We start from the raw sequence: 112,071 nt of genomic DNA on the forward strand, positions 1-112,071 counted from the left end.
ACACTGAAGATGGCAGTAAGTCTTAGGCAGAAAGATGTCGCACAATGTGGCACAAAAAGCCTTAACCTCTGAACCCCCACATGAGCCGAGCACATTTTCTCCAGTTTGGCAAACGTGACAACAAAAAAAACATGAAAAATTGACAAAAATGTGTGATGAAAACCAGGGATGCAACGATCCGATACTGCTGTCGGATATTGGATACTGGAAAAATACAATATTAGGTATTGGCTACAAATATCCAATACCAAACTGATACCAACTTTTACCACCTAAGTCTAAGTGAGTATGGGCATGTTGTATGTCACTGTAAAGCTAAGAACCAGGAGAATTCAATCACTGATTTAGTTTTAACCTCCACACATGCATTTTTGATCCCTGTGCTAGCAATAGCATGCTAAAGCTAGCCAGTGAATGCTAATGCTAACAAAAACTAATCAAGGCTGGGTCAGAAATTATAATAGAAATACCTAAAGAAGCCGAATACAATAAAATAACCACAGCTGAAGCCTAGTATTTGTATTTTAGTTTAAGAAATAACTGATCTAACATATTTGTAATGATCAGATCACTTCATGTGAGTTGTTTATATTAAAGTTATATACGGATAATTAGTGTATTAGTCCGTTGATCCTTGTTTAATGTTCATCCATTAGTTTATCAATAGATATAATTGATCTTGCAATCTCATGACAATAAAATATGGCTTTATTGATCTTAAAATGGAGAAAAGAGGCTTTACACTGGCCCATAGGCTGTAACCTTTTAGATTCGGGTAAAGCTAAACTGGAGAAAATGCACTCGGTTAAGGAGTTAAAGCCTGTCCATTTATGAGTTCTCAGAGACACAACGCCTGTGTTAAAAATCTCAATTCGGCCAGTGTGTCGTTGGTTAAATCTATTTCCAAACTTGATGATGATACACCAACATGGACGGTGAAATGGCATCTGCATAAAGAAGAAGTCGATGTTTAATAAAATGAGTATTTGGCAAAACAGTGAATGTGTGTGGCTGGTTTGGCTCGTCTGCGCCTCCAGGATCTGACCCATGCTTAAGTTCAGAATCATCAACATCATCCTCATCGCGTGTCTTTTCTTCACATTTTTTCCTCCTTCATAAATAAAAACCCTCTCGTTAGGTTACACTTATGATTATCACACTTTAAAACGTTGCACAAAAAGAATTCACTCGAGACAGGAAGCAGATTCCCTCTAAAATAAATACATTTCCCGTGTACGGTCCGCGGAGAGCTCGTATGTATAATCCTATAAAACGTGTACAAAGTCTAAACAACAGGTTTTTCAGTCCATGTGTTCCTTGTTTTAAATGTTTTCCATAGAAAGGGCCTGAGTTGAGTTTTGTTTCCTTCAAAAAACGTGGGACGCCGTCGTCTAGTGTCCCCGGACCGGAGTCTTCTTGCAGCAAAGTCCGTCTCAAAAAAATTCCAAGCAGTCCTAACAACGCGCACCATGTCCCGTCTGCACCTTCACATGGGCGGGACGATCATTCCTGGGATAGCTGTCGAAAAGGAAGAAAAAACAAATATTACCAAACGCTGCCAAATATTTTTATAGCAGAGGGGGAGGGGGGGGAAAAAAGCCTGTAAATATATCAGTATGTTGTCCCATCTGTGCAGCTGCGTGACATTTAAAACATCAATGCTCCGATAAATCACTGAAGTCACATTATTGGCTTTGAAGATGCATGGGAACAGTTGGCATGTTGCTGTAAGTCTATGGGGCAGACTGGTGAACGCCGTGTGCTGGGTTTGGGACAAGAAACCGCACGCAAAACTCTTTTTTTTCTCACAGACTAGGGGCGACAACAACCCGTAAAGTAGCACCGGTTTTTAATAAATGCAACTCTTAGGTTTTCATTAAATAAGTCAACAAAATAAACATGGCTCTTTCAATAAAAGTGATTTCCTCCCTGGAAATAAAGGCACATGTAGCCATTTTTTCACTCTAAAATGAGCCTTATTTCCATATGAAAACAATGTCTAAAAAACAAAGGTTTAACAAGATAAATTACCCCGTCCCTCCATTTACCTGGAGTGTCTCACCTTAAACCCAAGGGAGGCATGTGAACACTTTCCAAACTATTTATTTTAGGAGTTATTGAGTTAAGTTTGGGCAGGTTTATGAGGAGGAGCAGCTGATTTGTGCAAGTCCAGAGTGTGACTGTGGGAATGAGGGACTGTTTATTTCAGCTGTGCTTCGGGAATGGAGTTTCCACGGCCTCTCAGAGGCGCACGATAACGTCACATGGATATGTGAAAGGATTTGGAGACAGACTGAAAACCGCTTCTTGTATGTAACTACAACATGCCAAATCCCAGCATTGTTCGACATATGACACTAAAAGTCTGAAACTGTGGTTGGACATGTATTTGTCATTAATAGTATCCAAGAGAAAGACTGTGTTCTTAAAGGAACAGCCCACCGTTTTTACATATTATATGTTCTTACCTGAGCTTAGACGAGTTGATGCACAACTGTCTGGACTTAGTCACGCAAATGTTGTTACGTAATTGTGTTTAAATAGGGAAAACGTGAAAGAGCTTGGTCACTTCTAACTGCAGCCCAGTTTGGAGCTATACCTATGCGAGGAGAGGCTAAATGCTAACAACATTTGACCAGACAGGTACGCATCAACTTGTCTAAGCTCAGGTAAGAACATATCTCAGTGTGTAAAAACAGTGGCCTGTTCATTTAAACTTCTTGGAGTTTAAGAACTCAACGAACTTCTTAAATTTCTCGGAGTTCTTCATTTAATTCCCATTTACCAGTTCATATGACTCTTTATGTTGTAAAAAGTTCTCATACCCAACCTCAACACCAATGACAAAACTGTAATAAACAATAAATAACTCTGCAATCAGACTCATGAGCAGCAAATAACCTGTCAGCTGCCATCTGTTATATTTGCACTGTTTGGTTATTCAACTCATATCGGCTGTTTTTTGTACATTTGTAAACATTTGTTTATTAGGACATGTACATTGTGCATATGACAAAATCCAGGAAACACACCCTGGAGCGCTTCTGCAGTGGAAGAAGGAACAACCAAAGTAACTGGGGATATTAACACATTGAGTGCCGCGCTGTTTTGGGGATTTAGCTGTAGAGTGCGGACGATCCAGACCATATTTCATGATATTTGTAGCACCACAGCGTATTCTATGTTACAGCTATGGACACATGCTATGGCTCATTTGAAAGGGGAGACCCTAAGCTCTCAGTAGATGGAAACAGTTTAAGTCTACGTGCCTCGGTTCCTGAGAAATCTTGATCAAAATCGCAGGTTTTTTTCTAGAAACTGAGATATTGCGTAAATTATGAAGCTGACTGATACAAAATAAAGAGCGATCTGAAGCACAAGGTGTGGAGATCGTTGTTCTGTGCAGGAGATGCCTCTGCTCTCACTTCCTCCTCTCTCTCTTAAGTGCTGCTGCTGAAGGACCGATGGGCGGGGCATTGGAAACACACCATGAACTAACGAGGGGCGCGGTCATTTCTGAAATGTCCAGATCGTCATTTATTTCAGTTCTGTTCATCACAGAGCTCCCAAAATCACACATACGGTGTATAAGAGTGTCTAGTTTTGTAATTAAACCCCGCAAAAAAAACGTTTTTTCATTTTTGGCACTCGATGTGTTAAAAACTGTGTGAACGATACTTCAGGTAGGTTTTTGAGGAGAGAAAAAAACATAATGAGGAGGTTAAAAGCAAAAAAAAAAGGTGATTTAACATACTTTATATGTCCCTAATTAAGTGCTGTATCAAAACAAAAAACAAGACAGAACAGAAGTACTCAAGACTGAAGACACTAAAAGAAATCCAAGCAAACAACGGTCCACTGGAGGTAAACATGCAGAGGTTGTTAGTGTGGATTAGTGAGTGTCTGAGTGACGTACTTCAGGAGAAGGCCAGTCCCTGTAGAGAGCTGGCGGAGGAGTACTTGCTAGAGTCCACAAAGGTTTGATCTGGACAAACAGGCAGAGATCGAGAGGAATAAAAAACAGGAAACATGTTAGAAATGAAAGAAAAAACAAGGAAGGAATGAAAAGAAAACTGAGAGAACTCAATATAGAGACACTGTTACTGTTATTGAGCTACTTAAATGAAAACATGCAGGGGACAAACTAGTCTTTTCTTTTACTAATAAAGATGCTCTGGAGCTTTTACCTTGTAGGCCGTTGCCGTTGGTGCTGGTGCAGGAGGGGGGCGGGGAGGAGGAGGGCCGGACCACGGGGGCGAAGGCAGATTTCTGTTTGACGGCGGCGGACACCATGTTGGCCGGAGAGAAGGAGAAGACGCCGGACGAGGACGAGCAGTTCGAGGGGAGAGAGGTGGAGGACGCCATCGTGGGACTGGACGGGACGACTGTGAGGACAAAGGCAGAACGGGTGAGTCCAAAACCCATCGTCCCTGTCCTGCGAAGGCGAGCAAGTCCTTATGCATTTATGTTGAGCTGACACATAAGAAATGAGTGGAATTTTCCATGTCTGACACCCATTCATCAGGCCAGCAAGTAGAAATATAGCGTAAAGTGCAATTAAGTGGATTGACATTTTGACAATCACCAATCACCTTGTTGTCATCGTGATCAGGAGAAAAACAAAGCTTTAACGATCAATATCAAAACTTCTGAACGTTGTCCTTGAAAATGATACAATTAAAACGCGAAAAAGACTGAGACAGAGAGATTCCCTGAGGAATACAAACCACTGTACTCCCTCTGCCAATCCAACAACGAACATCTGATTGTTCTACGTAAAGGCATTACCTTTTTCTTTTTTTTTCGTGATATGCTTAATTTATGCGACTCAAAGTATGTTTAAAGGGGCTGGATGCAAGTTGGCCATTTTATACTCACTACTGCCATCTCAGGCCATATGTGTAACTGCACCGCCTATATTAAGCTCGTGCAAGTGACACCTTTTTGAGTGACAGTGCAGTTGTGGTGAACAGGTCTGGGCTCATTCTACACATTAGGACATGGCTGGAACATGTAGGTGGAGGAAAATACATAATTTTAACACTTTTAAACTCCCTATAGTCCCTTGAAGTTAAGTGTGTCACCTACTTGCTTCAACCTTTCTACTTTCTTGTCATGCCAGTTTTCGGACAATGCTATTCGTGCTATAAAAAGACCTTTGTGCACACTCGAATCTGGACTCACTGGCATAAGGCGAGTTGGCCGCGGAGCCGTTGAGGAAGGTGGGCGAGCCTCCCAGGTTATTCATGCCGCTGTTGTTGCTGTATCCGTTCATGGAGGAGCTGACGGAGGTGTAGCCGCTCTGCTGAGGGGTGGAGCTGGGGACGTAGCCGTGAGGAGACACGCTGCTGCTGCTGCGGACAAAGCCTGCGGAGGAAACAACAAGAAGGCGAAGTGGAGTTTAATTATGATGCAAAGCCACCAGGTTAGTGGAGATTGAAGTTTTACATGCTAATCACAAAACAGATGACAAGGATGAGTTAGTAAAGAAATAAATACAAAAAGGTCACATCACACAACATTTATCTAATAATATAGAGCAGAGAACTTCTTTATGAGCATCCGAAGTTGTACCTTGGTTGCCCTGTGTCGGCTCGGCCACATTGACGGACAGCTGCCCGGTGAAGGAGTTGACTCCCATCATGCCTGAGTGGGCGGAGCCTGAGAGCTGGGTGTGGCCCCGCGGGACACTGTACAGAGCCTCCGCGATGTCCGCCGCCCGCTTCAAGATGATCTCCTGCAGCAGACGAGCAACGTGAGGTCACAGTGGCAGATGAGCTGAACAGGTCGCTGTCCATCTTTGTCATTTATCCACACAAGTTGAAGGTGGCTTTGTTTTCACTTGAAAGAACTTCTGGCATAGGGCCTCATTTCCTGGTTACCCAGAGTGTTGTTGATTTCTGGAGATATTTTGTTTTCCTAATTCATGCAGTCCTTATGTTTGAAGAGTTTAGTGGTGCTAGGCTAGTGCTAGGCTAGTGCTAGGCTAGTGCTAGGCTAGTGCTAGGCTAGTGCTAGGCTAGTGCTAGGCTAGTGCTAGTGCTATGGTAACTAGTAGCCTGCATTAAAAACAGTCTGACCTTAGGCAAATCCCTTATAACACCAGACTACAGATATAAATGTCTGTGTTGACTGAATATTTTTTTTTAAAATATAACCATTTTGCATTTAAAATAACTTTTATTAGTGCAGCATCAGCTTCCAGGTTACCGGTCTGCAGTAGTTTGGCTTTACTACACGTGGAATTCACAAAGGAGCTTTCTACAAATGAGATATGGCAACGTTTGGAGGACTACCCAATGATTTTGAAGAGGTTTTTAATGCAGGCTACTAGATACCATAGACATGCGCTAGCCTAGAACAATCCTAGCACCACTAAACTCTTCAAATATAAGGAATGCATGCAAAAAAAATCTCCAGAAATCAAATACACTGGATAACTAGGAAATGAGGCCCTATGTCAAAAATCTTGAAACATCCCTTTAACATTTACAGATTTTCCCAGTGCCTCTCCCAAACCGGCCCTGCCCTCCATCTGTGACTGTGACAGCTTCCTAAAACCATTAATCCACGTGGTTACAGTCATTTTGTATGAGTCATGGGAGGAAGGTCTGTTGAATGACACAAGCGGTTCATGTGTCAGAGCCCGATTAACTTCATTGCTGTTATTGGCAATGTTACAATACAGGGATCTTTCTATTGGCTTGGCGTTGTTGAATACGACTCAGAGTATTCATTCTGGCACAATAAAAAAAAAAAAAGAAGTGATTTACTTGGGACACCGAAACATTATGTCCAATAAGTGCAAGATACTTACAGCCACAAAATGTTACTAATTGATTCATTTTCTTGATATACTTTGCGAGTCCTACCTGGTTGTTATGGGGCAGGCCGTAGAGCGCTTCTACCAGATCTGCTGCTCTTTTCAGAATCACCTCCTGAAAAACCAGACAAAAAATAATAGTTTTTGTCAGAGGCTTCGGAAAACACCACGGGAGAAAGAGCTCTAAAAGACACGAGTGCAATCAGGAGCATATGCATAAAACCCCCGCCATCCATTTCATATGCGGCGCACGATAAACAAATTGCTTTTTCGCACCTTTCAAAGAGTCACTATCACCTGTCATCGGCGGCGCTTTTATGTGTCTGAGTGGGAACTTAAGTGACAGCGGTTTCGATTACACACGTGCAGAAAGCAGACAGTGAACATACAGCTTAATGTATTCAGAATAATGCACAGGGTGAGACCTATGGACGGATTCATCTGCAAAGATACTTCATATTAATGGGTTTGTCAATTTTTACTTATATAGTATTATATGACTAAATGATCAGAAGCCGTGAGCGACTGTAGAGCAGGGGAGGTTAGGGGAAAGTGGAGAACCTGGAGAACACCCAAAGGCCTCACCTGTGTTATTGACTACTACTTATGCGTTTACAGATTTGTAGAACCCTCCACACAACAATAACCATTTTATCTAAATAAAGGCATTTTTGTGTCAAATATATCGCATGCCTATGAAATATTTATAGCTTTGTGCCTGACACGTAGCTGTCAGTCATTTATTTTTAAACGGCCTTCATATTAAAGCTTTGTCGCTCAGTGCCAACAGGTTTGTTCGATCATTGCATCTAGTCTTTCAAAGCTTCTGTCTTTTTTACCAAATACACAGTTTAACCCCTGCCTCCATTTGGCCAGAGAAACATAACGGCTCAATGAGACTATGTAGCTCAAACTAAATATATCAGAAAAAAGCTGTGATCAAATATAAGAAGAAACATTTAACACAGTAATTAAGATTCCATTTAGACAAAAAAATTATACATTTTGAGTCAATATAATAATGCAAAAAAAAAATCAGGATGGAGATTCGACTTTAATAAAACTAAACTGGGAAAATAATGATCAAAACTGAACTTTTGAGTTAGATGGAAGCCCTCAGTGATTCTGGGATATACTGTGCTTTATGCGATGGATAATGTGATATGAACGATAATTTAACACCTTAACCCCCGCCTTAACCAAGCACATTTTCTCCAGTTCAGCTTGACCCAAATCTAAAAGCTTTTTTGTCGTGTTGTTGCTGTTTTTTGGTCAGATTTTTGAAGCCTTTCTGTCATGTTTTCGTAGTTGTTTTATCGTGTTTTGGTCACTTTTTCCATGGGATTTTTTTACACTCTTTAGTTGTGTTTTGTTGCTTTTATTGTTTTGTTATTGTTGTTTGTCCAGCGCGCTTTTGTCGCTCTCCTGCCATGTTTTTGTCACATTTTGGAAGAGTTTTTGTTGTGTTTTCATCACTCTTTAGTTGTGTGCTTTTATCGTTCTTTTGCCACTTTTTTGCTTTTGGATTTGGGTAATGCCAAACTGGAGACAATCTGCTCGGTTAAGGCGGGGGTTAAGGGGTTAATAGTCTTTAAATTGTGCCGGCCTAATGTGAAAAGGGAAGAAACATTGTACAGGAAATGTAGTGTATGAGTGACTTCTTATGAATTCACTGTTTTATCAATTGACTGCTTAGTGTTATCTTGAATTCCTCCATTTCCATGTCCATTTCCACCTCCTCTGCACCACTCCCAGTCTTTCCTCCTCACCCCCCCTCCCATCTCTCTCTCTCTCCTGTCCCTCCTCCCATCCTTCTCTCTCTCCCCCCGAGCACTCTTCGCCCCGGGGTGTAAGGTGTCTTGTTTAACGGTTAATGTGTTGTCGTTGCCCTCAGCGTGAGGTCCGCCCGGCGACACAGAGAAAATTACTGGGCTCTTTGCAGTAATAACCTGCTCTGTATGACTCTACACCTCACTCCCATTGCTTCAGCCTGGTGTGTGTGTGTGCGTGTGTGAAACATATTGTGACTCCAATAGAGAGAATATGAGAGGTCACCCGGGCAGCAGTCAGCAGTTTTAGTCTGTCCACGCTGCTAAATTCAATCTTTCACACCAGCGTTACTCAAACTGTGGGTCTTGTTTGGAGTGGACCTGCATACATATCTATCCATTTGAAAAAACACTTAAATATGGCTACAGGTTATCACAAATCTGGGCTCTTTTTTTTTGGTCATGGTTCCACAAATCAGTAAATATCTTTGACGCATTATTCCTGTCCGCATATCGCACAGTTAAACCCCCCCCCTCCCCAGTATTAGACGGGAGATGGATGCACATACACGAATGGAAACATGACCCCAGTGTTTCCAGTAAAAGCGGAGCTGATAAACGGGAAGAAAGATGATCGCGCGGTAACATCATCAGCACTAGGTCTGCACACGACATCACTCACACGAAAGAATCGACGCCATTGTTCCCAGATTAAAACACTTAAGAATAAGAAAGGAAGCACCAGGCTGTGAGCAGATGATAGGGACTGGATTTAAAGGACTATTGTACAATCGTTTCTACCAATTAGCATTAAATACGAGTTTGAAAGGTGGGCATTGTACAGTACTATTTGAGAACAAGTGGGATCGTCACAACCTAATTATTTCTAGGGGGAAATACTAAGCTTCTAATGAAAGCTAATATACTTCAGACTGAACAATGTTAGAAACAAAAGTGCCAAAGGGATTTGATTTTTCTACAAATCTCCTATTTTAAAAATAAATTATATATTTAACCTTTTAACACCCACCGAAAATAACACCCCACAAAATAAAGGCACAAAAAAGTGACAAAAAGTGCAGCAAAAAAAGTGAGAAAACACTTAAAAAATATGACGAAAACGGAATACAAAAGCCACAAAGAGGCCACAGATAAGCGACAAAAAAACAACATAAAAGTAACAAAAGAGTGACAAAAAAGCGATGACAGTGCAGTCAAAAGTGCAACAAAAATTCAACAAAATAGTGGCAAAAATTAGATGATATTGTAGGTATGGAGTCCCAATAAAGCAACATTTGAAAGTTAAAAGTGTCACAAAACTGTGTGCTGAAAGGATGCACTGTGACCGTATTTAATGATAAAACTTCACCAAAGTCATATTTAACATCTGTCGTTAAGTTTGAGTCCTGTTTTCAGTGCATATCTGATTTCAAAGCTGTGACCCAGAGAACTGCAGTGCCCCACGCCGTGTTTAGCTGCTGTCAAGTATTTATGGATGACATGTAGCTGTCAATCACACATTTTTATACTGTTCTTTGTATTCCTGACCATCTCTCAAAATAAAACAGTTTAAAGAGTTTCAATGTCGATATTTCTGATGGGCCAACTCTGTGGTTTATTTATATAAGGACAAAGCCCCTTTTCATCTTGATATTTTTGGTTAAATGCCTCGATGGGCAGCGGTTAGGACAGAGAAGATAGCAGAGATGCTAACAGTAGATGTCCGGGTGCTTTTATAGCCTGAGTTATGGCCGTTCCTAATGCGGAAAGCGCACATTAAAGACGCACACATGCTGTAGCGTTAGCGTTAGCTTGGGGGAAACGCAGAGCTCGGGATCCTCGGGTCAGAACGCTCTTGTGTAGACATGACACACTATGACGGATTCCTACCTAATGCTGCTACATTAGCCGCGTGATCCGCTTCTAATGTCCCATTAGGGATGCCGTACATGCAGGGTCACACCTCGGCGCTGGGATGATGTCATGGCCGAGCAGATTGATATCACACACGGCTCGGATGCTTGCACACAAAAGGATCTCCGGCTTAAGGATGATGAAGTGAGCGAGACGGCCTTAACGCATCTACTTTCACCAGAGTCACAGCAGTTCAGGTCAGAAAGAAGAGGGTATGATTTTAAACTGAGGACATTAGAAACTCCCGCAATAATAAAACAGGACTAAACCAGAACAACTACACCAGAAGCTCACTTTCATAATGCAAATATGAATAAAACGTAACAAACACACACATTGTTGATATCGTTTTAGTTGAATTCTCAAATCCACTGGTAAATTGATAGTGGGCACAGTGTTTCGTCTCCGCTGGTTTTGCGAGTGTATGATGTGACCTGTGCAGGGCGTAATTCATGACCTCATCTACATGTGATGCACGTCGTGAGTCAGAGAAAGTAATGAGCAATGACACACTCAGAGCTGCAGCCTTCAACAAACATGTCCACAGCTTCAGGACCGGATGAAATGAGCACAACGACGCGCCTAGAAACGAGAGATGCTATTGGGACGTTTGTACCTTTCTGTGTCATGATCAATGAATGGATCTAAACTTTTATGAACATTCAAAAACAGCACAACTATGATGCAGAGCAAAGTGAGTCTGCAGTTGTTGTTTGTCCGAATATTCACTGTAATACACACACCAATGTACAATATTTTCCGGAATATAAGTCACACTTTTTTCATAGTTTTGCTGAGGAGTGACTTATAATCAGGAGCGACTTATACATCAAAATCTATAATTACACTTATTTTCACACTGACAGTCACTAGACGGCGCTCTAGAATGTATCTGCTACTCCTGTACCACTGAAAATGCAAAAAAAGGTAATCTAGAGGCAGGAAGGAAGTTTGGAGTGAGCGAGAAGGGATTGGCGAACAGCGGAGATTCCTCTTACCGCATTAAAGAAAACAAAAAAAGCTAATTGTGGTCTAAAAGCTAGATGGCCAGAGCGAGAGGAACGAGTTCTCAAATGGGTGCTTGAACAACCTGCTGCCGGGAGAGGCTTGTCAACGGTGCAGTTACGCCTCCAAGTAGTTGCCAAAGCTGGTCCGAAGGTTTTTCTTCCTCATTATGCATTTTTTGGCTGGTGTGACTGAAAAATATGGTAGGCAATTATTTACTTTATTTTTGTTTTGTTTTTTGTTACGGAAATGTACAAGGAAAGTAGAATGGGGTGATATTGTTATATTATCATTTCTTTTTTTACAGTTTTACAGTTGACACAGTATCGCCCTGTCAGTACAGTGGGAGCACATATGGGTGCGTCTGAAGACTGGCCTGGGACACGCGTGGTCTGTGTGTGAGGGCTCAAATCCCCTCAATGTTCAGTGAGCAATTACGAGCTCTTCTGCTGTCCTCTGTAATCCTCTCATCCACTCCACTGCTCTGTCCGTCTGTCCTGCCCTCGCCACAACTTCTTCTACCTCTCCATCCCTCCTCAAGACACCAGCGAGAGCACACACACTATGATTCTTCAAACCATTCAAAGCCGTTAGCATAGTAAACAGTTTTTAAAGACCCCTTCCTTATCGCAGGAGTGTCATTTTGTGTGGCACCCAGTGATACCTCTTACCTGTTTCATCACCAAACTATGATTAGGAGAGTCTCTGATGTTGTATCCACATAAACAGGCTGTAAACACATTCACAGTGAGTCTGTCGGCGGCAGCGGTAATAAACCCTGCGATCGACCGCGGGACTCCCAGTGATAAATGACCCACGGCTCCACACACACAACACACAGAGGAGCTACAATAGCGGAGCGACCGAACGGGGCAAAACAACCCCAAAACAGGCCACAGTGAGGGATGAGAATAGGTCCAGGTACTGCAGAACATATTATACTATTATTATAACAGTAATCATTCCAAATGCATCACGATTTTATGTAAAAGATGTATCGGACATGTTTATTTTCGCCGCTTCCTCGCTCATAACTCACTAAATACTCTTACGTATTGAACTCGTGTATTTCATTTATTCATACAGAGAGTATGATTAGACTTTATTTGGTTGATGAGACAAACGGTGTGTTGTCCAGCTAATCCACACAAGTCAGGAAGCTACACTTATTATTTGGACGACACAGGAGTTCACCTATGGAGAGGTAAACGCCAAGATGGTATTAACGTCTTATCACCCATTGTCTACAGTTCGGCTTTACCTAAATCTTAAAGCTTCTTGACTAGAGCTTACAGCCAATAGGCCTCATTTGAAAGCTAAGACCTACAAAACTGTTCTAAACAGATCTTCTTCCTTGCATTGTTGCCATGTTGTCGGCACTTTTTCATCTAATTTTTACCACTTTTTTATTGAGTTTTTGTCACTTTTTTGTTTCTTGTTCACTGCGTTTTCGTCACACTTGTCACTTTTTTGTTGCACTTTCATGGCATTTTTTGTCACTCTTTTGTGGCTTTTTTATTGCGTTTTCATCACACTTTTTTGTTGAGTTTTTGTCACTTTTTTTTGGCTTTTTTTTTACTGCATTCTCGTCACACTTTTGCCTCTTTTTTTGTTGCACTTTAATAATTTTTTTTGTCACTTTCTTTGTCACGTTTTCGTCGCTTTGTTGTAGCGTTTTCATCTCGTTTTTGTCGCTATCTTGACACATTTTCATTAAGCTTTTAGATTTGGGAAATGCCAAACTGGAGAAAATGTGCTTGGTTCAGGTGAGGTTAGCATAATCAAAGAAACTGAATTTTGTCCGCAAACTTTACTTTATGTACCGATGCTTGCAGATTCTGTTCAGCATGACGCGCGTGTAGAGATGTCGAAAGCCTTTGGAGAGCTACCAAGAAAGGGCTGAAAAGGTACTGGTTGGAGATCCTTGTCTTCCATATTTGCTCACTGTCTAGAACGCTACACGCACTTCTGAAAGACCCAAAGACAAACCGAAAAGAGGTGCAGAGGTTTGGACGAACAGCTGTTTGGCCTTTCACTCACGTTGCCTTCTCTCATCATAACACATGATCGTAACAACAAAGCCTCCAACATACAGCACAAGTACATCATTGAAATGCGCATGCAAAAGTATCTTAATACTGTAAAATGCGCAGATTATAGTCAACACAAAAAGAATCAATACCGTAGTGTTGTATAAAATATAGAGCAGAATCGATACGCTGCTCCGTCTCTTGACGCGCACTCATTAGTCATAAAGTAATAATATTCACTTTCTTCCCTTGTGTATTATTAAGACTGCCTTGTTAAGATCTCTCACATTGCATTTGCAGCTCTCCCATTGCCTTGTATTGAAATCATGACATAATGCAGCTTAAAATAAACCGGGGCAGTTAAAAGATATGATACCAATTCAATTTTTATGAGCTACGGTCATTAATGCAGCGTCGGGGTCAGGAGTCATATCAATAATTTTGATTTTTTTAAGTTATTTATAGACGCAATTAATGGAAGTAGAGACCTCATTAGTTTGAGAGTAAAAGCGGGACATTTAATGCAAAACAGTTAGATATTTCTGCCCGGTAACAGCCATCGGAAACATATACAAACATTTCGTTTTAAAAAATGGATCAAAAAAGGATGACAACTTTCGAACAGGGACTCAATTCATTTACACGACCCAATTAACCTGCTCCCGTCCTGAAATACTTTCTCGAGACACGTCAAGGCAGCCATTTCCTTTATGTTTACACTCAGCACATGTGAGGGCGTCGCAGTGGCTCCTGCTAACAAGCCGCACATCCCTCCACTCCGACGTACGCGCTGTAAGTGCGTTTGCTTGTGTGAAAATGATTCAATTACTGCCTGTTCTGACTCAGGCCTTACCAGAACCTGCAGCGCGCATCAATTATTCCATCAAACGCTTTGGCTTTCTACAACTGTTTCCCGTGCCGCGCCTCTGAGCCACTAATTGAATTTATGGTAAGTTGGTCGACAGATTGGTTGAATTGATTTCTTGATTTCTGCTATAGGTCCCTAATTTCAGTTCAGGAGACACTAATGGGGCAAAAGGGAAATGTACTACAACTGTTACGAGGAAATGTTTAGGGTGACTATGACTGCGCAGCATTGTAAGCCATGAATTTCCTCTTGGGAACAGCATGTTAACGGTTTATAAATGTAATACGTTCCTACGATCTGTAACAAAAGCCCTTATTTTAAATAGGGCAGGGATCTAAATTGCATTTCGAAACTGAAAGTCGAGTTCACAGAATCTTCCCAAACCTAGATAAAATAGAAATAAACCTATAGCTCTCAGAATCTATAGGGCTCCAAAGCAGAATAGTGGGAATAAATCTACATTTTATCGCACAGTCCAAGGTTATATGGAGGGTATAGGTTACATATTGATTATACATTTACTACATGAAATGACGTACATCCCACGTTTTAAACTATTGATTTTTGAATCGATTTTCTAAACCCGGCCTATATCTGTGAACGTGTTTGGATCTGGGAATAACACGGTGTTTTGTCACGTGTAACTCTGCGATGATTATGAGCAGTGCTCCATTACATGAACGGTATTTTAGGATACAGATACCTGGTAAAGCAGTACTAAGTAAGTCGTGCCCCTGGAGGCCAGAAGCGCCACTGCAGGTGTCGTAGCATGTTTCGTTTTTTTACTCATTAATTATCCGTGAGAGTAAAGACTACAGAGGGAGAGAGGGATATTGTACAGGGATATTGTAATTTTTTTTCACTCAAACTTGGCTGTAAATGCTGTTTAAGTAACGCTAGCCCGCAGTTAGCTTTGCCCGATAGCCTGTTCGCTTCTCCTTCGTGATTCAATTAGGGTGTATTGGGGCCTACGGGTCGGTGCAGGGAAAGCTGCAAGTGTGGTTTTCTGGACAGAGACACCAGGGGGAGATGAAAGACCCCCCAATCATCCCATTAATACTTGTATTGCCCCCAGAGGGCCTACGGAAAGGATTTATTAAGGTAAACAAGTTTCTAAGTCCTGCTTTAACAAAGCAAATTATTCAGTGGTTGGAGTTTCGAACGTTTCGCACATTTGCAAAACTATTGGATGAGAGGCAAAACGTTCAAGACTCCAACTACTGAGTACAGAAGACGACTTGAATACCTTCATTGAAGATGGACAACTCCTGTACGACTGAGAGCTTACACAGACAAAGCAAATTATTGTTTGTATGAATGTATTGGTGTGACGACTGGAAGTAGGTTAGGAGAACATAAACAAAAATTCATATGCTCTAATATCTTTTTAATGGTCAAAAGTCTTGAAAATAACAGGGAAATGTCATGTGACTGAAATGCACGGCTAAGATGATCAGGCATATAGGTTTATTTGAGACAAAAAATAATTAAAAAATAGGTTGATAAATACAGACTGAAAAGACTAAAATTTAAGTCAGTTGTATAATAAGTCAAACCTCACTACTGTCCCACAGGGCCCGAACATATTCAACTTCATGTTTACATTATAACGCGTTCCCACGGCGATCAAGTACATCACCTGACAACCACATGATCGCTAACAGATGCAGCAGGAGCCTGGCTGTCGACGCGAGTGCAATTACATCACCACCATTTCTGCTTCCATTCAAGGCCAACGCCCGCCACGCAAAGGATGTCACCGCTCTGTCGGCCAATCCCGGCCCGCCCTGAGCATCAGCTGATCAGGAGGTCGTGACCCCAGCTTGTTCATATGGGAAGCAGCGCAACGTGGAAACTCTTAAACATATGCACTTTTGGAAAGCTGCATGTGCGAGATGACAGTGTATCAAAGTGTTGCTCGTCTTCTGGTGTTAATTGTTTACATGTGCGGCTGCTTTTGAATGCGCTTCATGTGATAAACAAATAATAAGACGTGATTGTGTGATCTGGAGACGGTTCAAACGCGGAAGCCGTAAGTGGGGTTAAACATCGCACACGCAGAAGAGTTCACTCAGAGGTAAAAAACAAACCACCAGAGACTGGAAAAATGAACATAAATGCATTATTATTTTCTTCTGAAGCTGGAGATCCACAATGCTCTGAGCGTTACTGTGTACAATGACGTCACCTGATGTCACAGCAGTCAGCCCTCTTTCCTCACAGCAAGGATGTCCTGAATCTAAAAAATAGTGAGCGCTACACTGCGGTCCTCCACTGCTGCTGACAAGTCGCCCTGAGGCACTGGTTTAAACATGGGTCATGATGGGTCAAACGCAGAGGCCACAGTTCCCTATAGGGAGAATGAAGACTACAAATACGACGTACTTTTATGTGAACTAATACTCCAATATTTCAATTTAAAATCACCACTATCATTATTGAATACTGTAAACGATAACGATGTCATTTCGTTGACGCACCATTTTTTAATGACACAAATGTAACAATGACGAGCTAAGAATATCTCTTTGGGGACTAAAACATGACGGGACGTTTATAGGTAACGTCAATGAGACGGAGACGAACATGGGAGAAAGTGGTTTGTCCCGGTAAACGTGACAGAGCGGCGCTGTCAGCTCACGTGGGCTCACATGCTGCAGGCTCCGCCCCTCTCTCCCTGTGCGCCGCTACAATCAGCGTACGTCCTCCATGGAGCGTCTGACAGCGATGTCACAGGGACTTTATCTTCTCTCAGGACAGTTTTAAATACCATAGTGTATGAATGCAGAAAGCTGTTGATGAATGAATGTGCGAAGCGATGATCAGAGGACGAGGAGAGCAGGCACTATTGGGAAAAGTCCTGTTCACAATGACACTTCTGCCAATGCCGATTGTGGTGTAATCTGTTTGTCAAAAGCTATATAAATCCGAGTGATTATTATCATTTATTCCAATTTCCAATACTTATCGAAATATAATGATTACTTTTTATAATGAAACTGACTAGAACTTGACTAAAACCATCACATTTAGAAATGACTTAAATGTGGCTAAACCTAAAAGCATGTTCTTCTCTCAGCAGATTTAGTGATTTTGAGAACAAAATCCTGAGCTTTTGTCTTTTATGATGTTTGAGACGCTGCTTTTCTTTCTCTCTCTTCCATCTCTACTGTTGTCTGTTCTCTACGACATAGATCTTAATTAACTTATTATTATGCTCCACATTTTATTTTTGCTTTGTGTTAAGTACTCAGTTGTTCTTAAACAAACAAGAGAAGTATTGATGCGAGCTTAATCCCATATCTTCAAGTGTTAAGTGTGGTCCGGCCCTATCTCGCAACCGCTCCTTCAACATCACAACAATCTGGGCCACAATAAAACCAGTAAAAAGCCTGGGAACATTTAAAGATACGTATTTAAAAACAAAAATTGAAACAGAATGAACACACCGTTGAGATTAAGTCCATGGTCCACTGTTTTACATTGTCTTTTGTCTATAAAGTAAAAATTGTACATCTACACAACACTTTAAAGGCCTGTCCCGAGCCCCTCCCCTCCCCTCTCCCTTTGTGTCCGGTTAGTGCTTGTGTGAGTGTTTTAATTGCGAGGTGGTACCTTGGGCAGCCTCTCGGGGTCCCCTGGGTGCCGCGGGATAACTTTCTGAAGCCTCTGGAAGCCGTAGTCTATGGTGGGCTCGTTTAACGCTGCGCAAGACACAGAACAGAGAAAAGATAATTAGCACAAAATCCGCTCTCAAAGAGGATCGTCCATTGAGTTGTATTCCGGGAGATTCAGTAAATGAGCACTTTAAACTTTCAGGACTATCCCTAACCGCGTATTATCCGTGAACGCGAGGCTCCAACAAGTGATGGGACGGTTCACATAAACTTTAATTAGTGACTCTATACAGCTCTATCTAGTAATGGCTCTTAATTGGATCTGTCAATTTGTACAACTTCCATACTTACTTTGGGGAGAGAAAAAAAACTTTCTAGATGAAATAACAACCCTAGAGACTTCTTTACCAGACTGCAGCCCTAAAGTAGATGCCTATTGTTAGTCCGAGCGGAACAAAACTAGTATTGAATATTACGGTATAGTCAGAGCAGAGAACAAAGGAAGACACCAAAGGCCGAAAGACCAAAAACTCACATTATTATTGAAAGTTATGATATTTACATAGAATAAAGAGTAAGAAGATACAGTGGAGCCCTGGTTTAATTCATTTCCCACATAAACCTTGTGAAAAAATGAATGCTCTGTGTAATTCATGACCATAAAACTCATCATTTTAATTTGAGTATTTATCGAAAACGTTATGATGCTATAACTTATGGAAGCATTTGAAGTTATTTGTGTTTACAATCTCATGTCAAGGGGAATCCTGGCCGTGGACACTGGTGGTCAAAGTCCTAGATTTCATTATTTGCATAAAAGTGCAGAAACTACTGGTCAAATATTACTCCAATAAAAGCTTTACTCAAGTGAAAGTAACCAAGTATTTACTGTACAAAAAGTATTCAAAGCATAAAGTACCACTCAGTTTGCTGTAAGTGCTATAAAAACACAAAAACTACACTGAAATTAGCAACACAAAGAGGATAAACTATCTTCCTTGCTACATATCTACACGGCGCCACCTACTGTTCATAGACTGTGCATTTTATGGCTCTCAAAATAAACATGGCTGAATTTTGAGAGATGTAGTGGAGTAGAAAGTATTAAAATGATCTTTAAAATGTAGTCGAGTAAAAGTTCTCAACAAAACTACAACTCCAGTAAAGGCTATACCTGCAGTAAATGTTTGATGCAGATGCTCTGAGATGAAGGCGGCTGAATTAACCGCAGTAATGGTGTCGTTTCTCCGCTTGAGGATACGAGACAAAGGCGCCGGGCTCGTAATAACTCGTCAGGTATGATTTACAAAGGGATTGAAAAGGTTTTAAAAGACACTTAACGCTGCCTTTAATGTTGCAATTACATCCTTCATGCAGCTCTCACCAATCAATACGTCAATCACGGAGCACTCGCGGCCTGTCACTCTGATGCATTATCTACAGATGTTCTTAAAACACTGTGATCGCTGTAATGTAGATAAAGTGTCCCGCACACGTGAGAGGGATATGTGCAGAGAGGTGGAAGCAGTGGTGGAAACGCAACAAACACTACAAGCACTTCAAATAACTGTTCCAGCAAGTGCAAAGCTCCTCTACTTACATACATGTTCTGCTACTTGATCATTACACAGGTAAGGTAGAAAGAATAGTTTAAAACAGTTCTTTACTGGTATGGAGATGGACCCACCATTACCGTAAGACATGTCCCGACCCAAAACTGAACTGGTTTTGTTAGATATAATGTAAAAACTCCATGTCCTTACACATTATTGTTGAATAATAATGAGCATAATAAAAAAACAATCCAATAACAGACCAATAACAATTAACAGACCTAGATAATGTTTCTATGCTTTTTCACCAGATAAATATTGACAATATTGTTTTAATCTCTTAACCCCCACCTTAACCGAGCACATGTTCTCCAATTCAGTTTTACCCAAATCTAAAAGCTTTTTGAAAAAAGTGTCAAAATAGCGACGAATACAAGGATGAAAATGCAACAAAAAAGACAACGGAAACACGCCAAAAAGCGTCAAAAAAGTTACTATCGTTTTTGTCTTAGCTTTCAAATGAGGCGTTAAACTGTTAGATTTGAGTAAAGCCGAACTGGAAAGAATGCGCTCGGTTAAAGGCGGGGGTTAACAGGTTGAGTAAATATGGGTTCCACGACCCTCCAGTTGAGAAACACTGTTTAAAAAGACCTGTACCTGATTTGCTATAAAGTGATGTCCCTTTTTACCCCATAGGGAATAAAGTTGAGAAACAAGGGACCAAGGAAATATATTGGTGTTGTCATCAACCCTACTGTCAGTTTGTGATGCAAAAGGCTTGACCTTTTTTTCTGTCATGGACGGAAAAAAAACAACGTTTTATTGGAATCCGATGACAAATACATGGAACAAAGGGCCTTTAAACTCCCATTTGTATACCGCCAATACAGTGCTTAATTTCCCCCGCATTCCCCCCAGTTTTTCCGGGTAAAGGATCCAGGAAATATTTAGGAGGATCTGGCAAAGATTTGATCTGACATAATGGTGTTTAATGACAGTGTTCCGGCAATTGTTTTGGCCTGTTTCCCCAAATCCATCACATCAGACCAAAAGTGTTCCTGAAACTACTAATTTACAAATTAAGCGCTGCTCTGATACAATAACTACTATTGCAAAAACTTCAGTACTTCTCTTAGTACTTTTTACTCTCATCAGTACCCTGGAACTGGCTCACTACTTTTACTTGCACCATGACAACTGCCTCATTACTCTTTATGAACAAGATAAAACACATTATATAAGATAATACTGAAACAAATATTAGTAAAAGTGTAGTAGAAAGTATTGACAAGCCGTGTATTGTGATTGCTCCACGGGCACTGCTGAGTGGAGGCGGTGGGTGTGCGATCCACAGCTGGAGCGAGGGTTTGGTACTTTCCGAAAGTGCAGGGCTGATAGATCACTTCCAGATGAATCTCGAGTATGTTTTATTGCAAACTCACACCCAACTTTCTGCTTTCTGTTACGTCCTAACCCGCTCAATTTGTTAGCGCCGCGGCCGCATAAATCTGAGCTGTGGACAATACCAGATGCTCAACTCCAGAACAAATCACGGTCCTCTCCAAAGAAGCCGTATTTTATCATTTGTGGACATTTGCAGAGTTTTATGATTCATGTCATTCGAAAGACCTCGGGGGAAAAAAAAGACTTGAACGGGAACCAGAAAAACAGGACGACTTGCGAGGGCTTTTGGGCTCGTGCAAAGTATTCGCAAAATTGCATTAAAGTCGCGGACACTTACACCTGATTCACTCTTTCTGCCACATGTCGAGTCTACGCTTCCATATGTTCGTATTGTATCATATGGGAACGCGGTTATTTTGGCGTGGCGTGTGCGGAGGAAACATTTGCAGAGATGGTTGACAGAAGTATAAAAACAGCTGCTAACAGTCGGAGGCATATCAACTGTCAGAGTAACTGCCACTGTCGCGCTCCCCTCTCCCGAGACTCCGGATTTACTAACGCACTAAACCCAAAAACCTCAAACAGAAAACGCTATATTAATAGAAAATACTGCAAGTGTGAATCGGGGACGGGTTTAACAGAGTATGCTTTTCATAACATACAGTATTAGGAGTTTATGCGATTCATTCTAAACGATTTTGGAGAGAATATACAACCCTCAACTTTCTTCACCCGTACTGCAATTATATTTGTGATTTTTTTGTTTGTTTAACATTCGAGATGAGGCTAAAGTTGGGATACTGTATGTCTAGTGTTCAAGAAGTTCAGTTTCGACCAGTATAAACGTCTACATTGACCGCTCCATGGCTGAACTGCCGTCTTTCTACCCATAACAATCACCCAACATCCACAAAAGCCCATTGGATCTCTGTAAAAGAGGTCAAACTGCCTGTGTCTGTCTGCTGCTGCTGTTTGGACACGTTTCATCTCGACTTATTGTGCCCACCCGCCGCCCATGAAAAGCCTCACAGCGCGACCTCCCCCCGGGCCCCTCCCCACAACTTTAACTACACCTTCTGTCAGCTCCTTTCACCCATACATCTCTGTCTCTCTGTCTCTCTCTCTCTCTCTCTCCCTTCTTCCTCTTGAGTGTAGTACCAATCAATACTCATAGAAGTTTCATGAGGCTAGACCCTGCACTCCTGTTTCACAATAAAAACGCGGTGGGGTGGGGGAGAGGATGGTAAAAATCAAGGGAATACGGCTTTTTTTGCACAAATTACATGCTTCAAAATACAATCATTACCGAGTTTATATATGTTGTTAAAGCGGTTTTTTGTAGAAAAGCAGAAAGTCGTTCGTGGTCAGAAGCTCAAGTCGGGTTAAAAAGACAAAGGGGGGGATGATGTAAAAGGATACACGGCTGAGGAGGTGTGGTTGCGATCGATTTGAGGCTAGCTCCAAGTTCAATATCACTGAATTATTGCTTCATTCTTCCCTCATGAGATGGGATCTGGTTCTCGACTGGTCTCCAGTGTGTTCGGTGAGTTTGGTTCGTATGCACGAGTGTCTATCTGCATGTGTGAAATGTGCGCGTGGAAAGAGAGGGAGATAGGGAGGGTGATCGGCTTACAATGCAATCAATGCCTTATTATCTGGGCTGTATAAGCACATATTTACAACACATCATTTAAAAGCATTTTCCTGCACGGCTAAAGATAACTTACTATGGTCATATTTGTAAGAAATACGCAAGTGAAGATATTAAACCAGCCTTTTGAAAAAAAAATATATATATATTTCTGTCCATATTGGCTTTGTGTTTTGTGTTCGCAAATCAATACAATTCTCAATTCCTATCAATGCTTTTTTTAGACTGTTTGCATTTTTCTTCCAGACAGTCCCAGATAGTCAATACTACTTTAGATATAAGGTATTTCTTGCAAATCATAGTTTTGAGAAGAAGTAACTTAAACGTTCCCTCTATTTTCCCTGTATATTCCACATGCAATCCTATACAACATACATATTGTTTCCACATCTCAAGCAGGAAGGTCCTCAGACAGATGCTGCACATGCTTGTGACCAGGGCTGGCCAATATGGGAAAAAGTTGCAATATTCTATCACTGTCAACGACTAAACTTAACCAAAAACATCAAACGATATCTTTATTAAATCATGTACAAAGATGTAGCTGTAGGACCTCAGTGATGTGCGATATGCTGTAGCTGCATGTGTTATTGATGCTGCATTACCGAGCATTGTGATAAGTTGTCAATACTGGGCCATTGTCAGCTCATGGGACTGTGTGATGTTAATTCATCCCACCCGTGCCACAGTACGGCAAACCGACTGCATATACTGTTCATAACTGTGTGTGTGTGGGTGAGGCCATCTGCTGCACAGCCCTCCTCATATCTCTCTGATTTACTACGACTTTCAACTCCATGCCTTGTTTCAACCTCCGTGTGGTAACTTGTGTACAACATGACCCCATTTGAGCGTGTATCTTTGAAAAATTGTGAGTTTTGTAGCCTGCGCGGGAGCTTTGAGCATGTTTAATTGCCCGAGCTTTTAACCCAGAGGCGAATCCAGCTTAAAGTATTGAAGAAAACGCACCCGCCAATCAGATGAGAGCTGTGCAACCTTTTAGCAGCCACTTCCAGACTTTGAGAGGGGGTCATGTATCCGCGGTAACCGATCTGGTTTGCCGGGTCACATGTTGAAGCCATCAGCCAATCAGGGGGTCACGCGGGGTCACCTCCGGCCAATCGCAGCCGCGGTTTAGAGTCCAGACGAACCAATTATGCGAGAGCTTTGCCTCAGGGTCGGACTGAACATGTTTGGAGCAAGGAGCGCTGGAGGAGTGTGAGGCCACCACCTTTGTTTGAGCCAAAAAGTAAATACGAGCACAGTGCTTGCATTTAGATCTACAAAAAAACTGTTATTTTATTATATTAATATGCAATTAAGCGAAAACGAAGAATTAACTTAAAAATATTATTTTAACAATATATTATTTTCTTGAGGACACCCTTTTAGGCAAGCAAGGAATACTGTCAGAATGTATTTATTTTGTCTGAGAGAATTTCAGACCTGTAGGTGAAGCAGCCGGAAGTAAATGCAACATGCAAACTCCACTGAAAAACCCACCAGGCGAGGGATCAGAAGTCACCTTCTTGCTGTGAGGCGAGAGCGCTAATCGCTGTGCCTCTATGCCGTGGGAAATTGATGTCTCTAAGACCAGGCTCTAATAGTCTATTAATAACACTGGCATTAATTTGTGCCTGAAAGTGACGACATAAAATATGTAATTTGATTAATTCTAAGCGCTGATGTAATCGCCACAAATCAAGCATATAATGAGCCATAACAATTACCACCCACAACAATAAAGCAGTGAACGCAATTTAAGGGGCATAATGTTATCTATACAGGGCAATATTCTGCATGACAGCAGTGATAATTATATTAAGTGTGTACATTTGTAAAGTGCCAATGTAATTCAGGCCTCTGAAGATCGTCTCTGCCGATCAATGTTTGGAAGACAGGCCTTATGAAAATCTACTCCCAGATTCTAATTAATACTAAGCCTAAGTCTCTAAACTAGACCCTCCATTGAGCTGCTATCAATACTGAGGGTTATGTGTCAGTAGTAACATTTGTAAAGGCATTGTATGAAAATGAAATGGCTAATTAAAACAGCATTTGAATCTGTGGATGTTTTTGAGATGCAGTTTCCCACGTGAGAAACATCACTATAACTCAAAAAGATTTAGGTCTAACATAATGACCGATATTAAACCGCTGAGATTTATAAGCAGCTGACTTTATTATTTCTATTGATCACCACATAATCCTTTTGATCTTTAGTTAATATCCAGGCAGTAAAAGTGTCTTTTCTCCTCGCAGTGACGTCAGGACTGCTGTGGAGTGATGGAGCCGTGTTAAAGCTGGATCAATACAGAGCAGACATCACATCACCTTCAGCTCACAGCACATGTTAGAATCCACATGTACGTTCGAACACGAGCGGGACTACAGACGAAGAATAATGAGAGTGGCTTTACTGTTTTGCAAGTAACAATTTTCCTATTTAAGCACAAATGGGACTCCTCCTGCCCCGCTCGAGCCCTCGCTGCGCCGCGAGCTCTGCGGTGGCTGTGTGTGTTGGTAAACGGCTTGTTCTGGCTGATTTCACTAATAGTTCCAGTATGCAGCGCCGCATAAAGAGCAGACTGTCTAATTGTAGAGGCCTGTAATGACAGTCTGATGAGGACCACACTGTAAACGAGTGGAGGGTCGTTAATGTTTGACTAATCGACGGTCATTAGTACAACAGTGTCTGGCCCAGGACTGAACCGAGGGAGGCCCGCACCATACGCACACAAACGTACACTTTGGGGGGGACGGGCTGTTTAATATGCAGGCATGTGTTCACTAAAGAGGAGAGTTACCGCATGAGCAACAGAAAAATGCTGATGGTAGACACATTAGAGATCATAGAAATAACTAGCGTTCGATCCCCATATGAATGAATGGTGAAGCCAGGCTCTATATTAAAGTATGGCATGGTTTGACATGTCTGTTTCATGGCATTTATATAATTTCTGTGATTCCTCTGTAGCTAATACATTACAAGATTATGTTTAGTGGGCATCAGATGTGTATCCAACCCCACAAAAAGTAGAAACTTAACGGAATATGATTTAGCATTTAGCTCAGAGGACACTTTTAAACGCTAATTCTTATATAAAGTAAAATCTCAAAAGGTCTGTGCAGTCATGAATGATTTCGACCCACGCTTTGACCCGGCCTAAATGTGGTCGATGGGTTGACGACAGCTAAAAACATCTGGGTCGTTCATTATTTGCAATGTTTGATGGCTAAATGCTAACGGCGATAGGAAAAATGCTGCTGCTGCTCCTGGGATGTGAAGGGAAACCACGCCATACTTTAATCAAGTACCATTCATTTGTATGGGGATCGAACACTTGTTAAAGTTATTTCTATGATTTCTAATATCAACATCTTACTGCTCATGCTAGAATGATGCAAGAAGGTCTATATTATTCCAAAAACATGGGTGTCCAGCCTGTTGCCCAGGAGCTACTTCTGGCTCTTCAGCCTTTTCCAAATAGCTTTCCAAAGGCTTTTTATACTTCTACACAAGCAGAATGGGTCAAATGGAAACTCCACTTCATGAACTGAATACTGCTGCTGGTTCTCCGCACAGTCGCAGTATTTGCACTCACCAGTGTAAATGAAGCGTCCCGGGGTGCCTTTGCAGAACTGTTTGGACTTGTAGGACAGGGTGACCTCCACCACTCCGGGGATGTGTCGGGGCGGCGTCTGCACTCGTATGGCGTGCGGCGTGATCAGCTGCGTTAAACAGAGAGAGAGAAAAAAAGAAAGAAAATACAGTAAAATGAATAGAGCGCAGTGTTTAATGGCTCTTATGGCCTCTGTCTAGTGCGATCGCGTCGTGGCCCAGTCTCCAGTAGGAAGTTTATTTTGATTTCCCGTTCAATGCATTTACACTGGTTCGAGCCGTGAAAGAAATCTCTGAGCGAAGTTTGTTTTCATTTAGATTTAATGCTTTTCGCATCAAATCTGATTACAGCGCTGGAACTAGTGCTGTTTATGTAACATTCGGAGAGAGAGACGCACCTCTGCTTTTAGCGTCTACTGCACATTTTATGATCTTAAACGTATACAAATATTTAAGCACTAACGCGATCTTGTCTGACACATTAGTCAAGCCCTTCTTGAAGTGGAGCGGCAGGTTCGGGACCCGGTTGAAGACACAGGATTGGCATGAAATAGTCAAAGTGATGCTACAATAACGTACAAATCGTAGTTTGCACATAATAACTTCACGTTATCTTTAAGCAGTGAGTGCAGTGGCTTTAACTAATATAAAAATGTGCCAGAGTAAATGATTGTGGGTTAAATCGAGCTCTGCTGCTTTAGTGTTCTTTTTATCTTCGGCACTTTGCTTTTTGTATCTAACTTGTATTCTCCAGTGTCCCATGCTTTATCTGCGCTCTTCAGCTAATTGCCCTTTGGGGACAAATAAAGTGTGTGAACAGAATGTGGGATGGGTTAAATGACAAGACCTGACACCAGAAATCAAGTGCTACTGTAACAAAAATCCAATCGCGCTGTGCTTAAGTATAGACACGCGGTTAAGAGAAAATTGATTGATCTATTGATCCGAACAGGGTGCTAAATTTACCTTTGTCTTTATATGTACTTATCCCATAACCTCATACATGTAATAAACCAAAGGAGGGAAGATGTTGTATAACTGTGCTTTGAGTGGTGGTATTCCTTAACATAGACAATCAAGCCAGCAATACCAAAAGTGCTTCTAATGATCGGCTTTTTAGGTCATGTGCAAAGTCTGACAACTCAGGCCTGGTGTAAACGCCATACACATAATCGCTTTCCCCAACAAACATTCTCTCTCTTCACACTCAATAATAGTCAACACAGATTAAAGGTTGTTTTTGGCTGGCATCCATGGGAGTACCACCCGTGGAGCCGCGTCAGTCCATAGCAGGCCTGTGCACACCGGAGTAACTATAAGTGCGGCTCTCAACACAGTAAACAAACTCCTCAGCCCCAACGCGGCCCGTGTTGGAGCCCGCTTCCACACACTGCGCTCCCAAGCTCAGAGTTGTAGTTGGACCGCAGCCACGGCAGCTCTGAGTGGAGGCACAAGACAAATAAACAGAGAGGCTGAGAGTGGCGCGCAGGGAGAGCGGACTGCAGCGCTGTGAGGGCATTTAGAAAGATGGCTATCACTGATCTGCTGATGGGATCGCACTGGACGATTGTGGAAATGGGGCACTTGCAGTCGTTGGCGGTGGGAGGATACTGGGGCAGATTTAAGCATAGTCTGAAGAGAGTTACATTTGGATAAGTTGTTTATGTAGCTTATGATGAGTTGGTAGAATTCAACAGAAACTATTTTTTAAACCCTTAGTGGAAGTGGGTTAATCAGGGAGTCAGATATGATACATATGTTTATGAAAAAAACAGAAAAAAAACAGAAGACGAATAGAAATAAATGAAAACAAAAATATGTCAGATAAAAACACACAGAATGAAATTAATTAACTTTTTTTTAAATTATTTTTGAAATGGTTAGCACCATGGCTTTGACTGCCATAGTAGTAATATATGAACCCTCTCCCACATGTTCCTACTCATGAGTTAAAGAGGTTGGCTGTTCTAGAAAAAGACATCAGTAGACGCACTGTGGCCTGCATTTGCCAACATTGCCATGACATGAATCTGCCAGAAATTACTTTTAACATGTCACTGGGCGTTAAATTGGTGATAACAGTTAGCTACAGTGTTATTACCTCATCTTTAAGGGAATAAATCCTCATCTAAGAGAATTAATTGAAAGTTGGATTGTAGTGTTGCTCAAATTATCATTATATCCATATTGTAAGACGTCACAATGCATTCCAAGTTTTAGTTATAGACTTGTGTTTGTCCGGATTTAGTTTATTTTTCAAAGTTTTTGCTAAACCTACTTTGGAAACAAAACAATTTGCTCACAAATGTTTCAGAGATTTGCCCACCTGAATGCATAGACCATCTCTTTCTGCTTGCAGTTTAACCCTCTCCTCCTCCTCCTCCTCCTCCTCCAGAGTTTTAACTTTTCTCAAAGCTTCTTGTATTGCTGAAGGTAACAGATTTTAGGATGTTGGCCTGCAAGTCCCTTTCTGCCTGCAAACCAGGCTTCTCCTTTTGGAGGGCAGTAAATTTATTCACCTCCAGTTGAGGTCCATACGCATCCTCCAGCACGGTTTTTAGTTGTTACTGATACTGGTAGCGGGCACCACTTGTCCCAGCTTTCTCCAGCTGCTGCACTCTGCTACAAAGATCCTTTTCCGCAAGCAGTTCAACCTCTTGCAGCGTTTTAGCTTTGCTTAAGAGCTCTTTGTTCCTGTGCTCTTCAGAGAGACTGCAGGTTGGACCCCTGACTATTTCCCTCCTGTGGAAGAGCAAAGTTGTGGCTCATTGCGTCAATCGCCTTCAAGAATTGTTCAACTTTCTCGTCTTCGCCATGCGGCTCCTCCACTCGGCTCTGAGCTTCTGCTGCGGCTTGCTCCTGTCCAGAGGAGTGACTGCAGGTCAGACCCCTGACTATTCCCCTCATGTGGGAGACGCTCGATTTGCTTTAGAAGATCCTCCCGACAGGCTTGGCTTTCTCCTGAATCCACAGTTCACAATATCACAGTTTTTGTTGACGATGTTGTCCCTGTTGCTTCAGTAACGGGCTATAGCTCTGTGATTTTAGGTTCTGATCTAAGGCCTTCAGTTTTCTTATCTCATGCTCCTATTCAGTCACTTTGGAGCGGGCTTCCTCTGTCTTTTTGCTGTTTGCTTTTGACTGATTTTAGATTTTTCACAGACAACTGCAAATCGCCTTTCTCCGCTTCCAGAGATTTCCTCTGCTCTGGGCTTCTCGCAGTGCCATATTCAAGCCCACTTCTCTCACGTTTCAGACTGGTATGAGCCTTATTCTCATCATGGAGGGCAGCTTTTAGTCTGTCCACCTCCAGTTGTAGTCCATACGCATCCTCCTGCACAGTTTGTAGTTGTTCTAGATACTGGTAGCTGGTGCCACTTGCCCCTGCTTTCTCCAGCTGCTCCACTCTATTCAGAGCAGCTGCTGGGACTTTCTCTTGTTCACACTTTAATATCGCAACCTGCATTCAAAGTTTCCTCCTGTTGTGCTGCACAAAGGCTGCAGGTTTTACTCCAGACTTTTCTCCTCCGGTGGAGCGTAGTTGGGCTCGGACGCCTCAATTGCATTTGAGAGATTTTTAACTTTCTCTTGAGCCATTAAATCCTCTTTGTTCATCCTGCTTGTGTCTTAAGAACAGAGATAAGACTATATCAATCTCACTGTGGAGAAATTCACGCATTACAGTCGCTCTAATGTACTGTAAGGTTAAAATAAATGTGCAAAGAAAAAGATGCACTCAAAAAATTGTAAATTCGCAATCATTCCAGTGTCTCATGGGTCCAGCTGTGATCGTGTTGTGTAACTATCTGACCTGTGCAATGAATGATGAGCTCACATTCATTCAGAATATTCATTCAATCACTTCATCACATCACGTATGGAACTCACATGTTCCTTATACAGCAACATTAATGTTCGTGTCTGACAGAGTATTCAGCTCTTCTTTATGTTTTGAGTTTTGTGGTTGTTTCATTGCTCTTGCTTTAATGTGGATGATTTTAGTTGACTTTTAGAGACAAAAGCAAATTTTTTTGTAGTTTGTATAGTATTGTAAGTAGTTGCCCTCCTCGTTACACCACTTCTCTGGACATTTTTCATACATGGAGGTCACTGGCGGATTGAAATGAAAACGCTAGGATATAGTCCAAGTGAGACTTTTTGGAGTTAAAAAAATATCTAGTGAGGCCGCTTTAACACATGCAGGACCTTGAGGGAGACCCAGGGAGGACGAGTGCTGCATGTGTGAAAGAGGCTTTGAATCGCACACGCCAAAGAATCTGGTCAAGGAAGTGGTTTGCTTTGATATCAAGTTACTTCATGCCCTCCAAGGACATAAACACGTGAAGAGGTTGGAATATAGGCAAAATATATTGGTAAATTATAGTTATTGCAATATTTAGTGAGCATATCCATATCACAAAAAGCCATGACTGACACCTACACTTAAAAATGAAGGAAAAGTTCCTAATTTACTTCCATTTGATCATTGTGTTTGATCTAGTATTTTTTTCTGATTTAGTTTGGATTAATTTTATGGAAATAAAAAATAAATAAATAATTGCATACAATATATACAATCATTAATTTATTTATTCAATACTAAGAGCATTTATTTGTGATAAAGCCATAACTGTGGTTTAAATAAAAATAAAAAAAATTGGGAAGAGCATTGATTGTGCTTCAGATTTATTTTGATCTACTTCCATCGTTGCCACGGAGATTTGACCAACTCTTTTTTTTTCTGCAGCAACCGCATGTCACCAACCTCGAAACATGCTATAGAGTTTGGAGATGTGACGTCATATCGCTAAGCATTATGGGATGAGCGGCAATTGTAAACTAATGGAGATTTTAAAAAGTTAAAATACTGTTATTGTTCACATTGAAACACCTGGACACCACAGTGTGTTAGATGTATTTACCAGCAGTAACTCAGCAGTTAACGGAGTTGTTCCACAGCTTTTTTCTCCACTTTTTATATAGTTTTTAGCTTATTTTAGTCAATGGAAATGTATGCTGCAAAGATGGCAGATCTCCATGGTAACTGTGGAATTTCACAAAGTCTATTGTGGCCTATAAGAGGAACCAAAGGGGAGAAACCCACCTCACTCCACACCAGCATGGTCCCGAAAATGACCTGAAGCCCGTCAAAGAAGTTGTCCCCGATGATGATGACTGTAGCGCCCCCTGTGGTCCAGCCCTCACTGGGGCTGATGGCTTTGATGCAGGGAGCTGCTCCTGGAAAAACATTAGGCTAGAGATTAGTCTCGGCTTGATTTTTCATCACTGGTAGGCTGTAAAAAGAAAACATTGAGACATTTTCGTGTAGTAACTGATTTTATCTGGACTTCTCTAGTCCCATGTTAGGAGAAAAGTGGTGGGCCCAATTCATGGCGGCGCCCACGTGAACTTCTGGAATAAGGTGAATTACAGGAGAATTGAGATGTTAAACTTGATGTGCAATAACAATATCAAGTCACAGCGCCCTCTAGTGTGGATACAACAATCAAAGAGACAACCAACCCATGTGACAAAAGCCCCGGTCTCCCTCTAGATAGGTTTTTAAAGGAAAAATTGTGGAAAGAAAAGAAAATACTACAACAGCTAAGACTGATATTGATTTACTATATGGGATCATTTCATTTGATATAGCCGACCCTGGAGTGCACTCACCAATGGGAAATGATGACAACAAGATGCTTTAATAAAATACAGACCGTATATCATTCACAGCTGGGCCAATTCTGTGTGAACTAGGCAGATAGTTCGTTTTACAGGTGACATCTGTATGTGAAACCCTAAAATTACAGTGCAATTCTCCAGGGAGTTTCCTGCCTCACACGCTAAACAGCTGCTCTCGTCACATGGGACCCCTAATATTCGAGAGTGAATGGCCACACACTATAGGCTTCACATTAAGAAAAAAAAAAGGCGTAATACTCTTCCTGTCCAAGGGTTGCAACCGTGAACCGGGGTGTGGTGACGTAATTCTCGTTTATTGGCGTGTCCTTTGGTAAGGCAGCGCTTGGCACCGCGGGTGTTGTCGTAACTTCCCAAAGGCAGAGGAAATATGCTGTGGATTTGAAGCAATTTCCACTCAGAGCGTTTGAGCAACAGAGTCTGGCAAATCTCCAGCTCACTGCTCTGCTCTGACTGCGTAAAAGGTAGAAAATTATGTCACCGTTAAGGGAATTGGCAAAAATCAATGATATGGATTCCATACTCTTTCAAATGAATCGCAATTAAACCGAATTTGCAGTTTGAATTGTGACAAAGGCTGCAATGATTTAGGCGGTACAACATAGTCGTATTCTATATTGTATTTTTTCCAGTATCGGCTCCGATCTCCGATACCGGTTTTGGATCGGTGCATCCCTAGATTAATCTCACAGCCAACATATCGCGAGTGTTCATCTGGCGCTGCTCCATGCGCTTCGGAAGACTCCCTTTAATGATATTACACACACACTCTTGTTTTTCGGGCGAGAGTGCGATGGGTGGGATTAGCCAGATGGAGGGGCAGAAATCACCTGATAGGATTAAGCCATCGGCCATCTGTCCCCCGAGCTGCTCGCAGACACTTTCACACACACACACACACACACACACACACACACACACACACACACACACACACTTCCACGCAGGGGGAAAGGAGAGAGGGAGTACCGTGCTCGAGGTAAGACGCCGTCCCCTCCACAGGGTCCAGTCTGCGGGCGCGTCGGCCATGTTTGGAGTTGTTGTGGACGAACATGTTGTCGGAGACGGCCAGCACGTGTCCCTCCACGCTCACCGTAGTCGACACCACCACCTGAGGGGAAATAGGAAGAAAGGATGGTTAGATAAAGGCATTAGGGGTTTCCCAATAGCGCCACAGTGCACTTAGTAGGATAGTGGGCCATGGGAGAAGCTCCTACGTTGCAAGTGTGATTTTACTTAAAAAACATAAAAGACATAGCGACATATAAGCGAGAATACTCCACAGTGTGGTTTTAAATTATTTTGCTTGCACACTTGTGTTTTGTGTAACATTGTTTAATTAATGCCATTGAACCACACGACTGCTCTTAAGCCTTAAAGTGCATATGACAGGTTTTAAGCTTTTGAAAATAAAATAACTTGTTAAGAAGGATAACATCAGTTGTACGTTCATCAATTGCATAATTATCATTTTCATATTTGAATTTTGAAGCTGCTGACAGGAAGTGAAATAGATAAAGGTAAAGTTCCAGAGCAGTTTGACACATTTCCCATTGACTTAACACGGTCGGCACGGCAACCGTTAAACATCGTTTGCCTTCATCTACATCACTTCCTCTCGGTGTTCAATAAGGAAGTGAAGCTATAAACATCACAAAAAAGGGCCAAACTGAAGAAAGCTTTAGCAAATATTGTGCCTTTTGCACTTTAAAGGGACTATACAGAGTTTAAAAATGTTAAAACTAAGTATCTTCATCCCCTTACAAGTTCCAGCCAGGTCCTAATGTGTAGAATGAGCCCAGACCTGTTCACCACAACTGCCTCTAAAATCCTGCACTGGTCCGAAGTGCCGTCATGGACGAGCTTAAAGGTCCTATATCATGCAAAATCGACTTTTTGGAGCTTTTAGCCATGTTGTTATGCTATTTCCTTATCAAAAACACCCCCAGAGTGGTTTGCGGCTTCATTCACGCAGCTCTCAGTAATCCTCCTGAATCCTGCTCTCTGAACAGCTGCTCCTCCCTCTCCTGGTGAACGACTGAGTGTTCAGTTGTGTCGTAACAACGGAACGGAAGTGCTCAACGTCTGTAATGTAATGTCTTAATTCTATGCTTACGGCCTGATTTTAATTTGTAAAACAGCTTTTTCATTATTTCTGTCGTAAGAGAGAAACAAAGAGTAAAAAATGAAAAAGAAAAAAAAAAAAAAAAGGATGTGCCCGAAGTGCTTCCAGGTCAGCTGTGGCCAAAACAAACACATTGCGTCTGAACAGATCAGTCATGTTTGCGCTGCAGCTGTGAAGATGGTGCTCGTTGCCTACTCTGGACACCTGTTCTTATTCTTAACTAACGATAATGTCACGGACGGAGAAAAAGAAGCGCGTTTGGCTACGAGGACGAGGAGTTTATATTTCACCCTTTTCAGGAAGAGGCCACTCAGCTGTTTTTTTCTCCGGGATTCAGCGACTATCTCCAAAATATTGTTTTTCTGTGACTGTCACTGATGGATGTTTGGGGAACCTTCGCCAGAATCAAAGTGGATTAACTCTTATAACCAACGCGAGTCCCATAATGTAAACAGCGATGGAGCAGAGGGTGAGTCAATCCAAACGCGGGTTAGCTTGTGTGTTAGCATATTAGCATGTGTGTTAGCCATTTATGAAGCTGTGTTGCAGATGTCGACTCCGTATAACTGCATCGTGAAGTGACTTCACTTATTGCTGTTTATTTATATTACGGTAAAGTTGTATGCGCGGAGAGAGGGGGCGGAGTTAACTGAATCGAAGCGTTCTGTCTTCCGGGTTTGAAAAATACCTCCAGAAAACACTTATATTTATCACAAAAATGAGTGCTCCATAGTGGTAGAGGTACAATATATCATATAAATGCCTATACTTAACTTTGGAATGGCTAAAATAGCATGATATAGATCCTTTAATATAGAAGCTGCAGTTACTCATATGACCTGAGGTGGCAGTAGTGAGCATAAAATGAACAACTTGCATCTCGTCTCTTTAAGTAACTATTTACTGGTTTCTGAGCGTTTCAAAACGATTTGATGAAAAAAAAAAATGCTTACGATTTCAGTTTTTTTGTTTTGTTTTCTGTTTCTGAATTTAATGAAACGTGTTGATAAGGTTTAGTAAAATATCTCATTAACGCAATATACAAAACAGTTAGTTATTTAATATATTATTATTTACTCATATTGTGCTGCACTAGTTTTAACCAAACGTTTATTTAGACAAATCAGAAAAACCCATTTGGGCCAATTAGGCAGTTCGAAAGTCTCAACTTGCTTTAAAATAATAAGGAACAAATACATATCTTAAATTACCTTCCCTTATCCAACTATTGCTTATTAAGTGCAACAACCCTATTGTTTATACAGAAAATCTTATTAAAGTGAACCACCCTAAGAAAAACAAAGACATACACAGCTGCTTTACTGCTTTAAAGTGACCATTTGGAGTCACTTATATACGTAACATTAAAATAACCCAGAGCCTGCTTAAGTGGACAAAAGGGGAAGAGAAAATGAGGCATTAAAGAGTTTGGGGTCTGCAGATCATCGCGTGACGAGCGAAAACCACAAAAGTGTGAAAAACTCCTTAAGTGTACGCTGTTATCACTGCTATTACCAACACGGTGAGCCGGCATTAGGCACTTAGCCCTACGCACGGGTGTATGCGGCGTGTCCATCCGCCTCCGTTCAATAGTTCCTGATGGGTCCGGCCCTTAATTATCTCCCAAGGAAACAGAGCTGTCTTCTGGTGGTTCCACTACAATAGCGCCGCACAATTAGAGGCGCGGATTCTGTCACACTCCGGCCACTGTACGACTCTCTTAGCTCCATTACATATTAGTTCATCTCCCGTGCGCACACACATAAGAGTGCATGTATAGAGGGGCTATTGTGTGGATCGGGACGCGGCGGAGACAAAAGCGTGCGCGGCGGGGGTAATAAATCAGAGTCGGTATCAGCGCAGTGTCCACTCTAACTCAAGAGCTGTCTTCCTGATTGTGTTGGCCGGCGCTGATAAGGAAATAATAAAGATTGCGATGCACTAAATCTCATTCGCAACATTGACAAGGCATTTTCCCCGTGTTTCTTTGTCCCTTTGTGTGTTTTGAACCCACTTCTTTTGATTTTCTTTCAAAGGTTAAAGGGATATTTCAGGATTTCTGACATAGGGCCTCATTTCCTAGTTATCCAGTGTTGCTGGTACCTGGAGATATTTTTTTTGTAATTCATGCAGTTCTTATGTTATGTTAAGAGTTTCGTGACGCTAGGCTAATGCAAGGCTGGCGCATTTCTACGATATCAGCTAGCCTGCATTAAAAACAGTCTGACCCGCTCCACAGAGCACCTGAGACAAATCACTTATAACACCAGACTAACGATGTAAATGTCTGTGTTGATAGAATAATTTTAACCATTTTGCATTTAAAATGCCTTATATTTGAGCAGCATCTGCTTCGTGTTTGTATAAGCTATGCGGCGGCGGAGTGATCTGCTAGAAAATAGTCCCTCAAAATGCGATCATTCATGTGATGCAAGGTCAGTTATGTTCCAAAAATGATTCTATCGACACAGACATTTATATGGTTAGTCTGACGTTATAAGTGATTTGCCTCAGGTACACTGTGGAGTGTGTAAGACTGTTTTTAATGCAGGCTAGCTGACATCGTAGAAATGCGCTAGCCTTGCATTAGCCTAGCGCCACGAAACTCTTCGAACATAAGAACTGCATGAATTACAAAAAAAATCTCCAGGTACCAGCAACACTCTGGATAACTAGGAAATGAGGCCCTATGTCAAAAATCCTGAAATATCCCTTTAAGCAAAACCAAACGGCAACAATTCAAAAATGGTACAAAAATAAATAAATGCTTGTAACAGTTTCTTTTTCTGAATCGATGACACTGTTCCTGACACATACCAGGCACTGCCCTAAACACCTGCACATTATTTTCTTCATGAGGATACAAGTTCACAAAGCACTGCCCTCTTTTGTCAAAACCACACCTTCGAAGGCAAAAAATGTGACTGGAAAAAGTGTTGAGTTTGGAGAACTGGGCCCAAATGATGGATTGTGTTAGAGAAATCGGTTCAATGATCAGTTGGTGGCTCTGTGCTGTAAAGGATTTTTAGTGTCTTATCAATTGAGTAAAAGTACAACAACAACAACTCACCAGCTGATTTAGCAGATTTAGTTTAGCGGTGAGTGCACAGTCAAACTTCAAGAATCCCGTTTTTCAGGATTCAAGATCATTAAGAACACTAATCGCCGAAAAAGCTCAAAGCGCAGGGATCAAGACGTCCTTTCCATGTGATTTAACGTTAACTTATTTCTGACACTTTCCCATGTTTCCCATGTCCTTACACAGTGAGTGAAATAAATACCTGGAATCTCCGCATGTCCCGTGGGTTTCCTGCATTCTTTAGACAGTTCTGGTTGCACTTGAGGAAGAACTTGAGGAAAAATCTGCAACGAAAATAAGAAAACAAACACCATTGTAAATGCAGTGGTTCCAATATGGTTTCAAATTCACAGAGAAATAAATGCATCGTCTGTGGAAGTCCTTTAGCCTTTATGCTGACACAATATGAGGAAATTCTGATTATAAACACTTTTCAGAATCATTTATTTAAGAAACTATTGCACAGATTGAAAGATTGCAGTTTTACAGGAAAGGTCTCTATGGGTCTCTACAAACATGTCCTGAAATGTACCATGATAATACTATATCTAATGCCTAACCTCCTCAATGTCAGTGTCAGAAGCAGGAGCATATGCTGTGACTCTATATTAGCCCATAATAAATCCCTCTTCAGTAAAGCCGCAGATGGAGTAGACGGTGAACAAACAGGCGCAGGTTGTGTTTTGGGGGCGAGCATCTGTCTGTCCTGGCACTGCCCTCCCTCACAGCCACATGTGCCCCGTTTATATTAACAGCAGTATAAAACCAGTGGCACAATGTCAGGGGACGGACGGCTGCTGTTCGGGCCACGCAGTAAAAGACACAACTTGTTTAGGGTTTGGCATCGAAGTTACAGCTCGGTATGAGACAAGAAGTTGAAGTTGTACAGAGAAAGTCGAAGTTTTCTAGAAGACATACAAAACACCAGAATGGGTTTAGCAAAGTTTCTGCCTTATTAGTGCAATGTAAAACTTTCAGACAACTGTGTAATGTATATTTTCTCGTGCCTATCAAACCAGAGGAAAATAAATAGATGACAGATGAAAAAACAAAACAGATGAATCAGCTTTCCGCTATTATAAAATGCAATCATTAAAAGTAAACCACTATAAACATCAAATTGTAGATGAACCGATAATCAGTTCTAACAACCCAGAAAAGCTTTTTATGATTACTTTTTGAAAACTGTCGCTACAATTGGGGTTCACAAAAAACACCAACCAATATCAGAATCCACTTCCTGTTCAAATTAAATCAAACTATAGTAACTTCACAATAGAGTTTGGGATCGTATGAGTCTGAAGTTCACGTCAAAGCAGAACTGCTTCATTTAGAGCAAATAATACTGTGTTCTGGCTACTTTACAGACCCGAGGGCATTGTCCGTACTGTCCGAGCGCACATCACCAGTTTCCAAGATGTGCTATACTTTTTTCTATTATCCACATCACCTTAATTGGCTTGTTTTAAAGTCGCACGTCCAAGTTTTCATAAAAAAATCACATTGTTTACATAAGCGGGAGAGAAAATAAGTGGAAACAAACTTTCTTCCTGATCCATCTATGACTGCTCGGCTGTTTTAGCTGACAGCCCTACAGTCCGGACCAGAACAAAGCGCTGTGATACCGCGTGTATCTCCTATAATGGCGTGTTATAGTCTATGAGCAGCGCGGAGCAGTGGCAGCTCCCAATGTAGAACTCTCGCGTTAACGAGCTCTGCCTTCGTTAGCTACACCGGCGCCGGGAGAGTCCGCATGCCTAATTACGCCGACCTTTGGACCCCCGGGTGACAGCCTATCAGAGCGCGGGACAGCCACGGTGACCCCCGGCGACCCCGCACTGTCTAGCCCTCCTCACAACACTAGCATAGCGTTAACATAAGCGGCGCGGACCCGACCCCGAACGGCACGTCTCTGGTAAAAGAGCAGCTCGGGAGGTTTACAACTCCATCTGACACGGGGAGGAAAAAAAAAAAAGGAGGGCGTTTAAGATACTAACGCAACGAGTCGGGAATACGGTTTGCATTTAAAATCGCGAACCCGAACCCTCTGAATATTTCAACAACACGGTGAGTGTGTATTAGCAGCTTTAATGCTTGGACAGTTTCCAGCGGTCCGCGGAAATCTACTGCTGCTCCTCTGTGTTACATGGATGAATAAGTAATGTGCGCTTCTTCCACTGACGGTCAGAGAAATACTCAGCTATTTGTATACATTAGAGGTGTTGCATATTTAGCAGGGGACCAAATTCACTTTGTGTTGAAAACTGTACATTGGAGAGAAAGAATATTGTTGAAAAATATACATCTTGTTTCTTAAAGGAGGGCACGACAATGCAATAAAAAAAGCTTATGATTGTGTCGTCAAAACAACAATGAATTCTGGGAAATGGGGAACATTCCATAATAATTAAATATGGAGTTATCGTTCACATAAAAGCATTTGGACACTATAATGTGTTTGATGAACTGTGTTGACTTTGCTCTTTTCTCCACTTTATGTTTTGATTAAACTTAAAGTGACTATACCTGATTTTGAACCCTTTTAGACAATATGTGACGAAAAAGGTAAACCCCTTTTAGTCACATATTGACTACTTGGGTTGACCATACACAACATCAACAAATCCTAATACGGCGCAAACTTCACGCATCAGGCTGATTTTTTTTCACAAATTACCACTTTTAAAACATACTTTAAAGGGTGAAAAGAAATGTGCTCTACAAAAAGAAAAAAAAAATGCATAGCTCCTTTAACCTTTAACCCCCATTTTAACAGAGCGCATTTTCTCCAGAACAGCATTAAACAAACTGGACAGCTCATTTGAAAGCTTTACTGCGGTTTTGTCACTTTGTTGTGACTTTGTGTTTTTTTGGTGCTTTTTTGTCATATCTTCATACTTTTCTGTTGTTCTGCTTTTGCCATTTTTGTTGCTTTTTGATGTGTTTTCCTTATGTTATTTGTCACTCTTTTGTTACATTTTTGTCACGTTTTGGACGCTTTTTTGTTTTGTTGTGTTATAGTCGCTCTTTTGTTGCTTCTTTGCTGCTTTTTTGACACTATTTCATTGATCTTTTGTGGCTTTTTTTGTTGCTTTTTCCATCACTTTTTAGTTGTGTTTTAGTCCTCTTTTTTACTGTGTTATTGTTGCTTTCCGGCACATTTTTGTCGCTCATTTGTCACTTCATTGTTGCATTTTCATCCTAATTTTCAACCCAATTTCACACTTTTTCAAGAAGCTTGTAGATTTGGGTAAAGCTAAATGGAGAAAATATGCTCGTCTCACGTGGGGGTTAAGAGGTGTCGATGGATAATGTTAATTAAATGTTAGTGAGTCTTGATTTTCTAAACCTCCATTTCAGCCCTTCTTCCTGCTCCTGATTCAGTATTTTTCAAAGTCTCAGTTTGATACAATTTGATGATCGAACATTGCATTTCCCCCCCGTCATCTTGCAAACTAAAAAGGCCCTTCGCATTTCAAACCGCACTTCTCTGATCTGTCACTTAGCCATCTCCTGATCTATCCCTCTCATTATTTCCCGTATTTGCTTTGCGTCCTGGGAGAGCGTTTTCCCTTCATTGATTGCAAACAGAATATATTCCACATTTTAATGCAGTGATACTGGTGTTCCCCCTTCACTTGACCCCATCTGGCCTAATCAAGCGCGCTACAGAGACCCTCCAGCTACACTCGCTCACACCCGCTCCTGTGAATTGATTGGTGGGTGCGTTCGCTGGTCGTTAAGAGGCCTCCAATTAAACCGGGCAATTATAAGAGTCAGATTTAAGGCGGTATTAGAAGGGGGTGCACTCTCTCACTGCGCCCCCGCCCGCCTCCTCGCTCGCCCGATCATGTCCAAGTGATAACAGTGCCGTTGACCTTTGCTATATTGTGAGCAGCCGCACTTTAGCAGTGACCTAACAGCGGACCTTAATGCTGCAAACACAGACATGGGGCTAATGGCAGAGGGAGCGGAGGGAAGGAGTAATTACCAAGGAAGTACACTGGAATAAATGGTTCTCCAAATCATTTTTTCCATTGACATTATTTTGTGTGATAAGTGTAAGAAAAAGTAGGTGTTTTCTTTCATAAAGTTTTGGTCATTCAATTTTGGTAGAATGGACACAGCAAAAGCTTCATCTAACCTGAACCTGTTGCTAAATGTGAATGTGCAATGAATTAGCAAATTTCATAGAAAAAAAAGGGGAAAAAAGGATCTCCAATCAAGAATTAATCAAATGTCAAACCTGTAACCACTCTCAGTCAGCTTGTAATCATCAAGTTGAGAAATGTAAATAACCCTCGTGAAATTACACTGAATACAAAAAGAAACACAGCTGTGCGGTCTATACATTACTCTGTATCTTTGGCCCAAAGCCTGTGTCAAATATAAACCATTTGGACGGTGATTTCAAGGAAAAACACCAATGATGAGCAGGAAAAAGATAAATATGCAAACCGTGATTAACTCTTAATTAAACATAAACAAAATGTTCATAAAAGCGTGCTGTAATTTTAAATCTGTGATTTCATTACAGGGGGAAATCGTGCAAACTGACAACATTGTTTCACTTATGGCAATCTTGTTCTTATTAAGCGACGCCTGACAGAGTCACAATATTATAGACACAATACTAAAGGTGCAGTCAAATGAACACAATATGATAAAGCCTTTGCAGGGAGGGCCTGGTCGTGCTTTGGGGAGACCGCTGGGGAACACCGCGTCAGTCTACCCCAGGGCAGCTGTGGCTACAGTAGTAGCTTACTACCACCCAGTTTGGAGTGAATGAATAATGCAGGAAATTGTAAAGCGACTTTAAGCATCTGGAAAAGCGCATGTATGACTAATGTAATATTATTATTATTATTTTTAATATTAAGAATGGACACATCATCTTCTGTTTTACTTATTGCTCAACTGAATCTTCTTTACTGATGGCAGAGTGTTCCAAAAAGTCCCCCCAAAAAACAAACTCAGTAATAATTTATCTGGCACACACCTATCGCCAAACAAGTGAAGCACCCATAAAAAGTGCAGTCACGAATCACTGCAGTGCACCAGACATATCTGAAACATCACAACAGCCACATGCTCTTACCGGTCCTTGCGCTCATTAGCAATGAGCACAATGTCAGAAATCAATGAGAAAAGAGGTGCCAATATAGAAAACAGCTGAAGTAACTGGCTCTACAAGGACCCACTGTCATTTCTATCAACAATTTCATCAACTGAATACCATCAATAGTCATGCAATATTAATTCATTTAATGCAGTCAAGCGGATTCAAAAATCAGTTGTCGATTTTGATCATGCAGATCTGGAAATGAACAAAGATGTATAATGTATAATATTATGTATAATATAAAAAACTCCTGCCCTAGTTATGTGTGTTATTACATGTTTCATAATCTTACAATTATTACAGTACTATTATTTAGATTATTTTTTGCTCCTTGATAACAAAATGGTCTAAATTTTGCCAGTGTTATTTCGGTCGCGCCGGACCACAGCACCTCTGGATACTGTTTTCTTTGGCCTGTTAGCCCTGGTGTGGTAGTGAACAGCACAGTTACATCCATTATTCAGGGGCTGAGATGGCAATTATGGCTCAGAGCACAACTGGCATTAATATTTAATATATAGGACTAACGCGGGCCCAAAGAGAAAGACAGAAAGTGACAGAGAGAGGGAGAGAGGTACACAACTGTGGGGCAGGCGGAGGAGTAGACAGGGGTGCAGAGCCAGTTCACAAATGGGAGAAAAGGGGAGAGACGATTGTGGGAGTTTGTTCGACCACCCGCCTGTCATTTAAAGCGCTACAATGCCAACGGGCCAAGGGTGACATCCGGGGGAATTCCAGCTATAAAAGAAAAAAAAAAAAAGAACACAACACAGAGCTATGAATGTCTGTGTCCGTTTTACTCCCAAAAGACTCACAATTCGACTGAGCCAAGAATAACGACGAGAGCTCGGAGGGAGAAAAGGAACAAAACATGTAGTTACAGTAGTAGAGGGACGCGGTGACAGGTGGAGGCAGTTAGCGGCGACAAACTGAACAACACATGAGTGATTCTCTCTGTCTCTCTGCGTGTCGTAACTTCACCTGCTGCTGCGGCTGCTGGTGTGACAGACACAGGCTCCTGGTAATGTGTGTGCACCCGACTGGCAAACCGCTGGCCAACTCCTCTGCCTTACTAGAAGTGAGAAGAGGCGCAGCACTGGGACTATTCCATGTTACGTGAGGAGGAGAGAATGATGCCTACATTTAGGTTAGAGTTGAGCATTTTTGTTGGATTATTGCTACAATCCAGGAGTGTTTAGGGGATGACATAGGAAGTCACATAATAAATGATTTTCAGCACAAAAACTACGTGCAATAATCTATGTATCAGCTGCACTTTATTCCCTGTACCAGCATCACTTATTGACAACCTGCACTAGGACTGTAACTTTACACCCAGATATTCTACTTATATAACCTCTACTAATTTTTGTCCTATTTTAATTTAATAATTATTCCCCTATTATTATAACTCTGCCCCCTAAGATTTTTGCCAACTATTGTACATAAGATACCTCGTTTTCCACTATTTAACTGGTTGCACATTTTCCTGTTTGTTTTTGCACACTCTGAGTGATCTTCTTGAACGCCGACTGTAACAAGTGAATTGCTCCATTGTGAGATCAATAAAGGATTATCTTATCTTATCTTATCTGATCTTATCTTTAAAAATATTTATTCGGCAGAAAAGGTCCAGTAGGAGGTTTTTTAGCAAATACAAATTTAAAATCACAAAACTGATGGGAAATTGACTCTGTGACTTCAAATCATAACAACGCCGCCCAAGAAGTGACTTCCTGTTTCGATCCAGCACAACAAAATAAAAGCACACAGCTTGTCTAGTTCAGCATATTTTGCAACATTACAAGAATATAATTAAATACACACATTTTAAGTGTTTTGTCTGTTAATAGTTAGGCAGAAAGAAAGTTGAACTAATGAATAAGATGGTGCTTTTATTTTGGTGTGCTGGATTGAAACAGGAAGTCACTTCTTGGGCGGTGTTGTTATGATTTTAAGTTATGCACAGAGTCGATTTGAATGGTATGTGCTCCTACAGGCCACACAGAAATGACCCTTGTCTCAAAACAAAGTAAATATGTCGCAGCACACATTACCCATATATTTATTGTGGTGTCTTTGCAATTAGTGTAGTTAAATCAGCAGAAGTAAAGCCTGCTCACTGCCAGCAATACAGCCACACGATTGGTACAAACTGCCGGTGGATTTGAAACCAAAAGCTTTGCGAGATCGACTTTTCTAAAATAAAAAGTACGATTTAGTGACAATGTAATCCGTTACTGCTTATACTGTATACTGAGCCTCGATATGAAATATGTCCATCCATCCAAACTGCAGCCCCCTCTCATCTTTCTGTGCAAAACTCCATTCCTCTGTATATGTTTTCCTGTGCGTCTGTTAATCCGCTGCAGATCTACTTCCTGTTTCCTGTTTACCGCGAGAGCTTGTTATTGTGCTTAATGCGATGACATCAGATATCGCTGCGCTCCAACCAGAGGCTCGAACGGAGGGGAAAACTTTCATACGACCAACATCAAGGCGCTATCGCAATAATGATGAGATAATCTATTGCTTCCTGTGAGAGTAATCCTTGTTTTCTTATGTCCCCGTCTTATACACTGCCTTACCACAGTAGCTACTGATTACAAGTTACATATTGTTGTCTCTTTATACTTTTAGATCAAATATTGTATTTTATTAACAACAGTGGGATGAAGCCAGAATCAATTGGTCTGAATCAAACGTCAGAAAATTGAGGCTGTTCTGTCTGCCCACCCAGATTTAGGAGGCTGTTATCGCCTAAATAAAAAGTCTATCGCTTCTTTCACAAAACCTCCATCAGGCCTATAGAACCTAAGGCTGGTCAGGTGTGATGGATATTATGTGTGTAGTAATAATTGGTGGTGTTTTATGAACTGAATGTCCGGCCCACAAGCCAAAGTCTTCCGAGTTTTAAATGTTTCTTATTGGACAATAACAAACATCAGACAAAGTGTCCCCTTACTTTCCACATGTTTGTTTATAATATGTCATATTACCGCTATATAAACGAGTGCTATATGTATTATGCATGGCCAACTAAACACTCTGCTCCTCCTAATTGCAGCCACCTCAGACTGACAGTGTCAACGTGAATGTTTGTGCTCCGAGTGCCCTAACAATCTGCCTGTGTGGCTCGAACTCAGCAAACTTCCATTGCATACACAGATGGAGATACAGTTAGTTTGGCAGCAGAAAACATGTCATTTGCATACAGAGACTTGGAAACATGTCCAACACGGAGCTGTCAGCGGCGGAGAAGAGCGATCAGTGAGAACAATCGAGACACAGGAGAAAGAGCGGGTGCAGGAGAGTGGTCGTGAGGAGCAGATGAAGAGGAGCAAAAGAAAGAAAAAAGCGATCGCGAGGAAGAGGAGGGAGAGACTTATGCGAGGAAGACGACTTAAGAGAAGTGAGCCGAGCCGAGCGCGTATTTTACATAATGATGGTTGATATGCACGGAGGTAATTGATAGCTGAGCTGCAGCCCAAAAACAGGCAGCTAGCTGTCAATCACGCGTCACGTCCCGGGAGATATGCTAATGATGATGATGATGAGGGCTTAGCTTCATATTGCTATCATTACTATTAATGCTGAGCTTGTTGTCACCACTGCATATTTAAATGACAGAACGGCTGATGGCCACTGTGTATGATGTCTATGAGGTCTGCCAGGCCGACCGGAGCCGCGTTACATCAATGCTAACGCTAACACTGACACTAATGTCTGTTAGCGGTGCAGCTAACAGCTACACAGTATCATTATGTATGTACAGTCGGTCTATCACTGACCATAATCAATACACGCTGGGACTGTCAGTATGTAGCGTAGCACTGTGCTAATCGAATCAGAGAGCAGCGATTTAAAAGACATCGCATCTGTGAGGCATTTGTTGCTGCATTAAAATGTGTGTTAAAGGCCTTTGTTACATTCATCAGTCTTTATTTAACCAGGTCACGGTCCAGTGGGAGTTAGTCAGGCCAAGACACACAGCTTCAACTGAAATAGTACAGAGGGTTTTTATACCATCTCACCACGGCAGTTTGTCATAATAAAGAAACTTAGAATGACAAATGAAACAAGCTGCTACATAAATAAAACTTGCACTCAAGGGGCACTCAGGTTCTCCAGACAGACTATACCAAGTGACTTTAGCTTTTTTAAATGGCGGTACCAGGGCTTTGGACTATACTGACTCAGGCCTTTGCATGTCATGTTCGCAAAAAGCAAAAAGAAAGTTTAATGAGAAAACAAAAAAGCTAAACTTTGGTTACAAGCTTCTGTAATACATAACACCTAATTGTGAATAGCAGCCATATAAAAGCAACACAAGCAGATTGTTTACATAATTATTGAACTCATTTGTTCCTTCAATTACCTTTTACAAGTCCGTATTTTGGTTGGCGCTCTAATTTGTCTCCGCCTAAACTGTCTCTTTCTGGCTGTGGGACAAAAACATATTAAAACATTCCTGGATCCAGATGGCAGCGTGGATCCTCACCAAACTAATTATAGATATTTTTGGCTGATTTGCTCACTACATGGCACCCGGCAAACTCACCATGGTAAAAGGACATTTGTGAAATAGAACAAAAACTCGTTTCTGTGGGCTGTACACAGAAAATATGAATATCGATTTAGCAAGGGCTGTGTTCTATATATGTGTGTGACAGTAAAACCAATGAAAAAAGAGAATACAAAGGCCTCAGTTTAGTGATCGTTTTATAGTAACTTGCTGACTATTTTATTTTGAGGTTCGACCTGATTGAGCTTTATCTGCAAAGGAAAAACATTAGTGCCAGAGAATAAAATTAAATCACTGTACGGTCACACCATCACAGTAGCCATTATACTATTTTACAGTGATGGAATGACTGTACAGAAAGACCCAACAGGATAAATAGTGATTTAATTTTATTTTCTAACAATGAACTTAATAAGACTCTGGTTCTTAAAGTCCGGTTCACTTTGTAATTTTGCCGGATTTTTGTGGAGAGTATCAAAGCTATACATTTTTAAAAACTTTCTCAGAAAAACAATGTTTCCATTTGCTCTGAAAAAAAATACATATATACATATGATGTGATAATAGCAATAATAAATTGAACAAACATTTATGTGGGGAGTAAAAAAAATAGTTTTGCGGAAATTTACGACATTTGGCAGAAAATTCCATTTGGTTCCAATCTAAAAATTTATTGAAACCCCCATATTTTCCATGGAGTTTCCATAGCGATAACCAGAACTCCCCATCTACTCAATGGAAGAATGGTATAATTGCACAGTTTTACAAAATGACAAGGGCAAATGGAAACATTGTTTTTCTCAATGCTTATACCACAAGGTTTCCAAAAATATATAGTTTTCATACCACCAAAATCTAAACATAGTGAACCGGACTATTAGTGAAATGTCCGTCCGATATGTATTATTGCCTTGATGCAATACATTTGTTAGCATGTCGTCAGTGAGAAAAAGGGGGCTCGTTTTTTTTTTTCACCATGACTAATTCTCCCTCCTGCCAAAGGAGGGCGCTCCAAGCAACATACTCGTCAAGTGTCTTTTTCATACACACACACACTGATTTAGAAAAAAGTAAAGGTGGACCGATCAGATCATCTGAATTACAACAGTTCACAATGCACTCAAGATTTTCTGATACATAATATGAACATATAGTTGCTAGTGCGAAAAATCTCCTAAAATCATACATTTGTGTTACAGGAACCAGAGTATGCCAAAGAACAAGATTGTAACCTTCACCACTGAAAGTATGGCGAGGGTAAAGTGCCAGAGGGATGAGGAGAGAGAGAGAGAGAGAGAGAGAGACTTTGAGGAGAGGGAGGTTACTGTGGTGTATATTTTAAAGGCTGAAGGCAAACTGTTGAATTATAGATGAGAGAGATTGATTTGGAAAGAGGAGTGAGAGGGGAGGGGCAGAGGGACAGCCGCTAAAGGATGGAGCGCTCTGGGACAAACACGTGCACGTTTGAGACTGAAATTTGTGTTATGATTGGGCAAATTATTCAGTTGACTGTGTTTATACAGCAAAAATGCATAAATTATCTGAAAAAATCTGTCAAATTCGGTTAAATGAGAAATGATCAGCCAAAAGAAGCTGTATCAACTGCATGTGCCACCATAAATAGAGTTTACATCAAATCAAAGTATTTGAACATTTCAATACATTTCAAGTGCTGATTTTGACGTTGCTAACAATTTCCGGTTTAAAAATGAGGTCTTAGTTCGTCTCATCAATCCAAATAGTTTTCTATGACCCTTCACTCACTCCAATCTCAGTACATGGCAGATTGCGAATGGAAGGACATCTGAGGTATGACTCTCTACAATCTAATCAGAGCACCTTTTGCTCGCTCCAGACACTCCCAGTTCAGTGTTATATACACAGGACCCAAAATATGGAATATCCTGCCAACTCCTCTCACAGAGCTTTCCCCAATTCAGTTTAGAAAATCTCTTAAATCTTTGCTTCTGAGTGATTGCTATTTTCCTCTTGGGATCCATTTCTAAACCCAGTATTGAAGTACGTTGGATTGTGTTTTCTGACAATGTATTTTAATTTACTTTATTTTTTTGACAATTGCATGCCTCACATTTGCTTTTAATTTTAACTTATGGAGGTTGCCACTCATTAAGCCCCTTGAGGGTTTTCGGTAAGATGCAATCATGCTATTGTTTTATCATGTGAAAATAAATCAAAATCAAAATCAAACTATGTGACAGATAGGCCGACACACTTCAATCAAAAAGGAACATTAACTGTGATTTTCTTTTGTTTTTAAATCAAAATGTGGTAAACTAAAGGGCTCCACCGATACAGGCACCTAGAGTAATATCCACTATTGCTGGGTTGTCTAATGGCCAATACTATTGTATGGAGGAAAACTTATTTTGTTTTTGAGGACATTTTTAGTCTTGTACAGAGAGATTATGGACCCAGTGAATGATATTAATGATCATTTTTGTAATTCATATATTTTCTTTTGAGCTATGACTTGTGAAAGTGTAATGCTGTTAATAGGAAAAACTGGCTCCTGCCCCCCGCTGGGCCCGATGACATCATCACATTCTAGAGCAGGGGTGTCCAAACTTTCTTCATGGGGGGCCGAATACTGAAGCGTACACAGGGTGAAGGGCCATAGATCGGTGGTTAGTGCCGCAAAACCTTTGACTAGCAGAAGTTTAAATTGCGCCCCACACCTTTATTTATGCTCAAAACCTTCATGCCAGCTCTGTCTCACAGTAAAAGGTTAGTTGTTTGGTTAGAATTGTGTAGAATTATTACATTTCAAATAAAAAGGACTATCTCTGATGATGTGTCCCGATTCAGCAAGAAGGTAGAGGGCCGCATTTGGCCCCCGGGCCGCACTTTGGACACCCCTGATCCTGCAACCGAGCAATTGGTAGAAAATTTGGCCAAAGTAGCCGATATCAAAACTATCTCTACAAGAAAATGTTTGAAAGCGTAGAGCCAATGTACTCCAGTTTGTGTTGCAGTATTGCACTTGAGCTAATTCAAGAATCACATGTTTGTTGAAGTCTCACCAACAGGTGCTAACACCACATGGAGACGAGATTCGTGGTTGCACAGAATATTGTGCTGTCTAAATAATCGCAGTGATTTGATTGTATGTAATAACTTTCGTGTCAATAGGAGATATTCCTGACATAGGTATTTTCTGAATGGCTCACACACATTCCCAGAGACCCGTGGCGCTGCAAAACTAAAACACTGTGACTTTTAATGTCCTCTTTTGTCATTGGTGTTACAAATAATTCATGTCCACAGACGGAGAGAGACGTGATGAAGGAAGTGATATTGACAGGAACCTTCTCTTCCTCTCTCCGCTGTCTCCTCTGCTCTCCATCACTCTCACACACGTTCACGCATGCCTAAACTCAGCCGCAATGAACGGCCACTGCTCTGTCAAAGGACTTTATACGGACAAGTGATGCTTATCGAGGAAAACGTTTATAAGACCTTTTCCCCACAGAAAAGACGTGCTGAAAGCTTTCTTTTTTTCTGTAGGTGCTGCCAGGTTGGTCCGTCTCTCTCCCCCTCACTGTCTTTCTGCGGTCTATTGATTGGTTTGCTGGACGCACTGTTCTGCAGCACCCTGGACCAGCCAAGCTTCTAAAAACTTTGTGGTGAGTAAAAGTAAAGGGGTCAATGGCCACTTTAACTCTAACATATTTACAGAAATGTATATTCATATACAGAAAAAAGGAATCAGAATTTTCATCTTCAATATTCTATGCCTTGAAAAACATCTATCAATCAATAAGCCACTGCCCGCATACTGTACCTGGTCATGCAGACTAATACCCGCCCCCTCCTACACTCATAACACTGACATCTTCCCTGCTCTCGGGTAAATGAACGGCTTTGTACACAATGCAAAGTGAATTGTGCAAATGTTGTTCATAAAGTACCGCTCTCTGTTCTGTATAAAGGAATTCACCACACTTGGCTTGTTGAATAAAACCCCCAAACCACAAAAAGACTAACGCTATGGCCCCAGTCAGATGGGAAAATCCCCTTCAAAGCAGAGTATAAACATCAAGGATTCCCACACATTATTCAACATACTATGAACTGTTGGACATCTACACGAGAGCCTGCGAAGTCATCTGTTTAGTTTCGACATAAAGCAGTACAGCATACAAGGGGGGGGGGGGGGGGGGGATTTTAACGTAGTAGCAAAGTGGTGAGTGTGCAGTTTCAGTTTTAGAAAATGGAAAGTCAGCCAGGAGCATTAATTGCAGAACTATTGCAAGAATCATAAACATTCAAGAACATATTTGTCTAAAAAAGAGTTTTATGCATAAGGAGACTCCGCAGAGACAGACAACTGTATTCTGTTGTTTGCTGGAGATGAGTAATCACAGCAATCGCGACATGCTAATTTGCCAACATCTGAAGGCTAAATTCGAGTGCGATAAATCTCAAAGCCCTAAAGAATCCTTTCCTTTTCTTTTTTTTTTTGGAAGAAGAGGTGTCAAGCCTGCGGGGAAAGTTGACATTTGTATATCCGACTTCAAGATATAGGACAGAACATTTGTGTATTTATAATTCTACTCTGCGCTTGGGTCTTTATGTTAAATTGTACAGTTCACAAATTAGGACACAGTAAAGTAGCACAGCGCCATAAATAGATGGATTTCACCTGTGTAACTGGGACATTTGTGGAAGAAGAAGAAAAAAAAAAACATAATTGCGCTAACTTCTTCGGTGAGATTTTGTGTGCTGGCCTGACTCTGGAGCTTCCTGGACACTTCCCCCTGATATCTGACCAAACAATATCAAGGGGAAAGTTTGTAAAGCTAAATGAGGGCAGTGTCGCGTTTCTGGCTTTTCTTCACCTCCTGCTACGAACCGCTGCCTGTGTCTTTCACCTGTCCCGCCGTGGAGGGGGCGCGCGCGAGAGAGAGAGGTGTCCGCGTGGCTCACATATGGCTCGCCCCGGCCCAAATAAGGAAATATGCATACATTACCATAACTAATGTTCGAACCACTCCATTTAATATGCTAATTCACTGAAATATTACTGAGCGCCGTCTGTTGTGAATGAATAAATTTGAATTGCAATTAGAATAATCCTTTATAATTAATGAAAACTGTCAATTTTGGTTCAGAAGTAATTTGATTAACGGGTTGATGGGGCACCAATTAAGACGAGGAAGAAGAGGAGGGAGGAGGGGAGGGGGGGGGGTTGGAGAGCGCGGAGGCAACGGTGACATGCGCTTGGAGTAACTATTTCTCTTTCATGTCTAATGGGAGATTACGAACAGCCAGTGTGATGTATGTTCAAAGACACTCTTACCTTTTGACGGCAAGCGAAGGAAAGCAACGGCACATGGGAAGAAAACAGAAAGAAGAAGGAGAACTGGTTAGATAACACCTCCACAAATCCACTTAAAAGCTGCTGATACAAACCACTTCCCCCCAAAATGATTTTAGCCGGTAATGCTGTCGCCGCATTTGCCCATTCGCGAGGCGCCGCCCACCGCTAATTAACCACAAGCGTGTTGCTTTATTAACTAATTACACGACTGGACACATGCCCAGCTCATTAAGGCTATTAGCTCGGGTTAGCGGCTGCGTGAGAGGCAGCGTTTGTGTGTGCTAGCGTGTGTGCAGTGGTTTGTGTGTTTGTGTTCTGTTGTTAATGACATCATGCAGAGAGGGACCGCACTGGGAGAATCTGACGGTGAGAAAGGCCCAAAACTGAGAAGATGTAAGGAGTCAAAAGTAGTGGTGCAAAGTACATAAGTAATACAAAAAATGAAAGTACAAAACGCGGTTGAAAGCAGACATTTGTATTACAGTAGTCTTAAGTTTATTAGGAGTTTATTAATACATTATCTGGAGAAAAGAGTAAAGTAATGCCTTTATTTATTGCTTTAAACTGTTGTTTTTCATCATTGTAGTATCGGTTTATATGTTAATGATCACTCCTACTCAACTGCTACAATAATTACTATATCGACTTATCGTTCAATAAATGACAGATAAGCAATACATTCTGGGCTAAATATTTATTCTCAGTACATGTATTTACCTTGGGGTGAGCCATATCGTATTGCATATTGTCAGCGCAATATTTTTTTTTTTAAATTGTTGTCATTTTTTGTATCGTTGTGGACACAATATAATTTGTGTTACGCTCCATGAGAGCAACTTAAACACTGACTGTACATCCTTCCTTTCATTTTACTTTTTAAGAACCTGTCCCCATGTTCTAAACTCATATTTGTAAAGAAATTAGCATGCCGTAAAAATAAGAAAAGAATAAAATATCACTGAATTAATCTTCCCAATAGGCGTAAGGCTGGAATTTTGAAGTAATTTGTCCAATGTCAATTATACTTGTCAAATATATTGTTATCGTAATATTTCTTTTTCATATCGTGATATAGATTTTAGGCCATATCGCCCTGCCCTAATATGCATGTAAGACTTTATTTTTTACCCAAAATAAGCCTCAACATTTCGAACTTAAAATGCTGTTATCATGACAGGCCAACTGCTACTAGTATATGTTGTTTTTACTTATTACTAGAATTCCTATTACTGCTCTTCTGTACTTGTGCAGGCTGCCATTGCAAAAGAGTTTGGGATCACAATTGAGTCATCAAAACTGTATTCTGGGAATAGAGTTCCCACACTGTTCTAACACTGGATTTGCCATTCCCATACTGTGTGTCAAATGTATTTTCCAGTAGTGACCCGGCAGCTAATGGAGTTGTGTTGCAGCTCTTTTCTTATATTGTTTATAGCTATAGTTAGTCTATGGATAATGTTTCCCCTCAAATGGATTCTATAGTGATGTTCAGTCAATATTGCCACTCATAAATAATCACAGAATAAGTAAAACTAACATTTTCTCCTTCATAGAACTGCAGTAATGTAATTCATGCATTGCTTGAGTAGAAGATCTAAGTCTCCTCTTGCTTTATTTCTGTTTTCCTGAACAAACCCGCCGCTGCCCCACACACTCTCTCCGCCTCCAGATCAATAGCCAAGGTCATTATGTGCCGCTGATTCGAATGTTTCACTAAAGTTGCTGCGTGTTAATAATATTTCAACAGACTTGCAGGAAAAACCTTCTCATTTAGCTCGTTTAGTCAACACTCTCATCCATCATGGGGTGGACACAAAAGGCCCCCCCTGTCTCTCTCTCCCTCTCCTGTTTTCTTAAGAAATTTCCCAGCATCCCTTTCTCCCTCTACTTCTTTCATTACAGGAGCGTTGCACGTTGATCTATGGCTCGCTAATCTGTTCTTTATATCTTTGAATATTTATGCTTTGTTTTGAATATTCAACAACCAATTAAATCTGCCGTTTATGAATAATTAATGCTTATTATTTCTAGCCGCTTTTAAATTTTAACTAATTAAAATCTATAAATCTGACAAACAAAGCGGATTATTTATGCTGCCTCACTATCCAAATGGTGATAGTAAAATGTAACACGGCAACTCCTACTATTACTATTTGATGACTGTTACAAATGCACCTGCTACTATTACTACAGTTACTACACCTGTGACAATGACCATACAGGTAAGAATACTTAAACCAACAAACACTTTGAGCACAACTAAACAAACACTTGTAAATAACAATACAATGTGGACACAATGTCTTGCCAAAGGACACAAAGGCAGGAAAAAGGACAAATGAAAAATAATAATAATAATGGAAAAAGCATTTCTAAGTCTTACTCATGGCTTTTTAATACACTGTTTAATAAGTGAAAGTGAAAGTAATGAATTTATTTAGATCAATAGTTCCTCTGGGGTAAGAGCCAAAAAAAAAGGTAAAAAACAAAAACAAAAAAAATCAACAAAGTATATATAAATTATGATAAAATAATACATAATCACAATGGGTCAATGACCCTCTTTTTACTTTAAATAAATGTATTTATTAATACAACATTGCACCTGACATACTGCACACATTTCCCTTAACGGCGCCTACTATTTTCTTTATTTGGACCAAATTCACGAAGCACTGCACACTCAAAAGTGTACTTTCTTGTAAAAACATGAACTTAGTCATCCCAGAGCAGATTGTGTTTTCATATGAAACTGCAATAGCAAATAAGAATGTCCATTTGCATGATCTCATGTGTGCTGTAAATGAAACGTGTAAACTCTTTGCCCAGTGCTCTGGTTTTGGCAACAATGTGCAAAGTCTAAACTGTGCTCAAGGTTTTGACAAAAGTCGTGCTTTTGAGTTCAAATGGCTCTGTACAGTAAATGGCATTTAGTGGCTGATCAATCAAGAAAAACTGAAAAATCAAACCTCTGTATCAGTACTATGAGTGCCACTATTATTCCAGCCCCCTCTACATCTGCAATAGTTTGACGACTACACTGTAACTACTCAGCAGCAGTGTCAGCGTGTGTTGGTTTGACAGGCATTTAAATGGTAACTCTGCCTTTTATCTGCATCTGTCTCTGTTCTGTTTGTGTGTTTGCTCATGAATAAATGAACTTGTTAAAGGCAGATGAAGGCGACGCTGGAGACAGGTTTGTGGGTCCTCTTCACAGCTACCTGATCGGCTGCGTATAGCGCTTAGCGTGCGGCGACATATGTTCCCGTGGTTAAATTCACGGATGCTACGACGGAGAAAAGTGGGCTGTTAAACAGTGACGTGAGCTTCGTGTGAACTGGCAACAGGCCTGGAGTGAGCAGATCTAATGGGGCAAGTAACAAGGCTGGGGAGGAGCGACTTACAGCGTGGCACAAGTGATCGCAACTGAAACAAAATCTCAATTTTAATGGTTGCAATTATTCAGGTAAGTTAATGACCTCAGAAAGCATTGAAAAATCTGCCTTAATAGGGAACATTTGCCAACACTGGATTTCACAGCATCCCAAAAGGATCGAGCCCGCTTGATGTGAAGTTTGCTTGTTTATTTATGTCATATTCAAAGAAACCCACAAATTATGATTCATGTTCACAGAGTAATCTTCAAAAGTCCAAAGGGAAAGAATAAAAATGAAATGTCCCTAGACAATAAGTAATGTATTTCTTGTCGTGGGAACAATTCCTGTAAATACTCAAACTCAGGCCACACAAAATTGTTATATTACTGAAATGTCGGTGGATTAATCCCTGGAGTTGTGTCCTGTCCAAGAATGTGTGTGCTTAAATGCTCAGTCAGTGATGCATGTGTATGAGACCAATGCGCTATATTGAAAGATTATGCCATAAAGTGTACATTTAAGCGACTAATAAGTAGAAACACTGCTTCCGTGTCCCCTTTAGTCAGAATAATACAGTCTTCTTCTCGACAGGCATCATTCGTTTTAATCAGTGTCGTTGGCGTGATCAAAGACGCACCACCTCCACAGAAACAGACACTACAATGGCAAACTCGCAAACTACTGTCGAACCCAGGCGTGTGTGCAAAAAAAAAAAAAAAAGTCTGCCGCTACCTCCATAACAGCACAGCACTCATCTCGACACAATGTCACATAAACTGGGGTCTAGCAATACAGAAATATACCTCCCGATCTCTCCCTCTCGCTCACTGTCACTGACACTTAGCTCCTCTCTACTCACTGAGGTGTAGGTAATTAACCAGACAAAACAACTCCACGACACCAACGCGCATAAAGAAACAAAACAAAAAAACAGAAGAGGTAAGAAGTTACGAGGGAGACGCGTGACAAAAACACAAAAGGGACGGCAAAGACAAAAGACGCGCGACAACAAACGTAAAAAAAAAGGCCAAAAAAACAGAGTGGCGCAAAGGAGATGGATAATGATGGGAACAACTGTGAGCTTCGTAATGTGGAAGTGCTTGTAGATCAGTCTTTAAACATTATGGGAACTATTTAAAATAAAGATATATCATCAGAAGAAAGCCATAATTAACCACAATGGAGGAAATCAATAGGAACAGGATTTCTACAATGTTGAGGCTGCATTAGACAATAAAAGATGCGGTATAAGTATGATGAAGTCGATGAGGTATGTTGAGGAACATATGACCTGCACTTTAGTCAACCCAGTAACATTTAAAAGATGCGGTATAAAAGATGCGGTATAAGTATGATGAAGTCGATGAGGTATGTTGAGGAACATATGACCTGCACTTTAGTCAACCCAGTAGCATTTTCTATTTGACTTTTTGCTGCCTTAAATAACCCAGACCCTTCATCTGCACTAGCTCAGTCTGTCAATTTGATCAAAACAAAGGTTAGACTCCATAACGCAGTCCCTTTTAACTATGCATTCCTCTCTCTTTGATTTCTTTTGTTCTTCCTTCATTTAAACAAAGAAAAACAATTAATAATGTATGTGACCCAATTTAATTAAAGCACTGGTTCAATTAGCGGTTTGCGCGGCTTTTGTTCAGTGTCAGGAGTGCGCTCCACGGCTAACGCTAGCGCTACTTCCTGTTTTGTTTCGAGCTTTCTTTCGCCTCATGGAAAACTCGGTATGTAAAAAAAAAAAGAAGCTAATTATCTCCTATAGTCAAAAAGAGTGTGGTGTGTGTACAGCTTTGTGGGTGATCTCGACGTTGCTTCTTATTTGTTCTGCTCATTATGTGATCAAAGCTATTAGCGTGTTTATGGAGCGCCGCTTTCATGTTGCAATAACGCACAAATATACAGTCATAGGGCCATAAAATATGAACGAGTCCAAGAGATGTTTGCGCGCGTGCGATCATTGTTTTTCCACTAATATGGGAGGAAATTTCAATATTTTTCAACATACTTTTGCACAAGAATCTTTGGTGTGACTCAATAGACTGTGGTATGTACATATGTTGTTTAGAACTGAATACATTTGTAAAGGATTTGTATATAGTAAGACCTTTGCCATTTGTGACACGATTGAAATTAATCTTGTAGCCGTAGCACAATATAGCAGTATCTCCAGACCTATTGGTTTAAAGCAGTACTAAGTAACCTGTTAACCTTAATAAATCCTTTTCGTAGTCCCTTTGGGGGAAATGCAAGTGTTAATGGGATGATTGGGGGGGTCTTTCATCTCCCCCTGGTGTCTCTCGACTGAAAACCACACTTGCAGCTTTCTTGCACCGGGTCGGAGGCACCAATACACACTAATGGAATCACGAAGAATCAAGAAGAAACAGGCTAACGGGCAAAGCTAACTGCGGGCTGGCGCCACTTAAACGGTATTCACAGCCAAGTTTGAGTGAAAAAAAATATCTCCATTGTGTAATTGGATGTACAATATCCCTCTCTCCCTTTGTCTTTTCTGTCAGTGCAGTATTTACTCTCACGGACAATTAATGAGTAAAAAAACGTAACATGCTACGACACCTGCAGTGGTGCTTATGGCCTCTAGAGACATGAGTTACTTAGTACTGCTTTAATCTTTATGTGTGCCTTATTGTGACTTTGCGTTCAATAAATAGTTTCGTCTTAACTTAATGATTTCAACTTTGTTTTGTTGTCCTGTTTCCCTATATAGTTTTCTTTCAGTAAACACAAGGCAATCTGCAAATACTGACAATAAATAAAAAGTTTGCTGCTTCCCATTTGCCTGCTCATTATGTGATCAAAGCTATTAGCGTGTTTACGGAGCGCCGCTTTCATGTTGCAATAACGCACAAACACAGAGTCATATAAGGCCATAAAATATGTACAGGAAGAGGAGGGTTTGTGGAAATGTGAGTAAATTGGAGTTTAATGTGATGAAACTCGCTGCTAACGGGACAAAAGAGCGAGAGAGGGCATTTTTGAGTCTTTGAGCAACGGACCTAGATGGAAATACATGCTTACTGTTCAATTATTCAACAGCTACAAATACTGCGGGCCAGGTAAACGGGTAAAAATGCACGCGTTAAGCTAACAGTGGCCCCACAGTGTCAACAACCAATCAGCAGACAGCGCAGTGGCTATCGAGGCACCGGCGACCCCCGGTGACCCCCAGCCCTAATGATTTATAAACATGGCGGAGAAATGCGAGAGTGTGGTGCGGCGCTGGAAAAGGCCCCCGAGCTATTTAAATGTGGAGACGCGGATTCTTATTTATTCACATAGAGAAAGGAGCGAACGAGAGGACCCCCAGGGGTGAGGTTCAAAACAATATACAAGGAGAGAGAGAGAGTGGGGGGGAGAGAGGAAGAGAGAGAGTTTTACAGATGTGTAAGTGCATTTGTATTATGTAGCAGAAGGTTAGAGGGTAGAAGAGACCCATTTTAGATTTGCAGAGAGGTACCAACAAACACACATTATGTTTACATGCAATAAGGCAGTGTTGCATTACCCTGTTTCATTTAGATGTTAGAAAAGGCCATAGCTAAAACAAATGTACTTCAGTGTATCAAGTGACAACCCACAAATAGGTTTACGCTGAAATGCTAAAACGAAGCGCAGTAACAGCAGACGCGCCACAAACATGAGCTGCTTAAATGGCAAAGGTATGAAATATGAAAATAAAAAAAATCAACTGAATATAATTTATGAACTTGCCTCAGTTCCTGTTTTTCCCTTTAGCTCTTAACTACAGCAGTATATAGTGGACGCCGCGCTGTAAGAGCTCTAATGCTTTTGCAACACAAAATAAACTCAGTAGCCATTGCTAAATCAGTGCTGCTGTTTGCCATGGTGTAATATGATGTAATTTTAGTCCAAAGTCCAGTTTAGGCGGGTAACAAGTTTTCAACAGGAAAACTTTCTACTATTTCATCACATAACCTTGGTATTGCCCTGTAAGTGAACTGCTGATATAGAATACATTTTAATGCTAGTGGAAAAATTACTAGTTAAGACATAATATCAGAAGAAATTATAGAATTATAGATACTGTATAATTAGACAGATTACAGCTTGCTTAGAAGTGACGTAATGAACATCACAAAAATGCCAAAGCAGAACTTAAAATATATGAACTTCGAATATAGCACCCAAAGATTTACACAATACTGACTTTTCATGGTACAGTATTTTAAGTATGTGAGCGAGAGACCACCGGCTCCGTGTCCACATAACGCAGTAAATCTACATGGAACCCCGGCACAGCCCCCTGCCTCCAGCCCTGTGTTCGTCTGTGTCTTCATACAATATTAAAGATGCAGTGTGTGCGGGTATAAAGAGCACTGGGGCTGCTGCAGTGAATTATAGATCACTATTGATTTGCACACACGCGTATATACGCACACAAAGTACACAATGCAACACACAGGCTTTATTAGATTAAACCCCACAACTAAGAAACAGGCAATCAGCACAGGCACCAGCTAATGGCAACTGGACGGACAAAATGCTAATCCAGAGGCATATATTAAAGGCAGGCTAAGCAGTGGGATAACTCTGACTGCAGAAAGAGCCACAGTTAGCAGTGAATGTCTGGGTTTTAAGTGTCTCTTGTAGCACTTCTACTGAAATTGAAAACTAATATCTGTCACAGTGTCACAGTGTGGAGCAGGGGTAGGCAACGTCAGGTAAAATCTGGCTCTCTAACATAAAACTTCGAGCCCCCAAAATGATCTTTTAGGTGCTACTGTCAATTTCTTTCAAATTTCCCCCCGAAACCCACAGTTAGGTCAGATAATACAATATTAGGATTCTGTCAACAACTACTTCCTGTCAACATGTTAACGTAAATTAAGAGTAAAGTAAGATTAAAAACAAAAGAAAACTGAAATAAACGTCAAGCCGTGTGTTTGCTAGCGTGCCATAAAAGTAAGCTGTTAGCTTCAAGGCTAAAACACTCACAGTTATAAACACAAACGTCTCCTCTCCTGAAGTATTTACATCCTGTGTGAAGTTTTGAACATGCTGTAAGTGATCATCTAACAGCTGCATGGTTTCTGCCTTGCACTGTATAAACATCTGTTTATTTAAAAAAGAATACAGCTGACTCTACACTGGAAACAGTCCTTAGCCTATGATGTTGCTATGACACATTCTGTGCACAGAGCTTATTAGATACTGTCAAGGGTAAGGCAGGATTTCAATATTTGCGGGGTAATGGAAAGTAAACACAACCTTAACTTAAAAATATTAATTATTGTGCTGCATTTTGAAACTGAATGCAACAGTGTATTTGATCACGGCTTGGCTACACACCCATTTATTTACTCTAATGTTTAATGTTATTCATTTCAAGTAAATCCGTCAATCAGGACGTTTACACCCACGAGGAAAAACAGGATATCTGACAGCTATAAATGCACTTTGCTTGAGTTCATTGTTTACATTTTATTGCGTCATAAAATTTGCTTCAAGGTCCAGTAATGAAATGAAAAAGAAAAAAAATCTAGTAAAACGCTGTGTCTCTTTCCGGTCTTTTAAAAATAAAACTCAAACATGCATCCGGAGTCCTTGGGTCACAAGCGCTTTCCGAGTTATTGGTCCATATATATACAGCAGAGTGACACAACAGGCCACCACGGCACCTGTGAAAGCCTCGCTCATAGCTCGAATAAACTGATTTGCATATCGAGAGAATCAAAACTGTGGTACTCTCAAGCCCTCGCACAAGAAATACGCCACAGCATATGTAGACTCGAATAAGAAAAGAGACAGCTGAAAATTGTGAATTGTAATAACCACTACCGTACATATTCTTGGACATTTGGCCAGTTTTCTCCAGAGACCGGTCCCATGTCGCCCTGCTCTGTGTTGGGGGTGACACAGGTGCTCTCTGGGCCACGAAGAGCGTGACTTAACATCCAGCCCTTATGGTCAAAGACATCCTCCTCTCTATTACCTGCTGATGGAAAGGTCAACCCGCGTGAATAGCAAAGGTTGTGGCTGCTGATAGTGTAAAAGCACCTCCTTGTTCCTTTCCTCTCGCCTCGCTTCCTTGACTTCTTGCCCTGTCAGCACTCTCACCTCCGCTGCTTCCTTAGCCCCTCTTAATCTTCCACGGGGAAAAAAAAGGCGTGAAGAAAAATAGGATTGACATCGCTCTGTCAAAATCACACAGGAGGAAAGAGAGAGATGCCACGGTTCTATCAGTGCTGAGTGGCAGACGAGGACAAAGGGGAAATTATTACACATTCTGGGGGCATTAGCATGACTATAGACATATTAAAAATACAGAGAAAAGACTGAGGGAGGGACAGTCTAAGTGAATTTATTAGAAAAAAACTTTCTAGGATGGTGGGCGGGGCTTATGGGGAGATTGTGTGAAAATTAGGAAGGGAATCTACTGTCCACTGATATTTTGTTTCAGTTTTAGATCAATATTGCATTTTCTAGCCAACAAATTGTCAGGTGATAAACATATACAGTAATACCTGCTCCTTAAAAGAATGCCATCTGCATATTAGCGGAAGCATAAATACTGAAATGTATTGATTCATGTTTTGCAGACATATTTTCAGGAGTTGATAGAAGTAAAACGTATAAACCTTAATACAGGTTGGAAAGGTTGGAAAAATACATATATCATGATCAACTTGATTGTCCTGACCAGTAGCTTACAACCAGAATAGGCCGGTCACAATAACACATTTGAAGTTCGATATATCGAGGCAGGAAAGTATCGCGATGAACGATATTATTGACTCTAACGATACTAGATACTGTCAACTCTCAGGCATAAAATGACAGTAAACCTTTTGTTCTAAAAGTGCATCATCATATCCTAGAATACCACACAAGCTGCAAAAAACATGAAATATAATGAAAGAATGGGGGGAAATGCTAATAAATGATAAATACGATAAATATCGAGCCCAAAAATGTATCGTTTATCTGTTTTTTTATTGAACGATAAGTCGATATAGTATTTATTGCGACAGCCCTAAACCAGATGCGTAATCTTTCACACACTCTAATGTTTATTGTTATTCATTAAAGTAAAAGAAATAGCGCAGTGGCAATCTCATCTCATAGAAGTCTCCAGGTTTAAATGCATAATACTCATAATGACAAGTCCAAAAAAAGAATGAGACCGTATACACCCGGACGTCTTCTTACACTGCGGCGACCAGACTCTGCCATTGCTATTCATGCTTCTTGACCTTCCCATCAGCCGCTAATAGAGCCAGGACGCCTTTGACTATAGGGGCTGGATGTTAAGTCACGCTCCTTTTGGCCTGGAGAGGGGAGTGAGGACATGGGGTCACCCCCAACGTTGGACAGGGGCGATAGGCGTCGGCTTGGAGATGGATGGAGCGGCAGTCGGTGTCAGGGGTGAGGGGCGTTGATGGTGTAGCGGCATTAGCTGAGGGTATATGGGGGGGGAGCGCTCATATAGAGGTTACAACGTGTGTCTATGTGCGCTGTAGATGGGATAGGGGTGCCATATTGGTCTGGCGGTGCGGGTCATTGTAGAGAAAACATAAAACATAATCATCCATTAAAATGCAGCTTCACACTCTCCATCACAGGACACTGCCGTAAACGCCGTGTGTGTTTGGCGCTATACATTGCGTTGTGAAATAGGACTGAAAAAGCAAAGGGAAAAGGCAGGGGGGTTCTTGGTTTTGCATCGGACGAGTCATGGGTATTTTTATTCATGTGTCGTAAATCAAATTTATATTTGGACACTGGTGCGCGACAGTAAAAGTATTCATGATATAGTAAATAATACAGTATAATAGCGTTTGCAGAGCCTCGGACGATCAGTCAGCGTCAATGCATCAGGACTTGATATATGTCAATCTCTGAATAAAAGACCGGACTTTTAAGGCGATTGCTGGATTTGTGATCATTTTTGTTGCTTCTATGCGTTTAAAGTGTTAATGTTTGGGCTTGTTATGTTTTATGTGTTGAAATATATGACTACGCTAAAGGCCAGCATTAGCATGGCAGTAAACAAGCAGGAATAAAAAGCTTCATGAGGGAAAACTAGATGTTATAGTGGTCCAGCCAAACCTCTATAAAAAAGAAACCATTTACTTTAAAAAGCATCGCTGTATAATGCTCATTGTTGATGCAGAGAATAATGGATAGACTTAGACCTGTTCGTACATACTACTTTGGGGCAACCATTTACACACTTGGGCAGTTTAGAACACCTAATTCACTCCCATGTCTGTGAGAATGAGAGAAAAAGCAGCGCGGGCGCAAGGAAATCATCATAAAACAAAACGAGAACATGCATTCGCCACAGGAAAGTCATTGTTGGTCGAACTCCGGCTATAACTATGATAAAGTGTGCGTATTATCCAAATGAGTCATGTACAAAGCATTAACTGGTCATTTCTTTTTGGAGGCCGCAAGTGCAAGGTCAGCAGTTTCGCACTTTCATCACATCACTGACGTTTTTATCTTGAGAAGTACAAAATGAGAGGGCGATATCTTGCCGAAATTTACATATTTTCCCTTATATGACACCAATAAAGCTTACTTGAATCAACACGTATTACACAGAAGCACAACGATTTCGACTTTTCCTGGACTTATAGGATTTGAGAAGAACATACGTAATATGTCAAGATTTGGCCCATTGAATATTATTACAGGGATGAAAACCATTACCTCAATTATCTTTTACAGCTGCATTAATCACCCACTCTTCACAATAGCACTGTTTATCAACCCCCTTATGTTTTTGGTCATTACGTTTTCTTTTATTGCCGGCTTGAATTTGAAGGCCTCGTGTCTGGATACCATTGTTTGTGCATTACAATACAACATATTCTTTTGTAAACACCAAGCACGCAAACAACCCCCCCTTTCATTTTTTTTATACTGGCACCACAATGACTTTAAAATGTCTATCAACCAGGCCAAAAAGTCTTAACTCTTGACACTATAATAAAGTGTATAACTAGCTCCAGCCCTGAAGATCAGAATGGCTGGCAGAGAGCGAGCATGTTTGTCATCTTAAAACTATTCGCTCTCCGCTTAGCCAACAAAACAACGCGTTAACAATGTGCAATGGGGAGGAGTAGGGGAAGATGCAACAATAAAAGGCATGGGAGATGAGAGGGAAAGAGAGTGAGGGAGAGAGCGGAGACCAAACCGTTATTTAAACCAGGCGGGCGCGCAGAAAACATCACAATAAATAACTTGGGTGTTTAGTCCCCACCTCAGACGATCGAGGGGGAATGAGAGGCGAGGGAAGGGGGGAGGGAGGGACATAAAACACATACTGAGATGTTGCCAGAACAGGAGTATCCAGGACGAATCGAAAGACTAATGAACGGGAAAGTGTAGCCGTCAAGAGGCAAGGCATGAGCTGAACAGAGTCGAGCTGACGACGTCAAATGAGATGTTTCGGTAAAAGCTTGTGGAGAACACGGCAGGGTTTGAGGACATAGTAACAGCTTCGTTAAAAGGTTTTTGCACGTTATTGATGGACGTGCCAAAGCTTTTGTGGAGCACTTGGTAGAAGGATCAGGATTGTGGTATGAACATTTAAAAATAACACATCAACCAGCAAGTCCAGCAAGGTGACATAACCTAGCTCAAACCAAGCCCTGTTGTTTTGTTTTCTTATCCGTTGTGCCATAGCAAAGAATAAACCAATCCTTACAAGGATATGTCTAATCTATGTGTCAGTCCTAGCTCATGACATTTAGATGGTTGTGTCAGGAAGGGCTTCTTGCATGAATCTATCTATAAACCGTATAGACTTGGCTTACAAGTCGACGGCGGATGGCTGTGTCAACTTACAGCTTGCATCCTATTTCACAACACTGCCGGATTGACTATAATACTGAGGTATCACTGTCAGTGGTGGAGCATGGCACACCCCTCGTGTAGAGCTCTTGTTTTGTTTGCTCACAAAAGCCCATGTTAATCCAGTCCATGTGTCAGAAGAGGGAGTTTTGCTGCAGTCGTCTCCCGCTGCATGTTCAGCAGAAAGACTGGCACACTGCGAGGGCACCTCCGACTCACGACAGGAAAATAGTGCTAATGCAGCAAGGAAGCTGTTCTGTCCCAATTAAGCTAATAAAACACACGCTCCCTCCGCCCTGCCTGCTGCTGCCTAATAAGCCATAAACACAGTCCAACATTTAGACTTCGGGTGAGTCCATAAAAAAGCTCTCTGCACATGTGCCGGGCCAAGGAGAGGTGCGCCCCAGTCAGCCACACAGAGAAATCAGTTTGCCTACTAAAAGAAATATTTAGTAGCTCTCTGAATTAATGTGGAAGAGGAGGAGGAGGAGGAGAGAGAGGGAGGGCGGCTCAGAGATGAACACCAAAGACACGCAGCGATCTTTGGCTTGCCTCGGCTTTTTCTTTTTTTTTTCAGATCATTCACATCAGGAGAAGGTTTGGAGGAAGGTTGGATCCCCTGCAGAGAGGAGATGTTCAGGGACCAACCGCAAAACGGAAACTCAAAACTCACATTTTAGTGAAAAACAGCCAGGAACTAGAGCAAAGTGGGTAGACATGGGTCACAGGTGAGAAGCTTTTTTCAAAACGGCACAAAATCTTGTACAGTACAATATTTAAAATCCACTTTAAAAAAAATACAGTGGTTTAAGTAACTTGTTTGCCTTAATAAAACCTTTTCATAGTCCCTCTGGGGGTAATACAAGTGTTAATGGGATGAATGGGGGGTCTTTCTCCCCTGGTGTCTCTGGCCAGAAAACTGAAATTGCAACTTCGCTGCCACCGGGTCCGAGTCACCAATACACACGAATGGAATCACGAAGAAGAAGCTAACAGGCTAACGGGCAAAGCTAACTGTGGGCAAGCACCACTTAAGCAGTATTTACAGCCAAGTTTGAGTGAAAAAAATGATCTCCATTGTGTAATTGCATGTACAATATCCCTCTCTCCATTTGATTCTTCAGTCAGTGTAGTATTTACTCTCACAGACAATTAATGAGTAAAAAAACGCAACATGCTACAACTCCTGCAGTGGCGCTTATGGCCTCTAGGGACATGAGTTACTTAGTACTGCTTTAAAGATAATTGATTTAAATATTTTCCTCAGTTTCCTTATTTTGTGCGTTCCTTAACAACAAAACGTTTCAAAAGGCAGTCATCTAAAACATATTGGCTTTGTTTACTCTCATTTATTTTGGTTAGCCATGTAAAACAACATTACAGCTTTTAAAATTGCTCCCATGGATGATTTCAGCGACCTTTAGGTATTTGACACAAATATATTTCTGCACCAACATCTGCCACTGTAATTTTGGTGCTATTAGATGCTTAAAGGCATCTCATTGTTGGTTTTTGCTACCATAAACAACAGGAGCCTAAAAGGGCAGTGAAAGAGTGAATGCAGTTTTCTTCGCTAGACCTCCGGTAAGTTCCTTTTCAAGTTGCAGGAAATCACTTACATCAGCCATATTGTGCTTGACAAATGACTTATTTATTATATTCTCTATAAATATCTCTGCTCTAGATTATCTTCGCTAAGAGATTACAATTGGCTGCTCCGATTCTTGTATTTATTTTGCTGTTCATTCACTTAAGCTCTTATTTCCACAGAATTTTATCTCATCAAGCGCATGTATTCTAAGAGGCAGCCGTGTTTTTGGAGGATCCTGCTGCTTCCTGGACCCTGTTCCCTGATACTTTGGCCTTTTTTTCCTCCGAGGAGCGAGCCGTCGTAAACGCAGTGTGAGAGCGCTGTAAAACACTTCTTAAAAACACATTTGCAGTTTACTGACTCAACACGGGAGCCCTGGCCTGAAGGAGAAGGGGGGGGAAATTGGAGGGGAGAGGAACACTGGATTGAACAAACAAGCAGATTTTTGTGTTTTTTATTATGGTACAAATACAGTGCATTGCAGAAGGTAAATAAGAGTTTACGGCTGCCTGAGGTCATGCCATTGTATACGGCTATTGTTTCCAAATATAATATGGGTAAATATAATCACGTTGGAGCGGCTAAGGCTCCCTGGTGTGATAGTTTGAGCTTGGACCCGTTTAGGCCTTAACCACAAGAATGCACTTTAATTTTAACGCACTGTTGTAGACAAATTTGCTTTCCCGGAGTTTATTCTCTGCAAAATAAAGCACACAAATAGCGAGCCAGAATCCTGAAACCGTATGACGATGGATATGGTGATCCTGTTTTTCTAAACTTTCAATCCAAGAACATATTCTGTTGCGGAAGAAGGGCAACGCAATCACTTAATAAACAATTCATAATCCCTTTACAAACAATTACTGCATTTTCCTGCACTGAGCCAACCACAGTCGACTTTACCTCTAAATCAGTGAAGTCAGTAAGTCCGTTCACTATATCTGATGCAATCTCCATGCGCATGTTTCTAGGTGCTCCGTGCTTTCAGGGCCTTGGTAAAAGAAATGCAGTTTATGTGTAATATTTTTTGCCTGGTGTCTGTTTGCAGCCACCGAGCCGGAGTTTCACTGTGGGCTTCATTAAATTTTCATTCAACTCTGCGAGATTACAACCTTCACTGCTGTGCTACAGTCTCTCCCAGTCAACAGCGGAGAGGAATGGGGCTATTAGCAGCTGGTAAAGGGAGCAAGGAGTCAGAGTTTTGCCATTGACTCAAAAAAAAAGGTAGTTTATTAAATCAGTTTGAAATTCTTTTACATAAACAAGATTGTATTTGAAGTAATGCCTGCGTTACCTAAGGAAGAGCTATTTCAAATCAACATTACTGGTATATCACAACACGCTACAGGAAGAGAGTGACTCGGAGAAAGTAATTTCAGCTTAAGCACAAGTGGGAAAAATCAAGGACCAGTGCAGTCTTGAATGGGAGCAGTGGTGGCTGGTATAGGCCTACAGTGAGTCCAGCGCTGCAGAGGAATGGATGTTTGTCTTTCCTGCCATTGTGGGACAGAGATTGATACCGCCGCTCTGTTTCTGACGGACGATTGTCGGGGCTTCCTGAACTAATTATAAAAGCAACAACAGTAACACACACCACGCCTGTCTGCAGCGCCGCAGGCAACGGGTTCACTGTGGCTGTCTCTACCTGCTGCTGAAGAACAACACAGAAACACACTGAGGTTGTTTGTTCGATTTGTGGATAAGAAGAGCTTTATTTGTATAGCGCAGACATGGTCACAAAGCGCTTTACATGAGACAATTTTACCTTCTTCATTCATCCTGGCCTATTGTGCATGTTTTTAGTGGTCGGGGAAACCGGAGTACCCGGAGGAAACCTACACAGACACGCAGAAACTCAACACAGAAAGGCCCCATCCAGGTGGGAATCGAACCCGGGACCTTCTAGCTGTGAAGCAAGTGTTTCACAGCTAGAAGGCATTACCGTGCCACCAGACGACAAAAAGATTTTGGCTTTCTTTTGACAACACAATAGATACAGTGCAAATGTTAGGAGTATTCCTACTGTATATCAAAATGATGAATAGTGATGTTCGTCCAATTCAATTTCTTTATTCCATTGGTTCCTAAACTAATGGGGGGTCCCCAGAGCTTTGTCCATAGGGTCAGGTCATAAAAAATATAACTTAAGGAAACGAAGCAGTAAGTATTCCCCACAGATATTTGGGAATGGAGTGCCAGTACAGACAACATACCAAAAAGGGGTTGGGAATCAACTCTTTAATTAAGTAATTGATCGCGTTATTTAACAATTATCGACAAACTGTAAACCACCCGCTAGATGCAACTCTATTTCATTTTATATAAGCAAGACGTTTTTGTAAAAATAATAAAACATCAGCAATAATGTGAATTTACAAAATAAAGGGAAACCACCCACTTCAGAATAACATGATATTGTCTGTTTATAAATCATGCAATGACTCCAAACCTTAAATAAAACATTTATAAAGAGATTCTCCAACCCACACATGAGCACAGGGCAAACTGTGGTGCAGTGCCTTGCCCAAGGACACTTCAGCCATGTCAAACAGGGTGTCAAACCTCTGGCCACTGGAGTTAAACCATTGAACACAACTCGACGAACCCTAAAGCATCGAGCGCAGACCTGGGTGGAACTCAACATAACCCAGCAACTATTTTAGACACGGCCTCAGCCAGTGCAAGCAAAAACAAACAACCACCATCTTTGTTTATGTATTTTAGTCTCGAGTCAATTTCAGATGGTGTAAGCAGCATCAGAACAAAGCAAGACGCTCCACAATAACTCGGTGCAAACATTAGCGCCAGCTTGCCATCCATTGTCTCGCTGCGGAAACGTTAAATTGGCACATACAGTGTTAGGCCCAGACATTTGCCGATCAATCATCAGTCGTATTGTAGCGGGCCGCTCTTTTGTGTGTGAGATGAGAGGTATTCAGGGAATGGTCTTGCCGGACAGGAAGTGGCAGTGATCCACTTCCTGTTGGGATGGAAATCTCATCTGCGGGGCGAGCTGCCAGGGTGAGGCTGCTTTCACAAACATGAGAAAACAACAAGGGCTGTAGTACAATTAAAGGGGGAGGACACGGCGCCGCGCCCAGGGGTCTATTTACAGTCAGTGGTGTCACCTGAAGCTGGAGACATGGGCACTTTGTTCTTATAAAGCTGCCTGTGTCAGTGAGCATGGACAAAAAACAAATGTGTGTGCATATTTAAAACGTGTGGTAAATATACTTAACATACAGTAACTATAGGATTTTTTTTATACAGGCTAAATGATGTAATGTTGTAAAGTAATAGAAAAAGAATACAGCTTTACATGACGTTGACACAGTGTAAGAGAAACGTGGCTTGTGTTTTATTAACCCATATGAGCGGAGCGAAAACAAACATTTGGCCCATGAGGACGAGCTGCGCGCAAAGACCAGAATTAGCATGAAATAAAACAAACAAATAAACTCTGTTCCGTGGCGTCCTCCGTTGCAGTAAACAAAGTGATTTAAATGGTAAATAAAAGCCACGGCGGCCTCTCCTGAGACGTCACCTTAACCCTGAAGAGTGTTGCATAACAGCGACAAACTCGGCAGATAAAACAGATCTGCGAGCGCCCCACCTCCTCCTCCTCCCTCCTCTGAGTCTAGCAGAGGAGCCGCACCGTATACTGACTCTATACAAGGACTAATTACCGCCTGGCACTGGAGCAGACAGATGGAACAGAGGGAGCGCGGTGAGATACCTATATGATAAAGGAATGTGTCACTAATTAAGCTTTGGATTATCGCAAGAATTCCCTAAATTGTTAGCCCTACAAATGGACGTGTGACTTTTTGTGTAGCAGTAAAAATGCGTCATGCAAACCGGTTACCCTTTCACGCCGACGATAATTACTTTTGGTTTCATGCTGTGGGTAGTACACCTGGGCAGCCTTTGGAGTTTGAAGCCAAAATTTGAGTAAAAATAGTGCATTTCCTTGACTTCTGACCTTAACCATGAAATCCTTACTTCGTGGTCTATATCTGGCCTCCTCTGCAGTGTGCTCCCCCACCTTTGCCCCCTCTCCTCCCCCTCAGCTCTTTATTCAACGCGTCTCTTTTTTCAAACGCCCGGCTTTTCCGAACCTGCTCCCACCCCCCCACACCCACAACCCCCCAACCTCGCTCTGCGCTCACCGCCGATCTCGTTAGCCGGGTATAAATCTCCAGAACTAACCCAGTAATTTACCCAATTAGCATCTCAGATATGCGGGTGGCACCTAAATTACGACAGTGCAGAATAGGGATGCATGTAGCCCGAGCCGCTGAATTTACAACCTCTCGTTACATATTCAAGTCGCATAAATCAAGCGCTCCCCACTGACACCGGGCCTTATGGGTAAGGCGCGGGGCCGAGGTTGCGGGGGAGCAGTCTCGGAGACCCGAGTTAGTTAATCATGTGGAAATAAGCTGCATAGCCCAGGTCCGCACGCAAACAGGTTTTAGGTGTGGAAAATATTCAGAAACAGGATATGTTAAATTATTATTTGTCCAAATTGAGGAGTGTACGACGACATGCGCATCCCCTGGTCTAAGCGTGACTCTAGAGAGATCTCACAACACTGTCAGGAGAACTATACTGTACAGTTATATCTGAATTAACCTGAATTGCAACTTCATTGAATCGAAATTGCAATTTGAATAGCAATAAGTTATTGGGTGAAACATATCATCTCTAGGTTGTTATAGAACATGTGGAGCCTTATACTACTGTAAAATACTGCAAAAAACACTGTCGAATGATTTATTCTGGCTTCCCATGTATTAAATGGCAGAAAGATGCTGACACCCACAACTGAGAGGTTTATGATCTATAGCAGACTCTATATGCTTTTGTAAAAGAATACTGACCCTTATTTTGTATTACTTTGTCATACACAAAACCTAATGAAAAAATGAACTATAACAATAATCAAAATATATTGGTAAATTATTGTAGTAGCAAAATTTGGTGACAAAATATCCGAAGAAGAAGAAGAAGAAGAAGAAGAAGAAGAAGAAGAAGAAGAAGAAGAAGAAGAAGAAGAAGAAGAAGAAGAAGAAGAAGAAGAAGAAGAAGAAGAAGAAGAAGAAGAAGAAGAAGAAGAAGAAGAAGAAGAAGAAGAAGAAGAAGAAGAAGAAGAAGAAGAAGAAGAAGAAGAAGAAGAAGAAGAAGAAGAAGAAGAAGAAGAAGAAGAAGAAGAAGAAGAAGAAGAAGAAGATGAAGATGAAGATGAAGATGAAGATGATGAAGATCACTGAGGACTTCAAACTGCTGCCTTTGGGGTAGACCAGCAGTAACAAGGCTGCTAATCTGCACCATCGGCCAGGTGAGGGATGTGTGTTGCTCAAGGACACAGCTGTGGCCCTGTCGCCCAAAAGTTTGACATTGAATTGCTTACTGTACAAAAGTGCTCAGCAGATCAAACGCTCTCGTAAGAAGACAATGGAAAGTCTTCACATCACTGTACAAATAAGTTACATAATTGAACAAACAAGCGCGGTACAAAATTACCCAACAATGAATCTGGCTGCTGCTGCCTGTCCCCACCTTCCCTCTTCCCTTTAACTAAACAGGAGCTAATTGAGTGTTTCCGCGAGCTGATGGGGAAGACAAAGAGCGCGTGTGAGGGATTGTGTTGCCGAGCGGTGGTTAGTGCTGCGAGTGAGTGATAGCTGTAGTAAAAACGCCGTAAACAGGCTGACTGATGGCGGCTGTCGTCGGGGGCAATTGAGCGTATGACATCAGGCGAGACACATCGCGGCAACGGCGCAGCGGTAAAGACAGCGCCGACACGCTGCACGGAGCACGCTCACACATCGAGATGATGAGAGAGCAAATAGGAGCTTAATCTGCGGATAGCAGGGAATAGTCCCATAAAGCATCAATGGAGTTTGTGTTTGTAACTCGCGCGAATAGCGGGTTAATGGCAGAAAAATGAAAATAGAATGAAGATGCTGATTACTGGTTGTCAATTTTGGGGTCTTTGAGGCACAGAAAAATGCATTAGTTCCTCCACAACTATGCTGCAGCCTTGCACATTGTGTTTATTACGTAAATATGCTTGTATGGTGCTGAGGATTTCTTAATTTTAGCACATTTGCAAAACATATCAACAAGCCAAATGGTTGCAGTTTAGGTTATCTGATGGACACACCAATCAAAAGCCACAAAACACTCATTTGGAAAAAAAATGCAGTGATGTAAACGATGCTAAAATGTTGATGTTGCAGAAAAACATAAAAGACATCACATTTATTCCATTGACTGCCCAATGGTTACATTTGCTCTATGTATTGCCCGTACTGAATGAACGTGAGTGACTTAAGTTTTTCCTGATCTGAGTTAAATGGAGTACAATTTTCTACCAAGTAACTAAGGCAGAGCAATATTACATTTCATTCCAATCTCTGCTCCAAACAATATGCGGTACTGTCGCAGGATTGACTGCAGACCTAAATCCCCCCAAACTTAAATTGAATTGACATTCATCATGGATTTAATCATGATTTGATTAACTTTCGATTAACATGACATTTCTATCAATAACAGAGATGTTTACTGCTGCAACCATTCAAACCTCGCCAAGTGGAGTCCAGTAATCACACCTGTGCATTAACTTTAGGTGCTCGAGGGCATCCCCTGCTTCAGTCGATACCAAACCTGGCCCTGTTTCCCTCCTCCGTGTGAGAATAGGCCTGTCTGTGCGGGACGGGGGAAAGGGAGGAGGGGCACCTCTGCGGTAATCTAAAACAGAGGCGTCCTGAGAGCGGAGGGGTTTGGGTGCAGTTAGGCAGGTCAAAGGGCACGGCGCTGCTCCCTGGAGGCAAACAACAAACACTGCGGCTCCCAAAGGAAAAACAGAGCATCATTAGAAATACACACACACACTGTAGTCTATCAGGCCCAATCATTAAAACATGTGGCTTTATAATGAGGTGGGCACCTTTAGACCTGCACCAAACTCGCAGAAGTCTCCTCTTATAGTCCCGCCACCAGGGACGGTCCCACAGAGGGAGGGGTAATTAGACATTCGGACAGAGGGTGGACCAATACAATTTATGCGGTGTCCTGTCTGGTCGATGTCTAGCACCAAGAAAGTGTGAATTAGTTTTAAAAGGCCAACATCAGATCTAAATCTATGATGCAGTAATTGTAAGTAACAGTAACAGTGTTGTTCAGCAAAATAGGAACGATAAGTACATTTTGCTTCAAGCCTTCATGAAATTGTTTATCCTGGATGGCAACGGCACAAAGACGGACTTGTGAAACAAAAACTGAAGATACTTGTAAGCATAAAAGTAGTTCTTTCCAGTTTCTTGAGCAATGTCAACATCGGCCATTTGTGCCTTTACATATTGCACTCAGTAAAGTAGTTCCTGTGACTTCTTTGATACCTTATCCAGCAAATTGTTTTGAGTTTTGAATCGTTTAATGAAAACTATGCTCATTGAGTCGACATTTTCCCGCTAAGCATCTGCGAGTGTTTGGCCCCAGGATGTAAAAGACACTGGGTAAAAACAGGAGTATCCTTCAAAAAATGCGAAATGTGTGTAGTCATGAGTTTCTTGAGAAAACGCATACTCCAACAACCACAATTTATTCAAAAGTAACTTCAGGGTGTGTGAAAGTACACAGTAAATACCGAGAGGAATACTATCAATAAAATCCCAGCTGACCCTTTAACCTGTAGTCGATATAAAAAGCTGACTACAGACCATAGCTAAGTACATGCAATTCTCAAAGACAAAACAAAGGCTTCATTACATTAATAGAAACAGCTAATTGTTCTGTGCATATGTGCTTCTCCAAAGGTCACCTCCACTCAGCTATATCTCTCCCTCTTCTGTCGGAACGAGATGCAAAACAAAGTTGGCGTCACCTTTTGGCCCGCGGGCGCTCTGCTCATGAAAGCGCGCATCGCGAATACTAAGAAAACACTGGTTATGTTTATGCAAAAGCCACAGGTCAGCGCGGAGAGATGCGGATTCCTCTTTCATTTGGCAAAAGCAGCAGATGATAGCGGCAGGTTAGACGCGGACCAGCCGACACCTACGCGCTGCCCCCAAGTTCAAGTGTTTGTGTTCGTCGAGGAGCGAGCGAGGAGGAAGAGGAGAGAAAGAGGGAGCAGCATTTAACCTCTGCGGGTCATGGAAAAAAAAAAAGAAAAAAAAAAATCCCTCTGATCAATACGGCCAAGAAATGCAGGCACCCACACAGTGTTAGCCGGAGCGCAAATAAAAACGCACTCACACAACGGGTCTAGCGCTAATGGGCACGCTAGGCACGCAAGGGAAGAGATGGCCTCAGCTGCGCACTCCTCTCCAGCGCCGCGCTAACTGACGGCTAATCGATTAGCGCCGCGTGACCTTTGACCCTGCTAGCTTCCTGTCTGACAGATTACACCTCCGCAGGCTCCGTAGGACCGCGCTCGCCGGATCTGCGCCGTGAGTACTTCAGCGCTGGCGTCTCTTTAGCGTCTTAGCAGGAAGAGAGAATATACAGAGGAGCCAGTCCGGTCAGTGTTACATCACCAATGAAAACATATCCGTGTTTGAGGAGCTTTTATGTAATCGATGTCCGGGGGTCGTCCGCTCTGATGAAGGGGGGCATCTGTGGCCAAAATGTGCATGCGAGTCATTGTTTGACTTCATACTATACCAACAGACACCACTTCACTCATTTGATACTGCTCTCACTGATCTGCAAAAGTTTATATTTCTATTCGCCAACTGTGCCACTACACCCAAGTAAACTACAACAATATAGTGCATTTCCTCAGATTCCTCAACATATTTTTTATTCATTAGCATGATAATAGAATAGAAATGACATTGTACCTAAAAAAGTAATAACAGGTTAATTATGGCATCAGGACACATCCCAAAATGATTTTAGGGGCATATGATTAAACACATGGAGGCTGTAAATGACCATGAAACACGGCTAGTTTTCTTGGTAATAATATGGGAAAAGGGCTGCAAAATTAATAATCTTTCATTATCCCAGCTACAATTCTGATCCTATTGCTGAAAAGTGAAACGTGGCCAAGCGTATTGGCTGAAGATGGTCAAAGGATGAAAGACGCCGTCCATCTACTTTGGGGTTAAGGTGCCCCAAATAAAAACCCCACTGCCAGCCGGGCAACATATTTCAGGTGCAGTCACTTCTTGAAACTCAACACATTTTTCTTTTTCAAAGCTTGTCTATGGATGTAATTTATACTTGCACTCTTACACACGTTAAAAGGTCCAAGAACTGATCATTGTTGTAAAATGATGACTCAAAAGTCGAGACAACATTAACAAAAATATGTAAATGTTTATTATGATTTCTATTGATATTTTGGTGATGCTTAGATAAAGGTGCGCTCATTAAAGTTAGGATTAGGTTAAGGGTGGGCTCTGATTACCTATTACCTATTAGTATGTGAACAGATAAAAGTATAATAAGCAGTGTGTTAAAACTTTACAAGCATATTATTAACGCTTATTAATACTTAACAAGCACACCTTAATACAAAGCGTTACCGGTGTATTTTATTTCATTATGCTGTGTGTTCTTGAGGCTCTATTGACATGTTTTGCTTGTGTGGGACAGAGTATGTGTGTGTGTGTGTGAGCATAGAGAGATGTGTGTCCATGCTGTGCGCTCAGGGGCAGATAACAATGCCCCTCTCGGCGGGACACTGGTGCTGTCTTCCTGACCCGCTCCGGCACGGGAAACACCACCCCGATCCTCTCACACACACACGATATTTATACCTGAGCTGTGCGTCCCGGCTGAGGATACAAGAGCCCATTGTGGAAGAGTGCTATAGTGTTTTAGGATACGTGATAGCGCGAGTACTTGGAGGCCTAATCTCAACAAGACACTTAATTAACTGACAGGAGCTTGGCTTTGCTTTGCTCCGGTCATGACTCCCATTGACTAGCATTGATTGTACGCTAGGCTGGGTTTCATACAGTGAAAAATAAACAAAAGAAATCAGGAAATGTCGTAAAAACGTAGAACAAATGGTTCTGGGGAGCGATCAGAGACATTTTCACGCAAAGCGCTTTTTGTACATTTCTAATTATTCATGCCAGTGGTGATACAATGACTTCACCAGCTCCTAAGAACGCATTATCGTGGACCATTGCCCCTCTGTTTCACTCGACAATGTTACGCGTGCAGACTCAGCCGTCCGTTAGATCAGACAAGGTTAGCATTTTTGCTCCGACATGGCTATTAATAATGAAATGATGCATGGCTGGCACATTTACTGTACACTCCTCTTCCCTCTCCGGCGCTCCTTCGCCCTCCTCGCTCCTCTCTCCGGGCGCAAATTCCTTTTTACAGTTGTACAAACTTTTATACATTTGGGCAAACATCGCCCCGACCGCGAGCTCACTTTGCGGCGATGAAAAAATCCCTCTTCGCGTCTGTTAGCGGGACTTTCCAGATAAACTAAACGTATTTGCCTTTTAATGACAGAGGCTTAAGATATTCGCGCACACATGGGCTGCAGCCACCTATCATGAATGAGCTGGTCTGTGCCGGATTTTAATTGGAGGTGTGTATGGGGAGTCTAATGGAGCTACAGTAATGGCCGTACAGTGAGAGGAGGCTCTGTGCTGCAGAAGGCCCAGAGCCCACCGGGAGGTTAGACTCACACAACCAATACAGGCCTTCTGTAAAGAGAATGGTACATATGTGTGTCTGTATGTAAAGGGATTGGGACAAGGTCATGTAAAACGAATGTGAGTCAGTCAACGTTTTACATACTACTTAATAATTGAGCACGTCTCAGTCCATGGCTGTCCAAATTATATGCTTTTTTATTTCTTTACAACTATTCCCAGTCAAGTCTCGAGTGCACTCAGGTTAAAACAAATGCTGACAGACTTCTGGGTTGGTTTTAGGTTTAGAAAAACAAATAATGTATCTGATTTTTGTGGGAGTTGCCTTTGTTTGTTTTCTCATTTCACAAATTGTACGCCTAAATTAATGAACATGCTGTAATTGTGTTTACTGTCTTGGCATTTCTTTTATCCTAACTTGATTTATAAATGTGCAAAGTATATACAGCGCTCTTAAGAAATATGGTCAACCCCTGGCAAATCTGAGAAAAGGATGAAGTAAAAATGGAGAAAACAAACTTCTGCTTTCATTTTTAAATTGCTAATCTAGATTATTTGGGAAGATTATCTTTGCTATGCAGGAAGTGAACACTGATGTGAGAGAATGGGAGGAGACATTCAGCACATTGTCAGAACCAGAAGTTGATCTCATGACTTTGGGGCCAGCACAGTGTTCAGTGTTCTCCAGTGGTTTTATTACCATCAGGTTTATTAGCTCTCTAACCTAATACGCGCTACATTAAACGGAGCCAATCAGCAGAATTTCCATCAAAGTTCAACACTAATTTCAAAGTTCATGTTTGCGTTTCCCTCTGTGTCCGTCCCTCAGCTTCACGCCGCTGCCGCCGTCTCGTTCATCCCGGGGTTGATTAGCCGTCGGCTCATTATCCAGTCATTATTGATTCAGCATAATCTCTTGTCTCCTCCTCTGCCTTTGCTGTGTCTCGCACACTGACACAGACACTGTAGGATTCTCTCCGTGATACTGTCAGCACTACAAATCTCCAGAGCTATGACCTTTTCATCCGCCGTAAATTTATGCTCATGTTCAAGCCGCGCCGAGTCCATTTTTTTACCCTTTGCCTCCGCTCTGGACCTGTATACTGCGGAGCGAGGTTTGGAGTGCCCCGTGCAGCTTTGTGATCCTGCTCTTAAACTGAATTTCAGGAAGTCAATTGCACATCTAAAATGCACTTAGAGTTTCTTTGCAAAAAATTGTTAAACCTAAATTTGACAGTTTGACAAAATCGCTGCAGTGGATATTGTGTTGTTCGTTAAGGATTGCAAATAATGAGCACGCATGCAGTATCTTAGTGACAGGAGGAGATGGGCAGCAGAGTTTGCCGTGACTTATCATGTAAATGGAATATTTCAGAAAAACAAGCAGCTCTTTGGATACTGAAAGTGACAGAAGAAGGTTACAAAGAACATTGGCATTGGGGACAAGATGTTGCCGAAGCAGGTTCAAGTCCAACAGCTGCAGAGGACAGGTGTGTTTTTCAGATGGAAATTTTGGATGAATATTCTGGCAGATGTTGCGGGGCGGTTTATGACTGATACAAGGTCGAATCGGCTCTAAACAATAAAATAATCTGATAATTGAACAGACTGGACCTTGGCCTGAGTTTACCTGCTGTTCAAAACACACACATCGCTTTTATGCATTTCCAACATCGTAGCTGTCATCAGGTCTGTTTTTTGGCCTTGTACCTAATGAGAAAAAATTAAATTCCTGGTGTATGTGTATCACGCTCTTAGGTTTAAACTTTTTGTTTTTCTTTTAGATTTCTGCTTCAAATTAAAAACATTGTCTAATCTATGATAAAAATCTGTAAATGATCCACGGTGGACGCTCACACATAGGGCTAGCACAAAAACAACTATATCGACTTATCGTTCAATAAAAAACAGATAAACGATACATTTTTGGGCTTGATATTTATCGTCTGTACATGTATTATAATTTACCCCATTCTTTCTTTGTAAAACTTTAATTTTTAACAGAAGTTTCATTATATTTCATGTTTTTGGCAGCTTGTGTGGTATTCTAGGGTATGATGATGCACTTTTAGAGAAAAGTTTACTGTCATTTTATAATAAGAATAAGAATAATAATACAACAAACTTGTATAGCGCTTTTTTGGACACTCAAAGACGCTTTACATGGGGGATAAAACAAAACAAAAAAGGGGTTTAAGGAAAAGCTAGTTTGAACAGGTGGGTTTTGAGCACTGATTTGAAGGTTGGTAGTGAGTCTGTGTTTCTAATGGGCTGTGGGAGTGAGTTCCAGAGGGCGGGGGCAGCGATGGCGAAGGTCCGGCGGTTAGTGCGGGTGATGGGAGTGAGGCGGTTGGCGTCGGCTGAGCGGGGGCGGCGGGTGGGTCGGTGTTGTTGCAGGAGCTCGGTGAGGTAGGGCGGGGCCAGGTTATGAAGGGATTTGTAGGTGAGGAGGAGGAGCTTGCATTGAACACGATATTGAACAGGGAGCCAGTGGAGCTGCAGGAGGACGTGGGTGATGTGTTCTCTGGGTGTGGGTGAGGAGGCGGGCAGCAGAGTTCTGGATGTATTGCAGTTTTTGGAGATGAGTGGTGGGAAGTCCGTAGAGGAGGCTATTGCAGAAGTCGAGTCTGGAAGTGATGAATGTGTGGATGAGGATTTCAGCTGAGAGAGAGTTGAGAGTTGAGAGTTGACAGTATCTAGTATCGTTAGAGTCAATAATATCGTTTATCGCGATACTTTCCTGCCTCGATATATCAAACTTCAAATTTGTTATCGTGACCGGTCTAATCATACAGTCTTTGTTAAACCTGCCTCCTTCGGTGTTCCCCGCGCATAAATCCCCTCTCACAATATTAAAGTAATTGTAGGTGTTGACAAGGGGCTGCCTCTTAAAGTAAACGAGGCATCTTAACGGTTAGGACAGGGAACAGATGGGACCGTCCCGAGTGTTCGGAGCTTTTAGGGAAACATGATCCGGCCCGTGGGGTGTGTGTTTCTGAGTGCGCGGGACAGAGGTGAGAGAGAGAGAGAGGGTGGACTATATTGGATTTGGTCCAGCTCCTGCCCCACAGCACTTTGGATATGACTAATTTTTTCTTCAGTTCAATAATCGTATCCAAAATTCAAATGGGTCAAAGGGAGACGGAGTTGAGATAAAAATACAATATTGGCATCGTTTTTAACCTCTGGCTCGTTATTTAGAGAAGACGCACAATGAGATGCTTTTTGAGCAGAACCAACCGCGGCTGCCAAATTGAATGCAACCTTTCAACCCCAGATTTTAAGAAATGTGCATAGTTAAGTAAGTATATCCTCATAGTTAATAAATATCCATAAAAATATCCATGCATGCTCTGTCCCACAATACAGCTTCTATCAAAACTGTCTTCCTTTAAAGTCCAGATCTCCAATTCCCTTCAAGGCCGACCACATAGTAAACAGGACATTTTGAAATAGTCAAGTGAAACCAATTATCCCTGGGAATAATGACAACTAAGAAAAACCACCACACAACCAAATAAACAACAAAGAACCCATATGACCAAAATGACCCTGTTCCCTGACATTGAGGTGTGTGTTTCATAAGTGAATACAGTTCAACCACATCATCCGTAATGTGAACGCTGGCCTTCTAAATACTCGGACCCAGACACTAAATGAGGCGAATGAATAAAACATCTCCCGCACGTCTGAGCCGCAAACACACACGCGAGCAGCGCGGAGAGTGGAGACGGTGACATTAAGTCGATGATATGAATAATTCCCAGAAGCCCTCGTCTCCGAGCCTCCGCGACCTTTAACACAGGAAGTGCTCGTGCGACGCGGGGGGGAGGCGGGGAGGGGGGGAGTGGTTTTGAATCTTCGGGAGTTTAGTGAAAAGACAGAGGAGAGGTCTGTGCGCTCATTGACCTGTCACTAATGTCTGAGATCCACAGGTGAATCGATATATTCCGTGAGAACTTTTTTTCTATTATGGGACAATATGTAGCAAAGGATCGGTTGAATTTGTTTCTTATTTTATTTTTATTTTTATTTATATCAGAAAAACTTTATTGATGGCCAAGGGGAAATTGTGTTACTTGCAATTACAATTAACCTCAACCCCCGCCTGAAACAAGCACTTTTTCTTCAGTCTGGCTTTACCCAATTCTAAAACATTCTTGAAAAACAGCCGCATGAGACGAAAAAACGTGCTGGAAATTCAACAAAAACACAACGAAAAAAGCTACGAAACAAGTGATGAAAATTCAACAAAAACACGGCAAAAGAAAATACAAAGAAGCGGTAAAAAATGACAAAAACGTGCCAGAAAAGCAACAAAAACACAATAATAAAGTAAAAAAAATGTGATGAAAACGCATACTATCAGTTTTGTAGGTCTTAGCTTTCATATGAGCTCCAGTCGAGAAGCTTTTAGATTTGGGTAAAGCCGAACTGGAGAGAATGTGCTCGGTTAAAGTTAAGAGGTTAAGAAATTTGGCAGAAAAAAATGAATAAAATTGATTCCACAAATCCCGTAGTCCAACAAAATGGTTCGCGTTTTGAAAAACTAGCGTGTGTGAAATCGGAATTATGCTTTAAGGCGTTTTCTCAGTTTTGAAAGATTCACCCCAGGAGCGAATGAGATGATGGGTCAGTGATTGAAGGATCATATCATTGTCTTATTTATCTGCTGTCTGGGAGCGCGTGGATCTGTGACAGCTCAAAACCCTGACGTACAGGTTGGCGGAGAGATATTTTGGTAACTGGGACAAGAGAAGGATTGAGACAAAGAGCAGAGCGAGAGATGAAGAGATCGTTTAAAATACCCCCCCTCACACACACACACACACACACTCTGCCTCTGTCTGTCCCATCTGAGTGACAGGCCCCTCCCCCCGCTCCCCTCGGTGATTGACAGGACTACCCAGACTCCGGCTCTTATCCCGTAAAACAAACCCTTCCTTCTCTATGGGCTGTGGCCTCAGAAACACTCCTCCTCCATTTCTCTCTCTCTCTCATCTGATCCCACTTCAGACTGTCGGGGAGTCGCACTTACACAAGGGGAGTGGGGGGGGGGGGGGGGGGGGGGGGGGATATTACACATCAAAATCTATCCATTCACCCATATTTCTTTGGCTTTTGAAATGAGACCAGATTTATATAACACAAAGGGAACTTTCTAATAAGTGTTAAGTGCAGTATAACAAGAAACACTGTCCGTCAGCATCTCTTATTGGGAAGCACTAATCCGTACGAAATAAATGCTTGTGTTTTAATTTAGTTTATAAATGTATGGAGTATGGCTTTACGAATTAACAATGTCCCTTGATTAGACTGAAAAACAAAAGGAAACTCCTCCATTCTTCAGTGGTCCAGATGGTTCCTTTTTAAAAACCTTTGTTAATCTCTGGATGGATAAGAGATTGAATACATTTCATTGCACTCACATGTAAATTAGGTCTCATTGGTTGTTTTTCGCTAACTCGAAACTCACATATTCTCATGTTGCATCTTCACCTCTCACTTCCTCCTTCCTCTACGCCGCGGCGCGTCTTCCTGAGGCGGCGACCCCTCTTAACCCCAGGGATTACACTCTCACACACACTCAGCACAAACAACACGCCGGGCTGCACACACGGACTGCGCGCTCACATGCGCGCTCACAGGGGTCCCGTTAAACCCCGCAGGCTCCCGGGGGCCCCTGAGCCTCAGAGGGGACCCCCATAAGCACACACACACACATACACTCTTTAACAGCCTGAGCCCATTTACTCTAATCGCAGGAGTCGAAAGAGGCAGCGGGTCGAGCAGTGAGGTAGGTAACCCCCGGGCCACTGCACGAGAGGGAGCGAGGAGAACCAGCGTTTGACGACAGGAGTTTACAGGTTTGAACCAGTCAAATGTGGCATTACTTTTTCTGCAAACTATACTGAGGTTTGATTTCCATTTTTCTAAAGTTCAGAGCCCCAAAGAACAAAGCGAAAAACATTTTATTCTAAGCATTGTGTAATGCGTAGAGGTGTGTAAGAATAAGAAGTCTGAGAAGAAAGTTAGCCTCGACCAACTGTAAAAATAAATATCTATCAAGTGTAGACAAGCCACATAATACAGACGCCCAAATAAATGTTACGCTTTCTTTTTTATTTGACTTCCTGTTATAATTATAATCTCTGTACAGATTTTCTTTGCACACATTGTACACTGCAAGAAGTAATCTTGAAATAAGTAAATTTGTCCCTGATTTGAGAGTCTAATTTCAAGAAATCTGTCCATGGGGCAAGATATTTACACTTATATTAAAATAAAACAACTACAACAGTTTTATTTCAAGTAGTTTTGAGTGCAGTGATTTCTTTTATCTCAATTTAAGTGTAAATATCTTGCCCAATGGACAGATTTATTGAAATTTAACTGTCAATTCAAGGACAAAATTGAATGTCACTTAATTCAAGGAAATTTCACTTATTTCCAGATGACCAGGACATGCATTGCCTATAAGGGGAAAAACATGAAGAAAGAAAAAGCATAACTGCTTCTCTTTTGTTGCTCTTTTAATGTCTATTTACAACCAAATTTGCGACTAGTCTGGCCCTTGTGGAAAGTTCAAAAGGCCAGTGTGGCCCTCTCTTCAAAAACTTTGACCATATCTGACCTAGAACTTCAAGCACTGAGAACTTCAAGGAGTGGTCTCCTGGAGTTTCAGTTTTCAGTTTCAGTTTTATGCAGCTAAAATCTGAAGCAGTCCTTCTGTCAGTAGTATTTTGGCTACTCTTTGCTTTAAATTTAATTTTATAAGAATGATTCATACTTTGCTGACTTTTGCCTTCTCAGAATAGTTTTAAGTTACCAACTTGTAAAACATTTCCTTACTGTAAAGTAATTTGAAATACCTTGTGTATGATTCGTGTTCAACAAATTAACTTCCCTTGTGTCAGTCTTTAGGTTTTTCAATATTCAACTTTCTGTTACAGTAAGGGATGGACAAAAGTTGCCCCTTACTGCAGTTGTCCAAAACTTTCTTACTCAATCATTCAAAAGTCAGAAACAATCGCTATCAAATCGCGGAAATGATACAAGTTTTCAATCTGAACTTCACATTTCCAGAGTCGGCAGAAAAATAAAATGACTAAATTTGATTTGTGACAGCTCGATTTGAAACATCCAGCCGTGAGATGTTTGAGCACAGGGTAGACAGGCATGGGGCAGAGTGGTGAGTGGCAGCCGCGCGTTCGGGGGGAAGCAGACAGGAGCAGGGGATGTGGCTCTTTAGGAGTCAAGCAGGCGTATGATTGGATATCGCTGCATCTTGTTAACCCTATATTAACCCCGAGGGCCAGAGCGACACTGTTTTTCGACGACAATATGGATTAACTGGGCCACACACACACACACTCAGGCTGCCTGTCATTCAGATACAGAGAGACGCACAGACGGACAGAAGTATACAGGCAAAAGTCTAACTATGAGCTGTCAATCACCGGGAAACACTTAAGACAACTGCAAATGGACAGGCTCTCACCACTTCCCACCTTTAGATGTACCGCAAGTAAAAGCAGCTCACAGTCATTCTAATGCGCCAAGGAGAAAGCACGAGGGCACGGACGGAAAGTTTTAGAAGGGCGTTTAAACTACTGGGAAAGTATATACATGAACTAGTGATCGGTCAAATAAGATTGAATGAGTCTTTTGCTAAGAGTTAATTAGCGTCTCGCGCTATTTGACGTCCAAAATCAGGGCTGCCAAATGCTTATCCCACATCATCCCTCGTTACCAGGCTCAAGCGTGACTCTAAATACAAATTTTCAGATCAAAGTGGATGTTATTTCCTGCTACAACAGTAGAAAATGTTTTGGCCAGATTTCATAGCTCATAAATTAAGTATTTTATCATCCTGCTGGAAAGTGCTGTCCGTCCGAGCACAAGAGCTGCAGTAAACATCCAGTGACAACTTCAAGCCTTTATTTGTGCGCTCATATCCAGATGTTCGGCTCAGGGCCGTGACAACAGGAAGTGTCCCACGGTATCCACGGTAACCCCGACATTCCTTCCTGCCCGGGTCACCTGACTTCTCCCACAATTCACATCACATTTTGGGCTTAAACATGAGTCACCGAACGCTTAATGGAGGCTGTTTACAAGAGTTTCGCGCGGCAGGGCAAGAGTGATCGAGACTCAGGAAAAAGTGGGAAGTACAAGGGTCTGGGAACAGCATGTACAATGAATTCACTCTTTTTTTAAGTAGTGCTGAACGGATAGTATTTTTTAATCAGTAAACCAGTAGCTCAATGGTTTGGTAGACAATCGGCACTAGATGGCCTGCGTAAACATTATTGACATCACTGTGGTCATTACTCATCCACAGTGATTAACTTCTGTTGTAGCCACAGCTGCCCAGGGGTAGACTGATTTACATGCACTCGAGTATCCAGATTATTAATGGGGATATTAAGTTTCCTGGATTTGTTTGGTTCATGTAAACACATAATCTTGGTTTCAGTTTTTCTGGATTAGCCAATATCCAGGTTATTAGAAACCAGGATATTCTCACTGTGATATTTCCCAGTGTCCTGGTGACTGTACCATGTAAACACAGCATCCTTTTTTTTCACCATTGCTGACGTACAGAGCATGTGCAAACTTTTGAAACAGACACTGCAGGAGCAAAAACACTTTCCTACAGCCATTTTATCTGGTACCTGTTCTTTTAAAACTTGATTCTTCTAAGAACACATTAAAGTAACCAACAACTTTTTTGCTCCGCGGTATCTCCGGTGGAAGTCAGAGCTGCTCTTTTTTAATTTTCACGCCTGTCGCTGAAGCTGGGAAAGAACTCTACTGTTTCAAGTGCTTCCTTGAATAGTTCTTGTCCCTGTGCTAGAGAAATGTCAGAAAAAGCTATGCGTTAGCAACATTGCTAAAGTATTTAGCTCCTTACCATATTTGTCATTAGCCCCGCCCCTTTCGGGAGCCTAAAAATCCAGGATACTGTAGTTGCTCATGTAAACGGGGATATGAGTGTCCTTGTTTCTCGGACACACGTAAACATCATATCCAGAATATTGTCATAACCAGGATATGCCTAATAACCAGGTTACATGAGTGCATGTACACACTCAGAGAAGCAAGGCAGTTAATCAATGTCCAACCTCTCACACAAGCAAGGACGCAATAACAGTCTGGACCTGTCACAGCCAGGATTCGAACTGACATTGTTTGGATTCATGGATGAATCCTAGAACTGAGTCACTTTAAACTCTCAAAATAAACCTTTTCATTTGACTTACATGAGCCTCAACTTTTGCACTTCTATGTCAATGAACTTTTCCCTTGACTTGTTTAAATGAATAAGCATAATACTGCATTGGCCAACTGTCATTTAGCTGATTGCCCCACCTCTGATGTGATGTTACCTCTGTCAGTTTTAAGTCAGACCTGAGCTAATCTTTCCCCCCTATCAGCCCGGCCCAGGCAGGTAACAAAAGTGACTATCCGCTCTCCCATTCACACACACACAGTGCTCCCGGCCTGTTTCTATAATGGACTGTAAGGAGAGACGTCTGAGATCGCCGACAGACACAGGAACACGGTTTAAAGATACCAACTATACTGCCCTCCCCCATTGACAATAACGCACAATAACACACAATAGGCCTAACCTGTCCATCACTGCAGCTTCTCCAAACGCTGGGCTTTGAAACTGCACCATCAAAGCTCCTTTAAAGACACAAGCCGTTTATCCACTTCATAAAGACTGCCTCTACACAACAAAATAAGAAGCAGCGGAAGAGGGGCAGAGCGCTCCAAGCTAAAAATGGGAATTACGGGCTTTGAATTGAAGAAAATCGAGAAAAGACCTGTTTACATATTATCAAGCAAGACAGCGGCATGCGCATATGTCTGTGAGGTCAAGGTAAGAAGCGGTAGTGTGGTCGTCAAATTGACAAAACATTAAATTGGGTTTGATAGTATACAAAACAGCAGCATTCTCGTATCTGACCCTGGAAGGAAAAAATAATAAACTTCTGCTATTCTCTTTGAAAGCAGAAATAAATAAAGAAGGTTGCCAAAACTGTACCCAATCGGTTTTAGCGCTTATTAACGACGGCCCAACCTGACAGAAAACTATTTTGGGTTTGGCTTCTTACTCTGAGTAAAGTTTGCAAAGGTTTTAAAAGGTTATAAAGAAGTGCAGCTAGGAAAGAAGACCCTGTTGGCATAAAGAAATCATTTTTAGAAGAGCGTAACTAGATGAAGTTAATATACAGATGCTGATGTTTAGCTATAGGGTCTCAACATCCAGAGGCCATGTTAAGTTAATCAAAACATTTCCCCAAACTATAATAGAAATTTGGTCCATTAACAGAAAGAGTATTGTTATTACAGTATCGTTGAAGGCAGGACTTTTCTCCATAAAAATCTGATTTACGACGCTTTCGAAATGTCTCTCTATCCAGAGTGAAGGCTCGGTTCTTGGTTCAAGCGGAATTGATTATTTCTGCAGATGTGATGACAGTGACAGCATCAGCACTTTCTCTCCTCCCTCTTTGAGACGGCTCCTCCGCGCTCACAAAAGGGTTAAAACAACTGCCACCACCAAATCAGATTAAAATGAGGTTGGATCTCGTTTCACTTTTTTCTCATGACCCATTTTTCCCGCGCGTCGCCGGAGAAGAGACAAGAGAAGAAGAGGAGGAGGAACAGTTCCACCTCCAGAGAAGACACACAGAGAGAGGGAGAGAGAGAGAGACAGGTAGAAGAGGCGCCATAAAAAAAACGCTTTGTGCCGTGAATTACGTAGGAAACACACTTTAAAGTCGAGGGGAAGTGTGTGGCAGACAGTCAACGAAAGCTGATCTCAATGTAGTGAAATAAATCCATCGATACAAGAGGGTTTGGTCATGTCACAATACAGCATTTACAGCAAGTTCATACATAAACCAGTCAACAGCAGCGGTACAACCTTTTGCCTGCGGACATCTCTCAATCAAGTACGTCCAGCGTTGTCAATGGCTCATAAATCCATCAAGAAACACCAACAGTAAATCGATCTTTCTATTTCTTTTTTGACATACCAAGAGTTTATTCTATTCATTTTACAGAAATCCCGCATATTCAATCTTTTCCCTTATCCAGAGCTCAATACACGGCGCCCAACTCCTGAAGTGTGAAGGTGATGCTCTCAGACAACTTCACTGGGCTTGTTCTCGTCATTTTAGCGCTCAGGCTGCCTCCACTGTAAATCATGTCTTGCAAATAGCTGGTAGCTGTTGTTTTTAGCCTTATTTTAACAGCTTCACATTGCTTTAGTATGCTTGGGGCTGAATTACTTCTAATGTTTTTCCATAATACAGTATCTGGAGTCCTAAAATTTGAAAGACTGGGCTGCTCAGGAGTTCGAATTGACCAGGAACCGTGATAAAACAGGAAAACGTTTTCATTTTTAGCTGACAGCATGCTATGGCAGGATGACTAACACACATTGAGTCAAGCAGCTCAGAATTTTGTGTTTCCTCTGTGATGTATAAAAAATGAAATACAAGTCCAAGCACTTCAAAATGTAGAAGAACACATGACTAAATCAAACAGGATTACAGAAATTGTGTGAATGAAGCAAAGTCCAGGTATGTTTTGATGAGGGAGCAGCGTTATAACATATAGACCCCTAAAGAAGTAGAATATGCTGGATGTGTCCCCTTTAAACGTGTTCATATAAGTGTACAAGGCTTATACAGTGGTTCGACTCGTACCTGTCGATGATAACCGGGTCTGAAGGCGTCTCATTACGGTTTCCGCAGCTCTTCTTGTCACAGCAGCGACTACAGGAAGACACGACAGAAGAAGAAGAGAAAAAAAAAGAAACACAGGGCGCGTGTTAGACAGGGATAATAGACAGTGCATAATATGGAGGTTCAAATTGCACTGCCTAAATGGGAGGTTGCCGTTTTATCTGCGCTGATGTGGGGCGCATAGCCAAATTCACAGGCATTGATCAAAACTGTCGAGGTTTTAGTGAAGGGAGTGTGCTGTGCCAAGCAGTGTGTCTGCGGTGCTGACAGCTCAGGTAAAAATAGATTTATATGACACAGAAAGTGAAGCAATAGGCACTTATGAAAAGGGGGAGTGAGAGAGGAGTAGCCAGCTGCTGTGTTGAGTTATGGACCAAAACTTTAGATTAAGATGTAATGAGGTAGCAGATATGACAGAGTTGGCCCATACACAGAGACACTAAACCTCAGTGAGGAACTTAAGGTTGATTTTAAAGTTGTTATGACACTGATGTTATGAGTCGTCTGTGGGGAAACAGTTGGTTAGAGCGCTCTTTCACAGATCCAAAAGCTCAAATCTGGTTTGAATTTGAGCTCTGATTGCTGCATAGTGTCCTTGTGTCCTCGGATAAGGCCCTCAGCCCACCATGCCCATGGATGAACGTGATGAGTGAGTGATGGTTGGTCAGAGGGGCGGATGACGCAGATTGGCAGCTGTGGACTGGATACACACTAAAATAGTTTGTCAACACCGAGTATGGAATGAACTAATGACTGCACTTTTGCGCTTTCAGAAACTTGTCAACTCAAGCTTGCAAACACTACACAAATGTAAGACAACCAACGTCAATCCCTTGTTTACTGGGTCTGTGGCATAAACACGATATCTTTATATTAATGAACCCTTATATGGTGTGAATTAACTTAAAGGAATAGGCCACCGTTTTTACATACTAAGATATGTTCTTACCTCACTTTAGTCGAGTTAATATATCCCCGTCTGGTCATTGTCCGCGCGCTCTGTCACGCAAACGGAGCACATACGCAGCCTCTCCCATATGTCACATAGCTCCGAAAAAGCTCACGATAGAAGCTACCAAGCTCTTCCACGTGTTCCCTATTTAAATAAAGTTACGTGAAGTGTTTTCATGCGAAGTATATTTACACAGAAATGTAACGTGTCGATTTTATAAGCAGATAAAAAGGGGGACTATATTGTCAGGCGTAATGATACGATTAGTAAAACGTCCGCGCAGTAACTCCTAAAGGTTATTGACGGAAGTGAGCGGGGGAAGTCTTTAGGAGTTACTACGCGGACGCTGTGCTCCTCGTATCATTACGCCTCACAATATAGTCCCCCTTTTTATTTGCTTATAAAATCGACATGCTACATTTCTGTGTAAATATACTTCGCATGAAAACACTTCACGTAACTTTATTTAAATAGGGAACACGTGGAAGAGCTTGGTAGCTTCTATCGTGAGCTTTTTTGGAGCTATATGACATGTGGGAGAGGCTGCGTATGTGCTCCGTTTGCCTGGCAGAGCGCACGGACAAAGACCAGACGGGGATATATTAACACGTCTAAAGTGAGGTAAGAACATATCTTTGTATGTAAAAACGGTGGCCTATTCCTTTAAGGACGTGGAAAAATGCTATATAAGACTAAACTGGACTCACATAATTGGAAAGAACGATATATTGAACATGCTTCGTTCAATTTTAACCTCTTACCGTCATAACCGAGGGCATTTTCTCTAGTTTAGCTTTACCCAAATATAAAGACTTCTCGAGCGGAGAGTCAGTGTAATGCGTCATTTGAAAACTAAGACCTACAAAACAGATCCTAACTTTTTTGTTGCCGTGACATGATTGAAGCATGTTTGTTACTTTTTTTTTACGTGTTTTTGTCAGCTTTTGTTGCTTTTCATCACTTTTTTTGTTTTCGTCATGTTTTTGTCACTATTATGTCACGTTTTTGTTATGCTATTGTTGCTTTTCTGGCTCTTTTGTTACTTCTTTGTTGTCTTTTTGTCACTTTCTTGTTGCACTTTTTGCTGTGTTCCCATCAAGCTTTCGTTGCTTTTTTATTTTGGTGTTTTTTCTGCACAATTTTGTTGCACTTTCATCACTCTTTAATCACTTTTTGTTGCATTTTCTTCTAGTTTTTGTTGCTATTTTGGCGCTTATATTCAAGAAGCTTTTAGATTTGGGTAAAAACAATGTGAAAATGCGCAGGTGGGGGTTAAAGGGTTAAGCAGTAAAATGTTATTTAGTGGGATAGATCCTGTTTGGTTAAGATGCCTTAGTTTGCATGGTGGTCCAGTCCCGATCCACAAATACATTTTTCTTTGTCATTTCAAACTAAGGAGCTGGAACTGAAAAAAACCTCCCTCCCTTAGAGTTACTCCCGTTCTAAGACTGAAGGGCAATGTGTGAGTGACTGCTGTTGATCCGAGGACAAAACATCAATTATTCCCGTGTCTGACTTTGTGCGCAAAACCAAAAGTGCAACATTTGCGATATGCAGAACTCTGATGATAACGGTCGGACAGAAAGAGGATTTAGAAATAGCATCAATAAAACTTCCTCGTGGCATTTTTAGATATCAGCGTGCGGCGCCTGAAGACACAGATTGTTATGAAGAAATGTGAGAAATATTACTAAACGTCTTGGTCCCGATGGTACCTGTGAAACTGTCAGCTTCGATTGAAGGCAGAGCGAGCGGGAAAAACTGAGAACGGCCCCAGGCTTTTGACGAGAACAGGGTGGGATTCATCCACATACAGTAGTCATCGCTTAGCATGGGTTTAGTCCTGTATTTGTTGAATATTATTTCGACCTGTCCATATCGGTTTATCAAGACATAGCCAATCATTAACTGCTATATTGTTCAGTAATGTTACACAAAAAAATCTCAATATTGCAGCGCTCTAGACACAGAACAGACGCACCTACGTAAAATCTTCACACGTGTACAAGTTTGTCAAAAGCCTTTCTTGTTCGCATCAATTATGTATAAGAGTAAGCAGTGGAGAACGTTGAAGCGTGGGTGGAGGAGAAAGCTACAACACAGTGGAGTTAAAGGGGGAGGGAGAGAAGAAGGAAGACTGGGGAAAGGCGGCTCAGGTTTCCCAGTGTCACAGATGGTGCAAAAAGAAAGACGCGGATACGTTTACACCAAAAGCATTGTCCCCTCCATCTCCAGCCGAGCTCCACTCTGGCCCCGATTCCCTCACGTTTCCTCTCCGTGAACTAGGTCACGCTTTCCGGTCAAAATTCAGACTTATTGAGACTTTTTTTTTTTCAAGGTTTGAGGTGGGCTTTGTTGGTTGTATGATGTGCTGAAGTGCATTATCAAAGATTTAGTTAATGACAAGAAGCTAACAAAAAAGCTGCAAAATTGGTTGGTGGGAGAAGAAAGCGGTGTCACCTTTCAAAGCAAGAGCATAAAGTGGTATTTCCGCATTGTTATTAATTTCAACTCGTACATTTTATTGCAAATTTGAGATGTTTTGCAAAAAATATTGAGATTAAAATGATTTGATGAATACTTCACAGCTATGCGACCCAGGTTCACTCCCATTGTTTTATAAAAATCGTTTTGAGACTTTTATTCCTGAATCTATCTCCTCTTTCTAATGGGTTTTGAGCTTAAATATCAATCCGAACGTTGCATTTTAGTTGAGATCACTTTCGTAAATCGTGCCTGATGGTACTAAACCTCTTAACCCCCGCCTTAACCGATCACAATTTCTCCAGTTTTACACAAATTTAAAAGCTTCTTGACTGGCGACTATAGGCCAGGCCAGCCTCATTTGAAAGCTAACCTTCCTTGTTTTTGTTATCACGTTTTAGTCTACAATGACAGTTCTTGAATCATCTTCTGTACTCTGTAGATGAAGTGTTGAACGTTTCAAAGACTTTTAATAGCAAAGATGTTTACCTACAGGTGAGAATAGCTATTAATAAAGGGGAGGGACTTAGCCTGTACGACTGAGAGCCTGCACAGACACGTCTTAGTCCTTTTTGCTGCATTTATCATGTTTTTGTTGCTTTTTTGGACACATTTTCGTTACGCAGCTGTGTCACAAAAATGTGAAACATGTCAAAAAAGCAACAAAAAACCATGATGCTTTACTCGAAATTTGATAAAGTACATTTTAGAGCATCAATTGAGTCAGCATTGATGAATGTATTGTAAATTGTAGGGAATGTTTAGTTTTTTGTATACACTTTTAGAAAAAGCATCTAATGTGTTTATATAGTGGTTTTATTGTAGATTAGATTTATAGATTATAATTGTAATGTTTCAATGTTGCTCACCCGTCCAGGGATGGAAAATAGCTACTTAGCTAAATCTGGTACAAATCATCTTTTCTTTTGTAAAGACTAACGGTTTTGTACATTGTCCCTGTTTCAATAAACAATAAACGAAACTGAAGTAGACACAAACAAAAAGGACGAAACTGTGACGATCATAACGAGGAAGAAGCTTAGATTACTTTTGTAGGTCTTAGCTTTCAATGAGAAGATGCAGGTTAAAATTCTGTTATTTTTAATGTGATGTTGTCATTCTTGGTATTAAAAGTTAAGTTAAATCATTGACTTCAACCAAGGTCCAATAGGGCAAGCGAAACATGAACAAAACATTCTGCCACAGTTTTTCTACTGAGGAACAAGCATCATCTGATCACTGGAGACGGCCCAATGGCAGTGAAATTACCTGCAACTGAATTGAAATGACACGTATTACCTGCCGATCCTGTAGTTTAGACCCTACTGATGTTCCGAATTTCAGTCTTCCCTCTAATGCTCCTGGACATGTTTAAAAGAGGACGGTTCATATTGCAGTATTGATTTGGCATATTTAGATTTAAGACAGATACCCATCCTGACACCAGCACACAGAGTCACAGGGTTGCTTTGTGGCGGGATTAGAGGAGAGGGGAGAAAGCTTTCGTGGGTGAATTGGGGGGGTTGGTGGGTCGGGGGGCCCAGTGGACGGGTAGATGGTGCGGACGGTGTAAGTGGCTGGGGGAGAGATGACGGTAATGTAGCACTTATTGCAGTGGATCTCGGTGATCTAATCATGAGCCTCCCCCTCCTCCAGAGAACACACCCTGCACTCAGACAATGGAGGCTCGGCGGCTAAGATGGAGACGCCTTCCACGAGAGTGGGGAAGGACTGGAACTCGGGGGCTGCGCGAAATTGTAAATAAAATAAAAATTAAAAAAAATCGCGATTTTTCTGATGTTTGACAACCGAGGTTCTGTTCAACAAGCACGGTTGATGTAGAGGTGTAAACTAAGTCACTAAGTTCACCCTCTACGATGGAGCAATTCATGAGGGTAAATGTTTTTTTTCTTTTTTTTTTTTTCTGGGTTTGTCAGTGCGGACAGAGGCTTAATAATAAAGTGAGCGGGACTGTGGGAAATGTTTATTCAGCTCTTGAGAATAGCCACCACACACTTATTGCTGCTAATGTCTGTTTATATAAACCTATAAAGCACATGCCATTACACTAAATCCCCTACAGCTATATAAGCACATTAATGTGGGGATTTTTGTCAGCACAAGTGGCTGAACGGAGAGTAGAAAGATGATCTTAATCGAGATTCACGGCAGAACCCTGGAGGAGCGACGCAACTTTTCACATGAACTAAACAGCTTCGGAGTGTGATGGCTCTCGATGAGGCATCAGATTCGGTCGCTCCCTTTTTCATACAGATGTTTAGTCAATTTTTATGCTGGGTGCCCTTCCTGTCTTACCCAAGAGAACAAAGATGACAATGTGCTCAGGCGGACTTCCTAAACAGACGCCTTTCCTCCTTACATTACCACCACGTGTGATAACGACTAAATGCTGCTATTTTTGAACTTCTAACATCTAAAGTCAGTACATCGGCGAATTATTGTAAATAACAATATCCCTATCGCAAGAAGTAAAAGAAAAAAAATTGACATATAACTGAGAGAAGTAAAAAAAAACTTTTCCCCTCTAAAGTCATGTATGGTAATCGTTTGGTAATTGTTTTGGTTTTGTGTGTTTGTGACACAGTTTGATGATGAAAGAACTACCTTTTTGCTGTAATTCCATGGAGCGTACTATGTCAAAATGTATTTTTATCGCCAAAATCAAAGACAGTTATGGATTAAAGCTCTTTTTCTTTCATATTGTACCACCCCACTTGTGATAACGCACAAAGACGCCCATCACCGCCTTAGAAGGTTTATTAAGGCTTAGGACCGGCACAAAGAACGAGAATACTTAGGCCTGTCACGATAATAAATTTGAAGTTCGACATATTGAGTTAGGAAAGTATCGCGATAAACAATATTATTGACTTGTTTTAACAGTGCATCAACATACCCTAAAATACCAAACAAACTGCAATAAACATGAAATATAATGTAACTCAATTGGCTTCAGAGAAATGCTAATAAATGTACAGACGATAAATATCGATCCCAAAATGTATCGTTTAACGATAAGTCGACATAGTAATTATCGTGACAGCCCTACTAACAGCATTTGCAATTGCTGATTTTACTGTAAAGGATTACTTGTTCGAATCAAATCTATGGTGAGAACAGCTGCCTGGAGTTCTTCTCTTTATGGCGAGAAGCTTGCCCCCGTCCCGTTTAGAGACAGCGCACGGTGCAGTGGTGGCAGATTGGCTGGGAGCATATGGCTAATAGCAGCCCGCTGACAATGAGCCACACTGATTAATGTACGCAGGGGCTTTTTCCGAGCGTCTCTGGTGTGTGTGTGTGCGCGCGTTGTCTATTTGTGTCTGCGTGGATGTGTGTTTGTGCAGGAGGCCCCCGGCGCGGTGAGAAAACAGTTGCGAGTTTGACCTCAGCGGCCGCCGCGGAAAAAAAGCTACTGTTTACAAAGTCTCCGATGGAAAAAATGCTTGAATAACACTATAGTGGGGTATGTTTACGATCTTTATGCAAAACATTTGTTCCCATGTCCACAAATCCCCCCCCCCCCTCCCCCTTTTTACAAGATGAATAACAATAGCTTACAGTAAAACTTCCAGGCAAATACAATTGCTTATAAATTCCCCGTAAATCGGATCAGAACGTGAACGCAGCAGTGGAAGCGCCTTGCTCGAGTCGCTGCAGTATAAAATATGATTGCCGCTGATTCTAGGCCTTAAATCCCTGCTTGTGCATATAGATGAACCCCGATTTATATTGTTGTGGTTAAAGTTGTGACGGCGACAAGGTCAGGGGAATCGGAACAACTTAATTCATGTGCTAAATTTGAATTTTTATCACTGCGTTGTGCGTGCGTGCGCATTTGCGGGTGTGTCCGTGCATATGCTTTTGCACGCGCGTCTATTTGCGTAAAAAAAAAAGAAAAGAAAAGAAAAAGGGGAGACCTCGGCTGCATATATTTTATAGTCAGATTGTAGGGATAGGCCCATTTGTTAGGCTTGAAACAACAGGAGGGTTGGGATTGACTAATGACTTCTTCTGTGTCCTAATTAACCAGGCGTCACACACATTGTATAGGAAAGGTTGGGTAAAACGCCTCTATAAATAGTCGTCCCTCCCAACCTACTTCTTGCGGGAAAATTCATCTTTAGATTATAATTAAAGCGAGCACTCTGAAAGCTAAAACTCGTCTTCGTCAACGGCGTGTGTGCGTGTGTGTGTGCGCAAACGTGTGGGGAGGGGGTTAACGAGGGTGACACAATAAGAAATGTATCCAGTCCAGGCCAATGATTTGTAGGACGTTTCTGCGGATGAATAAAGAGTGTTGGAAGAAAAACGCAGGAATAGGCTAAATGAGTAAGTTGTAGCTCGGCGTATTGTATTTCCCTGTATTGTGGTGTTTTGTGTGTGGGTAAAACAGGGAGGAGAGCGGTTACCTGCACATGATCTCGTGGGTGAGAAGAACGCGGCACATCTCTGGGTTCTTGTCTTGGCCTTCGTACACAATGGCCTGAAAGAGAGAGAGAGAGAGAGGTGTTTTAGAAAAAGCCAACATAATCAGTTTAAAGTTACAATTATGGCAGGGTTTAGTAAAAGGTGCTGGGTCTTTATCTCAAAAATATTATTATAGAATTTAAAATAACAATAATTTAGGCTATATAAGAAAGTAGGTTAGCACATTTGAATGTGTAGACAACCATTTTGGGCCCTGCAGTGCCATGAGACCCTCAAGGGGGCCATGGGCGCCTTTGCTCTGCCCGATCCAGTCAGACCTCAGAAGCTAAGCAGGAAGGACCTGAGTGGGTGAATGCAGTGAATGAGTGAGTGGCTGGTGGTGGTCGGAGGGGCCGACGGCGCAGACTGGTTGCCTCGCTTCCGTCAGTCTACCCCAGGACGACAGTGAAGTCATGAGTTTGAGAAACTTGGTAACAGGCTTGTAAAGCGCAATACCAGTGTAAGCCAGTATTATTATTATGGTTGGATACCATCGATCATATTAATCTGTGGACCTTGGAGAATGAAAACATGTGCAACTTGAAACTTTAATTAACAACCTCAAAGGTGGATCCACGTTGCGAATAAACATAATTAGTAGCTTCACTGATCCCAGTAAACAGGAAGCACCACTTCACCTGATACATACAAATAAATGCATATGTTTTCACAGCCTCACACTCTGAAATGTGACAGTCGTCGATTGATGCGGCTTAATTAATGAGTTTGTAAAAAAAAGTGAAAAGTATTTTTCCAAATGACACCTTTGGTTTGCACAAACGCTCGTGTCATGTACACACACACCCAGATATTAATGGAACACATTGAAAGTTTACAATTGTTTGAACAAAACTTGATTGATAAATTGTGTCAAAACACTGAATCAAGCCCAAAACAAGGTGAAAATGAAAATAAATGTGGAAACTGACATTTTGCACATTTTGTTTTGGTTTTAGGCTGTTACCAAACAAGTGTAAATCTCAGTCAGACAGAAGACCAATTTTGTGATGTTGTGGCTTCTTGCGACAGGGATGTTGTGTCCATATTGAGATAACGACAATTGGACATACAGTATTGTGCAGCCCAACAGCATTTGATGTTTATGTAAAAAAAAAAGTAAATCTTAAATTGGCTAAACTGCCATAATTATCCTGTTTTTCCCGCTTCATAAACCCAAGCACTCGCCCCTCTCTGGCCCATATTCAGTCAGAGCACAGCGCTCAGTGTCTTTGGTCTACTCTCGGGCGTTTGAAGTGTCGCCATGGATTCGAGAGAGTCTGGACCGCTCTCCTCTGTAAAAAAAAGAAAGTGCTCTGTCCTTTTCAATCCACATCGCCTTCAATAAGTCGACGGCCTTTTAAACATCTCCCGTCCTCCATAATGTGACTGATATGTAGCCCCCTGCTCTTATAGAAACAGATATAGCTGAAGCATACAGTAATCAAAGCTGCTACTGACTAAAACTACAACGCCTAATGCAATCTATTCACAGATCAAATATGATTTACTCATCTACTACTCATCTCTGTATTTTAGGAAAGAATAATATACAAATACACTAACCATATTAACAAAGCTGCTTCTATCAAGTACAACAATAACTTCCATTGCTTCGCTTGATTGACAAGTCATGCCTCAGTATAGTGCATTTCAAAACACATATAGCTTTATTTATAACTCCTTGTTGACATTTTAAGGTCGTCCTAATTCTATTATTGTGGCATAAGAACTCTGAGTAATTTATTCAAACATCCACAAATAGAGACCAAGCATTAGATGATTTTCTTATAATTCATATTTAAATTTCGGCTCATTAATATCCTGTGTTTGAACAAATGTAGTAGCATTGTCTGACCCAGTTGCGCTCTCAACAGTTAATCACATCAAAATAGTAAAAGAAAAGGTTCGCTCCCAAAGATGCATTTATTAGATAGATTCATTGTGTGGAGGACCCTGCTGCTTTAACAAAGTGGGTTCAAATATATTACATTAATGAGGCGGTATATACTTACAGTGTGGCAGAGAAAGATGAACTACTGCGATCAAGTACTGAGTAAAACTACGCTTACTCTATATACGTAATCAATTAAAAGATACTTGAAAAAAATGTTATAAACTTTACTACAAAAATATTCGGTATTACTCCAACCATATATCACAATATTAAGATAACATGCCTAGCTTCATACTACTTTTATCCACTACCAAAACTACTTATTACTGCTTTACTATTACTATTACTTTTACTATAACTATTACTATTACTATTACCATTACTATTACTATTATTATAAAAATAGATGGTATCATTGTAAATCTATCTATGACTAATGCTTACATGCCTTGCCATAGAGTTTAAATTTACTTTATTTAGTAAAGTAAGGATTTTCAAACATATTTTGTGATTATAATATATCCAGAAGGGACAAGCTGTACTTCGCAATGTAAATCTTAAACGAAAAGACAACAAGTAACTTTCTGCCCCTGGAGTCCACAGCTCCTGTCAGAGCCCACAGGCAAACGTATAGGCAACAATCGCTGTGATCCTCCTGTGTTTGAACCAGACTCCATGAGCAGTCATATGAAGCTCACAGCATCCGAACTGGGATGTGAAACAAGGAGCTCAGAGGGAGCTCTAACGTATAGAAACATAATAGTTCCATTACAATATTGAAGAATTGCAATTGTAGTAGCCTGCAGCCTTTCGTACTAATAACTCCTCTATAAGCAGGGGGAATTGGGCTTCATTGATTTCATTGCTTCAGGCACATGTCAGTCATAATTTTCTGTGAATAAGCAGAAAGTCAACTTTCACAAAACACATGCAGCAATGTTTTTGGACTTTTTTCAAGGTGGTCCAAGGCTCCAGGCTGCAATAAATGCAAGAGGAGTAGGGAATAAAGAAAAGTGTTAATGCTGAGCAGAAAGCTGTGCTTGTGTAGAGGGACAGGGAAACAGATAAGATGTTATTGCACAATATCTACATTATTTTAGTTAAAGGATTGCACGCAAAAAACTACCTTCAAAGAACTTTTTCATAAGTTTGGTAGTTCTTAGTCAAATTGTGCTTCTCTAGGCCATAGTGCGTGAACAACATTCTCATACAACAATGCCACAAGTAACAGAGTCACTGTTCCTTTTCAGGCTAAAGACTCACTGGGAGAAAGACAAAAAAAATAGTTATAGTAACTGAGGGAAGCCTAATAGGAAATGGGGACATCCTCCGAAAGTTCCTGGCTCCTATGTACTCTCCATTGAAACATTTTTGCCCCTCTTTAAGTCATTATTGAACACAGGCCTGTTATTCTTACCTCTATGTGCTAACATGAAGGTCGCGGTGAATGCTATGGGGGAAGCTGACCCCACTTGGTCCATCGCTATTCTAGAGTCTATGATGTATCCAGAGAACCAACACACTCATAGCGCTTTTCCACGTAGCGCGCTTCTACCCAGCACTGTTTGGTCGCAGTATGCGACACAGTACCGTTTTTCACATGTAGCATTTCCATTGCAAATTGACCGCCGTGGCTGTGAGTAGGAGTAGGATGTGCATGCTAGAACACACATTACAGAGGGAACAACAGAACAGCGATGAAAGGTTTTGTAAGCCACGATGAGAACAATGCTCTTTATAATGTTTGTTGTTCAGCACTTTGGGCAGATGTAGCCTTTTTTAAATGTGCTACATAAAGAAAGTTGACACTGACATTGGCAACAATGTGGAGAAATGATGCCTTTTGGTCGGGTCTATGGAATTATTTGGTGGTGCCAAGGCAAAAACTACAGGAAAGAAGCAGCTAAAAGACCGACTATAAAGGTAAGCTACATGCAGATGTCATGCTAACACCAGCTAAAGTTATACATAAATCAATTAATTAATGAAGTAATGAATTACACCATTAATTAATTAATTAAAGGGACTATACGGAGTTTAAAAATGTTAAAATTATGCATTTTCCTCCCCCTACATGTTCCAACAATGTCCTAAAGTGTAGAATGAGCTCAGACCTGTTCACCACAACTGCCTCTAAAATCCTGCACTGTCACTCAAAAAGGTGTTACTTCGGGTCCGAAGTGCCATCACGCACGGGCTTAATGTAGAAGGTGCAGTTACATGTATGACCTGAGGTGGTTGCAGTGAGTATAAAATGGCTAACTTGCATCTAGCCACTTTAATGAATTAAGTAATTATAGACTTATAGAACAACTTCTATAAATGAGGCTCTTTTTCTTCAACAGCTGTATGATATTGTGAAATATTAAATACCCCGTATGACCTCCCTGTTTTAGTGAGTTTTGAGTCCCAAAATTTGTACCTGGTCAGCCCGGATTGGTCCTGGCCTGGGCAGCTGAGACGCTCGCCTAACAGGGTAGACCAGGCACTGGGCAGGGTAGGGAATATCAGTGGAAACAGGGCATCAGTGTCACAAAGCCAGGATGACCCGTCTGTCACAACTATAGCCAAATTTCTGTGACTGTAGTGGGCAATGTAGTGAAGTGTCATAGCCAGGATATAAACTGTATGTGGTTGGACAGGTTTTCAACCAGGAGTCCACTAATGAGAGTGAAAATACTTAGTGACAAGGCTCCTACGTATAATCAGTGAATCTTCCGACATGTTTTCTATTCTGGATGTGCTGTTGTTCAGTATTATGAGAATCAATGTCAACAGCAATTACTTTTTTATGTTTATAATACTACAAGGAGCAAAGGAGATGTTTTAATGCCAGCCTTTTTATGGGGGGTCAACACTGATACGATAAATGTATGTTTTACTTTCTCTTGAATTATATCTTAAAGGAATAGGCCACCGTTTTTACATACTAAGATATGTTCTTACCTCACTTTAGACGTGTTAATATATCCCCGTCTGGTCTTTCTCCGTGCGCTCTGCCAGGCAAACGGAGCACATACGCAGCCTCTCCCACATGTCACATAGCTCCGAAAAAGCTCACGATAGAAGCTACCAAGCTCTTCCACGTGTTCCCTATTTAAATAAAGTTACGTGAAGTATTTTCATGCGAAGTATATTTACACAGAAATGTAACATGTCGATTTTATAAGCAAATAAAAAGGGGGACTATATTGTGAGGCGTAATGATACGAGGAGCACAGCGTCCGCGTAGTAACTCCTAAAGACTTCCCCCGCTCACTTCCGTCAATAACCATTAGGAGTTACTGCGCGGACGTTTTGCTCCTCGTATCATTACGCCTCACAATATAGTCCCCCTTTTTATTTGCTTATAAAATCGACATGTTACATTTCTGTGTAAATATACTTCGCATGAAAACACTTCACGTAACTTTATTTAAAGAGGGAACACGTGGAAGAGCTTGGTAGCTTCTATCGTGAGCTTTTTCGGAGCTATGTGACATGTGGGAGAGGCTGCGTATGTGCTCCGTTTGCCTGACAGAGCGCACGGACAAAGACCAGACGGGGATATATTAACTCGACTAAAGTGAGGTAAGAACATATTTTAGTATGTAAAAACGGTGGCCTATTCCTTTAAGTGTGCCTTCACTTCGACGATGGGACGACAGGTGGTTGTCATGACCCAGGTACATAGAGCTCCGGTTGGGTCACTTCCTCTGGGCTGCTGATTCATCAATGTCATATAGACCTGCTTTTCCTGGTAATCTTTCCTCGCATTTCTCTTCTTTCTGTAGCACGCCCACAGCAGACAGGGCCTTCACACCTCGTCCGGAGCATTTATCTCTGTGAACAGAATCAGGCTGAGGAGGTGCTGGGCCTCTCCTCCTGGAGCCACAGAAAGGCCACGGCTGTCACCCGATCGCACGGCACAAACGGGGCTTTGTACTCTTTGTTTCGGAGTTGCTTTAAGCTGCTATTGTCCAGCAGGGTGTCGAACTGTACCGTCCCAAAAGAAGAAACAAAAACGAACTGATACATTGATAAAGTTGGGCGATGGAAGCACTGTTATACTTCAAATAATATCACAAAGCTATGATATGAAATGATATCTCCTATCCTGGCACTGACAAGGCCCGTAGCTTCCGCGGCGTGATTTTTGATCACTTCACCACTGATACAAAGCCTCATAATATGTGAAAAAAAAACGAGTTACTTTCCACCTGCGGTAACAAAGCCTCTGCAGTTTGGACAGTGGCGCATTAAGATGAATGAGGCCAGTGTTAATTTCTCCAGCTCCGTGTCAGACCCTGTAATAGCTGAACCCTCTTTGGAGTCTCTAAACTTAAGTTCCTCTCTCCGCTGTGTCCTCTTTACCGACTTAAGCCATCTGGATCTGGGTGCTCGCGCGGGACAAACGCTCTGACACCAAGAGTAATCTCGGAATAATATTTAGTCCGGGCCCCGCTGACAGGCTCTTGTTAAAAGTGGGTCCCAGAGTACGTTTTCGTGGGGTGTTTCATCAAATTGTCACTTAGGCGGCTGCGCTCTGTACCTTTCATCTTGCCTTCCCCTGTCTCCTCGCTCCTCTCTCCTCGGCTCCTCTCTGCGAGCTGCTTTCAAGCCGCTCTCTCCTCCTGCCTTTGAAGCGGCGTGACATGCGTGGCGTGTAAACAAGGCAGCGTTAAGCAGGGAACACACTTCGTCCCGTGTTAGTGTCAGGTGGAGATACGTCTGGGCGGAGGAGGTACACAGCTAAACATGAAGCAGTGAGGATGCGAGCTCATTTAGGGGGTAAATGAAGAGGGCGCGGCCATCTAGCACGATATATCGACAAATCACCTACGATCAGCATTGGTCTGAACGGGTAGGCTTACAACTTCAATGGTCCTCACTGTCACAATACGATAGGTGTACACTCAAGTCTTTGCACAGTCGAGTCTAGATCGCAATTTGAATGGCGACAATTATCTAGGCAGCAGAAAAGCTTTTGCAATCAACACAAAACCTCGTCTCAGTGGAGTCTTATTATGTGTAAAAGTTTCTGACCCCGTAGTTAAGACCTCTGCAAACATGTTTTGAAATTCATTTCTTCATTCTTTTCTCAAATGACACTGGTCTTGGACATTAGCACAATGAACTTAATCTTCATTTTAAAGATATATTGCCAACGTAATCACAATCACAATGTAAATCACAAGTCATTTTCATACACCAGGGAATTTAAAGAATAGAAGTCATAATAATGAAATACTGTACTAAATAGATGTCTCTTGCTTATCCAGATATTTAAAAATATCTTTACAGTTTAGCATTATTCATTCATTCCCCCCATACTTAGTACTGCCAAAGCTGACCTGGGGAAAATCTGTGCAAACAATCACAAAAGCTACCAGGTATTTTCCCATGGAGACCTGTCCAGGTATTGACCAAACCTTGCAAAACTTATGAGATGACACGTTTTTTCACGGGGTGGTATGTTACTGGATCTGTCAGTGAATATGTCAACCACTAAGCCATCGTCAGCACAAAGTTGGTAATAAAATCAAGATGATCATTATATTAACCTATATTTAGTTGTTTTTTATCCATATTTTTGTTTAAATTCATATGATGTGCTCCTGTGTACTACTTCGTGGACCTTCCATTGGGTTCTGAGGCACTGAGTGGGGGAGGGGGACAAAAAAAAAGTTAAAAGACATAAACTGTTATAAATCAATATTACTAAGCCTGTTTTGCTGCTTGATATTATTAAAAATAACATATTTTGGGGGTTTCTAATTGTTTGCATGGTCATTTTGGGGGTTGTAGCCTGAAACGTTTGGGAACCAGTGAGTTACTTCACACAATTTGACTTAATGCCATCCCTATATCATTAGCAACAAAACTATTTCAAGTAAGTATTTCAGTAAATTACCAAGAACATTGTGATAAAATGGTTAAACCGACAACGTTATGAAAATGGTCACAAAATGGACTCCGCATAACTCCAGCAAATCAAGTGGACTTCGCAGCATAACCCTAAACACTTTCACATAAGGCTGAATTTCCTCTGTTATGACAACAGTCCAGCCCAGTGGCCTTTGAAGTGTATCAGTAATGAGACGGTCCTTGGCCCTGAACCACGGCTGCTGTTTAGGTCACAGCACCTGTTAGCACCACTTCTACTGCCAGCGCTAACTACTCACGCTTTACACATCAGCAGGCACAACACAGCCTTTCTCCGAGGCCGGGTCTGTCGCTAAAACACATTTCCATTTCCAAAATACAGAGATTAAAGTGATGGTCTGTAAGCTACAAAGTGAGGAGAGAGAGAGAGTGAAATGTGAAAGTAAACAATCAAATTCCTCTCCTGATTGGACCAGACAGATCAGTTCACAGGAAACATCGTCTCATTGGTCAAAATGATGGCCCAGGGATTCTGATTAGTTGCTGATATAAATATGATTTAATATTGATTACGTTACGTCAAATTTCAGATCCATGTGGTAAGCTACACGCAATCTATTAAATTCCTAAAACATTTAAACTTACAAACTATCACTTTAATGCCACTGATACTATAACCTTTAAGATTACTACCTTCATATGGGATGCAACACGATGCAGTAATTATTGTGACAGGTAAATCATATCCAAAGTATTCCTTGAACATTTTTCTACTCCTTTTGTGACTACAATCTCGCACAGGTCTTGGCCACATGTTCCCAGTTGGACCAGCGCTCACAGGTGCTTGGTACAACACCTGCGCCCCAAAGACAAATGGCTTCCACAAATTGAAAATCTCTTGCATTTACGCTCAAAACACATTGAAATAGAGAAGCGTTTTGCCTTGGACTTCCACTGGGACCAAGGCCTGGCCTGCTCCAGCCACTGGTGTGTGTGTGTATTTTAGAGTGTGAATCTAAATAAGCTTTTAAACCACATTATTATGGAACAGTTTGGACTCCATGGCTGCCAGGCTGCAGTAGGAGATGGTGGTCAAAGATACATTTAAATATAACAAAATGATCACCGCTTTTTTTTTTGTTAGAGCTTGATTAGTGAGTCAAGAAAATTGCTAAATTCAACATTAGTAAAACAGGTGTTAAACAAATCGCACATAGATTTAGCTATGAAAAACCCTAAAAAGCTCCAACCGGTCATCTACATAAATCATGACAGCAAAGTCTTACACCATGCAGCAGGCGCTACATCTATTTGCACTAAGAGACGCCACAACGATTAAAAATAGCAAAAGGGGAAGCAAAGTGAAATGCAAATAAATATAGTCAGAGCGCTCGTGCATGTATTGAGGCAGCGCTAATAATGGCCTGGCTACACTAAATTCAGAGATGTACAGTAGACATTTTTAAGTAAAGTATGGGAATCTAATTTATTCCGCATAGGTGAACTAGTTTATTATTAGCCTAAAACAACAGATAAAGTTGTGGTATGTATGTAATCAGATAATCTAATGTGTGTATGGGGCGACCCAGGTTGGATTTGGGAAAGGATTTGGTGATTTTAGTGAATTTGTGCTGTGGTTTCATGCCTGTTAAACCATAAGCGACACAGGCATTTCAACACAGTATCTTTAATTTAACAAAAATAAGCAAAAATAAGCAAATCTCAGTCAGGCCGATGATATTGTGTCACCTGATGAGATATAATGAGTAGCAATGAGTAGCTACTGGCTTTACTGACACAACATGTAATACAGCTGTTTATAGAAAATAATTTGGATACCTACACCTGACTTCTAAAGGCACACGTACTGAAATTACACCCCACGTAGGAAGAAAATTGAGAAATGTGTACTTGATCAGAAAACATCTACAGTAAAGCAGCAGCCCGACTCCCAAAGGTGCCGTTGCATCTCACTTCCCCACTGTGAGCAACTCCTGTTCGTCAACCACCGCACGCTGCCTCCAAAGTCTAATCACAGCAAGAAAAAACCAGGCAAAAAAAAAACAAGAATGACAAAAAGAAAAAAAGGATTGAAAGAAAAGCAAAAAAAACGCCTCAAGCTATTCAGTGTGAGTGTATGTGTACCCCCACCCACGAGGCTAGTATACAGGAAACACCCACCCGCACTCACAAACAGGGGCTGCCTGGGAGAGAGAGAGGGAAAGAGAGAGAGAGAGAGGGAGCGGAGGGCGGTGAGAACAACCGGATCAGTGCAGGGGCGCATTGTGAGCGCGGTAACAGGAGAGGGACACACCACTGGGACCGATACAGGGAGGACAAGGGGAGCGTGTTTACCTGCTTCGTCATGGAGTCAATGAGGCGCACATAGAAGTCCTGCTCTGTTCGGATGCCTGTCAGGAGAGAGGAGAAATTAGAATGTGTATTCATTGGTTACACGGATTAATTAGCCACAACATGATGGTTGAGAGGTTGCAGGATTACTTATCTTTAATGATCATTACTTTATTACTGTAAATTAAAGATAGCGCATTTTTTCCTATTGTTTTGCACACAATCTCATAGCCATAACTGACCAAAATAATCAAGCAGAAATTCAGTGAACAATCTTCAGTGAGAAATCATCAGCAATAAAACAAAAATAAAGATTAAAAAATAGACAGCAACTTTTTTTAAATATTTTATCATCATGCATGGAGCATATTCTGATGTGGTTGACCAGACTAAATGGTTTCAGGGTTAAAGCACATAATCTTCAAACGCTTATTGTTCATTTGCCACAGTAAAAAAAACACCAATCACAATGTGACACTAACCCAATAAAAGCCATTCTGACAGTAAAATACGCTTTCCGCTCAGCTGACAACAAAGGGCGAAGTTATGACTTCTGATGATTTGCACATGTGCACAATCAAATCCAGTGGTCACAGTCCACAAGTTGTAGCTGCACTTTCTTTTTTTTCTACTGTGATATTTCTGCCAGCTGTGAGCTCAAAGGCCCAGCCACAGCTAACCAGTGACCACACGTACACAAACAATCAGTGATACCAACAATGACTGCAAAGTGACAAACAGAGGAGTCAGTGGGAAAATCAGAGAAAAACCACAAGTAACTCTAGGTGGCGCTTAAAGGGAGTAGTTTATCTAAGATTTGGTCACATTACATGATTCAAGGCAGTGTGTTTGACATTTCAGCTCGTTAGCCTGAAGCAACACTTTGAATTTAAAATTTAAGAGATGAAAATACCGGCATGAATCAAGCGTATTAAGCTTATTGTAAACATATAGGGTTGACTCACCGTTACTGTACAGGAGCTGCAGACGGTAATGTATCCCATTATTGGTCTTTTCACCGCTCGTCTCCTTAAAACATAAAACAAAAATCAGTAAAGACACTTTTTAAAATGAGGCTGCAACATAACTAAGCAGTGAGGCCTAACTTGAGCCAGAATGCATTACAACAACACGTGTTTATTATTCATTTTTTCTCTGTCTTTGCGGTGAATAAAACCTGATATTTTCACGTGTAACAGTACGGCACCCTGTGGCTTTTTATAGCCTAAGTAATATGTCTTTAATTATTGCTTCCATATCGAGGACAAACCAATCCAACATATTGTCCAAACAGGGTCATAATAAAAGCGAAATGTTATGTTCATTTTGTAGAACAATTACATTTATATATTTGTAAGTCTAATGGTATTTCGACAAACAATTCCAGCTTTTAGCTAAAATGCTACAAATAACAGCGAACTCAGCGAAGAAGAAAAATCGCACGGTCAAGACCAAAGAAGAAGAAACTGGAATAGTCAAAGTAGCTTAAATAATAAATATATATATTTATTTATTTATTTAAATAACGAAGGGGAAAAAAATAAGCGTGCACATTTTTTCAACTCTATAATGTAATGTTATTGGTCATTTCATTTATTTATTTATTTTGTTGGTAACTATTTCTTCAACATTATAAAAGCAATTGGACATTTAATCCCGTGGGGAATAAGGCCTCCAGGCAGTCAAACGATTGAAAAAAAAAAAAAAGAAAAAAAAATACGGACGGCATGTGGAGATCGACACCAACCTTCTCTTTCTCGATGAAGTCCACGAAGCTTGTCCTCTCGATTTCCACGGGCTGCCCCTGTCTGTCGTACAGCGCCAGCACGAAGTGAAAGAAGTTGGACTTGCGGAGGTTAGAGGGCGGCTGCTTCTCAAAGTGCGCCCGGGCGAGACCCACTCCGCTGCGGACACACGCGACCAACCGGCACACAAATGGATTAGGTTTTTGCTCATTTATTTATTTGGCAATTAGGCGGAATTGTTAGCGGCCGACAGTAAAACTCAATATCGCACATGCAGTCATTCAAGGACGCTTTTTGATGGGTTGAAGTATTGTGATTTTGGAAACAACAGCCATGAGCTCAGACTAATCAAAGCACGCCTTGTCAAGAGGTATTATTTTACTCAACTATAGCCTAAGATCGGCCTATATTTAATAGCTATTTACAAATTTCATGGTCTGACTTTACGCACACACTCAGCCTATCTGACATTTTGAAGTTGACTGGTTGAAAGCTGTTGAAAATTGCACATTGCCCAATAGCCTAACTACATTAATTAGACTAAATTATCTGAAATGTTGGCCTAATGGGTTAAACATGGACAACGATTAATTGTTGGATATGGATGAGCGAAAGCTATAAGACGTGTGTTAAATCTGTACGGTTTCTTTTATTGGAATCGGATCCTTTCCTGTTATCCCCCCTAGGTCAAAAAGTTTCGTAGAGGCCAGTTTGGCGCTCTCTCAGATTTTCCAAACGCCGGAGTGTTGATGGGCTGTTAATTCCTCCCCTGGCTCACCTTTGCGCGGCTGTGTTGGCGTCCAGCACGCCTCCCCCCTGCATCCAACTCCGGACCGCGTTCATCCCTCCCAGCGGCTCCTCCTTCAGTCCGCTCCCGCTTCTCTGGATGCTTTCTTGGATCCCGAACATCAACACTCCGCGCCTCTGCGCTTTTGTCTTTTTCTAGTCCTTATGTCCTCGAGTCTTTCTGTTGCACTTGTTCTTGGCACAGACCGCGGAGTCCCTTGAAAGAAGCGCAGACTACAACAGGGCGAGAAGCATGTTCAAAGTGTAAAATCCCCAGCGCGTAAAAAGTGATTGAAAGCCAAAAGGTGTTTCAAACTGCGTCCCGATCCAAGGAACTGTCGCACGGGCCGATCACCAAGCGCGCCTATCACATGTCTGCATAGTGTGACACTTTCTTTCTTCCTCTCCGCTTCGGGACGTGTTCGTGTCGTGTGTGATGCTCCGATCTCCACGCCGTGCCTCTTCCCAAAGGACTGTGAGAGAAGACGCAAGCACTGGGGAGAGGAGCAGCCTGGGATGGGAAATAGGGGAGGGGACCACGCGATGATGGAGACGCCCCCAAACAAAGGAGAGAGTGAAGTGAGGTCCGCCCCACGCAGCGGCCGCCGAGGAGCCAACGCTCTCCGCGCGCAGCTTCATGTGAGGAGAGAAGGCGCACTGAGACGCGCCGAGGAGCGTGTCTGAACTGATTTTGCTATGTGATAGTCGAGATAGCAAAGAAGAGAAGGTTTATAATAGGCTATTTGGGGAAGTAACGGGAGAGGGAAAAGATGCGTAAAACATTACATTATACATTACATTTGTGCCATTTGCCTAACAATTTGAAAAAGGATAAAGGGGCGAACATATCATAGGAGAATTTTGAATTTTTTTTCTCAAAGTAATTTATGTAATTTTATCAAGCCTGACGCTTTCTGGCTATTTGATGGAGTCATAATTCTTCTGACCTGAAATGTCACACTTTTGAAAGTAATGTGGGCTATGTGGCAGGCTGTAAAGCGTCACTGCTTGACATTAGATCCGATAGTCTGATATTGTATTACAATCTGAAATGGTCTAACTGACATTAGGAGTCATCTTTTTGTCTTTTTGTTGGCAGTCACACGGGTCATGTGTTGATCCCCAACACATAGGTCCTGTTCAAGGCTAAGCCAGTGGAAGCGAAGAATCCTAACTTTTACGCACAGCGCTTGACAAATTTCCTTTTGTCATTTTACATTTGTAATTCATAACCTCAACCGTGCATTAACTCTTCGTGTTTATTTTGCCCAGCTGGTTAGGCTCAATTATAAAAGCCATATTTCACAGTCAAAACATAACCGTGGCCCCATTGTCTTTCGGATCGGTGCCGGTATTGTGGAGCAGCGCCGCAAGACACATAAACAAAAGTGACAATAACAATAATTAGCTCAAAATAACAATGAACATAATTGAGGATAATTGCAAGCAGATTTCCCTCCTTTGTCTCTGCCTCCAGCTCCATCTGTTATTTCAAACAATTCATCACGTCGCGACGCACACAAGGCATCAAAAGGAAACACAAATATTGGAACGCAGTGTCTTAGCAAAATGACGCTACAGCATATTGATCTGTTAAGGCGCAAAAGGTCAACAACTTTGGTATTATTCCTCCGCCTGTGAGGATGATTGGCAGCCTGTCCTGGCGCAGCTCCAGCCTCTAATTCCCAAAGGTTATTGAAAAACGTTCTTGACCTTGATTATGGAGAATGAGTCTTTTATGCGCTGGTTTGCTGCTTCGAGATGAGACTCTGTGGCGCAGGGGCCTTTACAGGATTTAAGCCGCTCACAGCTCTGCCCCGAACAGCGCGTAATATGTGTTAACGAGGCAGGTCTGGATCGATCACAGCGGGACGCTGCGCCACCGGACATTCAGTTATAAACAGCAAGGCATCTCGTCACTGTCAACACAAAAACAAACACGTTTCCAATAGGCAATAACCTCAGAATAAAAACAGACGAAATTAGAATACCAGAATTAATTTAGCAAAAGGGCATACATTGTAAGAAAGTGTAGGCCAAGATGAACTTTCTTGATGCGGGTTATTATAGTTGTAATGATAGGCCCACTGTTAATGTAAAGCTTGGCTATGATAAATTATGCGTAAACA

At 41.5% G+C, this 112,071-nt stretch overlaps 1 protein-coding gene across 2 annotated transcripts; it reads right to left on the reverse strand.

Annotated features, from left to right (window-relative positions):
* Positions 1 to 265: 265 nt before the first annotated feature.
* On the reverse strand, positions 266 to 110,571 carry LOC306969954 (transcription factor COE1). Of its 2 annotated transcripts, XM_079565750.1 has the most exons (17): positions 109,935 to 110,571; positions 109,159 to 109,315; positions 108,377 to 108,440; positions 107,415 to 107,470; positions 97,243 to 97,316; positions 89,338 to 89,406; positions 37,363 to 37,444; positions 32,926 to 33,067; positions 31,361 to 31,494; positions 26,240 to 26,366; positions 18,025 to 18,113; positions 6,873 to 6,938; positions 5,575 to 5,737; positions 5,185 to 5,367; positions 4,188 to 4,385; positions 3,917 to 3,985; positions 266 to 1,518 (listed from the first exon to the last, which is right to left on the reverse strand). In XM_079565750.1, the coding sequence occupies exons 1-16, from the start codon at positions 110,063 to 110,065 to the stop codon at positions 3,918 to 3,920; spliced, it is 1,803 nt and encodes a 600-aa protein (XP_079421876.1). In that variant the 5' UTR covers positions 110,066 to 110,571; the 3' UTR covers positions 266 to 1,518; position 3,917. The 2 variants fall into 2 exon arrangements, with proteins under 2 accessions (XP_079421876.1, XP_079421877.1); XM_079565751.1 differs by lacking the exon at positions 3,917 to 3,985.
* Positions 110,572 to 112,071: the final 1,500 nt, after the last annotated feature.

The sequence above is a fragment of the Gobius niger genome (assembly GCF_951799975.1).
Source record: "Gobius niger genome assembly, chromosome: 11".
Classification (NCBI taxonomy): Eukaryota; Metazoa; Chordata; class Actinopteri; order Gobiiformes; family Gobiidae; genus Gobius; species Gobius niger.

Bases quoted from the DNA above. Each gene is read 5' to 3' on its own strand.
- LOC306969954 (XM_079565750.1), bottom strand. From the start codon at position 110,065: ATGTTCGGGATCCAAGAAAGCATCCAGAGAAGCGGGAGCGGACTGAAG. The intron at 33,068-37,362 runs GTATTTATTTCA...ATTTCCCCTCAG, and splicing joins GGGACATGCGGAGATTCCAG to GTGGTGGTGTCGACTACGGT. The intron at 5,368-5,574 runs GTACAACTTCGG...TTTCCTCCGCAG, and splicing joins GCCGACACAGGGCAACCAAG to GCTTTGTCCGCAGCAGCAGC.